The following is a 144179-nucleotide window of genomic DNA, read 5'->3' as shown; positions in this document are numbered from 1 at the left end:
ACAGTTCAAAACAGATACCAGGAGGAATGAGGGCCCTGCTCGCAAGCTTACAAACTATGAGGAAAAGGGGAGACACGAGAGGTGGATGGTAACAATTGCTTTAGTTATTCGGACCGGCCATAGTGTAAGGCTCGGGTGTTCATGTAAAGCTGCATGAACCAGTTAATTGCCTAAGTATGTAGCAGTAACGACACAGAGGGCTATTAAAGGGACACTGTCACCTGGATTTGGAGGGAACAATCTTCAGCCATGGAGGCGGGGTTTTGGGGTTTTTGATTCACCCTTTCCTTACCCGCTGGCTGCATGCTGGCTGCAATATTGGATTGAAGTTCATTCTCTGTCCTCCATAGTACACGCCTGCGCAAGGCAAGATTGCCTTGTGCAGGCGTGTACTACGGAGGACAGAGAATGAACTTCAATCCAATATTGCAGCCAGCATGCAGCCAGGGGGTAAGGAAAGGGTGAATCAAAAACCCCAAAACCCCGCCTCCATGGCTGAAGATTGTTCCCTCCAAATCCAGGTGACAGTGTCCCTTTAACTGCATAAAGTGAATGAGAACATAATGCGAGGAACCTGATTTTTTTTTTTTTTAAATAGGCCACACAGGGATCGTTAGGTTAATGCATTGAGGCGGTAGGCCAGTCTGAACAAATGAGTTTTAGGGTACGCTTAAAACTGTGGGGATTAATCGTATTAACCTAGGTTGTGCATTCCAAAGAATCGGCGCAGCATGTGTAAAGTCTTGGAGACGGGAGTGGGAGGTTCTGATTATTGAGGATGCTAACCTGAGGTCATTAGCGGAGCGGAGGGCACGGGTAGGGTGGTAGACTGAGACCAGAGAGGAGATGTAGGGTGGTGCTGAGCCATGGAGTGCTTTGTGGATGAGGGTATTAGTTTTGTACTGGATTCTGGAGTGGATGGGTAGCCAGTGTAATGACTGGCACAAGGTAGAGGCATCGGTGTAACGGTTGGTGAGGAATATGATCCTGGCAGCAGCATTCAGGACAGATTGGAGCGGGGAAAGTTTGGTAAGAGGGAGGCCGATTAGTAGAGAGTTACAATAGTCCAGACGAGAATGAATAAGTAAAACAGTAAGAGTTTTTGCAGAGTCGAAAGTAAGAAAAGGGCGAATTCTAGAAATGTTTTTTGAGATGCAGGTAAGAAGAGCGAGCCAGTGATCGGATGTGGGGGGTGAATGAAAGGTCAGAATCAAGGATGACCCCAAGGCAGCGGGCATGTTGCTTTGGAGTAATGGTGGAACCGCACACGGAGATGGCAATGTCAGGCAAAGGTAGGTTAGTAGAGGGAGAGAACACGATCAGTTCAGTTTTTGACAGGTTTAGTTTCAGATAGAGGGAGGACATGATGTTAGAGACAGCGGTAAGACAATCACTGGTGTTTTCTAAAAAGGTCGGCGTGACAACAGGAGAAGAGGTGTATAATTGGGTGTCGTCAGCATAGAGATGGTACTGGAAACCAAATCTACTGATTGTTTGTCCAATAGGGGCAGTATACAAAGAGAAGAGGAGGGGGCCTAGGACTGATCCTTGAGGAACCCCAACAGTAAGGGGAAGGTGAGAGGAGGAGGAACCAGCAAAACATACAGTGAAGGATCGGTCAGAGAGATAGGGAGGAGAACCAGGAGAGAGCGGTGTCCTTGAGGCCGATGGAGCGGAACATAGTGAGGAGGAGCTGATGATCCACAGTATCGAATGCTGCGGAGAGATCCAAGAGAATTAGCATGGAGTAGTGACCATTAGATTTAGCTGTTAGTAGGTCATTAGAGACTTTAGTGAGGGCAGTTTCAGTAGAGTGTAAAGAGCGGAAGCCAGATTGAAGAGGGTCGAGAAGAGAGTTATCTGAGAGATAGCGCGTAAGACGGGAGTGGACCAGGCGTTCGAGGAGTTTAGAGATGAAGGGAAGATTAGAGACAGGTCTATAATTAGCGGCACAGTTTTGATCGAGGGATGGTTTTTTAAGTAATGGATGTATGATGGCATGCTTAAATGAGGAGGGAAAAATACCGGAAGTGAGGGAAAGGTTGAATATTTTTGTTAGGTGAGAGGTGACAGCTGGGGAAAGGGACTGGAGGAGATGTGACGGAATGGGGTCACTGGTGCAAGTGGTCGGGCGAGAAGATGCAAGGAGCCTGCTTACTTCTTCTTCTGTAACTGCTTCAAAGTCAGAGAGTGAACTAGATGCAGTGGGGGAGGGAGGACAGTGCATGGTATGAAGAGATTGGGAGCTGATTTCCTGTCGAATGTGGTCAATTTTTTCTTTGAAGTAATTGGCCAGATCGTCAGCACGGAGATCCGTGGTTGGGGCCTGCTCTCTTGGGTTGAGTAGGGACTGGAACGTGTCAAAGAGACGTTTAGGGTTATTGGACAGGGAGGTGATGAGGGTGTTGAAGTAGGTTTGTTTGGAGAGGTGAAGGGCAGAATTGTATGTCTTTAGCATGAACTTATAATGGATGAAATCTTCGGGTAGATTAGATTTTCTCCACAGACGTTCTGCGCACCTGGAGCACCGCTGCAGGAAACGTGTTTGCAGCGTGTGCCACGGTTGTCGCCGTCTGTGCTGAGTTGTTTTATGTATAGGAGGTGCAGCTTCATCCAGGGCACTTTGCAGGGTTTCATTGTAATGCTTCAGAGCAGAATCAGGACATGAGATGGAGAAGATTGGGGCCAATGAGGACTGCAAGTTCTTCATAAGTTTCTGGGTGTTAATGGCCTGTATGTTTCTATAAGTGTGGAAAGTGGGGGTGACCTGAGCGGGATGGCAGTTCTTGATAGAGAATGAAAGAAGGTTGTGGTCAGAGAGTGGGAGAGGGGAGTTTGTGAAATCATCCACTGAGCAAAGCCGGGAGAAGACCAAGTCAAGGGAGTTTCCATCTTCATGTGTTGGAGAGTTAGTATGCTGCGAAAGGCCCAAAGAGGAGGATAGAGATAAAAGGTGAGAAGCAGATGGGGAGAGGGGAGAGGCAATGGGGATGTTGAAATCACCCATGATAAGGGTGGGGGTGTCACAGGAGAGAAAGTGTAGAAGCCAGGTGGCAAAGTGATCCAGGAACTGATGAGAGGGGCCGGGAGGACGATACACCACCGCCACTCGCATGGAGAAGGGGACGTAGAGTCTGACCACATGGACCTCAAAGGAAGGGAAGACAAGTGAGGGTACTTGGGAGATAACTTGGAAAGTACATTTGGGTGAAAGGAGCAGACCAACGCCTCCACCTGCTCTGTTTTCCGATCTTGGGGTATGAGAAAAATGTAGTCCACGATATGAAAGAGCAGCAGCAGCGGTGGTGTCTGACTGCTGGATCCAGGGGGGCCGGGGTTTGGAGAGATGTCTCCAGCGACTAGGAGAAGGAGGATCGAAAGAGTGAGCAGATGGTTAAGTGATTTGTGAGAGTGTCTCTTGTGTTGGATGGTGGGACTGAATGGATCTGTGCTATTAAGCAATGTGAACAGAGCATGAGTGCTATACATAGGAGAGGCAAGGACAGAGGGGCCGATATGGATGGAGTGCAAAGAGTTAATGCAAGGGCGGTGAATGTGAGTGAATGCAGCAGCCAGGATATAGATTATACAAATAAATAAGGTGAGTATTTGTGCTGTTTCAAGGGAATAGTGAATATATTTCGTTTTTCTTACCTGTCTCCTGCCCTGTCTAACTGCCATGTTATAACTGCCGAGTACTTAGAAAAAAAGTACTTTGAATAAAAATACACGAACACTAGTGCACGAATGCACCCCTGTACGAATGCATCCCCAAGCTAAGTCTACATTTATAGAAGGCTAGCCCTTAGATCACCCTTTTTTTTTTTTTGTGTTAAAGCTCGTTAGCAATCAATCTAACTCAGTTGAGACAACAGGACACAATAAATGAAGTGATCAGATAAACAAATGTCCAGGTATACATGGATCATAAAGCATAATAATGGGAGAAGAGGGTTGCATTGACAATCCAACACAATGGGCAGCACTTTGAACACATTTTATAAGTGGTCATAAACTTGTAAATAACTTATGAAAGAATAAAGTTACGTTAAAACCAAGCACACCATTGTCTATTAGCACGCACACTGAGCTCTGCTACATCCAAGAGCGCAGGACAGACATCCACTGCAGATTCAAACCCCCCCCCCCCCCCTTCTTTCCTCTAGCTGCCAACTCCGCTGAGGAATTTTTATGGCTTCAAAGTGAAAGTACAAGTAGAAGCACATGAAAAACCCAGGTTTCTTTGTCCTTGCAAATGTAAATGTCATAGCACTGATTAATGATAGAAGTGGGACAAATACATTTTTGACATGGGCTTCAGTAGAACTATCAACCAGTGGGTTTTCTAGGTTCCAGAACCAGCACAATTGAGAAACGGATTACTACAGAACTGGGTCACCCAGCTACACCATGTCTATACTTAAACGAATCCCTATGGCACGCTGAGCATAACGACATGGGTGTCATCTTTTTACGAGGTTCCTACGCCAAGATATGCGGGATAATGGGTTTCATAATGCCAAGTAAAGGGGAGGTTTCAGCCTCTAAGTGAGGTCACCACAGGGAAAGTGTCTTGGTTTTAGACTAGGAAATAAGTAGTGAAGCAGTAGTCTTCATGGGTCTTTTGTCTTTGTCTGGGGTCTAGCTGGTATACAGGGGTGATGCATCTGGATACATGCTCGGCCTTTCCCACAGCACATGGTCAGCCATAAGATAAGATGACATAACGAATTGTAAGTGATTTTTCAATGTTAATCCCATTTTAGTTGTAATGTACATATGATAATTGTCTTATGTATAATATCTTTTTATACCTCTGTAAACACTGCCTACCTTTTTCTGGAGTAAAATATAAAATTACTAGCTTGTCTCTCCTTGCTCTATAACGTATGGTCACGTCCTCTGAAGTGAATTACGCTACTAATCTGGGCTGGCTCTGGACCCATTAATAATTATGAAATCGGAGTTGGAGGCAGCAGAATTTGTCTTGTGCAATTGGAAGGCTTTGTAGCGATTGTCGGTGTGGATAATTATTGTTCCCACCTGAGTGGGAGTAGTTATATCGTCCTCGCTGCAGCGTGCCCAATAGCCAGTACATAGCAGGCAGCCTTTCTGGCGACTAATTACCCTAGGTGCAGTACCCTGACTGACCTGAGGGTAAGGGGGCTGCCAGAGAGCTGCAAGTTCCAAACTGGAACTGGGAAGTGGGATATTGATAAATCCCCTTCAGAAAGAACCAGGGGCAACCAAACAACCCCGGTTCATGACAAATTGGTGTGAGTGGTGGGGATAATAAAGGTATCCTCCCCGTAAACTGTGACATATTGGTGGCAGCACAGTGGGATTCCTGACAGCCACCATGGTCACCACCCATCTTGAAAAGTTTTCCCCCTCACATATACTAATGTGCCTGTTATGTGTTACGGAACCACTCAGCACCCAGAATATGCTGTGCAGGTATATGTATGTATAATAGGTTCCATGTGAGATGCATGTCCCTAATGCATCAGCCCACAGGCTGCGCCCCTGGGCAGAGGGGACACGATGTTCCCCTTTTGTCCGCCCCCACCTTTGTAATTCCCACAGTAAATATCGGCAGGCTCCGGCCACTTGCGGCTATTGTAATGTATGTCTGGCCTGCTGCTTTTCTATTGGCCTGCCCTCTGTATCTGTGTGATATATTCTGTGTCCTGTGAGTAAAGTGTTGTCAGACTGGAAATACGTGGAGAAGCAGTGATCTTTTATATGCGCCCATTCAGACTCCAGCCAAAGCAGAGTGGACCTCCTGAAACACGGGGTGGTACTGAAAGAGGTACCCCAGCTTGGTAGAACCTGTTACAGTGCCACAAACAGGAAGTTGATATCACCAACCATTCCCATTTTATTTAGGTGTATCCATATAAATGGCCCACCATGTACAATACAATTGAGATATCGCCATTATTGTACTGACCTGGTGAATCATGCTGGCAGGTAATTTTCACTATACAGTGAAGACTGTAAAAACAAAACTCCAAAAAAACAATAGCAGAACTACATCACTAGAAACACCATCAGTACATGGATACGTCACCAGAACTTCCATCACTATGTCAATGTGACACCAGAACCAACATTGGTACATGAATGTATAATGAGTACCTCAGAACCAACATCAGTACATGAAAGCATCACAAGTACAACCATCAGTACATGAATGTGACCTCATAACCACCATGAGTACATGAATGTATCACCTGTTTCATGAGTACATGAATGTATCACCAGTACCACCATGAGTACATGAATGTAACCACATAACCAACATCAGTACATGAATGCATCACGAGTACAACCATTAGTACATGAATGTGACCTCATAACCACCATGAGAACATGAATGTATCACCTGTATCATCATGAGTACATGCATGTGACCTCATAACCACCATGAGTACATGAATGTATCACCAGTATCACCATGAGTACATGAAGGTGACATCATAACCACCATCAGTACATGAATGCATCCCAAGTACAACCATCAGTACATAAATATGACCTCATAACCACCATGAGTACATTAATGTATCACCTGTATCATCATGAGTACATGCATTTGACCCAAACAGAGGAGGACCAGGAGCATATAGTAAATGAATATATAATTAAATCTTTATTAGTACAAAAACATTAAAATCTGGACATAGATAATAGTAATATGCATTCCAAAACAACACAAAAGAACAAAGGGGGAACACGCACCCTAAAACCTCGCCATACCTACACTAAATGAGGTGGTAATGTAAACAGCTGAGAGTGGTAAACTCCATACAGCTCAGGGTGATGGCATGGGAAGCTAAAACCAAGCATAAATGCTTGTGACAGGAGGCAGTAAAGGGTCTAAGGCAAATGTGCCGTGCCAGAACATGATAAAACAACCATATCACAGAGGCATATAGTACACTCAGCGCTTACCCATGCAGTAGGAAGGGGAGGAGAAGGGGTCCCGCCGGTGAGATAGCCACCATGAGTACATGAATGTATCACCAGTATCACCATGAGTACATGAAGGTGACATCATATCCACCATCAGTACATGAATGCATTACAAGTACAGCCATCAGTACATAAATATGACCTCATAACCACCATGAGTACATGAATGTATCGCCTGTATCATCATGAGTACATGAAGGTGACATCTTAACCAACATCAGTACATGAATGCATCATGAGTACAACCATCAGTTCATGAATATGACCTCATAACACCATCAGTACATGATGCATCACAAGTACAACCATCAGAGTATGAATGTGACCTCATAACCACCATGAGTACATTAATGTATCACCTGTATCATCATGAGTACATGAATGTGACCTCATATTCACCATGAGTACATGAAAGTATCACCAGTACCACCATGAGTACATGAATGTATCACCAGTACCACCATGAGTATGTGAATGTGACCTCTTATTCACCAGAAGTACATGAATGTATCACCAGTACCACCATGAGTACGTGAATGTGACCTCATATTCACCAGGAGTACATGAATATATCACCAGTACCACCATCAGTACATGAAGGTGACCTCATATTCACCAGGAGTACATGAATGTATCACCAGTACCACCATGAGTACATGAATGTGACCTCATATTCACCAGGAGTACATGAATATATCACCAGTACCACCATCAGTACATGAAGGTGACCTCATATTCACCAGGAGTACATGAATGTATCACCAGTACCACCATGAGTACATGAATTTGACCTCATATTCACCAGGAGCACATGAATATATCACCAGTACCACCATCAGTACATGAAGGTGACCTCATATTCACCAGGAGTACATGAATGTATCACCAGTACCACCATGAGTACATGAATGTGACCTCATATTCACCAGGAGTACATGAATGTATCACCAGTACCACCATGAGTACATGAAGGTGACCTCATATTCACCAGGAGTACATGAATGTATCACCAGTACCACCATGAGTACATGAAGGTGACTTCATATTCACCAGGAGTACATGAATGTATCACCAGTACCACCATGAGTACATGAAGGTGACCTCATATTCACCAGGAGTACATGAATGTATCAACAGTACCACCATGAGTACATGAAGGTGACCTCATATTCACCAGGAGTAGATGAATGTATTACCAGTACCACCATGAGTACATGAAAGTGACCTCATATTCACCAGGAGTACATGAATGTATCACCAGTACCACCATGAGTACATGAAGGTGACCTCATATTCACCAGGAGTACATGAATGTATCACCAGTACCACCATGAGTACATGAAGGTGACCTCATATTCACCAGGAGTATATGAATGTATCAACAGTACCACCATGAGTACATGAAGGTGACCTCATATTCACCAGGAGTACATGAATGTATCACCAGTACCACCATGAGTACATGAAGGTGACCGCATATTCACCAGGAGTACATGAATGTATCACCAGTACCACCATGAGTACATGAAGGTGACCTCATATTCACCAGGAGTACATGAATGTATCACCAGTACCACCATCAGTACATGAAGGTGACCTCATATTCACCAGGAGTACCTGAATGTCTCACCAGTACCACCATGAGTACATGAAGGTGACCTCATATTTACCAGGTGTACATGAATGTATCACCAGTACCACCATCAGTACATGAAGGTGACCTCATATTCACCAGGAGTACATGAATGTATCACCAGTACCACCATGAGTACATGAAGGTGACCTCATATTTACCAGGAGTACATGAATGTATCACCAGGACCACCATGAGTACATGAAGGTGACCTCATATTCACCAGGAGTACATGAATGGATCACCAGTACCACCATGAGTACATGAAGGTGACCTCATATTTACCAGGAGTACATGAATGTATCACCAGTACCACCATCAGTACATGAAGGTGACCTCATATTCACCAGGAGTACATGAATGTATCACCAGTACCACCATGAGTACATGAAGGTGACCTCATATTTACCAGGAGTACATGACTGTATCACCAGTACCACCATGAGTACATGAAGGTGACCTCATATTCACCAGGAGTACATGAATGGATCACCAGTACCACCATGAGTACATGAAGGTGACCTCATATTCACCAGGAGTACATGAATGGCTCACCAGTACCACCATGAGTACATGAAGGTGACCTCATATTTACCAGGAGTACATGAATGTATCACCAGTACCACCATCAGTACATGAAGGTGACCTCATATTCACCAGGAGTACATGAATGTATCACCAGTACCACAATGAGTACATGAAGGTGACCTCATATTTACCAGAAGTACATGAATGTATCACCAGTACCACCATGAGTACATGAAGGTGACCTCATATTCACCAGGAGTACATGAATGGATCACCAGTACCACCATGAGTACATGAAGGTGACCTCATATTCACCAGGAGTACATGAATGGATCACCAGTACCACCATGAGTACATGAAGGTGACCTCATATTCACCAGGAGTACATGAATGGATCACCAGTACCACCATGAGTACATGAAGGTGACCTCATATTCACCAGGAGTACATGAATGGATCACCAGTACCACCATGAGTACATGAAGGTGACCTCATATTCACCAGGAGTACATGAATGTATCACCAGTACCACCATGAGTACATGAAGGTGACATCATAACCACCTACAGTACATGAAAGTGTCACTTTTTCCCTGATTTTCAGTGCATTATATGGTAAAATGAGTACTTGCAACTGGTCTGACGTAAAAGTGAAAAAAATTACAGCACTTGGAACAAAAACGAAAGGAAAAGAAAATTGGCTGAAGAGTTTAAAAATCTGTGCACTGAAGTTGCCACTCATGGCAGGCTCCGAAGTGGGCACTAAAGTTGGCACCTTTGTGGTTGAGTCACTTATGGTGACACCTGTGGTCTGCGGTGAGGTGATGTCACGTGGATGGGGCAACAGGTCATAATTACACAAAAATATTGGCGCTTGAAGTGTTGGATATGGAATGTACATGGGGTACACTAGAATAGGCACATTATTAGAAATGTAAGGGGTAGGAAACTCCAGATAATTGTGTGGCAGCAGGAGATCACCTGACTGGTCATTTCTGTAGGAAAGCCCTGAGGGCACTGTGGAGGGCAGCACTGACCCGGGAGGGGGTCTCACTGAGGACTATGGAGGCGGGCTCGGCTGGATGCACGGCCCTGGGAGGAGACACGGTGCTGGGCGGGATGGGGAGGCGGGCACGGCTGCTGTAGCAGGCCCAAGGAGGCCGAGGATTTCTCCTGTACACCCGGTGCTGCCGCTACTTATCGGCGGCCATAGATGCCATGGCGCTACGGGAGCTGAAGGTCTGCCTGCTGGGGGTGAGTGACAGGCGCGGTGCCCACATGGAAAATCCCCAGTGGGCACATCACGGGCATATGTCCACATCTAGCTCTGCCCGTGCTGCTGCCACCTGTGTGATCGCTGCTCAGCTGGTATAGTCACCACCTTGTTGCTGCCACTCTGAATAACTGCTTTGCAATGTGTTTTGGGGGCAGATGCTGTCCTCTGAAGACCCCCGTGATGGCTTCTGACTAGTGTAATGTACCGTAGATTATAGATAGTATATGTAGATTCTAAGGCTCAGGGGGCCATGTAATCAAGAGTAAGGTGTGTGCCCCTCTGCCAACCGCTCATCTGCTCTGTGCACTCCTATCAGCAGAGCCACTGGGACCTGGGGGGAAACAGTTGTGGGCATATGGGACAAAGGCAGCGCAGACCCAGCCGTGTAATGGGGTCCTGGTGCCAGACTAGACCCAAGGACCCCTGAGCCAAGGAGAAGATACCTGTCCTTTATCTGGTATTTGGTAAATTAAGGGCCTTGTTATAGTTTTTACCTTGGGAACAGGAAAGCCCGGTTTCTGGGCATTGGGATGACAGTCAGGTTTTTTTTTTTAAGTAATGCAAACCAGAAACCCCCTTTGTCAGAATAGGGGCTGCCGCCTGTGCCCTTCCTAGGATACTTTCTCCCTTCCTCACCGCAGACCTGTCTATCATCCCCCCCTGCTCCTCTAACACTGAGAGAAGGGAGGGATAGCGCCCCACTTTGTAAGATTTGGGGGTTTTAGGTCACAATTATATATTGGCTAACCATCAGCACCAGACAACCCCCTGGTCGGAATCGGGGCTTTAATGTACCTGACCACCGACCAGACTTTCGTATATGATACCAGAAATGTCCAGTAACGTCTCCCCTGAGATTAGTAGCCCAGTATGGATTCCTGGGGGAGGGGAGGTCATTGTCCCAGGTAAAAGCTTTCCGTATCCAATACCAGACGAGTCTCTGTGAATTACAGATTTCCTTGGACCCGTTGCACCCAAACATTATCAGTAGGAGAGTGCGGATTGTATGTAAAACACCTCATAGCACCTCCCTAATAGCTGTCATGGGGCTAGCTGTGGGCTACTGCCAAGGGCTACTTTTAACTAGTTTTAGCTCAGTATACACATTGCTGTACAGCATTTTTTTTATTTTTATTTGAAACCTTTTTTTTAGGATGCATTCTGAATGGGAACAAAAAACGGCACTAAAAGTAAGGCGGACGTTTTGTGATTGAGCACAGATTTTTTATTTTTTGCCCATTTAGGTCACTAGCAACTTTCTGTTTTGATTGATATTACTCAGACTTGTCAGTGACTGATTTCAGCAACCATGAGCTGATCGTCCTAGGGATTTAAGATATTAAAGATTTACGTATGTTTTAGTGCAATTTTATTATGTAAGGACGTATTCACATGTTCAGTATTGGGTCAGTATTTTACCTCAGTATTGGGTCAGTATTTTACCTCAGTATTTTACCTCAGTATTGGGTCAGTATTTTACCTCAGTATTGGGTCAGTATTTTACCTCAGTATTGGGTCAGTATTTTACCTCAGTATTTGGTCAGTATTTTACCTCAGTATTTGTAGCCAAAACCAGGAGTGGGTGATAAATACAGAAGTAGTGATGTGCTTCTATTATACTTTTCCTCTGATTGTTCTTCTTCTGGTTTTGGCTTACAAATACTGAGGTAAAGTACTGACAGTATTCTGAACGTGGCCAAAAGGTATCCATCCAATTTCAGGCTGCATTGACCATTTCTTCTCTCATTTATACACCTATTGACATGCAGTTTGGAGACTTATCCAAGTTTCATATTTTTCACCCGTAGGAGTGTCTCACCCAGTAATATGGGCTGGATGTGAGATCTGTCTGTATCCAAGATACTGCCATTTTCCGTAGCTAATATATCATTACAGCTTCAGTCCTGCATTTATTTTCTCTTCATGTGCTTTCTCCTTATATATATAACCTGCCTTCTCCCTCCCTCCCTAAGACTCTACATGCTTTTTCCCTGTCCACACTGTTGTGATCTATATACTACCACCCTTTACCCTCCCTGCTTGGTTCTTTAACTCTGACAGAAGGAGGGAGTTGCCATAAGCTGTCAATCCTGAGCAGGAGCTTAGAAGGGTTTGCTACATTATTGCAGAACTCCCACAAGCAGCAGCAAAATGGTGCAAAATTTAAAGTGAACACTTTTTGCAAAGTTGCTTAACTTTGCATTTAGGAAACAAATGAATGACAGAAAATTCTTTGCAAAGGCGTACATAGCCTATAAGTGCCGTACATTGGTTATGCTGCCTGTCTCTTGCCTGCTGTCACTGTAGATGGTGTAGGTGGTTGTCACAGAGGTTTTATATCATACTAGATTGTGGCCCGATTCTAACGCATCGGGTATTCTAGAATATGCATGTCCCCATAGTATATGGACAATGATGATTCCAGAATTCGCGGCAGACTGTGCCCATCGCTGATTGGTCGAGGCAACCTTTATGACATCATCGTCGCCATGGCAGCCATTATGACATCATCGTCACTGTGCCCGTTGCTGATTGGTCGAGGCAACCTTTATGACATCGTCGCCATGGCAACCATTATGACATCATCGTCGCTGTGCCCGTCGCTGATTGGTCGAGGCAACCTTTATGACATCATTGTCACCATGGCAACCATTATGCCATCATCGTCGCTGTGCCCGTCGCTGATTGGTCGAGGCCTGGCGGCCTCGACCAATCAGAGGCGCGGGATTTCTGCATCGATACTGTGCCCGTCTCTGATTGGTCGAGGCCGCCAGGCGGTATTTCCAGGACAGACAGACAGAAAGACAGACAGACAGACGGAAAAATCCTTAGATAATTATATATATAGATCTTCGGTAAGGCAGTCTGCAAACATCCCACTGTGGAGGAAGAGATGGTTACATTCCCTGATAACAAAAGTAAAAAAACACAAAACCTCGGCATCGCTTCTCATTCCCACTAGGTACAACGGTCATTGCCCTTCTCCTGATATTAGCCAGTAAAAGTTACAGGTCCTACGTCCCGATTCTGCGCGGTCACAGGGACATGTTCATACACTATTGATGGGTAATTCTCTGCTCTATCTGCAGGACACGGGGGTTGGAAAATCGAGCATTGTCTGGCGGTTTGTAGAAGACAGCTTTGATCCCAACATCAATCCCACTATCGGGTAAGATGGGGTTTATAATAAACTATTGGGGGCTGACGACTTTAATAAGAATAATAATAATCTTTATTTTTATATAGCGCTAACATATTCTGCAGCGCTTTACAGTTTTGCACACATTATCATCACTGTCCCCGATGGGGCTCATAATCTAAATTCTCTATCAGTATGTCTTTGGAATGTGGGAGGAAAGCGGGGAGAACATGCAAGCTCCTTGCAGATGTTGTCCTTGGTGGGATTTGACCCTAGGACCCAGCGCTGTAAGGCTGCAGTGCTAACCACTGCGCCACCGTGCTGCCCGCCTTTACATTGTGTTTGTTACTGTGGATTACACCTTTGGCCAGGCATGACAATTTGTGCAAATTTAAAGGGGTTATGGGATTTAATAAAAACTGCCCATGCGAAAGAAGTGGTATACAATAGTATTTTAATAGTATTACTATGTTGACCCTGCAGGAGCGCCACTAGTCTCTGCTTACCTCCTGCAGAAATGATGTGACCAATGAAGCCAGTGATTAGCTGCAGTGGTTGGCATGTCACCGCTGCAGGAAATGGGCAAAGACTAGCGGGAACCACTGGAGAAGGTGGTTACTTTTTTATTGTCTGCAATTTGGTTGTTTGATTATCATGAAATCACAGCTCATAAATTGTCTAGCAATTTGTTTGGGAAATGCTGTCATCCAACACCTCTCACCAGGTCGCCCCAGCCTAAATATCTACACCTCCTCCTCCTCCTCCTCCTCCTTTTTTTTCTAGTATACCCATACACAGGGGTATAGACGCGGAGATTTGTGCTGCCATATGTATGATTGTCCTCATAGTGAAGGCTGCAGGTTGTGACCAGTGAATTCCTTAGCTTGAGGGCTCATTCACACGTCCAATGTTTCAATAATCAAGAAAATGGACTGATTGTTCTGATCTAGGCATAGTCTCAGTGTCATCTGTATTTCTCGTACTTGAAGAATTTAAAAATAAAAAATGTATCCACCTTCTCTATTCTGATAGTACGTGAAAATCAGACTGCACTTGCACTTGGATGTCATCCGAGTGTGGTCTGTTGTGTTTTTTTTTTTTAACAGACCCATTGACTTTAAGTTGCTGATTTTGATCCAACCCTTGGATTTAAATTGGACAGGTCTCTGATTTCCCGCAGACCACTCTGTCTGCGAAAATCAAGGACATATGAATGGCCCCATGAAATATCATAGGTATGAGTTCTATCCATGAAAAGCGTGGAGAGCACCTGTCCGTGAAAATCTGATGGCTGAATGAGCCCTGATTAAAATGGTGACTGTAAGCTTCAGACATGAGGCCTTCTATAGTCATCATAGAGAAACCCATTCACTGGTGACTCCTGTGTACCATCTTCAGTTACTATGCTCCTGTTAAAGGGAATCTGTCAGTAAGATCAACCCCTACCCACCCAATCCACATATATATATGAATACAGGTAATTGATGTCTAAGTCCATTGATACCATTTATATCTTCTATCAGCGTTTTTATTGATATCCAAATGAGATATTACATGCTCTGGGCGTAACAGAGCACTTAAACGATTGCCTACCTGTTTCTGTGCTCTTTAGCCTGACTGATGGCTCACTGACTTATTTGCTTGCCTGGTTCCTGAGTCTGGTGCTGGGCAGGGAAGCAATCTGGGGAGGTAGAGTCTCCTTAAATGTACTTGGGTATGATTAAAAACACTCAGTACTCTGAAATGCGGCAACAGATAGAAGAGATAAAGGTGTTGATTCATTTACATTTCAAAGACCTGTATGTATGTTTATCTCTCTGACCGATTCATTTTTTAACGTTTATTTCACCAAATTTCTCAAATCAAACTGCGTACCTTTTAATAAATGGATCTCTCTGACCTAATGAGTCTGATGTACTTATTTTGAGAATCCAGTGTCATAATAGCTGAATGATCCTGATATTAAGATTGTATGAATCCAGCCAATAGAATAAGAGAGCTGATGAGTCCAAGTATATTCAGTCCCTGCTCAACTGACTGACAGCTGCAGCTTTTACTGAGCAGTGTAAGATTGCAGCAGCAGGGAGGAGGGACACTGAGGTGCTGTCAATCTGGTAAAATGAGCAGAGATTGACTTTAAACTTTAAGGATTATACAGCCATTCTGACATGTATTTATAAAGTAAGTGCACCAGCTTCACCAGGTCTAAGAGATCTGTTAAACGTGGTGACAGATCTCTCCCTATAACAATACAACCTCATCCAGTTCCATTTTTTGAACAGGGTTTCTTTCACTTTTGTGATGTCCATGTGACAAAATGTCACATAAACATGGTTGCCAATCACAGCACATTCACCTCTGTGGATGCCAAATGATGATCCATGTCAAGGGGCAAAACCCTTTACATGAATGAACAGCCATGGACTGCGTAGCATGGGTGTTACTCATTGCGGCGGCTCTATCCTTTCTAAGGGTATGTGCACACGATGCGGATTTTGCTGCGGATCCGCAGCAGTTTCCCATGAGTTTACAGTTCAATGTAAACCTATGGGAAACCAAAAACGCTGTGCACATGCTGCGGAAAAAAACGCGTGGTAACGCAGAGGTTTACATTCCGCAGCATGTCACTTCTTTCTGCGGATTTCGCAGCGGTTTTAGAGCTGCCCCTATGGAAAACCGCAGTTGTAAAAACCGCGGTAAATCTGCGGTAAAACTGTGATAAATCCACAGCGGTTTTCCACTGCGGATTTATCAAATCCGCTGCAGAAAAATTCGCAGTGGACCTAGAATACGTGTGCACATAGCCTAATACAGCGTTAATCCAAGCAGATGATGACCTCTGTGATATCTGTAGGTCCTTATGGCACAACCCAAATCCACCAATGATGTTACTATAACTAGTACATTCATAAGAATATATTGGGGCAGACGGTCGGGGAATATCATATAATTATTGTTTCATGTTTTATTACATCCATAGCCCTGTTTAATGAAGCAATGTCATGTTCTCTCCGACTCCAGGGCCTCGTTTATGACCAAGACTGTCCAGTACCAGACTGAATTGCATAAGTTTCTTATATGGGACACTGCTGGGCAGGAGCGGGTAAGTACCTATGTACTATGGGGCGCCGTTCTTATGAGTTCTGGCCTCACGTCATTTCCATTTCTGGCAGTGTAATAAATGGCTGATCTCATTTATGTATAGACGTTTATTGTATTGGTTTTACTAGTTGCTAAACTTCCCACTTCTAATATTGTAGATTTTTATATCAGCAAAGACCAGGGGAGTCACTGCAATTATAGACATAAAACCCCTAAATGTCGCCATGCCAGCTAGCAAAAAAACCCCATTCTTTACACTGATGGCTGGAATAACAAAACTGGAAAATGATGCAAAGCTAGAAGTAAACTACATATATGTAACCTATAAGGACAGTAGTATTGGGACATACTACTTTATTATTAATTAAGACAAAAAGGAGCCCACCATGCTTACTGATCATGCAGATAGCTGAGAAGGGTGCTAGATCCACCTGGTGTAGCACAGAAATAACAAAAAGAGGAAGGTGGAATGCAGCACGTCAATCCGGTAAGTATAACAAAACTATTTATTTAAAGCCAGTAAAAAGAACAATGTCCAGGAATTTTTTTTTTAAACTGACGTGTTTCTGACGAAAAATGCAGTTAATCATAGTATGTACTTTATCATTTAAGTCTATTTTTCATTCAGTCCCATTTACTGCCGGTAAGACCGTCGGTCAGAGCGCTGTGGGGTCATGCCGTCAGATGTCAGCGTGACCCCACAGCTGTGACCGGCAATGGTGACCTGCTGTAAAAAGCTTACTGCAGGTCAGCAGGCGTGGGCTGATATGACTACATATTCAAGTAAAAATAAAAAAAATTATACTTACCTAACACCAAATCCCGATGCCCTCATTTCCTAGAAAAAATGTAAACAACCAAATACTCACCTGCCGGCCGTAGTCCACGTAATCCCGAGAGTCCCACGGCGATCTCTCATGTAGAACAGTCACATCGGCGATACATTGACAGGAGGTACTCGCTCCCGCAGTGTATCACTCAGCTGCCGTGAGAGAGGTCACCTGAGTTCATCAGCTGATCAGCTCTGGTGCTCTCACTTACAGCACCGCTGAGAGAGAACTTTCTCACAGAAGCTCAGTGATACACTGACAGGAGGTAATCGATCCCGCAGTGTATCGCCGGCTGTCTTTGAGAGCAGTCACATTAGTGACTGCTCTCAAAGTCAGCAGGATCATTGTGGGACATTATGGATTATCTTCTCGGCGGACAGGTGAGGAATATTGTTGTTTATTTTATTTTTGTTGCAGGAGACGTTGGTGTCAGTGGATTAGGCGTTTGGTGAGTATGGTTTAATAAAGATTCATTAAAGCAGTCTGTGTCATTATTTCAAATAAAGGACTTTATTCTGGGTGTCTGTGTTTTTCTACAATTTCACTATGGGGTTCCTAATGGATAGCTGTCTTATAGACGCCTCTCCATTACTAACCTGTGGGCTTGATGTCACCTGACAATACACAGGTGAAGCCAAACTCACAAATATGAACCCCACTTGCCACCGCTAAAGGGCACATGGGAAGAGCATGGCTAAGTGCCAGACTTGGCGCATCTTGTAGATGTGCCTTTTCAGGGGCAGCTGAGAGCTGATGTCTAGGCTAATAATATCAGGCCACAGCTGTATGCCTAGCCTTTGCTAGTTAAATTTTATAGGGTGACCCTATGTTAATTTTTTTCTGGTGTCTCCCTGTAAACTAGCCAGTAAAGGCTAAGCAAACAGCTGTGAGCTGATATTAATAGCCTGGGAACCTTTATGGCTATTGGCTCCTTCCCAGAATATTAACATCAGCCCTCAGCCATCGGCTTTCCCTGTGCTGGTTATAAAATGCAATTTATTTTTTTTTTTACTTGAAAATTAACAGTTGCTGTATGGTTACAGCCTATGTAGGTTTGTTCTGTTAATCCTCCTACATAGGCTGGTGACGTGTGTGTGTGTGTTTGTTTGTGTTTACTTATCAGCTTTTTGGACATGTGCACTCCCATTCCCATTAGCCACAGGTGATTTAAAGCAGATTAGCTGGTCCTTTCCTGCAACCTAAAATTGTAGGCTTTTACCCAGGAGAGGGGACCTATCAGGACAGGGACCCAATTTATGAAGGGCGCCTTGATGTGGCAATGGGGCCCACATATATTGGCCAATCTATGTGCGAAGTACCTTCCTTTTTTCATAGCAATTTTTGCAGCTAAATATTTCTTGTGTACATTATCTAGTGCTTTTTTTATTTTTTCCTATTTCCTATGGAAACATTCAGTTTCAATGTTCTAGAGTAATCCTTCCTTGCATATTATGGTGCAACCTTACTATTTGTTGTTTATATACTTATCAGCTCATTAATGGGGTGTCGGGCTGACACCTTTTCATTACTAAGCCTAGGGCTTGGTGTAAAGGCCCCTTCACATTTAGCGACGCTGCAGCGATACCAACAACGATCCGGATCGCTGCAGCGTCGCTGTTTGGTCGCTGGAGAGCCGTCACACAGACAGCTCTCCAGCGACCAACGATGCCGGTAACCAGGGTAAACATCGGGTAACTAAGCGCAGGGCCGCGCTTAGTAACCCGATGTTTACCCTGGTTACCATGCTAAAAGTAAAAAAAAACAAACAGTACATACTTACCTACCGCTGTCTGTCCTCCAGCGCTGCGCTCTGCTTCTCTGCTCTCCTCCTGTACTGTCTGGGAGCCGGAAAGCAGAGCGGTGACGTCACCGCTCTGCTTTCCGGCTCACAGCCAGTACAGGAGGAGTGCAGAGCGCAGCGCTGGAGGACAGACAGCTGTAGGTAAGTATGTAGTGTTTGTTTTTTTTTACTTTTAGCATGGTAACCAGGGTAAACATCGGGTTACTAAGCGCGGCCCTGCGCTTAGTTACCCGATGTTTACCCTGGTTACCAGTGAAGACATCGCTGGATCGGTGTCACACACGCCGATCCAGCGATGTCTCCAGGGAGTCCAGCGACGAAATAAAGTTCTGGACTTTATTCAGCGACCAACGATCTCCCAGCAGGGGCCTGATCGTTGGTCGCTGTCACACAGAACGATTTCATTAACGATATCGTTGCTACGTCACAAATAGCAACGATATCGTTAACAATATCGTTATGTGTGAAGGTACCTTAAATCAGGGGTCCCCAACTCCAGTCCTCAAGGCCCACCAACATGTCATGTTTTCAGGATTTCCTTAGTCTTGCCCAGGTAATAATTGCATCACCTGTGCAATGCAAAGGAAATCCTGAAAACATGACCTGTTGGTGGGCCTTGAGGACTGGAGTTGGGGACCCCTGCCTTAAATGACAGCTGCTGACACCAAGCCCTACTACTGCATCAGCATGAAAAAGATGGTGTTGAACCAAGAAATTACATCACAAAACTTTATAAAAATTATATATTTATTAAGCTCAAAAAAGCCTTCATTGCTGTATTAAAACATATGCAAAAAAAGGCATACAAAAACGTGTGTTTTTACCACAGCGTTTTTCCTTCCAAGAGATTCAGAAACCTTTTCAGAAATTTCTGCAAGCAAATACTGAACATGAGCATATAGCCTAATACATCACCGGTGTAGTAAGACAGGTCATGGCATTTCTTCCCTTCTAAATATTCCACCATCACCTGTGAGTGATAATATTGAAAAGTTGAAGGAACTGCAGCGACTCAGCTTTGAAGTAGAGACCACATAGTTACACAACGGGGTCATCGCGTGCGGAAGAGCAGAGTGCATATAGTGCCTTGAAAAAGTATTCATACCCTGTAAACTTTTCCATATTTTTTTCACATTACATCCACAAACTTAAACATATTTTATTTAGGATTTTATGTGATACACCAATACATAGTAACAAGTATTTGTCAAGTGCAAAGGAAATGATACATGGTATTCTAAATATTTTAAATATATAAATCTGAAAATTGTGACGTGCATTTGTAGTGTGATGCCTTTTAAATAAAATGCTGACTGACCAATAGCCTCTAGAAGTCACATAATTAATAAATTTAGTCCACCTGTGTGTTATTTATTCTCAGTATAACTGCAGCTTTTCTGTGAAGGCTTCAGAGGTTTATTTGAGAACATGAGGGATCAAACAGCGTCATGAAAACCAAAGAACACACAGACAGGTCAGGGATAAAGTTGTGGAGAAGACTATAGCAGGGTTAGGTTATACAAATAAATAAATAGCCCAAGATCTGAACATCTCATAGAGCACTAGTCAATTCATCATCCAAAAATGGAAGACGTATGGCACAACTGCAAACCTACCAAGCCATGACGTCCACCTAAACTGACATCCCAAGCAAGGAGAGCACAAATTAGACAAGTAGCCAAGAGGCCCATGGTCATTCTGGAGGAGCTGCACAAATCCACAGCCTACGTGGGAAAATCCATTAACAGGCCAACCATTAGGCCGGTGTCACGCTTGTAACTGCAATGCGAGAAACTCGCGCCTCAATACCCGGCGCTGCCGCCGGCACTCGGGACCGGAGTGTTCAGCTGCATAGAAATACATACAGCCGCACACTCCGGTCCCGAGTGCTGATGGCAGTGCCGGGTATTCAGGCCAGAGACTCCCGCGAGTTTCTCGCATTGCAGTTGCAAGTGTGACACTGGCCTTAAGCTGGAGTCACACATAACGATATCGTTAACGATATCGTTGCAACGTCACGCTTTTGGTGACGTAGCAACGATCCTGCTAACAATCTCGTTATGTGTGACAGCGACCAACGATCAGGCCCCTGCTGGGAGATCGTTGGTCGTTGGGGAATGATCAGGACCATTTTTTGGTCGCTGATCACCCGCTGTTATCGCTGGATCGGCGTGTGTGACGCCGATCCAGCGATGTGTTCACTTGTAACCAGGGTAAATATCGGGTTACTAAGCGCAGGGCCGCGCTTAGTAACCTGATATTTACCCTGGTTACCATTGTAAAAGTAAAAAAAAAAAAAAAAAACAGTACATACTCACATTCTGATGTCTGTCACGTCCCCCGGCGTCCACAGGGTTAAAACTGCTTTTCGGCAGGAGCGCTGCTAATGCACACGCTCCGGCCGAGAGTTTCCCTGCACTGACTGTGTCAGCACCGGCCGTAAAGCAGAGCACAGCGGTGTACGCCGGCGGGGGACGTGACAGACATCAGAATGTGAGTATGTAGTGTTTTTTTTCTTTTTTTTTTTTTTTTACTTTTACAATGGTAACCAGGGTAAATATCGGGTTACTAAGCGTGGCCCTGCACTTAGTTACCCGATGGTTACCCGGGTGCTGCAGAGGGACTTCGGCATCGTTGAAGACAGTTTCAACGATGCCGAAGTCGTTCCCCTGATCGTTGGTCGCTGGAGAGAGCTGTCTGTGTGACAGCTCCCCAGCGACCACACAACAACTTACCAACGATCACGGCCAGGTCGTATCGCTGGTCGTGATCGTTGGTAAGTCGTTTAGTGTGACTTACGCTTTAGTCGTATACTCAACAAATCTGGCCATTATGTAAGAGTGGCAAGAATAAAGCCAATTTTGAAAAAAGCCCATAAGAATTCCCGTTAGCAGTATACAAAAAGCCATGTAGGGGACACAGCTAGCATGTGGAAAAAGGTGCTCTGGGCAGATGAAACTATAGTGAACTCTTAGGGCTAAATGTGAAACTTTATGTGGCGGAAAACAAACACTGCACAGCAACCTGAAAACAGCATCCCCACCGTCGGATACGGTGGTGGCAACATCATTCTGTGGGGACTCTTTTTTTTTCAACAAGGACAGAGAAGCTGGTCAGAGTTGAGTAGAAGATGGATGGAGCTAAATACCAAGCAATACTGAAGGACAACCTGTTAAAGGCTGCAAAAGACTTGTCTGGGGATGTAGGTTCACCTTCCAGCATGACTATGGCCTTATATATACTACCAGAGCTATAATGGAAAGGTTTTGATAAAAGCATATTGATGTGGGTGATTGGTACTGTCACTGTCCAGACCTAAATCCAATCTGTGACATCTGAGAATCTGTGGCAAGACTTGAAAATTGCTGTTCACAGACGTCTCCATCCAATCTCACTGCGCTAGAGCTAGTTTGCAAAGAAGAAAATTTTCAGCCTCAAGATGTGAAAAGCTGGGAGAGACATACCACAAAAGACTTGCAGTAGTAATTACAGCGAAAGATGGTCCTACAAGATATTTACTTAAGGGGGCTGAATACAAATGCACATCACAGTTGAAAAAATTATATTTTTAAAATAATTAACCACGTATGTTTTCCTTTAAGTTTCACAAATACATGCCACTACAGTATGTGTTGGTAGATTACATAAAATCACAATAAAATACATTTTAGTTTGTTGGTATAACCTTGAAAAAATGTCAAAGTTCACTAGGTATGAATCGGTTCTGCTGATTCCATAACTGCAGAGTTCAAACCTCCTATGGTATTCTCAAAAAAGACTGTGCTCCTGGCCGGGGACTTCATGATATGGGTTTCCATGGTCAAGCAGCTGCACGCAAGCCTTACATCTCCAAGCACAATGCCAACTGTCAGATGGAGTGGTGTAAAGCTGCTACCACTGGACTCTGGAGCAATGATAACATGTCCTGTGCATTCATGGATCTCACTTCTCTAAATGGCGTCTGATGGAGGAATCTGGTGTAAAGTTTGGTGGAGGAGGAATAATGCTATAGGCCCTGTACCTATGACTGTGCCCCAGTGCACAAAGCAAGGTCCATAAAGACATGACTTGGGGAGTTTCCTGAGGAAGAACATCACTGGCTGCACATAGTTCGGATCTCAACTGTATCAAACATCTTTGGGATGATCTAGAACCGAGATTGTGAGTCAGGACCTTTCCACAAGATTGAAAGCTGTTGCAGATACAAAGCGGGACCATTTCTGTATTAATGGCTATAGATTTAGAATGGTAGGTAAAAACTCGTGTATGGGGAATGTGGAGGAGGCCAATACATTTTTCCATGTAGTATGTGTATATATACGTGTGCACCTGTATACTAATAACGAGTGATAGGAACTGTAATATAACTAACTCATATTAATATATTTCTTATATATTAGGAAGAGTTTGTGGTAAGTTGTAATTATTTTGGTTTGTTCCCTTTTGGTTTAGTTCCGAGCCTTAGCGCCAATGTACTACAGGGGATCAGCGGCAGCCATCATAGTCTATGACATCACAAAAGAGGTAAGAAACACCTGACTTGAAGGATATTGATGATTTTGGGGTCAGCGCTATATATATATATATATATATATATATATTAGTCGTATTCAAAAGCAGTCTGCTTGAGAAAGGATATCACATCCGAAACGTTGCCACGCCGTTCAGGCATTAAAGTCCACTTTTTTCAATTATGTTGTGCTGCTTTCCTTTTTTTGAATCTACCATTGGTGACCGTTGGATTGCTGGTCAGGAGAGCTTTACATGCTTTGTAAGGTAGTATTTGATGCTGTTCCAATTATATATGTACTAGCTATTGAACCCGTTCTACGCCCGGGTGGCGAGCATTTATATTGGGATATGGTCTCCATCCTGGTATGTGCTGCTCCATCCTGCGTCCCCATCCTGTCATGAGCTGCTCCATCCTGCCATGTGCTGCACCCATCCTGCGCCCCCATTCTGACATGTGCTGCTCCCATCCTGCGCCCCCATTCTGACATGTGCTGCACCCATCCTGCGCCTCCTTTCTGACATGTGCTACACCCATCCTGCGCCTCCATTCTGTCATTTGCTGCTCCCATCCTGCTCCCCCATCCTGTCATGTGCTGCTCCCATCCTGCGCCCCCGTTCTGTCATGTGCTGCTTCCATCCTGCACCCCCGTTCTGTCATGTGCTGCTGCCATCCTGCACCCCCGTTCTGTCATGTGCTGCCCTATTCTGTCATGTGCTGCTCCCATCCTGCGCCACCGTTCTGTAATTTGCTGCTCCCATCCATATTCCCCATACGCTGCTCCATTATGGTTGATAGCCCCCATAAGATGCTCCATAGTATATGCCCCGTATGCTGCTCCATAAAGGTTTATGGCCCCCATAAGATGCTCCATAGTATATGCCCTGTATGCTGCACCATTATGGTTGATGGCCCCCATAAGATGCTCCATAGTACATGCCTCATATGCTGCTCCATTATGGTTGATGGCCCCCATAAGATGCTCCATAGTACATGCCCCGTATGCTGTTCCATTATGGTTGATGGCCCCCATAAGATGCTCCATAGTATATGCCCCGTATGCTGCTCCATTATCGTTGATGGCCCCCATAAGATGCTCCATAGTATATGCCCCGTACACTGCTCCATAAATGTTGATGGTGCCCATAAGATGCTCCATAGTATATGCCCCGTATACTGCTCCATTATGGTTGATGGCCCCCATAAGATGCTCCATAGTATATGCCCCGTATACTGCTGCGATATATATATATAAAAAAAAATAACATACTCACGAGTGTTGGGGGTCCTGAGCAGGCGGGGACACTGACGCGCTGTGGGGGTCAGGTGTCGGAGTCGCCGCTAGCTCAGGCCCCCGACACTTGCTATAGTCACCTGGCCCTGATCCAGCGCTGCGTGCCCCACCGTGTTCCGGTTCCTCTGGCTGTGACTGTTCAGTCAGAGGGCGGCGCACATTAAGCGCGTCATCGCGCCCTCTGAACTGTGAACGTCACAGGCAGAGGACCCGAAAGATGGAGCCGCGCGCAGCGCTGGATCAGGGCCAGGTGAATATAGCTTATACTCACCCTCCTGGCACGTCCCTGCTTCTCCGTTGGAGATCGCGGTGTGCGTTCAGTGCTTACGCATACCGCGATCTCCTGGGCTGCGTCACTCTGTGGGGTCCAGACTGCGCCGGCGCTTGCGCAGTCTATAAAGGCTTCGGACAGAGTGACGCTCCCAGCCTTATATTTCGGGTATTCTAGAATATGCATGTCCACGTAGTATATTGCCCAGCCACGTGGAATATTACCCAGTCACATAGTATATAGCAGAGCCACGTAGTACGGTATATTGCCCAGTCACGTAGTATATTGCCCAGCCACATAGTATATTACCCAGGCACGTAGTATATTGCCCAGCACAAAGCCACGTAGTATAGAGACTATACTAATAAACATATACTCACCTTCCGAAGGCCTGTTTGAAGTCCTGCTATACTCACCCTCCGCCGTCTTTCCCGCTCCCGGGATCGCTCCATTGCAAGCTGCAGCTTCCGGTCCCAGGGCTGGTATGAGCAGGACCTGTGATGACGTCGCGGTCACATGACCGTGACGTCACGGCAGGTCCTTGTCGCACACCAGCCCTGGGACCGGAAGCTGCCGCTTGCAATGGAGCGGTCCCGGGAGCGTGGCGAGGAGCGGGAAAGGCGGCGGAGGGTGAGTATAGCAGGTTTTTTGTTTTTTTTATTCTTTTTAACATGACATATTTTTACTATTGATGCTGCATAGGCAGCATCAGTAGTAAATAGTTGGGGACACACAGGGTTAATAGCAGCGGTAACGGAGTGCGTTACACCGCGGGCCGTTACCGCTGCCATTAACCCTGTGTGAGCGGTGAGTGGAGGGGATTACGGAGCGGGCGCCGGGCAGTGAGTGCAGGGGAGTAGGGGAGGGACTAATCTGACTGTGCCCTTCGCTGATTGGTCGCGGCAGCCATGACAGGCAGCTGCCGAGACCAATCAGTGAATGAATAACCGTGACAGAAGGACAGACAGACAGACAGAAGTGACCCTTAGACAATTAGATATATATATATATATATATATATATATATATACAGTGGGGCAAAAAAGTATTTAGTCAGTCAGCAATAGTGCAAGTTCCACCACTTAAAAAGATGAGAGGCGTCTGTAATTTACATCATAGGTAGACCTCAACTATGGGAGACAAACTGAGAAAAAAAAATCCAGAAAATCACATTGTCTGTTTTTTTAACAATTTATTTGCATATTATGGTGGAAAATAAGTATTTGGTCAGAAACAAAATTTCTTCTCAATACTTTGTAATATATCCTTTGTTGGCAATGACAGAGGTCAAACGTTTTCTGTAAGTCTTCACAAGGTTGCCACACACTGTTGTTGGTATGTTGGCCCATTCCTCCATGCAGATCTCCTCTAGAGCAGTGATGTTTTTGGCTTTTCACTTGGCAACACGGACTTTCAACTCCCTCCAAAGGTTTTCTATAGGGTTGAGATCTGGAGACTGGCTAGGCCACTCCAGGACCTTGAAATGCTTCTTACGAAGCCACTCCTTCGTTGCCCTGGCGGTGTGCTTTGGATCATTGTCATGTTGAAAGACCCAGCCACGTTTCATCTTCAATGCCCTTGCTGATGGAAGGAGGTTTTCACTCAAAATCTCACGATACATGGCCCCATTCATTCTTTCATGTACCCAGATCAGTCGTCCTGGCCCCTTTGCAGAGAAACAGCCCCAAAGCATGATGTTTCCACCACCATGCTTTACAGTAGGTATGGTGTTTGATGGTTGCAACTCAGTATTCTTTTTCCTCCAAACACGACAAGTTGTGTTTCTACCAAACAGTTCCAGTTTGGTTTCATCAGACCATAGGACATTCTCCCAAAACTCCTCTGGATCATCCAAATGCTCTCTAGCAAACTTCAGACGGGCCTGGACATGTACTGGCTTAAGCAGTGGGACACGTCTGGCACTGCAGGATCTGAGTCCATGGTGGCATAGTGTGTTACTTATGGTAAGCCTTGTTACATTGGTCCCAGCTCTCTGTAGTTCATTCACTAGGTCCCCCCGCGTGGTTCTGGGATTTTTGCTCACCGTTCTTGTGATCATTCTGACCCCACTGGGTGGGATTTTGCGTGGAGCCCCAGATCGAGGGAGATTATCAGTGGTCTTGTATGTCTTCCATTTTCTAATTATTGCTCCCACTGTTGATTTCTTCACTCCAAGCTGGTTGGCTATTGCAGATTCAGTCTTCCCAGCCTGGTGCAGGGCTACAATTTTGTTTCTGGTGTCCTTTGACAGCTCTTTGGTCTTCACCATAGCGGAGTTTGGAGTCAGACTGTTTGAGGGTGTGCACAGGTGTCTTTTTATACTGATAACAAGTTTAAACAGGTGTCATTACTACAGGTAATGAGTGGAGGAAAGAGGAGACTCTTAAAGAAGAAGTTACAGGTCTGTGAGAGCCAGAAATCTTGATTGTTTGTTTCTGACCAAATACTTATTTTCCACCATAATATGCAAATAAATTGTTAAAAAAAACAGACAATGTGATTTTCTGGATTTTTTTTTCTCAGTTTGTCTCCCATAGTTGAGGTCTACCTATGATGTAAATTACAGACGCCTCTCATCTTTTTAAGTGGTGGAACTTGCACTATTGCTGACTGACTAAATACTTTTTTGCCCCACTGTATATATATATATATATATATATAATTTTGGCCCTGGCTGATGTTAGTCTGGGAGCTGACCTCAAGGGGAGATTCTATACATGAGGTCACGTTGGAGAATCATGCGCCACCTCCCGCTGTGCGCATCACTGAACCATGACGTGCATCCTTTTCATTGGTCCATTTCTCCTTTTATGTGGCACCCATCCTCCACCTTGACACGCCAGCCAGAAGAACCTGGGCAAAACACGCGTTGGGGTGGATGGACACAAAGCCATTCACTGTGCTGCAGATCTCTGCCTAGTCAGGGCCGTATTTAGAGTTTCTGCTGCCCTAGGCACTTTTAGTGCTGCCTCCCCCTTTGGTGAGTATGACACTATCGGCAGTGACTTTGGCAAGAATCGCTGATGTGAAAGTAGCCTTTTTCAGCAGATCCGGCAGTTTTTCTGCATCTGCCGCGTAACTGATAACTTACGGCAACACTGCGTTCGGCCTCATTCATTCCTTATGGGATTTGCGGCACTTGCCGTGATCTGGCAAACGCGGTATCATACCTCCCAACTTTTGAAGAAGGCAAAGAGGTATAAAGTTTGCGGCGCGCGTAGTGTGCCACGGCAAATTTTAGGCCACGCTTCTGACCACACCCATTTCACAACTAGTCACACCCATATCCACGTCCCAATGATGATGATGCTCCATACTGTATAATGGCCACACATGTTGCTCCATACTGTATAATGGCCACACATGATGCTCAATACTCTATAATGGCCACACATGATGCTCAATACTCTATAATGGCCACACATGATGCTCAATACTGTATTACGGCCACACATGATGCTCAATACTGTATAACGGCCACATATGATGCTCAATACTGTATAACGGCCACATCTGATGCTCCATACTGTATAATGGCCACACATGATGCTCCATACTGTATAATGGCCACACATGATGCTCCATACTGTATAATGGCCACACATGATGCTCCATACTGTATAATGGCCACACATGATGCTCCATACTGTATAATGCCCCCCTCCCATCTTGTATGCATGGCTCATCTCCCCCCCTCCTGTATGCTTGGCTCATATCTCCCTCCTCCTGTATGCATGGCTCATATCCCCCCCCTCCTGTACGCATTGCTCATCTCCCTCCCATCCCATATGCATGACTCATATTCCCCCCCCTCCTGTATGCATGGCTCATATTCCCCCCCCCCCCTCCTGTATGCATGGCTCATATTCCCCCCCCCCCTTCCTGTATGCATGGCTCATATTCCCCCCCCCCCATCCTGTATGCATGGCTCATATTCCCCCTCCTCCTGTATGCATGGCTCATATTTCCCCCCCCCCCCCCTCCTGTATGCATGGCTCATATTCCCTCCCCCTCCTGTATGCATGGCTCATATTCCCTCCCCCCCTCCTGTATGCATGGCTCATATTCCCCCCCCCTTCCTGTATGCATGGCTCATATTCACCCCCCCCCTCCTGTCTGCATGGCTCATATTCACCCCCCCTCCTGTATGCATGGCTCATATTCACCCCCCCCCTCCTGTCTGCATGGCTCATATTCACTCCCCCTCCTGTATGCATGGCTCATATTCTCCCCCCTTTGTATGCGTGGCTCATCTCTAAACTCCCCCCAGCCCCCCCCCACCCCCTGCTCTGCTCCCATCTTGCATGGCTCGGCTTACCGTCCTCCTTCATCCCCCCGTCCCTCATACTCACCTTTCCCACACCGCGCCGAACATCCCTCTAGCTCTGTCCCGACTCCCGGCACGGCAACTTCTTCCTGCGTGAGCGGTCATGTGGTACCGCTCATTAAGGTCATGAATATGTGTCCATATTCCTCACCTTAGTGAGCGGTACCACGTGACCGCTGAGGACAGGACGAGCTGCCGGCGCTGAGACGGAGTTGCAGCAGGCACCGCTGGAGGAGAGCGACTATGAAGTCTTCAGGGAGAGGGAGGGAGAGAGGGAGGGGGGGGGGGGGCGGGCGCTTGACTCCGGACTTTATAAACCCCCCCCCCACCAAAAAAAAAACCTTGCTCAAGTGCGCCCCCCCGCATCCTGCCGCCCTAGGCATGTGCCCTCAAGTGCCTAGTGGCAAATATGGCCCTGTGCCTAGTGCTGTATTAAGGTAAAGATTATCGTACCTTCCTCTTACTGTTCCACGATCCTATACATTATGTACTGGTTTATTTTCTGGACATGTGCTATGGTGGATTTTTTGTGGTCTCTTTTTAATAAGATTTGTTTTATTTTCATTATATCCAATAACTATTTTCTGATGTTTATCTGGTATTCTTATTCACTTCATTGTAATTCCTGGGGGTTTATTCCCAGTCCTGGGCTGTTTTTGTTATTATTGAAGTGCTGTTATATTAAGGAGAACAAATCTGATTGACTGAATCTTCTCCTCTTTTGTTTTCCATGTGTGTCTGGCAGCTACTTATCCCCCATGCTTTATGCTAATAATATTTGATCACTGCCTTGTGCCACCTTATGGCTTATTTATATGAGTGCATCCACTATAACAGGTTTTTGCTTGTGACAGATCCTGTTTAAGGTCCTGTTCACATCACTTTAAGCCGTACACTTTGTATATATGCTGGGAAAAGCTCTCGGCGGCATATGCTAAGTGTATTCATAGGGCTAAAGAAGTCATCCAATGGAGGCCAAAAGACTGTCCTTTTGGCCTTTGCTGGGCCATTGTACAGTATTATAACTTTTTGAAAAGAAACATTGTATATCTGAGTTTTTCTGTGCAAATGCATGATTACATGGGAGTCAATAGGTGATGTATGCCTGTAACCTGAGGTATACTTCGGTCAGTACTCATGGCATATACACATGACATACCAAATACATTTAGATTTATTGTACCACCATCACCTGAGATTTGCGGTTTATTTTTGTTTTGCTGTTTATTAGCTACTGCAAAGATAAAAAAAAAAAATAACAGATCCAAAATCTTATGTTTTACAGGAAACTTTCACAACACTAAAAAATTGGGTTAAAGAGCTACGTCAGCATGGACCTCCTAACATAGTGGTGGCAATAGCTGGAAACAAATGTGATCTGAATGATGTCAGGTAACTCGCAGTAAGAAATACATGATGCGAATCTGCTTCCCAGATTGTCCTGGACCAAAATCTGAGATTTTACCTGCGCTTGCCCAACCAACTTTGTGCATTTTTAGATTCTTTGAGGTTTTTTTGCTGTGTGGATGCTACAAAATATTGTGCTAATTGGGCAGCGGCCTAGTAATCAGTTTTGTATGCAGGGCCATGGCGTCGGTAAGCCAAACCTCCGACTCCTCAATTTTCATGACTCCGACTCCACCAAAATTGGCCGTGACTCCATGACCCTGCTTGTATGTGTGGATAGTTCCATATGAAGATAATACGTTTGCAGGACCCCGATCCAGTGGCGAGGTCCATTATTCTACGGCTGCAGGACAGAGCCCTGCAAACCTTCTTGTATCTGTCGACATCCCTGGCTTCTCTTTTGATTATCCAGCCGGCCATGACATCATATGTGCGTCACACCATAACACAAACTGAGGGGTGACCTACCAATCTGGCTAATGTAAAAACACTCAAGGGCATTTAATATCTTTTATGTTTGTGTTGCTTTCATTTTTCGATTCACATATAATACTTTTGATATTATGATAAACCAAGTAAAGGTGGGTTCACACAGGCAGCTTTCTGCCAAAACTGAGCACATAACATGGGGCAAATAGCAAACTCTATTGGGGGTGAACGATCCTTAGTACAATTGTATGGTCCGCATACACACAGGCAGCACATTCTCTGTTTGGGCCCACATGAATGATCTGATCAGTCGACAGAGAAGCATTTTGCTCATTCGGTTCCTGACCGATGGTATGTTTGCACAGGCCATTGATTAGGAGCAAGCAGTATTATAAACTCTAGTATGGCTGATTGTTCTGTGCCATGGAATATATTTGTCCTATATAATCACCAGGACATTGATCGAATTTGCCTCATTGATAGTATTGGATTGAGTGCTTCTATTTAGGGTTAAGGAGTGGGGTAGTGTGCCATAATCAATGAATGCTTCTACCATAGAGGTATTTTGAAGCCTGATAAGGATCCACAATTGGTAGAGTCATCTAGCCTGATCTTTTTATTAAGACGCAACATAAAAATTCTTTCCAAGGTTTTAGTCAATCGACCCACCAAAGTTATCATCTTAGATATCCATTCTGACTAGGCAGGATTTATGCTGGATATGTCTATGGTTGTCAGTATTTGGTGGCTGATTCCTAAAGGTGTTGTCCACTACCGGACAACCTCAACGTAATCAATTTATGACCCGAATTATAATAAATACAATATATACTCTCCTCCTGCAGCGGTGCCGTTCCATCGATGTCTGTGCCACTGCTCCCTGTGATATGACATGACGTTGTCACGTGCCGGCTGCAGGCAATGAGGGTCAGCTCATCAATATTTGCTCTGATAAAAGAATCTGGTTTCAGCATCCAATAATGATCAACTGGCTTTATTATAGCATCACAAATACAGAAACCGCAGCAACGTTTCGACCCCTAGTATAAGTCTTTGTCAATAGTACAGACGGCAGCTGTCAATTTTGACGTCGTGTCGCCTCCGGGAGCAGCGGCAGTGACATCGCTGTAATGGCGCCGCTGCAGTAGGGGAGGACACACATTTTTTATTTTCATTCAGTTTCTGAATCCACTAAGCTGGCGTCGTCCTGTAGTGGACAATCCCTTTAACTTACCACTTTCAATTAAAAAAAAAACCTACAATATAATGCAAACAGTCAATCTTCATTGTTGGAAGGACCAACTTGGTTAGGGTAAGGAGTCTTACACAGCAAATCAGCTCTCTAACAGGTCTCCGATATTTGCATGAACTGATACTGGTGAAGGGGCTGAAGTTTGGGGTCTGTTCTTTTGCTGCAGCGGTAACGTCACTTCGACAGCTCACATCACTGCTGCAGCCAATCAGTGAGCTCAGTAGCTCATGCTCTACACTGTCGACATGACATTTCTGCTGCAGCCAAATCCTAGAAAGCAGATCAGCAGCATAGACCTAACTCTGGACCCGGGAAGAAGAGTACCCGTCCTATACACTATTTTACAAATATAAACCCGTTCAGGGACCGCTTTTTTTTAAAGTGGGAAATCCCATTTAAGTTTTTTTAAGGGAAGTGCTGCGTATTTGGGTCTAAGTATTTGTGGCTGAGGTGCAGTATCAGACACCGCCACATGGATGAGAATGGCACTGTACTGGGTAGTGATTTACACTACAATGTAAATCAATGGCAAACAAAAAAATGCTGTGCTAATGGTGTGGAAAATTCCGCACGGAAAACGCTGCAGATTAAAAGAAGGAGCTTGTCAATTCTTTGTGCGGATCCGCAGCGTTTCTGCACCCATTCCATAATAGAAATCCGCAGGGGTAGAAATGCATGAAATCCGCAGTAAATCCACAACAAAAATGCACAAAATCCGCATAAAAGTCACACAGATTTTGACCTGCTTTTTCTGCCAAGAGATGCAGAATCCGCACAAAAAATTCCACAGGCAAATCCACAACGTGTGCACATACCCTTAACCTAGAGTAAACTGTGCTAGTAACCAAATGTATGCTTTTATGTCAATTTCTTTTAGAGAAGTGCTGGAGAAAGATGCCAAGGATTATGCTGACTCGATTAATGCTGTGTTTGTGGAGACAAGTGCCAAGAATGCCATCAACATCAATGAGCTCTTCATAGAAATTAGTAAGTAGCTAGGAGAATTGGGTGAGTTCTTCATATAGATGTGCACATGGTTCTATTGATTCATTGATACAGTATCACCCTAATGAGGTGGAAAGATGATTGAGAACCCCCTTCTGGGGATACTTGCAGGTACAGAGGCAGGACCCGCATCTATCAAACATTTTTGACATATCCTAGGTCAGTGTTCCCCAACTCCGGTCCTCAAGAGCCACAAACAGGTCATGTTTTCAGGATTTCCTTAGTATTGCCCAGGTGATCATTGCATTACCTGGAAAGGCAAGTATTCCATCACCTGTGCAATAGTAAGTAAATCCTGAATAAATGACCTGTTGGTGGTGGCTCTTGAGGATCGGAGTTGGGGAGCACTGTCCTATGTCATCCTTTTTGTTCTTGAGTGATAACATGTCCTCCATTGCAACATGACAGATGAGAAAACTCTTTTTGCTGGGTTCCTGTAGAGGTTCACATTTCACTGTGTTGTTGGCTGACTTCCATATTGTGCTTCTTTCATTTTCAAGACCTGCTTGTGGAGCTGCATGTTCAGAGCTTAGTGGGCATTCCCATTTCTTCTTTCCCTTTGTCTATCACTCTGAATTTGGCTGTTCAGAAGTTTCTCCAGGCGTAAATGACATGTTGGGTGTGAATAATACCAAGAAAATGTTAGCAAAAGGCAAAAGAGTAATAAACGATTGCAGTATTATACATAGGGTTTGGTTGTAGACCGGAAGAATACAACATTGATAACTCAGTCTGGTTTACATATATTTATATACAAATCTGTAGTAGATTTGCAATAAAGATCATTCGCAAATTTCTGCCATTTCTAAATGAAATGTTAGGCTTTTTTCACATTTGCACGTTATGAAAATTTGGCATGACATCTGCTTCCCATTCTAAAGTCCGGGGAGGAGGGGCCGGAGTTCCGGCCGCGCATGTGCGGTTGGAAATGGCGGACGCGACATACGAAAGAACGTTCCCTTTAACGTTTTTTCGTGCCGGCGGTCCGCCAAAACAATGCATCCATTACACGACGGACGCGACGTATGGCCATACGTCGCGATCCGTCGGCAATACAAGTCTATGGGCAAAAAACGCATCCTGCGGGCACATTTGCAGGATCCGGTTTTTCCCCCAAACGACGCATTGCGACAGACGTCACACGGCGCAACTGTGAAAGTAGCCTAACACTCCTTTGTTTTTAACTAATTACAACCAGAAAGTGATGTATATTCTTACTTAATAATTTGTTTTTAAATATTGATTGTAGATAGAGATGGGCGAACCCGAACAGTAAAGTACTGTTCGGTCATGGACCCAGAGTTACTGTTTGGGTTCGGCACCACAAACATTGGGTGTTTCCCCAGACAGTCCTCTTTATGACAGCGCGAGAAACACTGGCGGCTCTGATTTGTGGTAAGATTATTACTGCCGGTCAAAGCGCCAGCAGCTGTGACCAACGGGAAAAAGTTTACCTCCAGTCACAGAGGTGACAGCTGATGAGAGAGTACTACTCCCATAAGCCTACACCTGCTGCCGCTAATAACAGCGAGAGCAGTTGCTGCTGATGGGAGTATTCATCAACTGGCAACTGCACTATAAATAATTTAAAAAAAAATGTTGTGGGTTCACCTCTATTTTTGATAACCAGCATGGCAACTTTCAGCTGTCATTGTGCAGAGAGGGAGCTAAGATTATCACGTATTGTCAATGGTTGGTCCTGTGTTATGTTATCTGTAGGGATGAGCGAATAGCTTCAGATAAATGTTTAGTTTGTAAGCTTGCGAGCAGGGCCCTCACTCCTCTTGGTATCTATTTTGAACTGTGATTTCTGTTATGCTGTAATGTCTATTGTCTGTACAAGTCCCCTCTATAATTTGTAAAGCGCTGCGGAATATGTTGGCACTATATAAAATTATTATCTAAATAGTTATAGTGCTTACCAAATAGCTGCACTGGGAACCCGGATACCTGGAGCGCTCCCGATATTCAACTGTTTGGTGCCGCAGCTGCATGTGTTGCGGCTGTGTGACAGTTACAACACATACATGGAGAGCCCAACACACAGGCTCTCCATGCATGTGTTGTGACTGTCACACACGCTCTTTCTCTCTCGCTCTCTCTTTTCTCTCTCTCTTGCTCTCTCGCTCCCTCAAATTCAAATGAGCTTTATTGTCAGGACTAAGTACATGTTAGCATTGCCAAAGCAAATGGTAAAAATAGGGGGACGGGAGGGGTGGGGGGGTGGAAGGGGGTAGGGAGGCATATAGAGGTCCGGGATATATCAGGCTTCTTTTAGAGGAGAGGAGCATGTCCAGGGTGGGGTATAGAAGTCCATGACATATCAATCTCCTCTTAGTTTGACACTGACATATTCCGCTGCTATGGCCGCTGTACTTTCCTCTTCCCCCAGTATTATCGTCAGTTTCTCTTCCTCCTCCATGGAGGTGAAGTCTGGGAGGGGTTCAGACAGTGTCTTGAAGTGAGTGTCCCTCACTCTAGAGTATTTGGGGCACCTCCACGGCCTCCTGGGGGCACTGCTGGCCGAGTGTGCGCTCTCTGGGCTTGTAGTTCTGTCGGTGCCGCCCGGATTCTATGAGTAGGCTGTAGGCGCTCAGTCTGTACCGGCTCAGGATCTGTCGCTCTTTGGGGTTTTCTAGTTTCTCTAGATATGGGGCCTGTTTGTACTCCCTCTGTAGGTTCTGGTATATCGTCAGCTTCTGGGATTTGTTTGTCGTTCGTCCAGATGCTGAGATATTCCTCTTTGACTTTGTGTACCATCTTCCAGATTTCGCCTTTTGTCAGGCCATGTAGGTTGATGGCTTGGTTCAGGTTGGCTTTGGGTACTTTGTGTTGGGAGGCTTCCTGGTGTAGGAAGGCTTTGTGATGGTAGGAGCTGGGACTACTACTTTGTAGATGAGCCTTGATTCTTCTGGATTGCGAGGTATAGTGGAAATCTGCCCAGCTCTGCTCGGCAGGCACTGTTTGATGTGCTCCTATGGACTTGGAGAAGAACTCTAGGGGGAATATTTCATTCGGCCCAGCGTCCCACTTTGACAAGTTTGGGTATGAGTCTGGGCCCCAGACCTCACTGCCGTACAGAATAATTGGGGCAATGATGGAGTCAAAGATTTTTTTTTTTTTTGAATCAGATATTTTTATTAAACCATCAAAATTGTGCATAGACAATAAAAGGAATAGTTTGTTTTCAGCAATATACAAATACACAATACTTTTTTTTTTGTTAGAAAACTTATTTAGTCCCAAACCAAACTCCCACCCCCCTTCCCCCCACCCACTAGAGACCTGTCAAGAGTCATCCCCCACTAAATTATCACATACAAAAGTACAAGAAGAGGAAGATGACTTGTCAAAAAATATTTCCATAGGGGCAAAAGGTCTTCAGGTCACATTGATTCAAGCCACGGGCTCCACAACCTGTCAAAGAGGTCCATCTTATTCCTCCTAACGTAGATACTCTTCTCCAAAGCAATGATATGGTCCACTTGCTTCATAAAGTCTCTCCTTGTTGGTGGCTCTTCCCTAATCCAGAATTTGGCGATCAACTTTCGCGCAATAAATAACAGTCTAGCTATAACCGTTTTATACAGCTTATCAGTTATTACCTCCTCCACATAGCCCAAAACACATACCAGAGGATCCCGAGGCACATTACAACTATATGCCAAACCCACTTTATTCAACACCACCACCCAAAAGGAGGACAGCCTGGGGCACTGCCACAACATATGAAGGATGCCTGCTTCGGACTGCGAGCATCTAGGGCATTCTGAATTAGGCCTTAATCCGGCTTTGAACAACATGTCTGGGGTTCTGTAAGCCCTATGAATGACAAATAATTGTGACAGCCTACCAGGCTCACTCATTGATATCTTGGGCACATAATCCAATACTGATTCCCATCGGTCATCATCAATCGCCCCCAGGTCAGCCTCCCATTTCGCCCTTGCTCTAATAGGGTGCTCCGCCAGAAAAGAAAATAGAAGGAATTCATATATACCCGAAATCACCCCCTTCGTGCCTCCCCCTTCAAGGATAAAATCCAGCATAAGATCCACCTGGATTTCAACAGGCCCTCTCTTACACTGTGCCCGGTACGCATGAGAAAGACGACGGTATTGGTACATCTCAGACTCCGGGAGTAAAAATTCTTCCTGCAATATCTCAAAGTCTCTAATTAATAATAATAATAATAATAATAATAATTTTTATTTATATAGCGCCAACATATTCCGCAGCGCTTTACAAATTATAGAGGGGACTTGTACATACAATAGACATTACAGCATAACAGAAATACAGTTCAAAACAGATACCAAGAGGAGTGAGGGCCCTGCTCGTAAGCTTACAAACTATGAGGAAAAGGGGAGACACGAGAGGTGTACCTCTCTCTACCCTGATGTAAAATCTGGCCCATCCGAGAGATGCCTGCCTCCCTCCAAATATGAAATCCCTCCATCTGTCTAAACTCCTGTAGGACACAGTTGTTCCAAATGGGTGAGAATCTAGTGAGTGCCCGTACACCCCTAATTCCTTTAACTTTATCCCACACCTTGTGAATGAGCCTTACAGTGCAAAATTTAGAACCTTTCTCACGGAAATGTCCCCCCTCTAGGCCCTCACTCAACACCTTTGTCCCAATCAATGATCTCAGGCTGCAAGGTGCCCGCATCCCACCTGACCCATCTCCCCATCCCTTGAAATGCTGACACTGTGAGGCCAAAAAATACAACCACGGATTGGGCAATGCCACCCCTCCCTCCGTCTTTAGTCTCTGTAGGGTTTCCTGTTTAAATCTGGGGCTCTTCCCACCCCAGATCAGCTCACCAAACAAAGATCTAATCCTCCGAAACCTATTCTGCGATATCCATATAGGGGAATTGTGCAACACATAGAGTAACTGCGGCATCACAATCATCTTTATCAGGTTAATCCTACCAATTACCGATAAGTGTAGCTTTTTCCACGCCTGGACCTTGGTACGTATCTTACGCAGAAGAGGTGCCAAATTCAGTTCCTCAAAGCTAGTCAGAGGGAGTGCGATCTGAATCCCCAAGTACTTAAATTTCTCAACTAGCCTCAACCTTGTGACAGAGTCCCCCCCATCACCGTCCCCACTATCCCCATCTATCAACATCATATTCGATTTGTCCCAATTGATCCTTAAGCCCGAATAACTCCCGAATTCCTCAATAATGGCCTCCGTCTTTACCAAGGTCCCCTCGGAATCCTCCAAGAAGAGCAGGATATCATCAGCGTATAACGCTACTTTTTCTTCCGCCTCCCCGTACATAAAACCCTTCACCTCCCGGGACCCTCTGATCTTTGCGGCAAGGGGTTCCACCGCCAAGGCGAAGAGCAGCGGGGACAGAGGGCAGCCCTGTCTAGTACCTCTAGATAAAGAGAAAGTCTCAGAGAGAGCGTCATTCACTCTAATTTTGGCCACCGGAGAAGAGTACAACAGCCGCACCCATGAGATAAATTTAGGTCCAAACCCCATTCGTTCCAGTACTGACCACAAATAACTCCACTCCACGCAATCAAAAGCCTTATGAGCGTCCAAGGATACCACAATCCGTTTGCCAACATTGTCAGAAGGGATTTGCAAATTTAAAAATAACCTTCTCAGATTAAGTGCCGTTGATTTATTGGGCATAAAGCCTGACTGATCCGGGTGAACCAGTCTGTCAATCACCCTAGATAACCTGTTTGCCAGAGCTTTTGCCAGTATCTTAATGTCAGCCGTCAAAAGTGAGATTGGTCTATAGGATTCTGGTAATTGTGGGTCCTTGTCGGCCTTAGGGATAACGACCACGATAGCCTCTCTCATTGAAACAGGTAACTCCCCTCTTTCCAATGACCTATTATACACCTCCGACAGTTTGGCCAACAAAGTTTCTTTCAATACCTTGTACATCTCAGCTGGAATACCATCCGCCCCCGGAGCCCTACCCCCAGCAACCCCCGCCAAAGCGGCCCCCAATTCTTCCTCCCCAATCGGCTCCTCCAACAACTCACAGTCTTCTTTACTCAACCTAGGCAGGTCAATCCCCTCCAAGTAGTCCGTCATGTCCTCAGCCCCCCTGTCCACACTTGAAGTATATAGCTTATTGTAGAATTTCCTAAACACTTCCAAAATCTGCTCCCCCTGAGTAACCAATATTCCATCTTCCCTCCTAATGGAGTAGACATGAGAGGAGTCCCTCTGTGCAGACGCCACTACCGAAAGTAAATGCCCCACCTTTTCCCCCTCTGAATAAAAAGACGCTTTTTGAAAGGCCCGCAATCTCTCCGCCCTTCTCAAATATAATTGATTGACCTCCTCTTGGGCCTTCCTCATCCGACTCTGAGACTCCTTAGTACAATGGGCCCCCAATGCTGCCTCAGCTGCCTTCAGTTCTTCCAGAATAGCTTGATCCTGTACTCTAGTCCTAGTCTTATGTCGTGAAATGTCACGAAACAGAATCCCCCTTAAATACGCCTTCATGGTGTCCCATACTACGTGGCATTCCGCACTCCCATCATTAATCCTAAAAAACTCCTCTATTTCAGCCCCCACCCTTTCCATGTCCAAGAGTTGTAACCAGGAGGGGTGGACCTTCCATCCCATCTTCCGTGAACCAACCTGTTCAGATAATTTTAATGATACCCGAACTGGACTATGATCTGATAGAATCCTGGGATTATATTCCACCTCACTTAACAATTCGTTCATCCCATCATTGCCCATGGCGACATCGATACGAGACATAGAACCATACGTGGTCGAGTAACAGGAATAAGAATAAGTATTAGCGTTTCGAACCCGCCATAAGTCAATCCAGCCTATTTCTCTAAGGTAATTCCCAAAAGGAGTGCCATTACCGTCCCTACGTAGCGGAGCGTGATTACTCTTATCCCAATGGTCGTCGGCAATATTGTTCACATCTCCAACCACCAGAAGAGGAACCCCGACCCACCCTCTCATATGCCCCAAAATCTCTTGAATTTTCTTACCAGAATACGGCGGGGGTATATATATTGAAACAATGCAAATCAGACGGTTAAGAATTTTACACACCAAAAGGACATACTGACCATCTTTATCAATTTTAACCTCAACTTCCTCAAATGGAGTACTAGTATGGATCAAAACAGACACCCCCCTTGCATAATTAGAGAAAGTCGAGTGATATGCCCTGCGCACCCATTTTTTCTGTAACATATCTACTTTTTCCTCCACTAAGTGAGTTTCTTGCAGGCATATCACCGAGGGCCTCTGTTTCACTAAGTACTGAAATATTGCCGCACGTTTAGTAGCGTCCGCTAGCCCCCTAACATTCCAACTTATAATATTAACCTTCCCTCCCATTTCCTTAGAAAAAGGTATAAAATAAGAATCGTCTCTCCCAGGTCTCCCCCAATGCCCTCCTCCCCCCCCTTCCCACCCCCCATCCCACCAACTAACCCAACCTTCCCCATCTAAAACTCAAGATAACTCAGATACTCCGAACTTTCTTTCTCTATATGAGAACCGAGGGCACTTAGTATACCCTAGAACTAAGTCTTTTGCCGTCCATCTCTTCCCCCCACACCGCGACCAATATGAAATATTCATTACGCCGCCGAACATAATACTGTAAACGTTAGGTGCAGTTGAACCATCTACAACAGTAACATTCAGAAAGGACCCCTCCAACGAAGAGAGGCAGAACCAGCAGAGTCACAATCCTTCCGAAACATTCTTAACGGTTTCGCTCAGTGCCAATCTTCTTGGCGTTGGTGTCCAGCCATTGCATCGCCTCCTCCGGATTTTGAAAAAATTGAACACGGTCCAGCGCCACGACCCTAAGCTTAGCTGGGTAGAGCATTGAGTATTTTAGGTCCAGTTCACGGAGCCGTCGCTTGACCTCCCCAAACTTCATTCTAATTTTCTGCACCGATGCCGAGTAGTCCGGATAAATGGAGATCCGATTCCCATTTATACTCAGGCCATCACTCAGCCTGGCCTTTCTCAGTAAAGTCTCCCGATCCCGGTAGTCCAGAATTTTTGCCAATATGGCACGAGGGGCCGAGCCGGGCGGCAGAGGGCGAGTGGGGACCCGATGAGCCCTTTCCACCGAGAAATGTTTGGTAAGGTCTGCTCCTCCCACCGAGTTCTTGAGCCATGCCTCAATATATTCAGTGGAATTATTTCCCTCCACCTTCTCCGGCACCCCAATTATTCTTAAATTGTTTCTCCGAGATCGGTTTTCCAAATCATCTGTCTTAAATTCCAGCTCTGCAATTCGTTGAATATATTTCTTTTCTCTTTTTAACAGTTCGTTTGTCTGATCCTCCACACTGCCCACACGCTCCTCCACCACCTCCACTCTTTTCTCCACTTTGCGCATAGCAGAGTTAAGGGACTTTATTTCAACTGTCAGATCATCCACCCTCAGATTCAGCGCGGCCAGGGCAGATTTGCAGTGAATAACGACAGAGAAAATGTCCTGCAGTGTTGGTTCCCCCATCCTTGGCTGCAGTACCACATCAGAGTCATTGGTCTGCACAGGGCTAGCAGCAGGTGTCACACTTTCTGCACTGTGCGCTCCCTGCGCCCTCCCTGGGGAACATTGCACCTCCACTTCACCGGTCCCAGCGTCCCCTCCACTTTCTTGCCTCATCAGGGCTTCCTCCACCTCAAGTCCCTCTGGACCCAGCAGCAGGGCTCCCCCCTCCTCCGTGCGGGCAAATCGCTCCAGCCGGGCTATTACCTCCAGCCTCCGGCGGTATGTAGCGCTGGCCCTGGCCGCCTCCTCCTCGGCCACGGCGCCATCTTGAATTTTCGCGCCGGCTGCAGGCGCCGACTGTTTGCAGCGCGGCATCTCCGCTCCTCACCGCTTATCAACTCCGGAGCCTTCTTCCCCTCGCCGGGGACTTGCGGGGTCCCTCTGCCCGGTTTTCGGCGTTCGGCGGCGCCTGAAAGGGTAAGTTTAAGGAGCGGTGCAGGGAGAGAGACCCTTCGCACGTCCGCTCACATTCGTCGCTAGGCCACGCCCCCCGGAGTCAAAGATTTTTAGCCAAACGGTTACTGGTGCCTTTTGATGATACAGACGTCTTCTGATGGTGTAGAAGGTTTTGGATGCTTTGTCTTTCAGTTCAGTAACTCTATGGCTTGCTTGAAGCTCCCTGACTGGCTGAGTTCTAGGCCCAGGTAGGTGTACTTGTTGGTTTCTGTAAGTGGACAGTTGTCTATCATAAAGGTAGGATGGCCAGCAGGTTTCTGCTTTCTTTTCTGGAACACCATATTTGTTTTCTTCTGGTTGATGTGCTGCTGAAGGTCTATAGGATTTTCAGATGATCCTGAAGGCCTTTCTCGGTTGGTGATAACAGCACGAGGTCATCAGCATACAGCAGAAATTTCTCCTGGGTGCCATGGAAGGTGAGTCCCGGTGCTGAGGAGGACTCTAGGGCCACCGCCAGCTCATTGATGTAGATGTTAAAGAGCGTTGGACTGAGGCTGTAGCACTCCTCGGCTCTGTTGGAAATAGGCCGTCCTCCTTTCGTTGACCCTCACACTGCAACTGTTCTCAGTGTAGGAGCTTCTCTTTCTCTCTCTCTTCCTTTCGCTCTCTCTTCCTTGCTGTCTCCCTGTCTCCCTTCCTGTCTCTCTTCCTCAAAGTTTACAGTTCTGGTTTGTTTATCTTTACCCTGGAATAAGGAAATATCACAAATGCTGTAGCTGTAATTATCCTTTTCATTACTCGTTTAGGTAGAAGGATACCCTCCGGTAATGCCAGCGCCGCCACTGTGAAGGGGTTCAAGCTTCGAAGACAAACATCAGAGGCCGATCACAGATGCTGTTGACCAGACGCATCAGTATACAGGACTTTATGGCAGTCAAGCCTCCTCCGGACTGATACCACTATGCACACAGTGTGTATGCTTCCACCGCTACCAGCTTTGCACAGACTATATCTACTTTAAAGGGAAAATGTTGTATATAAACCGTCCATCTTTTTATTGCCTACGACGCTGAGTCGTGTACATAATCTGTGCTTTCACCCTCTACCCTCTTCTATCTCGCATTATAACTCATAGTTTTCCATGTTTGTCCTCTAGGAGGACATTAAGCCCCAACAGAATAGGAAATGATTACCATTCAGTAGTTAATCTGAACTTTTTAGGACTTTATTTTTGGATATAATCACAAAGGTGACCAACCTCCTATTTTATTTTTCTTTTCATGGGTATTTACATTTTTGCTTTCTGTCCATGAATGAAACCACCCATTCTTAAATCCAAAAGCTGGTGCCCTGTCCTGATCATATCCAACTGACTCCGGTATATGGCTCGTTGGTATATGTTCAGACTTAGGTGAAATGTTCCATTGTGGAATTTGCAGCAGATCTGCAAGGAATCCACTGGAGAATCTGTGTGTCCTAAATGCTGATTATAGCGCTCATTTCATCTTTGTTTTGCAAATATTAAAGGCCACATAAAAACTTCTTGAAAAAAAAAACTTCTGGCCTTGTTCCCATATAAGGGACATAAATCTCCTCCTTTAGTCAGTCTGTGGGGGTCCCATCTGAGACTGGAATAGCCCTTTGGGCGGCAAAAAGGAGGGGACAGGGCACATCTGAATATAGGGGGAAGGCCTGAATTGTATCAGCAGTGTAGATTGCAGTGTTTTGACATTTTGTTACCTCTTAAAGGGAAGTATCACTCTTATATGGGCACACGTTCTTCTCGTGTGCATATTTTAAGCAATGTTATTTTACCACTTTCAATGCTTTTCTGAACTGTGCTAGTATTTTTTGTTTTACTTGATATATCTTTTATTAATACTTAAAGGGGTAGTCCTATTTGGACAATCTCGTTTTGTTAAAAGGGTCCCTGAATTATGGCATGTCCAGTTTCAAGATTTTGTGAGATCAGCTGTCAATTTATCTCAGTAAAGATGACCGAATTGATGCGCTGGATCCCTCTGAACCGTCTCCTACCTGCTGAAATCCCCAGTGCCTCTTCTGATTTGGATACACAGGCGCAATATCATTGTTATGACGTGACCCATACGATGGGCCTGATAATATGAAGAGGCGTTGGGTATGTCGGCAGATAAGCGTTAACAGGGGTCCTGTCCTGCTGGACCAAGGTCCTGCAAATGTATTTTCTCATCTCTAAAAGTATGTGTTCAGTTTTCTCGCAGCACTGACAGTGGAAATGCAGTATTTCATAGTTCCTGTTGGAATCAATAGACCTCATCCAGACGTCCACTTTTTTCTCAGTGTTTTGGATCAGATATTCATCACTGTTCGGTCAGAATTGCCGTCTTCAACAGCAGTGATTTTTTTTTTCTTATGCCCAAAAAAAATCACAAAGCTTCTCTTAAAATTGGACACATATGGGTGACAATGTGTACCATTTGTGATTTTTACATACCTATAGACTTTAATTTTAATGGAACATTTTCAGATCAAAAATGGACATTTCTGCTTGATTTTATTTTTTTTTATTTTGTGAACACTTGATCTGTAAAACATCCCTAAAGACTGACAGGAACTTGTTCTATCTGGGAAATGCATGAATAGGGCACGTACATGAAAGATGGACGTCTGAATTTAGGCTACTTTCACACTAGCGTCGGAATCTCCTCGTCGCAATGCGTCGGGCAGAGATTCTGACACTAGCGTTTAACGCACTGCACAACGGGTGCAGTGGATGCATTTCTCTGGCGCATCCGCTGCCCCATTGTGAGGTGCGGGGAGGTGGGGGCGGAGTTCCGGCCGCGCATGCGCGGTCGGAAAAAGCGGTCCGTCAGGAGCAAAAAACGTTACATGTAACGTTTTTTGCTCCTGCGGTCCGCCACAACACGGCGCAACCGTCGCACGACAGTTGCGACGTGTGGCAAAGCGTCGCAATGCGTCGCTAATGTTAATCTATGGGGCAAAAACGCATCCTGCAAACAACTTTGCAGGATGCGTTTTTTTTGCCATAAACGACGCATTGCGACGTCTGGCAAAAAACGCCAGTGTGAAAGTAGCCTAAGGATTAAAGGGGTTCTCTGGGAATATAATATAATATATATATATATATATATATATATATATATATATATATATATATATATATATATATATATATATATATATATATATATAATTATATTCCCAGAGAACCCCTTTAAAGGGAACCTGTCACCCCGTTTTTTGAGATTGAGATATAAATACTGTTAAATAGGGCCTGTGCTGTGCGTTACTATAGTGTATGTAGTGTACCCTGATTCCCCATGTATGCCGAGAAATACATTACCAAAGTCGGCGTTTTCGCCTGTCAATCAGGCTGGTCTGGTCAGGTGGGCGTGTTCACAGCGTTCTTTTCTTCCCCAGGTTTCCGTTGGTGGCGTAGTGGTGTGCGCATGTCCAAGGTCCGGATTCCCTGTGCCCACGTGAAGACACAGCGCGCGATCTGCGCTGTCATTCCTTTCATCGGTGCGGGCGGCCATCTTCCTGGGGCCGCGCGTGCGCAGATGTAGTGCTCTGCTGCACGGGGCTTCAGGAAAATGGCCGCGGGATGCCGCGCGTGCGCAGAAGAGATCGCGGCGGCCATTTTCCCAAAGCCGAGATGCAAACTTGGCTTTGGGAAAATGGCCGCCGCGATCTCTTCTGCGCACGCGCGGCATCCCGCGGCCATTTTCCTGAAGCCCCGTGCAGCAGAGCACTACATCTGCGCACGCGCGGCCCCAGGAAGATGGCCGCCCGCACCGATGAAAGGAATGACAGCGCAGATCGCGCGCTGTGTCTTCACGTGGGCACAGGGAATCCGGACCTTGGACATGCGCACACCACTACGCCACCAACGGAAACCTGGGGAAGAAAAGAACGCTGTGAACACGCCCACCTGACCAGACCAGCCTGATTGACAGGCGAAAACGCCGACTTTGGTAATGTATTTCTCGGCATACATGGGGAATCAGGGTACACTACATACACTATAGTAACGCACAGCACAGGCCCTATTTAACAGTATTTATATCTCAATCTCAAAAAACGGGGTGACAGGTTCCCTTTAATCCTTAGGGGATTAAATATATCCTTATATCTATATATATCTATATCGTTTTGTTTAGGGAGGTAATTTCTATAGAATTAAAATGGCTGCCACCTTCTTTCTCTGAAACTGTTTTTAGAATGTTACGGCAGGTGCCACTGAGCATGTGCAGTAGAAAGCTCTGCCCTCCTAATACTACTGGAGATACCAGAGGTGCTGAGGTAAGAAGAGGCTGCTCACACTGCTGTCCACCCTGTCTATCTGATCTAATACTGGAGATACCAGATGTGCTGAGGTAAGAAGAGGCTGATCACACTGCTGTCCACCCTTTCTATCTGATCTAATACTGGAGATACCAGAGGTGCTGAGGTAAGAAGAGGCTGCTCACACTGCTGTCCACCCTGTCTATCTGATCTAATACTGGAGATACCAGAGGTGCTGAGGTAAGAAGAGGCTGCTCACACTGCTGTCCACCCTGTCTATCTGATCTAATACTGGAGATACCAGAGGTGCTGAGGTAAGAAGAGGCTGCTCACACTGCTGTCCGCCCTGTCTATCTGATCTAATACTGGAGATACCAGAGATGCTGAGGTAAGAAGAGGCTGCTCTCACTGCTGTACAGCCTGTCTATCTGATCTAATACTGGAGATACCAGGGGTGCTGAGGTAAGAAGAGCCTGCTCACACTGCTGTCCACCCTGTCTATCTGAATAACAACATGGGTGTCTCCAGGTCACAGCAGTGGAGCTTCTTACTGCACATGTTAAGTGGCGCCTGTCCTGGTATTCTAGGACAGGCTTCTGTCAGTGAAACAAGGCAGAAGCCATTTTAATTCTATAGTGATTTACCTCCCTAGACAAAAAAAAAATTGTGATTGGCTAATTAAATGTATTTAGGAATTTATTTATAATGACATTTCCTTCAGGTATTTTACTTTTTTTTCTTTTCTCGGAGAACCTTTTTTTAAGCGTAGCCATACGCACACAAAAGTTTGTCAGACAATTGTTTGTTATATCTCCTGAATCCACCATAAACTTGAAGGCGCTACTCGGATGAGCATAGCTATTTCGAAATGCTGACATTGCTTACCTCCTGCAGGAACAATAGGTTGGGTATGTTGCAGTTCTCAACAACCTCCTCTATGCAACCTTTGGAAGACCCCACCATACACATTATATATCCTGCAAGAGCAGCATCATATACAATATGAAGTCCTAGAATAAAATTGGTGTACGGTCACAGAGTAACATGTAGTATCTACGACTCCTAACTTTTCATTGAATACAGTGCAGAAGTAAAAGGGTAGAAACGTAATGGCCAATTCTGCTGAATTTTGCACAGTGCAGTAATATAGTGCCTGTACAGTCACAGTGCAATTCTTGAGGTCCACAGGGGGTAACAGCCGGCTTGTTCTCTCTATATGGATATGACACAGAGGAAAATAACACTTGCTTTAGCTGATATTTTGCATTATGTCAAATCTCCTTGTCCTTTCCGGCTAATGTGTTGGTTGTGATCCTTGCCGACTGGGAAATGGATAATTGTCATTGTAACCTTATTAATGTTTAACACAGGTTGCTATAACATAGTTGCCATAATATAGACCTGATGGGCACTGCGAATGGCACCATCGCAAATCACCGACACAGTAGTGTAGATGTATTAAAGGTATTGTTTTCTATCCACTTAATGGGCACCAATACGTCCTTTTACTGACCTGAGATATAAGAGAATAGCATCCCCATACAGGTGACAATCCAGTAGCTGTACAGTATGTCTGACAACTTGCTGCATCAGCCACGATCAGTTTTGGCACCAACCATATCTTTTAACCCTTTAGATGCTGGTGTCAATAGTGACTATATCATATAAATGGTTAACAGAGCGTGGGGTACTGACACCCCTTGGGTCACAAAAGGTGATCATGTAAATTAAACATTACATAGTACCTGCTGAAATCAATAGGCCATCCACTAATCACTGCTCTGGTAATGAGGGTCCTAAACATCCACCACTATGAAGTCAAAATCCTCTAGTATAGCATATAAATATGTTTATTTTTAAGTGAAAAAAACCTCCCATTAAGGGTATGTGCACACGTTCAGGATTTTTCGCATTTTTTTTCGTGATAAAAACGCATACATATGCATCCTATCATTTAGAATGCATTCCGCAATTTTTGTGCACATCGCGGAACAAAAAGCAGCATGTTCATTAATTTTGCAGATTTTTTTTGCGTTTTTCCCGCTATTTAATGCATTGGGAAAGCTCCGGAAAAAAACGTGAAAAAAAAAAAAACGCGTAAAAAACTAGCAAAAAAGCGAGAGAAAAAAAGCATGCGGATTTCTGGCAGAAATGTCCGGTTTTTGTCAGGAAATTTCTGCAAGAAATCCTGAACGTGTGCACATACCCTAAAGGACACATCTGTTTTATTCCCTTGAAATTAGGTGATCATAGGGGTGCCATCTTTAGAACCCAAAGTGATCAGATTAAGGGCTCGTGCTCACTGCGGCAGTTTTCTCTCATCCTAGAGAATCAGGCCGATTATGCAAATGACACTCTAATCAAACTCTGATCAGAGTGTCAGCATAGTGTGATCTGATTCTTTCACATGAGAGAATTGGAGTACACTGAGGAGAAGATGGAGAACAAAACTTATCCATCTTCTCCATTGTGTCAGTGCGTGGAAATTAGACTGCACTCAGATGTCATGATAGTTAAGTCCAATGGTTTTCCACTCGCTCATTGACTTACATGGCTGAGTGCGTTACGAATATCGAATCAAACTCTGACCTGTTGCAGGCTGTCTGAGGGAAAATTCGGACATTTTTCATGATCCCATAGAATTACATTGGTTCGGGTGCAATCCAATGTTTTGTCAGATCACACTCAGACCAATAATACAGTAATTTGAACAAGCCTTTAGGGTATGTGCACACATATTCTGGAGGACTGCGGATTTTTCCGCAGCGGATTTGGAAAAACCGCTGCGGTTTTTCCTGCGGATTTATCGCGGTTTCTACTGTGGAGTCCGCTGCGGCTTTACACCTGCAGTTTTCTATTGGAGCAGGTGTAAAACCGCAGCGGAATCCGCACAAAGAATTGACATGCTGCAGAATGTAAACCGCTTCGTTTCCGCGTGGTTTTTTCCGCAGCATGTCCACTGTGGATTTCGTTTCTCATAGGTTAACATGGTACTGTAAACTCATGGGAAACCGCTGCGGATCCGCAGCTGCGGAAACGCTGCGGATCCGCAGCAAAAGCCGCAGCGTGTGCACATACCCTTAATCCTGGGAGTGTACAGTTTCCCTACAGCGCCTCCACAGGAAAAATGAAGCATTACACTGTACTCATTCAAATCCATAGGTTGTCTTTTGCAGTTAAGGACAAGACAGGTCCTCCAGAGTGAGACCCTCTTTGTAGCGCCTCACCACTCAGCCATAGAGATGAGGATCTGGATTTTCTAAGCTAGATAACTGCAATAAAAATAGGTATGCCAAAATCATCAGTATAAAAACAATAAAAGACCTGACAAATTTCAGTTGGTGGATAATGAATCTATAATATATGAAAGTTTAATTGTAATCATTACATTATGGTAAATAATGAAATTTAACACTATATGCTAATTTTTTGAGAAGGACCTGTATATGGCCGGCTTTAGATGATGATGTATCAAAAAGCACTCCTCGTCTGCAGTGAAGGTGATCTGATGAATATGACCCTACTCAAGTGCTGAGGCGCATGTACGATCGGCAAGTGCGTTGGGTTGTAACATCATTGGCTCTGCGTCCCTAATGCAGGCGTGAGCTTCGCCGGAAAACCCCTTTAATGGCAGTTTAGAAAGTTCAGATGTTTAATGCTATAACTCGGCTCCTGACATATTACAGAACACTAGGCCCAATGTAGAAATAATGCAAAACTTGTGGCTCCCACGGCAACCAATTCAGAGTCCAATGCAAGTTAGAAAATGAAAGTAACATTGTGATTGGTTGCTGTAATAATTTTGAGTATCTTGTTTTACATATATGCCTGGCTGTGTAGCTTACTACACAGATAGTTGCCCTTGGAAACAGATGGCGGTCTATAGTGCTAATGTGTGGCCAATCGTGTTACCTTAGGGATAAGATTGAGTGTATAATTATCCTCTAAGCTCCCACAATGCATTGCTCTCTGGAAACAACCGCGTCTTCATATCCATCTGTACAAAATGTTCTGAAAACAGCGTTGTGAGCCCCACAGCAACCGTTTTTTACAGACACATACCTAAAAGGCATCCATCTTGGTACTTTTCTTAGACTTGATGGCTGTCACTGTACGTTACATTTCACGACACTAAGGGTATGTCCACACGTTAAGTATTGGTACAGAAATTTCTGCACCATTTCTGCATCTCTTGGCAAGAAAAACATGCATTTTTGCTGCATTTTGTACTTGTGGTTTTGGTGCAGATCTTTCCTACTCATTGGCATGGGTGAAATCTGCAGCAAAAATGCTGAAGGAATTGACATGCTGCAGATTAAAACCTGCAAGTCACAAATAAGTAACGTGTGTGTGAGACCTCAGGATTCTCACTCACTTTGCTGACATCAGGAAACACCTCAGGTTTTGTGACAAATCTGACACACAAAAAAAACGCAGCAAAAATGCAACGTGTGCACAGACCCTAATACTCACTGACATGTAGGTGACAGAACCGGTAATATAGAATCATGCATTTTTAATGGATTTTCACTATATTTTTTTGATATATATATATGTATAAATAAGATGAATTTCTAATTACCTTCACCCATCGCGTATTGTAGTTTTTGTTACACTTTGGCAAAAACCACAATATGTGAGCGGCCCTATACATGGATAACCTATGGAGCAATTGTCGTACTGTTTAATTAACCTCTAATTAATCTGCCATGTGCCCGGTATCCTGCTTAATATTTTAGTTTTTAATATTAAAATGCAACGCTAAAAAATATGTAATTTTTGTACCTCAGACTTGGGCTGGTACCAAGAAAAAATGTACCGTAATCATTGTATTGTGTTTTGTGCTAATATTATTTTCCTTAATTTGTATCATTAGCGTCTATTGTAAAGGGAAGGAATTACGCTTTTCGAACGCAATGTATTTTAATCGTCTTTGTTTTGTTTTTCTTAAACCAGTAAAATAATTTTTAATTAAAAAAAAGCTCTTGTTTTTGTGAATGAGTAACATGCTTCTTAATTATTGGGGCAACCCCAACACTTTCGTACAAGCTTTTTTTTAACATTTTTTTTACTCATATATAAAAATATCCCTGTTTACCAAGACATGACCTAATGGTCCATCAAGGGCTGAAGAGGGGCATTCCAGATGGCATCCGATGAGAGCCAGCTAAGGTAACTTCAGCATTAAGCCTCACTCAGACATCCAATTTTTTGGGGGGGATATTATAAACACATCATTTTCCTCAGTGTGGCATCTGTTTTGATACTATGCAAATTCCTAGCTTGTAAGACTATGTGCCCACGTTGCGTGTTTTCCACGTTTTTCCGCATGCGGAAACGCTTACAAAACGCATCCCATTATTTTTAATGGAATTCTGCATTGTTGTGCCCATGCTGTGTTTTTTTTTTCTGCAGCAGAAACGCATCACGGAAAAAAAATACAGCATGTTCAGTAATTTTGGGGAATTGTATTGGGACGCGTGGAAAAAAAAAACATGAGAAACGTGAAAAAAATGCGACCAGATTTCTTGGCAAGGGAGCAGGAAAATTCTGCTCACATTCTGCAATGTGGGCACATAGCCTAAGAACAAACAGCATGTGTGTGCGATCCTATTTTTTTTTTTTACAGACCCATTGACTTGCATGGGCAAGTTTCCTTGAAAATGGACACGTTTCTGTTTTGCTTTTTTCGCACACCTAGTTCTGAACCCATGAACAGCCCCATAGACTACAATGGGTTTGTGGTTTAACCATGAAAAACCCCAAACATGTGCATGAAAAAATGGACTTCTTAATGAGGCCATAAGGAGCTTTAGACACTGAGCTGGCCATACACATGGCTACTGGCTAAATGAGCATAAATGTAATGGAGTCTGGAGAAATGTGTCATACCCAGGCATGCCAGATTATTGGAATCATACTGCATGAGGGCTTATTCAGATGTCAGTGTTTGCTGTCCATATGCAATCTTTTTTTTTTTTCCACAGACAACACACAGACACATATTCTATCTAGTTATTCTTATTTCTCAGATTTTTTTTTTTCAATGGAAATTTTTTTTGGGGGGAAACGTGCCATTCTGGTCTGTTTGGCATCCAGGACTCGCCCATGAAGGTGAATGGGTCAGCTAACAGACTAGTTGCTGTGTCACTCCTAAGAAATTGCTTTCCAATTTTTTTTTGCATAAGAGAAAAACAGATAACAGGAAATGCAAAAGGATAAAAAAAAAAAAAAAAATTCATTCACACAGATGAAAAATTGTCTTTTTTTCCAGACTTAAAATGGAAATGCAGGTGTGAATAAGGAATATATAATCTAAATATATAATATATATACATACACACTGTTTAAAAAAAATTAAGTGACCATTTAAGCCTGGTAGTATAAGGCCGGGATCACACATGCGAGAAATAAGTCCGAGTCTCGCATGGTAATACCCGGCATTGCCGCCGTCACTCAGGAGCGGAGAGTGCGGCCGCATAGCAATACATGGAGCCACACGCTTCGCTCCTGAGTGACGGCGGGAATGCCGGGTATTACCATGCGAGACTCGGCCGTATTTCTCGCATGTGTGATCCCGGCCTAAGGGATTGCTCAAGTGCAATTCAGACCACACAAGGAGATCACACACACTGTCCCGTTTTTCAATTCGGCCTAATCCCAAGTCAAATGAAGCTACAGGGATATCAGTCTCTCTAAAAGCTGAATGGTTTTGCAGGTGGCAAAAGGCACACTGCATTCAAACATTGACACCATATTTTGCTTTTTGCAATGATTGACGGAAAATCACAATGTTTTTACTGAGCTTTTGGAAAATTTTGAAGCGTGGCCAAAATGTGTGAAGGCAACCATACTCGCTTCTTAACTTTAATTTTCTCTAGTTTTGCTCGTGTCCTTGTCACAAATGTTAGAATGAGGCGGTATCTGCTGCCCATTCAGGTTGTACCGATAATCCAGCTCCTCCAGGATGGCACATTCATACATGACATAAGTTTTGTTGTGTCTCACAGCACAGTCTGATGGTATTACAGACCATTACATGAGGAAAGCCCAACAGGACCGTAGAAGGGCATCAACCCAGTAACAGCACGAGTATATGTTCCTTTGTTAGGCCAGTCTCACACATCCAGATAATTCCGGTACCGGAATTATACGTGTCTGTGTGCTCACGTGGCACATCAGTGTGGCACACGTGCGGCATCCATGTGCTGACTGGGTACCACACGCACCGTGCAGGAGACAGCGCTATAGTTAAGCGCTGTCACCTGCATCTGGTGCTGAAGCCGCCATGCATTTCTCTCCAGCATCGTTCGCTGGAGAGAAGATATGAAAAACCTTTTTTTTTTTTTTTTTGGTGTTTAAAAACAAAGATCCCTGTCCCTGTCCTCCCATAGGGGTGGAGCCGCATATTCATCACTGTAATGGGCGGCACCACGTGACCGCTCATATAGGAGTAGCTGCGGCGAGGACAGGAAGCAGCGAGGGAGCCGGGTAAGTATTTCATTAACAGCGGGGGTAGGGGGGGGGAGAGAGGGGGGGCACAAAGGGGGTGGGAGGGGGTTGGGGACAGGGATCTTTTTTTTAAACACCAAACAAAAAAAAGATTTTTCATATCTTCTCTCCAGCGAACGATGCTGGAGAGAAGAAATGAATAGCGGCTTCAGCAATACGCTGGGGGACAGCGCTTAATGTAGCTCTGTCTCCTGCACGGCACACGGACTGCACACGGACAACATCCGTGTGCGGTACGTGCTTTACACAGACCCATTGACTTTAATGGGTCCGTGTAATACGTGCGCTCCCACGAACACTGACATGTCTCCGTGTTTTCCAAACGGACACACGGTCCGTGAAAACACGCTGACATGTGCAGAGACACATTGATTTTAATGTGTCTACGTGAGTCAGTGTCTCCGGTACGTGAGGAAACTGTCACCTCACGTACTGGAGCCACTGACGTGTGAAACCGGTCTTCGAGTAAGGCTACTTTCACACATCAGTCTTTTACCGTCAGGCAAATTTTTGAAAAAGCAGATCAGTTGCAAATTGTGAAAAACTGTTGGAATGGATCTGTTTATTTTTTTTTTTTGCTGGATTCGTATTTTTTTTTTTTCTTTTACCAGGGGATAGAGGTTGAACTTCCTGTTCCGAAGAGAGAGAAACCCTAGAATGGAAAAATACAGTTGAAAGAACGGAATTAGTCATTGACGAATTCCGGCGCCATAGGCTTCCATTATAGGAAAATGCGGACACAAAAAAACGTTCATCTGTCCGGCCGACGGATCCACAATTTTTGCCAGATCCAGCGAAAAACGGACAAAACATAAGGCCATCCAGCGCTAATACAAGTCTATGGGGAAAAAACGGATCTGGCGGCATCATTTGCCGAATCCGTTTTTTTAAAAAATTCGCCGGATTGTGCCTGACAGCAAAAAACGGATGTGTGAAAGTAGCCTTAGAGGGAGAGCTATGCACAACCCTACAAAATGACTTCCAGCTATCTACTTGTGTCCATGTTTCTGACAAAACTGTCAGAAACAGACTTCATGAGGGCCTGGCGTCCTTGAGTGAGACCTGTGCTCACAGCTCTGCACCTTGCAGCTCAATAGGCATTCGGCATGATACACCAGAATTGGCCTGTCCACCACTGGCACCATATTCTCAACCACTGGCACCATATTCTCATTAGAGATGAGAGCAGGTTGATACTGAGCATGTGGCAGACATGAAGAAATCTGGAGATCACATAGTGAATGTTATACTGTATGTAAAAATCATTCAACACAATTGGTTTAGGCAATAAGTCAGTGAATATCTAGTGAAGCACATATTTGGAGAGTAAGGGTATGTGTCCACGTTCAGGATTGCATCAGGATTTGGTCAGGATTTTATGTCAGTATTTGTAAGCCAAAACCAGGAGTGGAACAATTAGAAGAAAAGTATAATAGAAACATATACACTTCTCCATTTATCACCCACTCCTGGTTTTGGCTTACAAATACTGACATCAAATCCTGACCAAATCCTGATGCAATCCTGAACGTGGACACATACCCTTACACAAGCCTCCATGAGATAGCCAACACTACCCTAACTGTAGTTAGGTCCCTGGATGAAATCCTCATAGCCATTGTCAGACTTTACACTGGTGTAGTAAGCCCTGGGTTCCTCGTGCTGCAGGAGAATGCCTGGCCACATGTGGATAAAGTGTCGGAAGATCCTTGATGATGAAGATATTGACGACAATGACTGGTCTTTGTGTTCCTCAGACGTCAATCTAAGGCCGGGGTCACACTGGCGTATTGCATCCGATGCGAGATCATCAGATGCGATATGCTAATGACACTCGGCTCCTGCTCGCAGCAGAGCAGGAGCTGAGTGTCATGCGTCTGTGCTCCGATTCTCTCGCACAGACGCATCTCCTCCATTGTGGGGTCAGCGTATAACGCACATTACTCGGATGATATCCGAGTGGTGTGCGCTGTCTCACTCGCACCCATAGGCTTATATGGGTGCGAGTGAGCCGAGAGTTTTCCTTGGTCCGAGACAATCGCAGCATGCTGCGATTGTCTCGGACCGAGGAAAATGGCCAACAAAAAGTCGGCTGCTGGGAGCTGCCCATAGCTTAACATTGGTCCGAGTGCAATGCGATTTTTTTTTTTTTTTTTTTTAAATCGCATTGCCCTCAGCCATTTAAAACGCCAGTGTGACCCCGGCCTACTAGAGAATATCTGGGACATTGTGTGTCCGTGCATTTGAAGTAATGACACAGACTGACCAGCAGGTCACTGAAGCCTTGATCTAGATCTGGGAGATTCACCAGGACACCATTGCCATCTCATCTGGAGCATGATCAGACAGTGTCAGATGTGCGTGCAGGCAACTGGGAGACAATACACACTACTGAGTCAGATTATGAGCGGCCAAAATGAAATTCATGCGAATTGGGTCTGTCTGTGATTTCAATGCTTTGCTTTGATTTTTGGGGTAATTTGAAATGCACTAAACAATTGGCTGACTTTTAGCTTACATTGACCGTTGATTCGCCATTTTGTTCTCAATGAATTATATCAGTATTTCTTTATAATGCTTGTGATGAGATACATCATTTTGGGCAGCACAGTGGCTCAGTGGTTAGCACTGCAGCCTTGAGGCGCTAGGATCCAGGGTTCAAATCCCACCTAGGACATCATCTGCAAGGAGTTTGTATGTTCTCCCTGTGTTTGTGTGGGTTTCCTCCGGGTTCTGCTGTTTCCTCGCACACTCCAAAGACATACTGATAGGGAATCTTGATTTTGAGCCCCAATGAGGACAGTGCAAATAATGTGTGTAAAGTGCTGTGGAATTAGGGCTCCTTCTCACTTGCGCGAGACTTGGATGAGTCTCGCACTACAATACCCTGGCACTGCACCTGGTACAGAGGAGCGGAGCAAGCGGCTGCATGTATTGATATGCGGCCGCACGCTCCAATCTGAGTGCCGGCAGCAGAGCCGGGTTTTAAACATGCGAGACTCATCCGAGTTGCTCGCAAGTGAGGCTACGGTCACACTATCAGTATTTGGTCAGTATTTTACATCAGTATTTGTAAGCCAAAACCAGGAGTGGGAGAAATAGAGGAAAAGTATAATAGAAACATATGCACCACTTCTACATTTATCACCCACTCCTGGTTTTGGCTTACAAATACTGATGTAAAATACTGACCAAATACTGAACGTGTGAACGTGGCGTGAGAAGGAGCCCTTAATGGCGCTATATGTCCGTAAAATAAATAAATACATTTGAAACAGATTGTGCAGTTAATAAAGAGTCCTCTGTCCAAGATTCTCATCTTTGGACAGACCTGAGGGCTGTTAGATAAAGAGTCTTTCGCTCTAGAGGACCTGTCCTATTCTGCATTACACAGACAATTCTTTAATTTAAAGGGGTTGTCCACTACCAGGTCAAACCCTTCTCAATAACCATGTAAAATAATAGTTATGCTCCCCTCCGGAGTAGAGGAATCAATTGTATGCGCCAATGGGGCCATAGACTATAATGGTGCCAACAGAGCAAACGTGTGCTCTGCCGTGCATCATTTTAGCGAGTGTACACCTCCTGGAGGCGGATATTCAGACGTAGTAGACTGTGTCTGGGAGCCCTGCACTAGTAGGCGTATATGACCAAAAATGATGCACGGTAGAGCGCATTTTTTCTTTGTTGGCACCATTATAGTCTATGGCCCTGTCGGTGTAAACATCCGAACCCCGTTCTGCAGGGTGTTTGGACCTAAGTTCTGATGGAGTCACTGTTTTGGGTCCATAAACGCAATTTGAAAGCACCCTAAGTCAGGTTAGAAGGAAGTGACTGCTGATTAGCTGCAGGGCTCCTGGAGAGCAGGCTCTGACATTGCCGTAACGATACCTGTGCCGGAGGTGATTATAGCTGTTATTATTTTACTTGGGGGAATCATGGAGATTGAGACATGGTTGTCCGAGTAGTGGACAAATCCTTTAAATGCCCACAGTGTAATGCCTAATTTCTCCTGTAGTGTTGCTACATGGGAATTGAACTCTCGTTGCCAGGTTTTCCAAATGATCACTGGACGTCCCAGCAGTGAAATTTGTGATAAATAACAGTCTATGTATAGGATGCGGTGATTCCGTGTGTGTTCAATGAACACAGGTGGAATCACCGCGTGTACAAAAGGGGGCAGCGCTTTGGGCGGAGCAGGGTATCCGATGCATCCAAAGAGCTAGGATTCCGGACTGTGGACACATACCCTAAAACGCTATGAAAATACTGAAAGAGTTGACCTGCTGCGAAAAATGCAGCAGAACTCAAAATACGTGTAGAAAAAAAAAACAGTAGAAAAAAACACCAGCATGTGCACAAGATTTCAGAAATGTCATTTATACTTGTACTATACAATGCTGCAGATTTTATAAACCAAGTATGCTGCTTAAAACACGCCATACAAACACTGCAAAAACATCACGTGTGAATGTACCCTAGGCTATTTTTCCCATAACGAGTATTTGGGGAGTTTTTGATGTTGCAGATTTTTTCTGCATCTCTGCACCTATTAGCTAAATCATATTACTTGCATTTTTTTCATTGCGGCTACATTCCCAAGATGAGTTTTTAGCGATTTTTATTTTTATTTTTTTTATTATTATTTATTTTTATTTTTTTACGCTGCATATATTTGAAAAGATGCAAGTAAACTATTTTACTTAATGCGTGCAAAAAATCTGCAACATCAAAAACGCTCCAAAAGCTCATCGTGAGAACGCTGTGCGCTTTTGATGAGGCAGTTTTGTCTCTTTTTGTTATGTCACATTTTAACCCCTTAATGACCGCCAATACGTCTTTTAACTGACCTGAGATATAAGAGAATAGCCTCCCCATACAGATGACAATCCAGCATCTGTTGGTTGTACACTATAGCTGACAACTTGCTGTATCAGCCACGATCAGTATTTGCGCCTTCTAAATCTGTTTAACCCCTTAGATGCTGCTGTCAATAGTGACTACATCATTATAAATGGTTACCAGAGTGTGGAGGCTTCTTCTTTATCCCAATTGGTGCCCTCAGATCATGATTTTGTTGTCCTGATGTTTGCGATGGCAATTCATGACCAAATAGCGGCCTTAGAGTCTGACAGCTGTAGCAATCTGTTTAGAAGTTAGCAACATTTAGGTGGTAAAAATACACATTTTCATTTCTGTCATGCCATTTTCCATTAATTCCTGTAAAGCACCTGAAGGGTTAATAAACTACCTGACAGCAGTTTTCAATATGTTTAGGGGTGCTGTTTTTAAAATGGTATCACGTTTGGGGGGTTTCCCAATATATGGGACCCCTAAAGTCACTTTAAACATGAATAAGTCCCTAAAAAAATAAATGTGGTAAATTTCTTTGAAAAAATTAAAAATTGCTGCTACATTTTTAAACCTCCTAAAATGCTAACAAAATAAAATAACATTTTACAAATGGTGCTGATGTAAAGCAGACATGTGGGAAATGTTATTTATTAATGGTTTGCTGTTGTATGACTATCTGGATTAAAGGGATAATCATTCAAATTTAGAAAATTGCTAATTTTTTAACATTTTTCTCAAATTTTTTATATTTTTTATAAATAAACACAAAAAATGTTGAACTAAATTTACCATTATCATAAAGTATAATGTGTCACGAAAAAACAATCTCAAAATCACTGGGATTTGTTGATTTGTTGAAGCGTTGCAGAGTTATTACCACATAAAGTGACACTGGTCAGATTTCAAAAATTTGGCTCGGTCACTAAGGGGTTAAATAAAGCTCCTTTGTTTTTAAAACTTCCTGGTATTTGGCTTTGTCAAAACTTTTCTGCATCTAATGTTAATTCTATGAGCAAAATCCACAGACACAACTCCCCGTACCCACAAGAGAAATTGATATGTTGCAGACTTCAAAAAAGCACGCCAGGTCATTTAATGCTTCGTATAAAAAAAGCCCAGTGGGCCTGAGGTTTATATGAATCCCATCCACTTTGCTGGAACCATAAGGGTATGTTTCCACGTTCAGGAAACGCTGCGTGTTTGACGCTGCATAGAGACGCAGTGTCAAACATGCAGCGTCCAGATGTTACAGCATAGTGGACGGGATTTAATGAAATCCCGTCTCCACTATGCGTGGTAACACGCATCCGGCGGCCCTGCGATTCCGGACATGCGGCGCGTCTTTTTAGATTGCAGCATGTCTGTTTACCTTGCGGCGACGCTGCAAGGTATAACACAGGGCCCTATGTGTGGGGTGCGATAATTCCGGATGTGTGCAATGAACACATCCGGCATCATCGCGTCTCCAGAAGGGGGCAGAGCGAGTTTGCCGCTCCGTCAAAACTGCCAGCCATCCTGAACGTGGGCACGTACCCTAAGGGTATGTGCACATGTTGCAGATTGGACGCTATGGATTCGCAGCAGTTTTCCATCTGGTTTACAGTACCATGTAAACCTATGGAAAACAAAATCACATGCTGTGGAAAATACCGCGTGGAAACGCTGCGGTTTATTTTCCGCAGCATGTCAATTCTTTGTGCGGATTCCGCAGCATTTAACACCTGCTCCTCAATAGGAGTCCGCAGGTGTTAAAACGCAGGTGAAATCCAAACAAAAACGCAGGAAATCAGTGCGTTTTACCTGTGGATTTTTCAAAAACTGAGCGGAAAAATCCGCACTGAAATCCGCAACGTGGGCACATAGCCTTAGACACTGCATTTTGTGTGCAGTGAATATACATGATGTCAAAAACTACCCAAAAAACTAATTGTGAGAATTTTTCCTCCAGCGGTTTTCCATGATGATTCTCCTAGGTTGTTTTCATGTGCGAGACAGGCGCTCCTACTGTATGTTGTCATCTGGGTAACATAATCCCTCATTTCATGACATGGTTAGATAGCTAAGCTTCTAGCTCCTGTACTTTTGGAATTTTCATTCATATTCCAAAATGTTGTATCCTGTAATAAGCATTTTACATTTTTTTTGTTGGTACTAATGAAGAGCGAGCATGCTCGGATAAGGCGTCATCCACCATTCTCGGGTGCTAACCGACTGCCTTTGGCGTGCTCGAAAAGTATTTTTGAGTCCCGCAGCTGCATGTCTCGTGGCTGTTCGACAGCCGCAACACATGCAGGGATTGCCTGCTTGTTAGGTGGCGCTGTGGTGGGACCAGGCTTGCCTACAATCTGGAAAATTCTTGGACAGTCTATAAAAATAGGGCACTTTCCACCTGGCCGTGAAAAAAATGGAAGGCGTCCATAATTTTTTTTTAAGCTGAATTTATACAGATTATTTTGACTGTAATTATCCTCATGTCACAGTTTCCAGTGAATGCTGACGATTTCTTCATATCAGAATTATGGGCTGTAGACAAGTATGACTTATTATCATAATGGTTTATGGTTTTCCAATGTGTTCGTAAAAATTATCAGTCTGTGAATTTTTGATATGCTGTCCAGAAAAAAAATCTAAAATCGAGTTGACAACTCTGGGTGGGACAGAGGCACAGTGACCACCGCTTGCTAAGTTCAGAATGAGCTATGGTGCTCGCTAAGCCAGAGTACTTCACCGATTGTCTGAGGCTCCTGATTTATGGAGAGGATTGCACCGCTTCATGAATTAGGAGCATCTGAGTCCAGCACACCGACTCATCAAGAATGGCATGAAAAACGTCGGTCTTGATGCATTGGACCCTTAGGCCGGCGTCACACTTGCGAGTTTTACGGACGTAAGAGCGCAGAAACTACGTCCGTAAAACTCGCAAAAAATACGGCACAATTATTCTCTATGCCCCTGCTCCTATCTGCCGTATTTTACTGATCAGTATTATACGGCTTTCTACGGCCGTACAAAATCGCAGCATGCTGCGTTTGTCACCGTACTGCGCAAGAAATACGCCAATGAAAGTCTATGGAAGCGTGAAAAATACGGATTACACACGGACAAGCAGTGTGACTTGCGAGAAATACGCAGCGCTTTTAGAGAGAAAAGCCGGTAATTCAGTGCGGTGTACAGTAAAATCACACTGACAGCTTACAGTCCAATAGGTAGAATAAATGTGTACACATAGAATAGGTATATATATATATATGTCAGTGAGACACATATATGTATATATATTAATATTTATTCCAGCGCTATACAGCTTGAAAGCCGGTAATTCAATTACCGGCTTTTTCTTTCTCCTTCCTAAAACCCGACATGATTTGAGACATGGTTTACATACAGTAAACCATGTCTTCTCTCCATTTTTTTTGCATATTCCACACTACTAATGTCAGTAGTGTGTATCTGCTAAATTTGGCCGTTCTAGCTCTTAAAATAAAGGGTTAAATGGCGGAAAAAATTGGCGTGGGCTCCCGCGCAATTTTCTCCGCCAGAGTAGTAAAGCCAGTGACTGAGGGCAGATATTAATAGCCTGGAAAGGGTCCATGGTTATTGGCCCCCCCCTGGCTAAAAACATCTGCCCCCAGCCACCCCAGAAAAGGCACATCTGGAAGATGCGTCTATTCTGGCACTTGGCCACTCTCTTCCCATTCCCGTGTAGCGGTGGGATATGGGGTAATGAAGGGTTAATGCCACCTTGCTATTGTAAGGTGACATTAAGCCTAATTAATAATGGAGAGGCGTCAATTATGACACCTATCCATTATTAATCCAATACTAGGAAAGGGTTAAATAAAACACACACATTATTAAAAATTATTTTAATGAAATAAAAACAATGGTTGTTGGAGTATTTTATTCTACGCCCAATCCACTCACTGAAGACCATCGTTCTGTAAGTAAAAAAACATAATAAACCAACAATATACTTACCCTCCGCAGATCTGTAACGTCCAACGATGTAAATCCTTCTGAAGGGGTTAAAACATTTTGCAGAAAGGAGTTCCGCTAATGCAGGCTGCTCCTTGCTGCAAAACCCCGGGGAATTAGTCTAAATATAGATCAATGAGCTATATTTAGCTTCATTTGCGGTGAGGCGCCCTCTGCTGGCTGTTCATAGATCGTGGGAACTTACCTAGAAGGCTCCCAGGCTTTCTAGGAAATTTCCCACGATCTATGAACATCCAGCAGAGGGCGCCTCACCGCAAATGAAGCTAAATATAGCTCATTGATCTATATTTAGACTCATTCCCCGGGGTTTTGCAGCGAGGAGCAGCCTGCATTAGCAAAGCTCCTTGCTGCAAAATGTTTTAACCCCTTCAGAAGGATTTACATCGTTGGACGTTACAGATCTGCGGAGGGTAAGTATATTGTTGGTTTATTATGTTTTTTCTTTCACAGAACGAGGGTCTTCAGTGACTGGATTGGGCGTAGAATAAAATACTCCAACAACCATTGTTTTTATTTCATTAAAATAATTTTAAATAATGTTTTTGTGTTTTATTTAACCCTTTCATTCAATCGGATTAATAATAGATAGGTGTCATAATTGACGCCTCTCCATTATTAATTAGGCTTAATGTCACCTTACAATAGCAAGGTGACATTAACCCTTCATAACCCCATATCCCACCGCTACACGGGAATGGGAGGAGAGTGGCCAAGTGCCAGAATAGGCGCATCTTCCAGATGTGCCTTTTCTGGGGTGGCTGGGGGCAGATGTTTTTAGCCAGGGGGGGGGCCAATAACCATGGACCCTTTCCAGGCTATTAATATCTGCCCTCAGTCACTGGCTTTACTACTCTGGCGGAGAAAATTGCGCGGGAGCCCACGCCAATTTTTTCCGCCATTTAACGGCCAAATTTAGCAGATACACACTACTGACATTAGTAGTGTGGAATCTGCAAAAAAAATGGAGAGAAGACATGGTTTACTGTATGTAAACCATGTCTCAAATCATGTCGGGTTTTAGGAAGGAGAAGGAAAAAGCCGGTAATTGAATTACCGGTTTTCAAGCTGTATAGCGCTGGAATAAATATTAATATATATACATATATGTGTCTACTGACATATATATATATATATATATATATATATATATATATATATATATATATATATATATATATATATATATATATATATATATATATATATATATATATATATATATATATATATATATATATATATATATATATATATATATATATATATATATTTTCTTTTCTTTTTGGGACACATGGATCACTTCTATAGCGGTATGTTGGTTTGGCAAGCCTGCGAGAAAACCACGCAGTACGGATGACATATGGAGGATGCCATGCGCAAAAAACGCTGACACACCCTGCCTACGGAGGAGCTACGGACCACTATTTTCGGGACTTTTCAGCGTATTACGGCCGTAATATACGGACCGTATTGTTTTACGCTGTGTGTGACGCCGGCCTTAGGGTATGTGCAGCAGTTTTCCATGCGTTTGAAGCGATGGCCGTGGGACCACTGCGGTGCAGGAAGACTACTGTACACAAGATAAGGTGCAAACAACAAAGGGTAGATTTATTGGGAGGCAAGGAATGAAGTGGGTGAGGAAGATGCAAAACAGGGGTATGTAATGGCAAGAGACACTTTACAAGAGTTATAAACTTTATCTTGTCCGTAAAATAGCACGGTGCTCCAACTATTCCAGACTCAGAATATGTCTCACAAGCAACTTTAAACAATAAACAAATAACGATGCTACTCTGCATATAACCTCCCTGGCCTTTACAAAGCAAGGCACACGGCTCCCGTGTACTGACTACTGAAGCCTGCACTAGGCCCTAACAGGTGCACAAAACAGGAACAGACTCACGGTGATGTTGGGGACTCGCCAGTCCCAGGGGGCCCCCAGCAGTCCAATATGGTGGTGCGCACGGCTTTCTGTCAGCTCTGTGAAGCGTCGCCTTCTCCTTGCTTCTGGATCCTAGGGATGCTCCTGGAAACTGTAAGTCCCTTTCTCAGTATCTTCGTGGCTTCACAAACTAGCACAGAACAGCCACCTTTGCTGTACCCGGAAAAGTCTTGCAAATTTCACAAATATACTTCGTCCCAAGCTGTGGGACCTTTCTTGTAGCAAACAGCACACAGTTCTCTCTGTATCAGCTTCAGCTCACACGCACAGTTCAGGCTCAACTCCTCCCCTAATTCTAGGGCAGTTCGTCTTCGCAGTCTATAGCAGGGGGAAGCCGAACATTTCACCACACCAGACAAGGGGGTGCTGTCTCTTAAAGAGGCAGCGTGTTACTGTCCATAACAGCACCACCCTCTTACATGCCTCCCTTCTTAATGATGATTGTCCTCGGCCATCACAGAATCAAGGTTGAAGCGTAATGAAGGAACGTGCAATGCGGAAACAGCACCTATAGAGGAGGCAACAAAGGTGTAAAAACAGACAGAGCACACTGTTCTACATATCGGACTGGTGGAACCCCTGCATTAGACTTCTGGGATCTCCGAAGCTCATGGCTGTCAGGCAAGGCTTGACTATCTTCCATAGGAACACTTGCTGCAGGAGTCATCGTGGGCTCTTGTTTGGTCTCGTCCTCACGTGGCGGTACTGGTACATCCATGGGATTACCGTCTCTGTGTGGCTGAGGACCCCCTACTATGTCAGGGACAGTCCACCACTCATCATCAATTTCACCATCAGGCATGACAGATTCAGGAAGTGGAGTAGAGCCTTCAGGCGACAATGGCGTAGAACAGACCTCAGACCGGCAAGGCCACAGCATATTTCTGTGAAGTACTCTAGGGGCAGATGCCCCAGTCTCAATCTGTACCTTGTAGACAGGGCCATTAGCATACACTCGCTCGATAACTTTGTACGGCTGTACTTCCCATCTCTCACTTAGTTTTCCCTTGGGGCGTTTCTCTCTGACTAATAATCGGTCTCCAGGTTGGAGCGGTAACTCTTGAGTCGGCTGGCGGCCCGTATGTTCTTTTTCTTGCAGCTGCTGACCCGCCAACCGCCGTATCATTTGCAATCGTTGCCGATGCTCTTTCACCCATGAGGTGACAGTTCGCTCCGTCAGCTCCTCTGGCTGTTCCAAATTCAGCGCAATGATCTCTCGTCCAGCTCTTCCAAACAACAGTAGATAGGGGGTATAACCCGTGGTGAGTGGACCCGATTGTTGTAGGTCCAGACCAATTCCGGCAGATAGTCTGGCCAACACGCCTTCTTATCCTCCTCCAACGTTCTCAGCATTTGAAGTAACGTTTGGTCGAAGCGTTCACAAGCTCCGTTGCCTTGAGGGTGGTAAGGGGTGGTCCGGGACCGCTCGATGCCATACATACAATACAATTCTTCCATCACCTTGCCTTGGAAACATGCGCCTTGGTCAGAGTGGATGCGCTTTGCGCACCCATACACCCGGATGAAGTATTGACAGATGGCTCGCACCGCCGATTCCGCAGTCTGATTTCTAGTCGGAGTGACTACTGCGAACTTAGAGAAATGATCGGTCATCACCAAACAGTATTGCAGCCCCCGGGCCGAGTGTCCCACGAGGAGATAGTCGATCATCAAGACTTCTAGCGGTTCCTTAGTTTGTATGGTTTGGATGGGTGCCCTCTGTTCGGTACTCTTAATGAGGTCACATACTCGAAATGGCCGGCAAACCTCTTCCACCACCAACACCAACCGGGGGCAATACACATACCGCTGTAACCATTGGTAGGTATTTGTGGGGCCGAAGTGCACTCCAAATTCGTGGGCTTCTTTAGCTACTTCTTGAGCCATTCTTCCTGGGATGACAAATTGCCACCTTACTTCCATATCTTTTGGCTGTTGCCTCTTACGATATAGCACTGACTCTCGCACCTCTAGTCTATCCCACTGATGTAACACACTCCTCATTTCAGAGTCCAGATCATCTCTCTCTTGTTTGCCAGGCTTCCGCTTTTGAGTTACCCACTATTTCATCTGTCTCAGCCCTTCATCTTCATCCTGAACGTGTCCACATTCCTCATTGGTTCTCCCCAGGGACCGGGGTAATGCACAGGCCTCCCTTCTTGACTGGGCTGCAACCATTGGGGGCTTAAACTTGCAAAAGTCTGGAGTTTCCTCCTCTTGGAGTTGCTCATCAAGATCCCCCACTGGAGTCTCCACAGTTACTCTTGACAGCCCATCAGCATTTGCGTTTTCGGTAGCAGGGCGATAACTGATGGTAAAGTCGAACTTGGCTAGGCGAGCCACCCACCGTTGTTCTAAGGCCCCCAATTTAGCATTCTCAAGGCGGGCCAGGGGATTATTGTCCGTTCGAACTTGGATCTTGGCACCTGTCAGGAAGCCTGCAAACTTTTCTGTCATGGCCCACACCAGGGCCAGGAGCTCTAACCGGAAGGAGCTGTAATTGTGAGGGTTTCTTTCGCTGTCTCGCAGGGACCTGCTGGCATACCCGATGACTCTCTCATCTCCATCCTGTATCTGAGAAAGTACTGCACCGAGTCCATGAAGGCTACCATCTGTGTACAACAGGAACGGTTGATCGAAGTCTGCGTAGGCCAAAATCGGGGCTGAAGTAAGGGCATTCTTTATAGCCCGGAAGGCCTCGTCTTGTTCCTGTGCCCAGGGGATGCGTTGGGTCTTCGGCACTCCAGCGGTCCCCCTCAGCAACTCATTGAGAGGACCCGCCACCTTTGCGAAGTCTTTAACAAACCGGCGGTAGTACCCAGCGAGTCCCAGGAAGGCCTGGAGTTCTCTCACTGTTCGAGGGACTGGCCACTTCTGGATAGCAGCCACTTTTTCTGGCGAGGGTAGAACTCCATCTTGTGACACTATGTGGCCCAGGTACTCGATCTCTCTCTTGAAGAGGTGCCACTTCTTTGGCTTCACCTTCAGGTTATGAGTCCGCAGTCTTCCGAGTACCTGTCAAAGCCGGGCAAGGTGTTCTTCGAATGAGGCCGAAAACACAATGATGTCATCCAGATAGATCAGGGTAGCCTCAAAATTTCAGTCTCCCAAACACTTTTCCATCAGCCGTTGAAATGTGCCTGGAGCATTGGAGAGCCCAAAGGGCATCCAGTTAAACTCGAACAGCCACATAGGGAGGATGAAGGCGGTTTTCTCTTTGTCTTTCTCTGCCACGGCTACTTGCCAGTATCCGTTTGCTAGGTCCAGGGTAGAGAAGTACTTGGCTTTCCCCAACGCTGTCAAGGATTCCTCGATGCGGGGCAACGGATACGAGTCTCGAACAATGCAGGCATTGAGTTTCCTGTAATCTACACAGAACCGGATTGTCCCATTCTTTTTCTTGACGAGCACCACCGGGGCTGCCCAAGGGCTCTGACTACTCTGCACCACTCCTGAATCCAGCATCTGCCTCAGTAATGTTTTCACCTCTTGATACATCTTGGGCGGTATCTGCCGGTATCGTTCTCGAATTGGACGAGCTTCCTCAGTCGGTATCTCATGTGTGATGGCTTCAGTACAGCCTAAATCTTCGGCGTGACAGGCGAATGCGGCCTGATTTTTCCACAGCATAGTTTCTATTGCTTGCACACGCTCAGGGACCAGAGCCTTCACATCCATTTCCATTTGATCAAGGATGACCAGTCCACTCCACTCCGGGGATGGCAGCTATTCGTCCCCCGCAGTAACTGCTAGGGTCCACCCCACACCTTCTTTCGGTGATAAAGACATCTCCTTCTGACTCACCACTTCACCCTTATGAAGGTAGACCAGGGCCAGATCTGTCCCTCGCGGCAAGGTGACCTCCCCGGGGCCCACATTCAAAGCTCTTATGGGGACATGTACTCGCTGGACCACAGCTATCGTACGAGCTATCATGACTTCTTGGTCCACTCCTCCGCCTACCACAGGCTGAACAACCACTTCCAACCCGTCAAGGTTGCGGTGAGTCCCCACTGGAAAGTATACTATAGTTTCTCGCTTGGGAGGTAGGATTACAGGTTCTCTACCAGGAGCCCTGATGACCCCTACCGTCTGATAAGATGGCACACTCTTCTGCGTCCCACAGACACGGATCAGTCGTTGAAGGGCTTCTTGAGTAGGCTTATGTTTTATAGCCTTCTTCCAATATCCAGGTCCCCGTTTGGTAAACATAATCTGATCGAGTTCACGTAGGATGTTCATTCCCAGTACTACAGGCACATCTTCCTTGATAGACTCAGGGACTAGCAGGATCCCTTTTCTCCCAACTTCTTGCCCACAGATTCGAATATTCATCCACATGACCCCTGTGACCGGGATCGGTTGTTGGTTGGCAGCAAACAACCGGACTAATGTTTCTTTTTCTGGCTTGGCCAAGTCCTGGAAATGCTGCTTGAAATACGCTTCTGGCATCGTTGTCACTTGTGACCCAGTATCTATCAGGCAATCCACTAGAACTCCTTCGAATTCAGCACGTAGGATGGGGCTCCCAGCAATCAAGTGTTCGTTATGATATGGAGTGGCCTCTCTCCTCAACTCCCCTGCAGAGTGCCGCACTACTGCGGGGGTTGGTAGTTTAACGGCGGCTACCGTTGGCCTTGAGTATAGTTCCGACAGTCTCTGGCAAGGTGCCCCCATCCTCCACATTCCCAGCATTGGATGCCTCCTCCTCGCCGGGGGGTACCTTGAGCCTGTCCTCGTACCTCCGATGCCTGACGGGAGGGGGCTTGCTCCCACTGATCCCTTATCGGACGGGCTGAAGTATGGTTGCATGAGTACGGTGGGTCAGACTGTTGTAGTTCCCCCACTCTTCGCTCCATCTGGGTCAGTTTCTCTTGCACGTTGACAAGGGACTGCTGCAAGTCTTGCACCACCTGGACCAGCGCCTCCTGATGGTTTGGGTCCCCTCTGGTATTTGTGCCCTGGACACGCATCACCCCAGACGCATAGATCTTTTCTTTACTTCGGGCTACTGTTTCCGCCAGGATTTGACGAAACGTAAGAGCCGGATCTGCCCGGACCTGTTCTGACAGTGCTCACCTCAAGGATGTGCTGTGCAGTCCCAGAATGAATTGCTCCCGGAGTATCCGGTCTTTAGAGCCCATGCCGCCAAGTCCATCCGCCTCCTTTCTCTGCACCTCTGCTAACACTTCTTGCAGTGCTGTTGCATACTGAGAAATTCCTTCTTCTTCCCGCTGCAGCCTAGAGAAAAATTTGGCGCGAAGGTGTCCAGCGCTAGCAGTCTTGCCGTAGATCTCTTCCAGGAACTTCACTAGCTCCTTCAGGGTACTGCGGGTGAGTTCTGGTTGTAGGCAGACGTTTCTATGGGCTTCTCCCTCCAGGGCAGTTAACGCAATGTCCACTTCAAGGTCTGGGCTGATGTTATAAATCTTCAGGGTGCTTTGCAGCTGGGACACCCAGTCGGACAGTGGCATATTCTTGCCGTCAAACTTTGGTAGCACACTAAATATGGTGCCCTTAGGGAGATTCCTTGCAGGGGTTCCACCAATGCCCACAGCATCTCCATTAACATTAGCATTCCTGCCATTGCTGTCTGCTGCCTCCATCTTGGTGACAGTTTCTTGCTCGCAGCGCCACTTGAAGCGATGGCCGGAGGACCACCACGGTGCAGGAAGACTACTGTACACAAGATAAGGTGCAAACAACAAAGGGTAGATTTATTGGGAGGCAAGGAATGAAGTGGGTGAGGAAGATGCAAACAGGGGTATGTAATGGCAAGAGACACTTTACAAGAGTTATAAACTTTATCTTGTCTGTAAAATAGCATGGTGCTCCAACTATTACAGACTCAGAATATGTCTCACAAGCAACTTTAAACAATAAACAAATAACGATGCTACTCTATGTATAACCTCCCTGGCCTTTACTAAGCAGGCCACACGGCTCCCGTGTACTGATTTCTGAAGCCTGCACTAGGCCCTAACAGGTGCACAAAACAGGAACAGACTCACGGTGATGTTGGGGACTCGCCAGTCCCAGGGGGGCCCCAGCAGTCCAATATGGTGGTACGCACGGCTTTCTGTCAGCTCTGTGAAGCGTGGCCTTCTCCTTGCTTCTGGATCCTAGGGATGCTCCTGGAAACTGTAAGTCCCTTTCTCAGTATCTCCGTGGCTTCACAAACAAGCACAGAACAGCCACCTTTGCTGTACCCGGAAAAGTCTTGCAAATTTCACAAATATACTTCGTCCCAAGCTGTGGGACCTTTCTTGTAGCAAACAGCACACAGTTCTCTCTGTAGCAGCTTCAGCTCACACGCACAGTTCAGGCTCAACTCCTCCCCTAATTCTAGGGCAGTTCATCTTCACAGTCTATAGCAGGGGAAAGCCGAACATTCCATCACACCAGACAAGGGGGTGCTGTCTCTTAAAGTGGCAGCGTTTTACTGTCCATAACAGCACCACCCTCTTACACGTTTACAGTACCATGTAAACCTATGGAAAACAAAATCCACAGTGCACATGCTGTGGAAAAAAGCGCACGGAAACGTAGCGTTGTTTATTCCGCAGCATGTCAATTCTTTGTTCGGATTCCGCAGCGGTTTACACCTGCTCCATAATAGGAATCGGCAGGTGTAAATCTGCACAAAATCCGCAGATTGCGGTAATTCCGCAGGAAATACGCAGATTGCGGTAATTCCGCAGGAAATCAGCAGTGCAGTTTACCTGCGGATTTACTAAAATCAGTATGGAAAAATCTGCAGAGTAATCCGCAGCATGTGCACATACCCTTTGGCCACATTCACTCATTGAGCATTTTATTTTTTTTTTACTTTGTATTTGTAAGCCAAAACCAGTAGTGGAACATTCAGAGGAAAAGTATAATAGAAACACGTCACCACTTCTGTATTTATCAACCTCTCCTGGTTTTGGCTTACAAATACTGAGGTAAAATACTGACCAAATACTGAGGTAAAATACTGACCAAATACTGAGGTAAAATACTGACCAGATACTCAACGTGTGAACGTGGCCGCTGCTGCCCTACTGACCAAATACTGAGGTAAAATACTGACCAAATACTTAGGTAAAATACTGACCAGATACTCAACGTGTGAACGTGGCCGCTGCTGCCCTAGTGATGTCCTGTCTAATGAACACATAGATCGACCCCTGAACATTTGGGTAGGTGGGAGCAAGCGGTATATATTTCTCACGCACAAACTGTAAGGTCCCATTCAGATGTCAGTCTTGTCACGTAAAAACAGACCGAGATTTATCGGTGATTTTCACCAGAGTTTGGTCTTATTTTCATGAAGTTTCTCCACCTTCGGCCATCTGTGAGGATCAGCCCGTACTCGGATGGCATCCATGCTGCACTTTTATTCCAGACGAATAATGCAAACGCCATATACCGACCCAGAAAATAAAGCTACCGGTCTGTCCTCACATTTGGGTTTCAGGTCTAGGAACAAACGGGATTTGTGAGCAAAATTGCTCGGCTTCATAGTGATTATCATGGAAACCTCTGGTTTCCATTTTTTTTTAGAACAGAAGAAAAAGGTTGCTATTGTTTATCACCCCCTCCTCCATTCCTCAGGAAAAAATGAATTAGTTATATAATATATGAGTCACCCAATTTATTTATTTTACTTATTTTTGGTGTTTTCTGGTGGTTTTTCATTGGTACCGTAAAGGGGTTAAAGTTTCATCCAAAACTACTGTTGACATGTGAGCACTGTGCTGTGTGCGGGCACGTCTGTATGTTATGTATACAGGTGAGAACAGACATGCGCAGTGCACATTGCTCCCCCTCACCCTGCTATTCGGCTTTTGCCCTGCGTGTCCCCTGCATTCAACCGCCCTCCTCCTTCGTCCCCGCCCCGTGTGGTACGCATGCGCAGCGGGCGGACCGTTGCCCAGGGCCTTGCAGTGCGTGACGTCAGCAGCCTCCGCCCTCCGCCGCTTTGCTGCATCACCAGCTCCTGCACTGCTCACTGCACAGGCCCCGAGCACCCCCTGACCGCTGTATGCACTGCCCCTTCCCCGAGAGCACCTCACAGGAGACATGGCCAAAACTGAGCAGGTCCTTGTCCTGGAGCCGCAGCACGAGCTCAAATTCAAAGGTGAGGAGTCCTGGGGCGGCGTCCGCCCGGGAACTGAGGGGGATGGGGGTGCCCCGGGGGTGCAGGGGCTGGAGAAGGACGGGCGGCATGTGGCTTCCCCGCCCATGGGGGATTGCACAATATTCGGGGACTAATGTCATGTGTTATGTGTGTGCTCGCCCCCCGAAATGTGCGGATTATGTGTGTGCTGCACAAGTCTTATGTGAGGAGTGTATGCGGCATGTTACAGCCACACGTGTGTAATACGTACATGTATGTGTGTGTATATAATATATATATGGATGTGAGGAGTGTATGCGGCATGTTACAGCCACACGTGTGTAATACGTACATGTATGTGTGTATATAATATATATATATGGATGTGAGGAGTGTATGCGGCATGTTACAGCCACACGTGTGTAATACGTACATGTATGTGTGTATAATATATATATATATATGGATGTGAGGAGTGTATGCGGCATGTTACAGCCACACGTGTGTAATACGTACATGTATGTGTGTATATAATATATATATGGATGTGAGGAGTGTATGCGGCATGTTACAGCCACACGTGTGTAATACGTACATGTATGTGTGTATATAATATGTATATGGATGTGAGGAGTGTATGCGGCATGTTACAGCCACACGTGTGTAATACGTACATGTATGTGTGTATATAATATATATATGGATGTGAGGAGTGTATGCGGCATGTTACAGCCACACGTGTGTAATACGTACATGTATGTGTGTATATAATATATATATGGATGTGAGGAGTGTATGCGGCATGTTACAGCCACACGTGTGTAATACGTACATGTATGTGTGTATATAATATATATATATATGGATGTGAGGAGTGTATGCGGCATGTTACAGCCACACGTGTGTAATACGTACATGTATGTGTGTATATAATATATATATATATGGATGTGAGGAGTGTATGCGGCATGTTACAGCCACACGTGTGTAATACGTACATGTATGTGTGTATATAATATATATATGGATGTGAGGAGTGTATGCGGCATGTTACAGCCACACGTGTGTAATACGTACATGTATGTGTGTATATAATATATATATGGATGTGAGGAGTGTATGCGGCATGTTACAGCCACACGTGTGTAATACGTACATGTATGTGTGTATATAATATATATATGGATGTGAGGAGTGTATGCGGCATGTTACAGCCACACGTGTGTAATACGTACATGTATGTGTGTATATAATATATATATGGATGTGAGGAGTGTATGCGGCATGTTACAGCCACACGTGTGTAATACGTACATGTATGTGTGTGTATAATATATATATGGATGTGAGGAGTGTATGCGGCATGTTACAGCCACACGTGTGTAATACGTACATGTATGTGTGTATATAATATATATATGGATGTGAGGAGTGTATGCGGCATGTTACAGCCACACGTGTGTAATACGTACATGTATGTGTGTATATAATATATATATGGATGTGAGGAGTGTATGCGGCATGTTACAGCCACACGTGTGTAATACGTACATGTATGTGTGTATATAATATATATATATATGGATGTGAGGAGTGCATGCGGCATGTTACAGCCACACGTGTGTAATACTTACATGTATGTGTGTATATAATATATATATGGATGTGAGGAGTGTATGCGGCATGTTACAGCCACACGTGTGTAATACGTACATGTATGTGTGTATATAATATATATATATATATGGATGTGAGGAGTGTATGCGGCATGTTACAGCCACACGTGTGTAATACTTACATGTATGTGTGTTTATAATATATATATGGATGTGAGGAGTGTATGCGGCATGTTACAGCCACACGTGTGTAATACGTACATGTATGTGTGTATATAATATATATATGGATGTGAGGAGTGTATGCGGCATGTTACAGCCACACGTGTGTAATACGTACATGTATGTGTGTATATAATATATATATATATGGATGTGAGGAGTGTATGCGGCATGTTACAGCCACACGTGTGTAATACGTACATGTATGTGTGTATATAATATATATATATATGGATGTGAGGAGTGTATGCGGCATGTTACAGCCACACGTGTGTAATACGTACATGTATGTGTGTATATAATATATATATATATGGATGTGAGGAGTGTATGCGGCATGTTACAGCCACACGTGTGTAATACGTACATGTATGTGTGTATATAATATATATATATGGATGTGAGGAGTGTATGCGGCATGTTACAGCCACACGTGTGTAATACGTACATGTATGTGTGTATATAATATATATATATATATATGGATGTGAGGAGTGTATGCGGCATTTTACAGCCACACGTGTGTAATACGTACATGTATGTGTGTATATAATATATATATATGGATGTGAGGAGTGTATGCGGCATGTTACAGCCACACGTGTGTAATACGTACATGTATGTGTGTATATAATATATATATATATGGATGTATGTAGTGTATGCGGCATGTTACAGCCACACGTGTGTAATACGTACATGTATGTGTGTATATAATATATATATATATGGATGTGAGGAGTGTATGCGGCATGTTACAGCCACACGTGTGTAATACGTACATGTATGTGTGTATATAATATATATATATATGGATGTGAGGAGTGTATGCGGCATGTTACAGCCACACGTGTGTAATACGTACATGTATGTGTATATATAATATATATATGGATGTGAGGAGTGTATGCGGCATGTTACAGCCACACGTGTGTAATACGTACATGTATGTGTGTATATAATATATATATATGGATGTGAGGAGTGTATGCGGCATGTTACAGCCACACGTGTGTAATACGTACATGTATGTGTGTATAATATATATATATGGATGTGAGGAGTGTATGCGGCATGTTACAGCCACACGTGTGTAATACGTACATGTATGTGTGTATATAATATATATATGGATGTGAGGAGTGTATGCGGCATGTTACAGCCACACGTGTGTAATACGTACATGTATGTGTGTATATAATATATATATGGATGTGAGGAGTGTATGCGGCATGTTACAGCCACACGTGTGTAATACGTACATGTATGTGTGTATATAATATATATATGGATGTGAGGAGTGTATGCGGCATGTTACAGCCACACGTGTGTAATACGTACATGTATGTGTGTATATAATATATATATGGATGTGAGGAGTGTATGCGGCATGTTACAGCCACACGTGTGTAATACGTACATGTATGTGTGTATAATATATATATATATGGATGTGAGGAGTGTATGCGGCATGTTACAGCCACACGTGTGTAATACGTACATGTATGTGTATATATAATATATATATGGATGTGAGGAGTGTATGCGGCATGTTACAGCCACACGTGTGTAATACGTACATGTATGTGTGTATATAATATATATATATATGGATGTGAGGAGTGTATGCGGCATGTTACAGCCACACGTGTGTAATACGTACATGTATGTGTGTATAATATATATATATGGATGTGAGGAGTGTATGCGGCATGTTACAGCCACACGTGTGTAATACGTACATGTATGTGTGTATATAATATATATATATATGGATGTATGTAGTGTATGCGGCATGTTACAGCCACACGTGTGTAATACGTACATGTATGTGTGTATATAATATATATATATGGATGTGAGGAGTGTATGCGGCATGTTACAGCCACACGTGTGTAATACGTACATGTATGTGTGTATAATATATATATATGGATGTGAGGAGTGTATGCGGCATGTTACAGCCACACGTGTGTAATACGTACATGTATGTGTGTGTATAATATATATATGGATGTGAGGAGTGTATGCGGCATGTTACAGCCACACGTATGTAATACGTACATGTATGTGTGTATATAATATATATATGGATGTGAGGAGTGTATGCGGCATGTTACAGTCACACGTGTGTAATACGTACATGTATGTGTGTATATAATATATATATGGATGTGAGGAGTGTATGCGGCATGTTACAGCCACACGTGTGTAATACGTACATGTATGTGTGTATATAATATATATATGGATGTGTGTAGTGTATGCGGCATGTTACAGCCACACGTGTGTAATACGTACATGTATGTGTGTATATAATATATATATGGATGTGAGGAGTGTATGCGGCATGTTACAGCCACACGTGTGTAATATGTACATGTATTTGTGTATATAATATATATATGGATGTGAGGAGTGTATGCGGCATGTTACAGCCACACGTGTGTAATACGTACATGTATGTGTGTATATAATATATATATATATATATATATATATATGGATGTATGTAGTGTATGCGGCATGTTACAGCCACACGTGTGTAATACGTACATGTATGTGTATATATAATATATATATGGATGTATGTAGTGTATGCGGCATGTTACAGCCACACGTGTGTAATACGTACATGTATGTGTATATATAATATATATATGGATGTGAGGAGTGTATGCGGCATGTTACAGCCACACGTGTGTAATACGTACATGTATGTGTGTATATAATATATATATGGATGTGAGGAGTGTATGCGGCATGTTACAGCCACACGTGTGTAATACGTACATGTATGTGTGTATATAATATATATATATATGGATGTGAGGAGTGTATGCGGCATGTTACAGCCACACGTGTGTAATACGTACATGTATGTGTGTATATAATATATATATAGATTAGATTATATTAGATTATATTAGATTATAGTAGATTTGGTTTTCAGTACCATCTCTATGCTGACGACACCCAATTATACACTTCTTCTCCTGATATCACACCGACCTTTTTAGAAAACACCAGTGATTGTCTTACCGCTGTCTCTAACATCATGTCCTCCCTCTATCTGAAACTAAACCTGTCAAAAACTGAACTCCTCGTATTCTCTCCCTCTACTAACCTACCTTTGCCTGACATTGCCATCTCCGTATGCGGTTCCACCATTACTCCAAAGCAACATGCCCGCTGCCTTGGGGTCATCCTTGATTCTGACCTTTCATTCACCCCCTACATCCGATCACTGGCTCGCTCTTCTTACCTGCATCTCAAAAACATTTCTAGAATTCGCCCTTTTCTTACTTTCGACTCTGCAAAAACTCTGACTGTTTCACTTATTCATTCTCGTCTGGACTATTGTAACTCTCTACTAATCGGCCTCCCTCTTGCAAAACTCTCCCCTCTCCAATCTGTCCTGAATGCTGCAGCCAGGATCATATTCCTCACCAACCGTTACACCGATGCCTCTACCCTGTGCCAGTCATTACACTGGCTACCCATCCACTCCAGAATCCAGTGCAAAACTACTACCCTCATCCACAAAGCACTCCATGGCTCAGCACCACCCTACATCTCCTCCCTGGTATCAGTCTACCACCCTACCCGTGCCCTCCGCTCCGCTAATGACCTCAGGTTAGCATCCTCAATAATCAGAACCTCCCACTCCCGTCTCCAAGACTTTACACGTGCTGCGCCGATTCTTTGGAATGCACTACCTAGGTTAATACGATTAATCCCCAATCCCCACAGTTTTAAGCGTACCCTAAAAACTCATTTGTTCAGACTGGCCTACCGCCTCAATGCATTAACCTAACGATCCCTGTGTGGCCTATTTATGATAATAAAAAAAAAAAAAAGGTTCCTCGCATCATGTTCTCATACACTTTATGCAGTATTAGCCCTCTGTGTCTGTACTGCTACATACTTAGGCAGGTAACTGGTTCATGCAGCTTTACATGAACACCCGAGCCTTACACTACGGCCGGTCCGAATAACTAAAGCAATTGTTACCATCCACCTCTCGTGTCTCCCCTTTTCCTCATAGTTTGTAAGCTTGCGAGCAGGGCCCTCATTCCTCTTGGTATCTATTTTGAACTGTGATTTCTGTTATGCTGTAATGTCTATTGTCTGTACAAGTCCCCTCTAGAATTTGTAAAGCGCTGCGGAATATGTTGGCGCTATATAAATAAAAATTATTATTATTATTATATATGGATGTGAGGAGTGTATGTGGCATGTTACAGCCACACGTGTGTAATACGTACATGTATGTGTGTATATAATATATATATATGGATGTGAGGAGTGTATGCGGCATGTTACAGCCACACGTGTGTAATACGTACATGTATGTGTGTATATAATATATATGGATGTGAGGAGTGTATGCGGCATGTTACAGCCACACGTGTGTAATACGTACATGTATGTGTGTATATAATATATATATATGGATGTGAGGAGTGTATGCGGCATGTTACAGCCACACGTGTGTAATACGTACATGTATGTGTGTATATAATATATATATGGATGTGAGGAGTGTATGCGGCATGTTACAGCCACACGTGTGTAATACGTACATGTATGTTTGTATATAATATATATATATGGATGTGAGGAGTGTATGCGGCATGTTACAGCCACACGTGTGTAATACGTACATGTATGTGTATATATAATATATATATGGATGTATGTAGTGTATGCGGCATGTTACAGCCACACGTGTGTAATACGTACATGTATGTGTGTATATATAATATATATATGGATGTATGTAGTGTATGCGGCATGTTACAGCCACACGTGTGTAATACGTACATGTATGTGTATATATAATATATATATGGATGTATGTAGTGTATGCGGCATGTTACAGCCACACGTGTGTAATACGTACATGTATGTGTATATATAATATATGTGGATGTGTGTAGTGTATGCAGTACGTTACAGCCACATGTGTGTGATACGTACATGTATGTATGTGTGTGTATATAATATATAGATGGGTGTAGTGTATGCGGCATGTTACAGCCACACGTGTGTAATATATACATGTATGTGTGTGTATATAATATATGGACGTGTGTAGTGGATGCGGCATGTTACAGCCACACAAGATATATACATGTATGTATATAATGTATATGGACGTGTGTGTAGTGTATGTGGCATGTTACAGCCACACGTGTGTGATATGTACGTGATGTATATAATGGATGTGTGTAGTGTATGTGGCATGTTACAGCTACGTGTGTGTAATATATACATGTATGTGTGTGTGTATATGTATAATATGCTAGATGGTGGCCCGATTCTAACGCATTGGGTATTCTAGAATATGTATGTAGTTTATTTATGAAGATTTCAGAATAATGCAACGAATACACAGGATTCGGTCCACTGGGCGCGACCAATTAGCGAAGCGTGGTTCAAATCCCGCGCCAATTCGCGGCCGGACTGCGCCTGTTGCTGATTGGTCGCACCCGGGTGCGACCAATCAGTGAAGCCAGGGCCAGCTGCAGGTTTTTGAGGGCCCCCCGGCGAAAGAGTCTCACAGCCCACGCAGTATATAGCACAGCCCACGTAGTATATAGCAATGTGGGCTCCATATCCCTGTTAAAAAAAAATAATTAAAATAAAAAATAGTTATATACTCGCCTTCCGGCGGCCCCCGGGCCCAGGCGTTTAGCGATGCTCCGTTCCCAGTAATGCCTTGCGGCAATAACCCGTGATGATGTAGCGGTCTCGCGAGACCGCTACGTCATCTGGGGTTATTGCCGCAATGCATTCTTGGGTCCGGAGCGTATCGAGGAGCGGGAAAGGCTGCCGCGGACGCTGGATGGTGAGAATATAATGATTTTTATTTTTTATTTTTAACATGGTTTTTATTATTGATGCTGCTTAGGCAGCATCAATAGTAAAAAGTTGGTCACACTTACAGGGTTAATGGCAGCGTTAATGGACTGCTAAAACGCTATGTGGGCGCTGACTGTAGGGGAGTATGGAGGGGGCACTGACTGGAGGGGAGTAGGGAGGGGCCAATTTGTGGCTGGACTGTGCCTGTCACTGATTGGTTGCGGACGGCTGAGCGTGACAAATCAGTGACGTGGGATTTCCGTGACAGACAAAGAGACGGAAGTGGAACTTAGACAATTATATATATATATATATATATATATATATATATACACACACACACACACACACACACACACACACACACACACACACACACACACACACACACACACACACACACACACACACACATACATATATACACGTGTGTGTAGTGTATGCAGCATGTTACAGCCACAATATATATATATATATATATATATACACGTGTGTGTAGTGTATGCAGCATGTTACAGCCACACGTGTGTGTGTGTAATATGTATATGGACTTGTGTGTGTGCAATTTTTGCGGCATGTTACAGCCACACGTGTGTGTATTACATGTATGTATATAATGTATGGACTTAAGTGTAATGTGTGTGTATATAATGTGTGTGATATATACGGACTTGTGCATTTATGTGGGTGCGTGTGTATGTAATATACATGCATGTTGTGTGCATGTATATATGGACTTGTGCAACACACACACACACACACACTCTTTTACTCTGAGTGCCGTCTGTGATAAACTGCCATTACGCAGACAGCACTCGGACCAATTTTATCGTGTTCAGCTGCTCCTATGAGCTCGTGAAATAATTTCGTCGTGCGCTAGTTTCTAGTATATGTCTGATGACTTGCCCATTCAAGTCTATGGATCTGCAAAAAAACCAATTGGATCTTACAAGGATCAATAAGACATCAGAATTTTATGGCTACGTTGCAATTCTCTAACATGGGAAACTACATTTGCTTTGTAAATTTTATACATCAGCAGTTGTAAAAAAAACAAACCCCATCTGACTTACGAGTGAGAATTGAGATGAAAATCGCTGTATGTTTTTTCTTGATGAAAATCAGATGAATTTTACACTCAATGTTAATCATATTTTTGACATTTTTTACACACACATTTTTCTTGGTGTGATTTTTTCTTTTTTTTTCATACACTTACTGTCATGTTGCAGAAATTGCTCCTCTGATCCGACCCTCTACGGTGCAGTGTGACCCTCGGCCTGCTCCCATTAGCATAGTATTGGGTTTATTCCCAGTCCTTACTACAACCGGAGAAAAAAATCCCTCCCACCACCACCAGCTTTAATACAGCTAAAGGTACCGTCACACATAGCGACGCTGCAGCGATACCGACAACGATCCGGATCGCTGCAGCGTCGCTGTTTGGTCGCTGGAGAGCTGTCACACAGACAGCTCTCCAGCGACCAACGATCCCGAGGTCCCCGGTAACCAGGGTAAACATCGGGTAACTAAGCGCAGGGCCGCGCTTAGTAACCCGATGTTTACCCTGGTTACCATCCTAAAAAGTAAAAAAACAAACGCTACATACTTACCTACAGCCGTCTGTCCTCGGCGCTCTGCTTCTCTGGTCTGGCTGTGAGCGCCGGGCAGCCAGAAAGCAGAGCGGTGACGTCACCGCTCTGCTTTCCGGCTGACCGACGCTCACAGCCAGAGCAGGAGGAGTGCAGAGCACAGCGCTGGAGGACAGACGGCTGTAGGTAAGTATGTAGTGTTTGTTTTTTTACTTTTAGGATGGTAACCAGGGTAAACATCGGGTTACTAAGCGTGGCCCTGCGCTTAGTTACCCGATGTTTACCCTGGTTACCAGCGAAGACATCGCTGAATCGGTGTCACACACGCCGATTCAGCGATGTCTACGGGGAGTCCAGCGACGAAATAAAGTTCTGGACTTTCTTCCCCGACCAGCGACAGCACAGCAGGGGCCTGATCGCTGCTGCCTGTCACACTGGACGATATCGCTAGCGAGGACGCTGCAACGTCACGGATCACTAGCGATATCGTCTAGTGTGACAGTACCTTAAGAAAAGCAATGATTCATGTGTCTCCTATCCACTGCACTATATATAGTCCAATTATTTGATCTTAGATGTGATCGTCAGTGGGTCTATGGGGAGCCCCCAGATTGTCCCCATGTGTAGGATTGCCTGATGGAATATATCACATTAAGTTGCAGGCTTATTCTTTGTATCAGGGGATACACTGTCTGGCAGTGTATGATGGGACATGTAGTACTATAGCAGCTGGGAGCTTACCATGTGTAGATCAACTCCTATATTACTCAGTACATATATTACGCATACAGTGCACGTGATGTGTACGGTGCAAATAGTGTGTGTGTGGTGCGTACGGCGTATACAGTGCCTGCGTGTGTGTGTGTTGCGACTGTGTTCCACTGGTGGTACTGTGCAAGAGGCTGGTACCTCCAGCAGTTTCCATATTGACACCCATCACTTGGGTGTCCCAATATGGAGATCTGTGAACTTCCGCCGCTTGGAATTCTGGGATCCTGACACATCTGGACTGAACAGGATGTGAAGACATTACAAGGTAAGCATATATTAACCCCTTAAGCCCTAAGGGTGGTTTGCACGTTAATGACCGGGCCAATTTTTACAATTCTGACCACTGTCCCTTTATGAGGTTATAACTCTGGAACGCTTCAACGGATCTTGATGATTCTGACAATGTTTTCTCGTGACATATTGTACTTCATGATGGTGGTAAATTTTCTTTGATCTGAATTGCGTTTATTTGTGAAAAAAATGGAAATTTGGTGAAAATTTTGAAAATTTCGCAATTTTCCAACTTTGAATTTTTATGCCCTTAAATCACAGAGATATGTCACACAAAATACTTAATAAGTAACATTTCCCACATGTCTACTTTACATCAGCACAATTTTGGAACCCAAATTTTTTTTTTGTTAGGGAGTTATAAGGGTTAAAAATTGACCATCAATTTCTCATTTTTACAACACCATTTTTTTTTAGGGACCACATCTCATTTGAAGTCATTTTGAGGGGTTTATATGATAAAAAATAACCAAGTGTGACTCCATTCTAAAAACTGCACCCCTCAAGGTGCTCAAAACCGCATTCAAGAAGTTTATTAACCCTTCAGGTGTTTCACAGGAATTTTTGGAATGTTTAAATAAAAATGAACATTTAACTTTTTTTCACACACAATTTACTTCAGCTCCAATTTGATTTATTTTCCCAAGGGTAAGAGAAAAAATAGGATGCAAAAAGTTGTTGTGCATTTTGTCCTGAGTATACCGATACCCCATATGTGGGGGTAAACCACTGTTTGGGCGCATGGCAGAGCTCGGAAGGGAAGGAGCGCCGTTTGACTTTTCAATGCAAAATTTGACAGGAATTGAGATGGGACGCCATGTTGCATTTGGAGAGCCACTGATGTGCCTAAACATTGAAACCCCTCACAAGTGACACCATTTTGGAAAGTAGACCCCCCTTAGGAACTTATCTAGATGTGTGGTGAGCACTTTGACCCACCAAATGCTTCACAGAAGTTTATAATTCAGAGCCGTAAAAATAAAACATATTTTTTCACAAAAATGATCTTTTCACCCCAATTTTTTATTTTGCCAAAGGTAAGAGAAGAAATTGGACCCCAAAAGTTGTTGTACAATTTGTCCTGAGTACGCTGATATCCCATATGTGGGGGTAAACCACTGTTGGGCTCATGGCAGAGCTCAGAAGGGAAGGAGCGCCGTTTGACTTTTCAATGCAAAATTGACAGGAATTGAGATGGGACGCCATGTTGCATTTGCAGAGCCCCTGATGTAACTAAACAGTAGAAACCCCCCACAAGTGACCCCATATTGGAAACTAGACCCCCCAAGGAACTTATCTAGATGTGTTATGAGAACTTTGAACCCCCAAGTGTTTCACTACAGTTTATATCGCAGATCTGTGGAAAAAAAAAAAAGCACTGGTTTACTTTTTCAGCGCAGAATTGGCTGGAATTGAGATCGGATGCCATGTCGCGTTTGGAGAGCCCCTGATGTGCCTAAACAGTGGAAACCCCAAATTCTAACTGAAACCCTAACCCTAGTTCTAACCCTACTAGCCCTAGCCCTAACCCTAGCCCTAACCGGAAAATGGAAATAAATACATTTTTTTTATTTTATTGTTCCCTAACTAAAGGTACCGTCACACTAAGCGACGCTGCAGCGATACCGACAACGATCCGGATCGCTGCAGCGTCGCTGTTTGGTCGCTGGAGAGCTGTCACACAGACAGCTCTCCAGCGACCAACGATGCCGGTAACCAGGGTAAACATCGGGTTACTAAGCGCAGGGCCGCGCTTAGTAACCCGATGTTTACCCTGGTTACCATCGTTAAAGTAAAAAAAACAAACACTACATACTTACCTTCCGTGTCTGTCCCCGGCGCTCTGCTTCTCTGGTCTGGCTGTGAGCACAGCGGCCGGAAAGCAGAGCGGTGACGTCACCGCTCTGCTTTCCGGCTGCCCGGCACTCACAGCCAGACCAGAGAAGCAGAGCGCCGGGGACAGACAGCGGTAGGTAAGTATGTAGTGGTTGTTTTTTAACGTTTATGCTGGTAACCAGGGTAAACATCGGGTTACTAAGCGCGGCCCTGCGCTTAGTAACCCGATGTTTACCCTGGTTACCAGTGAAGACATCGCTGAATCGGCGTCACACACACACCGATTCAGCGATGTCAGCGGGAGAGCCAGCGACGAAATAAAGTTCTGGCCTTTCTTCCCCGACCAGCGACATCACAGCAGGGGCCTGATCGCTGCTGCCTGTCACACTGGACGATATCGCTAGCCAGGATGCTGCAACGTCACGGATCGCTAGCGATATAGTCTAGTGTGACGGTACCTTAAGGGGGTGATGAAGGGGGGGGGGGGGAGGGATTTGACTTGCTTTTATAGCGTTGTTTTTAGAGGATTTTTATGATTGACAGCCGTCACAGACTAAAAGACACTTTGTATTGCAAAAAATAGTTTTTGCTTCTCCACATTTTGAGAGCTATAATTTTTCCATATTTTGGTCCACAGAGTCATGTGAGGTCTTGTTTTTTGTGGGATGAGTTGACGTTTTTATTGGTAACATTTTCGGGCACGTGACATTTTTTGAACGCTTTTTATTCCAATTTTTGTTATGTTATAGGGTCAGATCGCTGATCTGACACTTTGCACAGCACTGTGTCAGATCAGCGATTTGACAGGCAGGGCTGCAGGCTCACCAGCGCTTGCTCTGAGCAGGCGCTGGTAAGCCACCTCCCTGCAGGACCCGGATGCAGCCCCGCGGCCATTTTGGATCCGGGGCCTGCAGGGAGAAGAAGGTAGGAGACCCCCGGAGCAAAGCAATCACATCGCTTTGCTCCGAGGATCTCAGGGAAGCATGCAGGGAGGAGCAATTTTTGGCGTTGATATTTGCTTTTTAAAGGGGTTTTCCCACACACAAAAGTTCATTTTAAAAATTGTCTGTGTCAGACCGTGTACAGAACATACCACAGCTCCTGGGCAGGTCAGGAAGCAAAATACAATACTGATATTACAGCAGGAGAGCGCAGAAGATACATTTTGTGGGGTAAAATATTCTTTAAACAGTCAGTGAAATATTTTACCTCACAAAATGAATCCTCTGTGATCCCTGCTGTAATGTCAGTAGTATCTTTTGCCTCCTCCCCTGCCCAGGAGATGTGGTATGCTCCGTACACGGTCAAACACAGTGAATTTTTTAAATGAACTTTCGTTCGTGGGAAAACCCCTTTAATGTGACCGACATCCTCTGCCTGTAGGCACGTCGCGCATCTGCCGCCAGGATCAGCCGAAGGATTCACTGTGCCTGCGCGTTATAGGTTGGTACCAGCAGCAATTTCCATATTGAGACACCCATCACTTGGGTGTCCCAATATGGCGGTCGGTGAACTTCCTCCACTTGGAATTCTGGGATACGGTGACATCTGGACAGAACAGGAAATGAAAACATTACAAGGCAATTATATAAATAGATCATAGTATTATATATGTGCATCAAGTCGCAACAATGAGATGGTGCCAGTCCAGGTAATCAGAAGAGGAGACGTGGATTCTGGCAGGTAAAAGGCAGTCACAGATTACTGATGTGTTCCAGCAAATTGATTTGCATCATCTGTACAGACCACTTTAACTTGAATTGGGGTCTGTCAGGTGCAGAAAAAATAACTCTGCATGCTGCGTTATTTCTGCGGACTTATTTCTGACCTCAAAATAAAGGCTCTGATGCAGATGTGAAGAAAGCCATTTCCCAGTAAAAGGACTGGGATGACGACAGATGGACCCCGTTATAAGCTATTGGCCACCACTGCTGTATGTCACGTGTCAGTATTTTCTGCCATTCTGTTTCCATAATGGAAGCGTGACATGAGCTCTGGCCTCATTCAGACCTCTGAAAGGTAGGCACATATATTAGCATCTGTGTTATGGCCACAGTCACTGTCACGATCCCAAATAATATCATGGGCATATAATATATGATTCTGTAAATTCGGATCATGAAATTCTTGGTAAGGCTGGTACTGGTTGACAAGATGCATATCGCTACCCTCTGAATGGCAACCAAACATGGCTGTTCAGACTGCAACGATAGGGGGTGTTAGAATACTGAATTCCTGCATGTTAAAGTGATCTGGGGTGCGGGATGCATCCCCGGATAACCTGGCAGGTGTATAATCGAGCACCGTGGGAATGGAGGCCATACTAGTTGTCAGCCAGCGTTCTCAGAAACTGTAATGGCTGCATTAATTTTATTGACTTGACAGCACTTTTTTTTTTTTTTGATTTTCATGTGTTGATTCAACTGTGCCCCTTCGTCATGTCATTACAATACAGCGGCCATAAGAAAGGATAAAGCGCAGCTGCTGCGACATAAGCCTTTGTACCGGCTGGCTCCTCTCCTTGCTTTTATCAGTGCAGTGTCCTATGCCCCTGACGTTACATCAGATTCCATTATTGAGTTTGAGTCAAAGTGCTTCACAGATAAAGCCAGCGTCTCATGGGGACAACCCTGTTCAGGAAGATCCAGAGAACGATAACGCCTGTGGATATGCTGCACACATCTACATATGAATACGGTATATACGGTATCTTATTCACGTTGTGAATTTCTGCATGTGCATGACATGTAAGAAATCTGATTAATTGCTGTAGGCAACACCCTATTAAAGGGGTTTTCCCTCCCTTTATTGATTATCAAGTACATAAGTGCGGAAAGTGGCGTAGGCCTTTATCAGTGCCTGGAGATGAACCTTAGGTAGCCAATACCTTTCTGTACTCCGTCCATTACCATACACACACAGGGAAAGAGAGTAGCAAGCCGCTGCTCGACAGATCTGATGTGTTGACTTATCTCCCAAAAGAGCAAGAGGATTGGGCATGGCAATGCAGCATGTATTTTCCGAATCTTTCCCAACTTCATCTGTCTGGCGATAGTTAAAGGAATTTTCCCGTAGAGAATGAATGGAGCGGCAGTCGGGCATTTAACCTGGGATAAAAAATACCATTGGGAATAAAAATTCCCTTATCTGCCTGTCGGTGCGAGTCCAAGCGCTTGAACACTTATGACTTTTGAGCTAGTTATCACAAACCCTGCATATAGATAACATCTGTATCCTAATTTATATGGGTTCTTGGGAATATAAAGTTGATGATGTATTCTTCAGTTAGGTGATCAATATAAAATCTGCGATTCCAACACCACCCCACCAATCTGAATTATTTTACATAAATTCTTTATTTTTTCTAAATGTACCGTATGTTACTCCTCATGTATTTGGCAGAGCCGTGTGAACGGAGGTTGTAGGGTAGACTGCAAATCATTCGGCTCCGTACTAATTCGCTTGCCCCTGTTCAGCCCCATTTTGTGGGAATATTACATTCTACCATGCCACTTTTTATTTAACTTTTTTATTACCGTAGATTGATAAAGGGGAAAAAAAGAGGCATATAATGGTGTGCCTTGTTAAATAGAGATTATTATTCCTTCATGACATAATTGCCTCAGAGCTCGTACATCACATGGAATACACTCCACCACAGGTTGTACACGTTGCGCCTCCTCAGAGAGCATTATATTTTGTTACTATCCCTGAATCGCTTCCATTTTGTTCTCATCTGGCATTAAAGAAGCACTTCCACAGCATTTTTATTCCCTAAACCTGTAAATGTATGTGTTATGTAGTTTAAGCACATTAATATACTCGCCGATCGCTGTCTTAAACAGTTTCCAGCGCCGCTCCGGACCTCTTCTCACTCTTATGGTGGCCGTTCCAACTTGCCAGACCAGAATGGGCTCTGTGTATGAGTTGGAAGTCATTTTTTTCCAGTACAAGTCTATAGAGTGTATGAACAAGGCTCAATAGACTTGCTTTGTTAAAGTTGACTTCTGTCTCGCACACAGAGCACAGTGTGATGCGACAAATCCGAATTTCAGTCATGTGAGTGAGAAGAGGATTGGAGCTCTGCTGGAAACCACGGAAGACAGCGATCAGTGTGTATATTGCCACGCTCAATTACCGTATATTACAAAGGTGAAACTAAAATGGGTGCAGGGACTCTAATTCCACCTGGGCCATAGAGACTATGGGGCTTAAAAAGTCCTTTTGCCTCATATGAAAAGACTATTAGGCCGGCCTCACACTAGCGAGTTTTACGGACGTAAGAGCGCAGAAACTACGTCCGTAAAACTCGCATAAAATACGGCACAATTATTCTCTATGCCCCTGCTCCTATCTGCCGTATTTTCCTGATTAGTATTATACGGCTTTCTACGGCCGTAGAAAATCGCAGCATGCTGCGTTTGTCACCGTATTGCGCAAATAAAACGTCAATGAAAGTCTGAGGAAGCCCCAAAAATACGGATTATATATATATATAGTCATTGAGACACATATATGTATATATATTATTACTTCATCCAACGCGATATAGCAATTACCGGCTTTTGCTTTCTCCTTCCTAAACCCGACATGATATGAGACCTGGTTTACATACAGTAAACCATCTCATATCACCATTTTTTTTCGCATATTCCACACTACTAATGTCAGTAGTGTGTCTATGCAAAGTTTGGCCGTTCTAGCTAGTAAATTAAAGGGTTAAATGGCGGAAAAAATTGGCGTGGGCTCCCGCACAATTTTCTCCGCCAGAGTAATAAAGCCAGTGACTGAGGGCAGATATTATTAGCCTGGAGAGGGTCCATGGTTATTGGCCCCCCCTGGCTAAAAACATCTGCCACCCCAGAAAAGGCACATCTGGAAGATGCGCCTATTCTGGCACTTGGCCACTCTCTTCCCATTCCCGTGTAGCGGTGGGATATGGGGTAATGAAGGGTTAATGCCACCTTGCTATTGTAAGGTGACATTAAGCCAAATTAATAATGGAGAGGCGTCAATTATGACACCTATCCATTATTTATCCAATACTAGTAAAGGGTTAAAAAAAACACACATTATTTAAAATTAATTTAATGAAAAAATCACAAAGGTTGTTGTAATATTTTATTCTACTCTCAATCCACTCACTGAAGACCCTCGATCTGTGAATTAAAAAAATAAAATAAACCAACAATATACATACCTTCCGAGGATCTGTCACGTCCAACTATGTAAATCCATCTGAAGGGGTTAAAATATTTTGCAGCCACGAGCTTTGCTAATGCAACGTTGCTCATGTCTGCAAAACCCCGGAGAATGTAGGTAAAGTAGGTCATTGACCTATATTTACCTGCATTTGCGGTGAGGCGCCCTCTGCTGTCTGTTCCTAGATCGTGGGAACTTTCCTAGAAAGCTCCCTGGCTCGAGATCATAAGAGGGCGCACTCTGCTGGTTGTCCTCATATGAACTCGAGCCAGGGAGCTTTCTAGGAAAGTTCCTACGATCTAGGAACAGTATATACACAGTATATATGTTTTTTTTTTTTTGTTTTTTTTTAACACATGGATCCCTTGTATAGCCGTATGTCGGTTTTGCAAGCCTGCGATAAAAACACGCAGTACGGATGACATACGGAGGATGCCATGCGCAAAAAACGCTGAAACACCCTGCCTACGGAGGAGCTACGGACCACTATTTTCGGGACTTTTCAGCGTATTACGGCCGTAATATATAGACCGTATTTTCATACGCTGAGTGTGAAGCCGGCCTTACTGTGAAACACCTGTTAGTTGGGGGTCCTGTTGGAGACTGCATTGGAGCCCTCAAGCTTCACTTTACGCCACTGACATTACATATATATTTATGCTGGGGTTCTGTCCACCTGTATTGATCTCTCTGTTCATTCTCTATGGGATTGAGGTCTGTTCCATTCATTGCAATTCTGGGAAAAGAACCCTAAAGCTATGTGCTCACGGAAGTAGCAGCGCTTTGTACGAAGCGTCCAAAACGCTGCCTTCGATTGAACGCATGTAAGTCCGCTTGTGTTCACTGATCCATGTGGATTTACTGTATTCAATACATTCTATTGCGGAGACTAGCGTTTCCACAAGAGAAATTGACATGTTGTGATCTTGTCAGTCTCTGCGGGTGATTCGCATGCGCACATGCATGCATAGTGGACATGACATTTCTAGAAATCCCATCCATTATACTGTAACATCTGGCCGCTGCGGGTTTGACGCATATATACGCAGCATCAAACCCTCGACCGTTCTTGATCTTGGGTACGTATTACTGTTTTTATTTTCCCTCTTTAGTCAAAATTTTGAAATGTTTATATTTTTTAGGTCTTTGTAATGTCCAATCTTTTTTTTTTTTGTATACTTTATGTAGAAAACTTCAATGATATAACGGGAAAGGAAAAAAGGGGTAAACAAGGGTAAATATTTTCCAGAAATAGTAAAAGGAAAAATAACAAACAAAAAAATACAATCGTAATAAACCGCAACGATAACATTACAAGTCTGTGGATTTGCGAACCAAAAGGGTTGTAAGAAGAGTTTAAAAAACAAGGAGCAGTGGTGGGGAGGGACATGGGAAGGATAGGGAGTCAGAAAGTCCTGCTTAAAAATGTCCGATCTTTTAACCTATTGATGTACATTAGGTTTGCACCAGGATGCTGTCTGAAAACACCTATTACTATTGCTCCCCGTGTTCTGTGTAGCTACAGTCTAGGACTAAGTATTACAAAAAAAAGCACCACACCTGTCCATGGGTTGTCAGTTACACAGCTCAGGCACCATTAAACTGAATGCAGCCGAGATATGTTGTTGCTCATGATTAGTGAGTAATTTTTCTCCTGTATTTTTGTAGAAGACAACCATTATTTTCTGATCCTGCACAACCCCTTTAGATGGCTATGCTTTACATCACTTAAACAGAATCTGATGTGCTGGATGTCTTTTTGTCCCATATTTTGGCATATTGGGTGAAATCTATGTTCTTTAAATGACTCCACCCACCCACAGAATAAGTCAGTGTGAGTTTTTATTTAATGCTGTCATGGGTCATTATAACATGGTGACTGATTACAATGGCTCCAGTGCATGACTATCCAGATTATACGGACCAGAGCATGAGGAAGCAATCGTTATTAGGAGCTCCTTTACAAAAAAAGGCCTGTGCACATGTTGCAGATTTGTCACATTTTTGGCATTTTTTTTATGCGCAGATTTCTCACAACACTTGAAGGGTTTCCTAATGCCCACGTTGCTTATTTTTGATGTGCAGATATAAATGTGCAGCATTACACTTCAGCGTTTTTGCCGCAGATTTTATTAATACTAATGAGTGGGGAAAATAGTCACCATAAAAAAAGCATGTCAAAACAGTGGCAACAACGCACTTATTTTATGCACCATTTTTCCTGCTAAGAGATGCAGAAATTTCTGCACCAAATACTTAACATGTGACCATACCTTAGTCATGCCATGGTAATCCAGCTTTGCCTGTGAAGTTATGTTTGTTTCAGGAGACCTGTTGGCACACTGGGCATTGTGGTTCATACAGTATATTGACTGAAATCAGGTCATTGGAATCCAACCTTAGCGTGCATTCACACGTCCAACTTTCTGAAACTAACACACTTTTATAGTCTTGAAGCTGCTATTGGGTCAGGTTGGGTTTTGCAGACCTAGTACAGCCTGTGAAAAACTGATGTGTGAATCTGGGCTAAGGCTCATGTAGGTTGATCAGGGATGACTGCTCTTAAGTGTTCTCATCTGGACCAACATGTGACCGCTGCAGCAAATCACTGGTTGTAGCAGTAATGGAGCAGCAAGTCCAAAGCTTGCCGGGTGACTCAAAGTATGAGACACGATTGGTAAGCTGATGATTGCTAATCTTATCATTTCACACCATTCTGAGCGATGTGCAAAAACATGTTAAGTGTCCGGACAACCCCTGTAATGGTTTTTTTCTTGTAAGCCCATCCAGTCGGTGACTTGGGTGCGGAACATGGTCCTTATAAATAGACGGTGCAGCAGTGTCCTGCTGGAGTGTGGGATTATTATAGACATAGGGGCATCTTCTGTCCCCACTTCACATGCACCTGTCATTTCCACAGCTGCTCTCTACCATGTGGAATCACATCATCAGGGAATCTGTGCGGCCTGGGCAATGGGTCACTTGTGAGCAGACTGGCAGGGGGATATTGGCTACCCTGGGTGCGCTAGCCACTGTGCAGACAGGATAAGTATAGTCACATTTCACATAATACCATACACAGCCTGCAAGCTTGTCAGGCACGCGGGCTGTAAATTATATGCAAAATTTGTCTGTTTTTCCTAAAGCACTAGTTCTACCATATACTTGGTATTTCTGTATGTAAACGCCTGCATTGTGTTTTTTTTCCCTCCATGATGACCTTCTTGGCACTATGACTGAAAATGTACCAGGCTGTGACGGGGGCTTACTACAGCTGCTCTCACTGGATAGTGAGCAGTGACTGTAGTGATCCCCTACCCCACCCTGATGATTGGAAGCGAGCAAATACAGGGAGAATAAGGGTATGTGCACACGTTCAGGTTTTTTCGCGATAAAACCGCATTATAAACCGCAGACATATGCATCCTATCATTTAGAATGCATTCTGCAATTTTTTTTGCACATGATGCATTTTTTATCCGCGAAAAAAACGCAAAGCGGTTAAAAAAAAAAGCATGTTCATGAATTTTGCGTTTTTTTTCGCGTTTTTCCCGCTATTCTATGCGTTTGGAAAAAACGCAAAAAAAAGCATGCGGATTTCTGGCCGAAACGTCCGGTTTTTGTCAGGAAAATTTCTGCCAGAAATCCTGACATGTGCACATACCCTAAAACTACATTTTCTTCCTGGCGTAAGCCAGTCAGACATGACTTTAAACGCTATTTATCTGTAGGTTAACTCAATATCTGCAGGTAAATAGTGTTTTTGGAGGTGACAAATTCTCTGTAAGCGGAGTCTGACACCAGGTTTTTCCTACCCCCACTTTAGAGCAGCATACTGTAGTGTCAGAGACCCTGATTCCAATGATGTTACTTACTGGGCTGGTTTTATAAAATCCCTGTTTCATTGTCTGCAGATATACCAGTTCTCTGAATGCTGAGCCCTGTAAACCCCCTCCCCCCCCCCCACACACACACACTCACCTCTGTGTACACTGTGCATAGGCAGAAAGCTGCCAATAAGTGATGGGGAAGCGGGGATAGACAAAGCTCATGAATATGGAGGACTACTTGGTTGCAGGTTTATTAGTCTTCTAGTCATTATGTCTTTCTGATAACAGTGATTTTATCAAAACTTCACTAAGCAACCCTGTAAGTGATACATCACTGGAGTCGGGGTCTTAGTCACTACTTTATTCTGCTCTCCGCTTAGGTGGCAAAAACCTGGTAACAGATCCCGTTTAACCATTTCTCTTTTTTTTTTTTTTCCTATAGCTGACATACCTTTCAAACAACTGGTAGTCTTTTGACAGACCGATCTATGCCGTCAAACAGTCTGTGATTGTCCTGCATATAGCCAATCGGCTACTGGCCTGTTTCCACAGGGTGAAGTATGTTCTGTGCACTTGCTAAAATGATGGCTATGCCCATATAATATCATCACAGGGTGATGTGCTACCCATGCCATGGCTTTTAAGCCTCCATTCGGTGGATGATTGGCGACCTATAGACTGTTTTCCTTTTACAGTAATAATAAAATCACTTTACGGACACACATTGGCCTGGTACGAGCTAGGATGGCACCTGGCACAGTCTGGGTATGTGGGGTAGCTCTTACAATCGAATACATACTACATTGCGCACATCTGTATGACGGCAGATCCCGGTTACTATATCAGTGTGTACAGCTGTGATTTTCATCAGATGTACTTGGTAAGCCCGTCTGTTGTAAGTCTTGGATTATGTCTGTATCCAGTTATATTAATAAACCCTGTTTTGCCAAGGTGAATAATAAGGCGCAGTCATGGTAATGTGCTTGCTTATCTGACTCATGGCAGAGCCTGAACCATTGAGCTCCTTTACAGCTGCGTTATCAGCTCTGGACATAGAACCTGGACCTCGCCAGCGTGTACACCCTGCCCGCCTTCTGGATGGCACCAGGTGTAGGGTTGATGTACTGGTACAAGTTCTTTGCACCAGCAACTGCAAACAAACTTCAGAAAGCCGCTGCCCGTCTGACATGCTTTGCTGGGCGATCCCCTTGGAAACAAGAGGTCATTATTGTGAGCTGTGCGATTTATCTACTGTGCTAGTTTACAGGCCTTCTCATGCTTCCAGGGAATTTTTATCTGGAATCTCCCTTCCCCCTTTACCTAATGATGGCAGTGCCAAGAGACTTTCCATTGTGCCCATTGCTTAAAAAGGTTTTAGAAAGATTAAACAAAACATGGCTGCTTTGTTCTGAAAACGGCGCCTCTGGTATTGTGTGGTGGTGTCTGGTATTACATCTCTGCTTCATTTAAATAGGGCTAACTGCAGTGCCGCAGATATTTAAAGGGAGTGCTCACATGTTTCACCGCAAATTGCAGACATCAGGTAAAAATCATGCAGCTGAAAACCACACGACCACCTCAGCAATTTGCTGTAAACGCTCACATTTTTGCAACTCTGCAATTGGTCACACAACACACTTTTTGATTCTCTCCAAAAACGTATCCCCTTTAAATGGGGTAAGTTATCATAGACAACCTTTTGACTACTGACCAGACATATATATGTACATGTCTTAAGAGGGGCTTCTCCCTCATAACTTCTGACATATGAAGCAATAGCTACATTATACAGGGACTCGTGTATTAAGTGGATCCGTTCCCAGTAACAACTAGAGTGACTTTAAAGGGTTATTCCCATCTTTATAGATAGGTATTGTCAAATAGTGCTTCTAAAGACAAGCACTTCTGCAAATTACCGCTTTTTATAATGTGCAGCCGTTCTTAATATATTAACTTTTTTCTTTTGTTTACAGCTAATTTCCTAGGAGACCGACCACCGCTGTTCTCTGGCTTGTAAGCGCTGCAGCTGGCAGGGATTGGTAGGTAACGTGTGGTCCAACAATCCTGGCCAGCGTCAGAACAGTGTTTTATAAGCTCAGTAGAAAAGAGCTTGTAAGCACTGCTCACGTTTGGTTTTTCTGCCGTGATCGGTCTCCAAGCAAATAAGCTGTAAAAAAAAGTGTGAATACATAAAGAACTACAGAATATTTTCCTAAAAATAAAATTGCTTGAATTTCCAAGCACTGTGCAGATAGGAATAATCTTTCATTTGGTGCCCACATTTCTCCAGTCGCATAGGATGCCTTCTCGATGTGACGATAAATCGACATTGCCCCGGACTCCGTAGTTCAGGGTCCATACTCGGATTCTGGTCACTATTGGTAACAAGGCCACGTCTTTTGTCAGGCAGTGTTGACATAGGGCCTAAGGTGGAAAGATTACAGGCATAACATGGAGAGGTGGCAACTTGCAGAAGAAGTATCACGTTTTTCCCCCCAGTGCATGCTGCTCCTTCATTACCTGCTTCTTGTAAAATGACATTTCTGGGTTTTGTTTCGCAGAGAGGGCTCACATTTCTCTCCTACCTCGCTAGGGCTGGGTGAGCCTAGCTGACAGATAAAGGAGCAATGGGGGAGGCGTTGGGAGCCTTTCTAAAGTAGCCTTCGTATAAATAAACTTGCAACGGTTGCCAACTTGTGTAATTGTAGCCAAGTCTCGTCCATGCTAATTACATTACTCGGTGAGTTTTATTATCATACTTCCAACATGTGCGAGATCAGACGGCGAGTATTTATGAAGTGTGAAAACCGCCACATCCCCATTATGGAATCCGATATGTATTTATTGTGTGCCTATAGCTGTATATATCACTTAGAAAATAGAAAGCCTCCTAATACGTTGTCTTTTAATGCGGAATTTGTGTTCCTAAATTTCATCCTACTGTGTTTAGCAGTGCAAAATAATATGGATTTATCAAAACTCAAGGCATTGTGCTCTTAAAGCACCAGAGTGTTGCTTTAAACCCAAGTCCCCTGCCCCCTTCCTTATACTCAAGTTCCGGCGTCTTCTGTTTTTCAGGGAGCCAGGCTTTCATATACTTGTGTTGAAAAGTGACCTCCGGCAAACGCTGGGGCAGCCGGCAGGTCACACTGCTGAGACCGACTGGAGCAGCAGAGATAAACCTGTTGGATGTGAATTTTGGTGCAGAATCTGCACCAGAAAACATAAAAAAGCTCCCTCTGATCATATACATATAATTTTTCAGAATCCACCACTTTATCAGAACCATTCACTGGCACACTTACACTATATAATTATTACATGGTCACCAAAAAGTTGAGGCATCTGAAAAAAATTATCCAAAATCCTTGATAAGTTACTTGATCACCCTCCATACTATCACTCTGCAATGAAGACACCGCTCTAACGCAGACTGTTATTTGTGTCTGATTATTAATTGATATAATGCAATGGCTTCATCCCCTCCCAAAGAGAACTGGAGTCAGTGACATAAGGGAAAATTGTCCTAATGACATGATTTAGAACAATGGCTGTAACAAGCACATATTGGGTATTATGAGTCATTATGACGAGAAACGGCATGATCACAATCATTTACACATCTGGTAGATTGCCTTCCGCCACGCTGGACCCATGTCTTGTATTGATTTCTTTTGACCTTCTATGAGTCCTCTCTTCTTGCAGCTAATTTAGAAGGTGCTATATCCAGTGGGAGACCATTTCCAGCTTTATAAATAGGTGTGACATTGCTGAGGTGGGCAGAAAAGGGTTTAAAGCGGAGATCAAGGCTCCTGTGTAATCCCTCATTGATATGAGAGCATGGTTAACATAAGGCCGTACAGAGTGTAACTTTTTTAGGTTGTCCTCCATGAACATGTTGGAGAGTTAAACTACTTTCACACTAGCATCGTGCACTGCACGTCGCAATGCGTCGTTTAGGAGAAAAACCGCATCCTGCAAAATTGCTTGCAGGATGCGTTTTTTCTCCATTGACTAGCATTAGCGACGCTTTGCCACACGTCGCAACCGTCATACGACGGTTGCGCCGTGTTGTGGCGGACCGTCGGCAGCAAAAAACGTTACAGGTAACGTTTTTTGCAGCGTTGTGTCCGCCATTTCCGACCGCGCATGCGCGGCCGGAACTCCGCCCCCACCTCCCCGCAACTCACAATGGGGCAGCGGATGCACTGGAAAAATGCATCCGCTGCCCCCGTTGCGCGTCGCTTGCACAGTATGCGTCGGGCCGACGCTAATGTGAAAGTAGCCTTAGTGTTGATGCTGCCCTGATGGGTTTCAGATCTTATGCATGGAGCTTGTGAGTTCCTAGGTTCTCCATCTGGCATAATGTAGCACCTAGTGCCTGCAGAAGGTTTTTATTCTGATTCATAGGGGTATATTAGGATTATAAAATCATGGCTGCATTCTTCTAAAAAAAGAAAAAGGAGCCCCACGCCTGTCCAGTGGTTGTCAGGTATTGTACTTCAGCTAAGTTGAAGTGATTTGAGCTAGAATATCGCACTCAACCTGTGGATTGGTGATTTATTGTATTTGGACAACTGCAGAAGGTGTTTCTAATCTTGTATAACCCACTTCACGAGTTGCTGTTGAGGGTCAATTGTCAGTAAGAAATGTTTCCTTTGGTAATAAGAATTGTTCTTTTTTCCATAGTTGAGTAGACCTTAATAACACCATAGTTTGATGGTTGCTCTCTTGTTGGATTGGATCGTATACTCTACGGACAAAAGTATTGTGCCTCTTCCTCATTACTCCTACAGGTGTTTCATGACATCCCATTCTATAGCCATAGTTGGTCCTTTTTAAACAACTTCTCCTCTTCCGTGAAAACTTTCTAAAATTCTGGAGGTGTCTGTGGGAATTGTTGCCCATTCATCCAGAAGGGTATGTGTGACATCAGGCATGGATTTTGGAGGAAAGGCTTACAATCTCTGGTCTAGTTCATCCTAAAGATGTTTGATGCATTTGAGGTCTGGGCTCTGGGGCCCAGCCATGTTCTTCCACACCGAACTTCCCCCAACCACATCTTTATGGATCATAGAAAAGGGCCTTCCCAAAACTGTTCCCAAAAAGTTAAAAGCTACAAGTCTTGGTGTAATAAACTAAGATTTCCCTTCACTGGGAATGAAGCCTAGGCTGATCTCTGGAAAACAGCCCCATAGCATTATCCCTCCTCCACCAAACTTTACAACTGGTCAAGCAGGTAATTTTCCCCTGGCATTTACCAACCCTGACTCCTCCATCAAATGCCGGAGTAGTGTGATCCTTCGATTCACAGGACATGTTACTGTTCCATAGTTCAGTGGCGGCTTTACACCACTTCATCCTACCCTTGTCATTGTGCTTGGTGATGTAAGGTGGGCATGCAGCTATTCAGCAATGGAAACCCATGTCATGAATCTCCCAGTGCAGTTTTTTTGTGTGCTGATCTTAATGCCAGAAAGTTTGCACTCTGCAGTTAGCAGAGCATTGGTGACATTTATGGATGGGGTCCTCAGCACTCAGCGACCCCCACTTAGTAACTACGGACTGCATGGCTAGGTGTTGGATTTCATACATCTATGACAATGAGAGTGAATAAAAGATCTAAGATTAAAGGGAACCTGTCACCCCCAAAATCAAAGGTGAGCTAAGCCCACCAGCATCAGGGGCTTATCTACAGCATTCTGGAATGCTGTAGAAAAGCCCCTGATGTATCCTGAAAGATGAGAAAAAGACGTTAGATTATACTCACTCAGGGGCAGTCCTGGTCCGGTTCTGGTCCGATGGGCATCGCGGCCCGGGGCCTCACATCTTCATCAGATGACGTCCTCTTGTATTCATGCTGCGGCTCCGGCGTACTTTGTCTGCCCTGTTGAGGGCAGAGCAAAGTACTGCAGTGCGCAGGTGCCGGGCCTCTCTGACCTTTCTCAGCGCCTGCACACTGCAGTACTTTGCTCTGCCCTCAACAAGGCAGATAAGTACACCTGCGCCGGAGCTGCGGCGTGAAGACGAGAAGACGTCATCTGATGAAGATACATCTCTAAGGAAGCTGAATTGGCTTTGGGTCCTCCATGCCCTTAGTACTTTCTGAGGATGGGGATGCACTAGCATCCATGTATTGATCCAACTAGAAAAGTGATGACCTGTAATGATAGTGTGTCCTTGGGAGAGATCCTGGAGAATGTTTGCTCTGCGGAGATAATGAGCATGCTTTAGATTGAAAATCTAGTTTGGCAGGTTTCAATATGTTAAGATTTTTGGAGCCACATTCTTTTTGCTGGCCGACTGTATTGTCTAGGTAATCTATACGTCTTCTTTTATTTATTTTTTTTACTTTTTCCTAAGGTAAAAATATTGTCCCAGGTTAGAAAAACATGTCCGCTTTTTTTTCAGAAACGGTGCCACACCTCTTTCTCTCTCTCTCTCTCTTTCTCTCTTTCTCTCTTTTTCTTTCGCTTTCTCTCTCTTTCTATCTTTCTCTTTCTTTCTTTCTTTCTTTTTCTCTCTTTCTATCTTTCTCTTTCTTTCTTTCTTTCTTTCTCTTTCTCTCTTTCTTTCTTTCTCTTTCTTTCTCTCTCTTTCTTTCTCTCTCTTTCTCTCTTTTTCTTTCTCTTTCTCTCTCTCTCTTTCTCTCTCTTTCTCTCTCTTTCTCTCTCTTTCTCTTTCTCTCTTTCTCTCTTTCTCTCTTTCTCTCTTTCTCTCTTTCTCTCTTTCTCTCTTTCTCTCTTTCTCTCTTTCTCTCTTTCTCTCTTTCTCTCTTTCTCTCTTTCTCTCTTTCTCTCTTTCTCTCTTTCTCTTTCTCTCTTTCTCTCTCTCTCTCTTTCTCTCTCTCTCTTTCTCTCTCTTTCTCTCTCTTTCTCTCTCTCTCTCTTTCTCTTTCTCTCTCTCTTTCTCTCTCTCTTTCTCTCTCTTTCTCTCTTTCTCTCTCTTTCTCTCTCTTTCTCTCTCTCTCTCTTTCTCTCTCTCTCTTTCTCTCTCTCTCAGTTCAATTCAAATGAGCTTTATTGGCAGGACTAAGTACACGTTAGCATTGCCAAAGCATATGGTAAAAATATGGGGGTGGGGGAGGGAGGAATATAGAGGTCCAGGTTATATCAGGCTCCTCTTAGTCAGGAGATAGGGGATGTTTCCAGGGTGGTGTATTGGATTCCATGACATATCCGGCTCTTTAGTTGGGGGATAGGGATATGTCCAGTGTTGGGGTACAGGAGTCCATGACATATCAGGCTCCTCTTAGTCTGTGGCAGGCACTGACATATTCCGCTGCTATGGCCGCTGCACTTTCCTCTTTCCCCAGTATTATCGGCAGTTTCTATTCCTCCTCTATGGAGGTGAAGTCTGGGAGGAGATCAGACAGTCTCTTGAAGTGAGTGTCCCTCACTGCGGAGTATTTGGGGCACCTCAGCAGGAAGTGGGCCTCATCCTCCACGGCCTCCTGGGGGCACTGCTGGCAGAGTCTGCTCTCTCGGGGCAGGTAGTTCTGTCGGTGCCGCCCGGATTCGATGAGTAGGCTGTGGGCGCTAAAGGTACCTTCACACATAACGATTTCGTTACCGATATCGTTGCAACATCACGCTTTTTGTGACGTAGCAACAATCCCGCTAACTATCTCATTATCTGTGACAACGACCAACGATCAGGCCCCTGCTGGGAGATCGTTGGTCGTTGGGGAATGATCAGGACCTTTTTTTGGTCACTGATCACCCGCTGTCATCGTTGGATCGGCGTATGTGACGCCGATCCAATGATGTGTTCACTTGTGACCAGGGTAAATATCGGGTTACTAAGCGCAGGGCCGCGCTTAGTAACCCAATATTTACCCTGGTCACCATTGTAAAAGTTAAAAAAAAAAAAAAACAGTACATACTCGCATTCCGATGTTTGTCACGTTCCCCGCCGTCAGCTTCCCTGCACTGACTGTCAGCGCCGGCCGTAAAGCAGAGCACAGCGGTGACGCGGCCCTACACTTAGTAACCCGATATTTACCCTGGTTACCCGGGGACTTCGGCATAGTTGAAGACAGTTTCAACGATGCCGAAGTCTTTCCCCTGATCGTTGGTCACTGGAGAGAGCTGTCTGTGTGACAGCTCCCCAGCGACCACACAACAACTTACCAACGATCACGGCCAGGTAGTATCACTGGTCGTGATCGTTGGTAAGTCGTTTAGTGTAACGGTACCTTTAGTCTGTACCGGCTCAGGATCTGTCGATCTTTGGGGTTTTCTAGTTTCTCTAGATATGGGGCCAGTTTGTACTCCCTCTGTAGATTCTGGTATATTTGCTCTTCGCGGCGAGGTACAAGGCGCCATCATGGGCCGCAGACCCGCCCGCTGTTACAGATACTGCAAAAACAAGCCCTATCCCAAATCCCGCTTCTGTTGGGGTGTCCCAGATCCTAAAATCAGGATGTTCGACTTGGGTCGTAAGAAGTCCAAGGTGGACGAGTTCCCACTATGTGGTCACATGGTCTCCGAGTATGAGCAGCTGTCATCTGAAGCTCTTGAGGCTGCCCGTATCTGTGCCAACAAGTACATGGTGAAGAGCTGTGGCAAGGACAGTTTCCACATCAGAGTGTGTCTCCACCCATTCCACGTCATCCGCATCAACAAAATGTTATCCTGCTCCGGCGCTGACAGGCTCCAGACTGGTATGCGTGGTACCTTTGGGAAACCTCAGGGCACAGTGGCCAGAGTCCACATTGGACAGGTGATCATGTCCATCTGTACCAAGACCTCAAACAAGGAGCATGTGGTGGAAGCTCTGCGCAGGGCCAAGTTCAAGTTCCCTGGACGTCAGAAGATCCACATTTACAAGAAGTGGGGCTTCACAAAGTTCAGCACAGAGAACTTTGTGGAAATGGTCGCTGAGAAGCGTCTCATTCCTGATGGCTGCGGCGTGAAGTACATCCCTAACCGAGGTCCCCTGGATCACTGGAGGGCACTGCATGCTGCATAGGGGGCTGCACTTTTAATTGGTCATGGGTCTTTTCATGGCTCTCTTTCTCTCTCTCTTTCTCTCTCGCTCCTCAAAATTCTATGCCAGAGAAACCAAAACGGATCCGGCGCATCAATGTTTCACTATTTGCATCGGATCCGTTGTTTGCAAAAATCGACGGATTATGCCTGAAGGAAAAAAAACTGATGTGTGAAAGTAGCCTTAAGCGGTAATTTCCACAATTGGTTGTTAAAAAAATTTTTTTTTTAAAAATTCCTTTTTTCAGATAATCTTATAAATGTGTCCCTGCTGTGTACTGTGTAATGGAGTGTCTGACCGTGCAGGAACATGGTCTGATCATAACACAGCTCCTGGGCAGGGGAGGATCGAAAAAGAGTATACAGACAGGATGCCATTGGATCCCAGCTGATTCTTTCTGTGAGGCAGGCAAAACATTTATCTGCCTGTTTTTAAACCATAGTAACATAGTAACATAGTAACATAGTTAGTAAGGCCGAAAAAAGACATTTGTCCATCCAGTTCAGCCTATATTCCATCATAATAAATACCCAGATCTACGTCCTTCTACAGAACCTAATAATTGTATGATACAATATTGTTCTGCTCCAGGAAGACATCCAGGCCTCTCTTGAACCCCTCGACTGAGTTTGCCATCACCACCTCCTCAGGCAAGCAATTCCAGATTCTCACTGCCCTAACAGTAAAGAATCCTCTTCTATGTTGGTGGAAAAACCTTCTCTCCTCCAGACGCAAAGAATGCCCCCTTGTGCCCGTCACCTTCCTTGGTATAAACAGATCCTCAGCGAGATATTTGTATTGTCCCCTTATATACTTATACATGGTTATTAGATCGCCCCTCAGTCGTCTTTTTTCTAGACTAAATAATCCTAATTTCGCTAATCTATCTGGGTATTGTAGTTCTCCCATCCCCTTTATTAATTTTGTTGCCCTCCTTTGTACTCTCTCTAGTTCCATTATATCCTTCCTGAGCACCGGTGCCCAAAACTGGACACAGTACTCCATGTGCGGTCTAACTAGGGATTTGTACAGAGGCAGTATAATGCTCTCATCATGTGTATCCAGACCTCTTTTAATGCACCCCATGATCCTGTTTGCCTTGGCAGCTGCTGCCTGGCACTGGCTGCTCCAGGTAAGTTTATCATTAACTAGGATCCCCAAGTCCTTCTCCCTGTCAGATTTACCCAGTGGTTTCCCGTTCAGTGTGTAATGGTGATATTGATTCCCTCTTCCCATGTGTATAACCTTATATTTATCATTGTTAAACCTCATCTGCCACCTTTCAGCCCAAGTTTCCAACTTATCCAGATCCATCTGTAGCAGAATACTATCTTCTCTTGTATTAACTGCTTTACATAGTTTTGTATCATCTGCAAATATCGATATTTTACTGTGTAAACCTTCTACCAGATCATTAATGAATATGTTGAAGAGAACAGGTCCCAATACTGACCCCTGCGGTACCCCACTGGTCACAGCGACCCAGTTAGAGGCTATACCATTTATAACCACCCTCTGCTTTCTATCACTTAGCCAGTTACTAACCCATTTACACACATTTTCCCCCAGACCAAGCATTCTCATTTTGTGTACCAACCTCTTGTGCGGCACGGTATCAAACGCTTTGGAAAAATCGAGATATACCACGTCCAATGACTCACCGTGGTCCAGCCTATAGCTTACCTCTTCATAAAAACTGATTAGATTGGTTTGACAGGAGCGATTTCTCATAAACCCATGCTGATATGGAGTTAAACAGTTATTCTCATTGAGATAATCCAGAATAACATCCCTCAGAAACCCTTCAAATATTTTACCAACAATAGAGGTTAGACTTACTGGCCTATAATTTCCAGGTTCACTTTTAGAGCCCTTTTTGAATATTGGCACCACATTTGCTATGCGCCAGTCCTGCGGAACAGACCCTGTCGCTATAGAGTCACTAAAAATAAGAAATAATGGTTTATCTATTACATTACTTAGTTCTCTTAGTACTCGTGGGTGTATGCCATCCGGACCCGGAGATTTATCTATTTTAATCTTATTTAGCCGGTTTCGAACCTCTTCTTGGGTTAGATTGGTGACCCTTAATATAGGGTTTTCATTGTTTCTTGGGATTTCACCTAGCATTTCATTTTCCACCGTGAATACCGTGGAGAAGAAGGTGTTTAATATGTTAGCTTTTTCCTCGTCATCTACAACCATTCTTTCCTCACTATTTTTTAAGGGGCCTACATTTTCAGTTTTTATTCTTTTACTATTGATATAGTTGAAGAACAGTTTGGGATTAGTTTTACTCTCCTTAGCAATGTGCTTCTCTGTTTCCTTTTTGGCAGCTTTAATTAGTTTTTTAGATAAAGTATTTTTCTCCCTATAGTTTTTTAGAGCTTCAATGGTGCCATCCTGCTTTAGTAGTGCAAATGCTTTCTTTTTACTGTTAATTGCCTGTCTTACTTCTTTGTTTAGCCACATTGGGTTTTTCCTATTTCTAGTCCTTTTATTCCCACAAGGTATAAACCGCTTACTCTGCCTATTTAGGATGTTCTTAAACATTTTCCATTTATTATCTGTATTCTTATTTCTGAGGATATTGTCCCAGTCCACCAGATTAAGGGCATCTCTAAGCTGGTCAAACTTTGCCTTCCTAAAGTTCAGTGTTTTTGTGACTCCCTGACAAGTCCCCTTAGTGAAAGACAGGTGAAACTGCACAATATTGTGGTCGCTATTTCCTAAATGCCCAACCACCTGCAGATTTGTTATTCTGTCAGGTCTATTAGATAGTATTAGGTCTAAAAGTGCTGCTCCTCTGGTTGGATTCTGCACCAATTGTGAAAGATAATTTTTCTTGGTTATTAGCAGAAACCTGTTGCCTTTATGGGTTTCACAGGTTTCTGTTTCCCAGTTAATATCCGGGTAGTTAAAGTCCCCCATAACCAGGACCTCATTATGGGTTGCAGCTTCATCTATCTGCTTTAGAAGTAGACTTTCCATGCTTTCTGTTATATTTGGGGGTTTGTAACAGACCCCAATGAGAATTTTGTTACCATTTTTCCCTCCATGAATTTCAACCCATATGGACTCGACATCCTCATTCCCTTCGCTAATATCCTCCCTTAAAGTGGACTTTAGACAAGACTTTACATAGAGACAAACCCCTCCTCCTCTCCGATTTTTACGATCCTTTCTAAACAGACTGTAACCCTGTAAGTTAACTGCCCAGTCATAGCTTTCATCTAACCATGTCTCGGTTATTCCCACTATGTCAAAGTTACCTGTAGATATTTCTGCTTCTAGTTCTTCCATCTTGTTTGTCAGGCTTCTGGCGTTTGCGAGCATGCAGTTTAGAGGATTTTGTTTTGTTCCAATCTCCTCACTGTGGATTGTTTTAGAAATGTTCTTACCTCCTTTCTGAGTATGTTTTCCTGGGTCGTCTTTGTTCGAGTCTAATGTTTTTCTTCCCGTCCCCTCTTCTTCTAGTTTAACGCCCTCCTGATGAGTGTAGCGAGTCTTCTGGCGAATGTGTGTTTCCCAGGTTTGTTGAGGTGTAGTCCGTCTCTGGCGAGGAGTCCATCATACCAGTAATTCACACCGTGGTCCAGGAATCCAAATCCTTGTTGTCTGCACCATCGTCTTAGCCAGTTGTTTGCATCAAGGATCCTGTTCCATCTCCTGGTGCCATGCCCGTCTACTGGAAGGATAGAAGAAAAAACTACCTGTGCATCCAGTTCCTTTACTTTCTTCCCCAACTCTTCAAAGTCCTTGCAGATTGTCGGTAGGTCCTTCCTTGCCGTGTCATTGGTGCCAACATGTATCAGAAGAAATGGGTGGACGTCCTTGGAGCTGAAGAGCTTTGGTATCCTATCGGTCACATCCTTGATCATCGCACCTGGAAGGCAGCATACTTCTCTTGCAGTTATGTCCGGTCTGCAGATGGCTGCTTCTGTGCCTCTCAGTAGTGAGTCTCCCACCACCACCACTCTTCGTTGCTTCTTGGCTGTACTTTTTGCTGTCACTTGTTGCTGTGTGCCCTTTTCTTTTTTGCTTGCTGGTATTGCTTCATTCTTAGGTGTGCCATCTTCATCCTCTACAAAGATTTGATATCGGTTCTTCAGTTGTGTGGTTGGTGATTTCTCCATGGTCTTCTTGCTTCTTTTGGTCACATGCTTCCACTCATCTGCTTTTGGAGGTTCTCTGACACTTTTTTCACCTTCTGTGACCAGTAGAGATGCTTCTGTTCTGTCTAGAAAGTCTTCATTCTCTTTGATGAGTTTCAAAGTTGCTATTCTTTCTTCCAGACCCCGCACCTTTTCTTCTAAAAGGGCCACTAGTCTACACTTCTGACAGGTGAAATTGGATTCTTCTTCTGGTCGATCTGTGAACATGTAGCACATGCTGCAGCTCACCATGTAGGTTGTCACATCTGCCATGTTGCTCCTAGATCCTGCTGACTTGCTGTGTGTTTTCCTTCTTGTGTAATCTACTCAGCCAAGCTCTCTTGCAATAATGTCCTACAGGCGCGCGGTTTGGTGATGCTTTCGAAGCAGCTGGTCCCGGCTGTACCCAACGATCTTCTAGCTTAGGGAGACTTCGCTTCTCCCAGAAGGCACCTGGAATATGCAAATTAGCCTCCTGAAGCTTGAATCCCTGGTTTGGTGATGCTTTCGAAGCAGCTGGTCCCGGCTGTACCCAACGATCTTCTAGCTTAGGGAGACTTCGCTTCTCCCAGAAGGCACCTGGAATATGCAAATTAGCCTCCTGAAGCTTGAATCCCTGGTTTGGTGATGCTTTCGAAGCAGCTGGTCCCGGCTGTACCCAACGATCTTCTAGCTTAGGGAGACTTCGCTTCTCCCAGAAGGCACCTGGAATATGCAAATTAGCCTCCTGAAGCTTGAATCCCTGGTTTGGTGATGCTTTCGAAGCAGCTGGTCCCGGCTGTACCCAACGATCTTCTAGCTTAGGGAGACTTCGCTTCTCCCAGAAGGCACCTGGAATATGCAAATTAGCCTCCTGAAGCTTGAATCCCTGGTGTGGTGATGCTTTCGAAGCAGCTGGTCCCGGCTGTACCCAACGATCTTCTAGCTTAGGGAGACTTCGCTTCTCCCAGAAGGCACCTGGAATATGCAAATTAGCCTCCTGAAGCTTGAATCCCTGGTTTGGTGATGCTTTCGAAGCAGCTGGTCCCGGCTGTACCCAACGATCTTCTAGCTTAGGGAGACTTCGCTTCTCCCAGAAGGCACCTGGAATATGCAAATTAGCCTCCTGAAGCTTGAATCCCTGGTTTGGTGATGCTTTCGAAGCAGCTGGTCCCGGCTGTACCCAACGATCTTCTAGCTTAGGGAGACTTCGCTTCTCCCAGAAGGCACCTGGAATATGCAAATTAGCCTCCTGAAGCTTGAATCCCTGGTGTGGTGATGCTTTCGAAGCAGCTGGTCCCGGCTGTACCCAACGATCTTCTAGCTTAGGGAGACTTCGCTTCTCCCAGAAGGCACCTGGAATATGCAAATTAGCCTCCTGAAGCTTGAATCCCTGGTTTCCATATAACCATATAACATGAAATCCACCGCACTCCCTATGTGGAAGATCTTAGAACAGAAATGTAACTTTTTGAAATTTGCTAATTTATTCAAACAAAGAAATAACATTGGATCAAAACAGGCCAGTACACAAGACGTAGGAGCGCCGCTCTCTCCTTCCAGGGCTTCACGCCTTCCTCATCAGCAAGACGCAGTTGCGCCGCTGTTTTTCCCCATTAAGGCTTTACCCTATAACGGATTTCCCTTCTGGCCGTATTTCCTACCCAAACACCTACAAGACGCAGACGCACTGCCGTTTTTCACAACTAAGGCTATTTCCATATACGAATCCCTCTCTAGGCTATTTTTATGGTCCCACCACCAACAAGACGCAGATGCGCCGTTAGTATTTCATATTAAGGCTATATCCATAAACAATTTATATTGTGGGCCGTATTCACCATCAGTTTATCAGCAAGACGCTGTCGTGCCGCTATCTTTTTTCTTTAAGGTTGCACCTAAAGACGTATCATTCACTAGGCTACATTCATTAGGAAGTAATACCTGCCCCTGGATACCACAGGGACAACGCCCTTTCTATTATTTTCTACTTAAACCTGGATTTAGTGCGACCCTAGAGTAAGACCCGGGAGGGTCGAAACGTCAACCATTCTGAGTCGCATACACAATTTGTATCAATTGCCTTGTGTTTTGATCCGATGTTATTTCTTTTGTTTGAATAAATTAGCAATTTTCAAAAAGTTACATTTCTGTTCTAAGATATTCCACATAGGGAGTGCGGTGGATTTCATGTTATATTGACATTAGACCCTATGGTCTGTCGCACCAGCACCCCGACTCAATATAGAGTGCAGGCCAATACCTATATTTATGTTTTTAAACCATGTTTTACTTCAAAGAAAGAATCGGCTATGAACCCCTGCTGTCCTGTCTGTATACTCTTTTAAACTCATCTAGTTGTGGAAGTTGACTTATGTTAATCTATTGATTAAAATCAACTTTTGTTATTGGGAAAACCCCTTTAAGGCCGGGTCACACTAGCGTATGGCATGTGATGAGAGCATCGGATGCGATATGCTAATGACCCTCGGCTCCTGCTCTGCTGCGAGCGGCACCCGAGCGTCATGAGTCTGTGCTCCGAGCCTGTCGCACAGAAGGAATCGAAGCACAGCTGCGGGGGAGGCGGAGAAATGAATTTCTCAATCTCCTCCATTGTGGGGTCAGCGTATAACGCACATCACTCGGATGATATCTGAGTGATGTGCGTTGTCTCACTCGCACCCATACGCTTATATGGATGCGAGCGAGCAGAGACTTGGCCGAGTGTCGGTGACAATCGCAGCACTGAAAACGGACAAAGGGAAAAAACTGTTAGAGCTTTCCCATAGTAGAATACTGGTCCGAGTGCTATGCAAATTTTTTTTTTTTTTTTATCGCTTAGCACTCGTCTGTATTACGTTGTAGTGTGACCCGCGGCCTAAGATGCATGCTTGGCTGCCTCTGAAATCTGACTCCTCCGACCTTACAGCAGAGCACTGGAGACTGGGTTCCCTCATTGTGATGATCAGTGAAGATCCCATTGGGTGGATTTTCGCTAATATAACTTTGATTGTAGCTAACCCTCCTTTTTGTTATTTCAAAGCAAATTTTCCGTGTGGCCTAAATTTATCTGAAAACGGACAATTTTTTTTTTTTTTTAGTTATACGACACTTATTGACTAGCCCTAGACTCATGGAGACGCCAACTGTTGTATGGATTCTACAATATAGATAATATGTATGATTGTTTACTTATGACCAGAGTGTGTATATGTGTGTGTATATGTGCATGTGTGTGTATATGTATGTATGTGCATTTGTGTGTGTATGTGCATATGTGTGCATGTATATGTATGTATGTGCATGTGTGTGTAATAATATATAAATATATAGAATACCCGATGAGTTAGTATCGGGCCACCATCTAGTGTGTATATATGTGTATGTATATATGTGTATGTGTGTGTGTGTATATATATATATATATATATATATATATATATATATATATATATATATATATATATATATATATATATATATATATATATATATATATATATATATATATATATATATATATTTTATTTATTGTGTGTATATATGTATGTATATAGTGGTATGACTGCATTGGTGCTTGTCCCCAATTAAAATTACCATATCTTTTTTTTTTTGGAGTCATGAGAGATCTAGTGCAGAAGCCACATGCAAACCAGGATGGACGCTCACTGGGCTGTGTCGGTGCACTTGGCCCGCTTCTCCGCCCTGTGCACTTCCATCATTATTTAAAACTAGATGGTGGCCCGATTCTAACGCATCGGGTATTCTAGAATATGCATGTCCACGTAGTATATTGCACAGTGATGTAGTATACAGCACAGTCACGTAGTATATTGGCCAGTCACGTAGTATATTGCCCAGCCACGTATGTAACAGGTTAAAAAATAAAAAATAAACATATACTCACCCTCCGAGGGCCCCTTGTAGTTCCGGCGCCTGTGTGCGGTGCACGCGGCAGCTTCCGATCCCAGGATTGGTATGAGCGCAGGACCTGTGATGATGTCGCGGTCACATGACCGTGACGTCATGGAAGGTCCTTCTCGCATAGCATCTTTGGAACCGAAACCTGCCGCTTGCACTGCCGAGGACAGCACGCACGTCGGAGGGTGAGAATAACCTTTTTTTATTATTATTTTTAACATTAGATCGTTTTACTATTGCTGCATGCGCAGCATCAATAGTAAAAAGTTGGTCACACAGGGTTAATAGCTGCATAACCGGAGTGCGTTACACCGCGCTCCGGTAACGCTGGCATTAACCCTGTGTGAGGGCTGACTGGATGACTGGAGGGGAGTATGGAACGGGCACTGACTGCGGGGAGGAAAGAGCAGCCATATTGCCGCCGGACTGTGGCAGTCGCTGATTGGTCGTGGCAATGGTCGTGGGTGTTTTGCCACGACCAGTCAGCGACTTGGATTCCATGAAAGACAGAGACTTGTGACCATCACTATTCCGGCAATGTCAATATGCTTATGGGTGTACACACACCCTTTTTAAAGATGAAAATTTCTAGTACCAAATTACTCAGAAGGTAAATTTACCCAATTAAAGGGTTGTATTACAAATTGACATTTATTGATTTTCTTTAAAAAAAAAATAAAATAAAATGGTAGATTTATTAAAATGACAATAGTGAACCTTTGTTTTCCTCTTAATTTTGACTCATACGTTTTTGGAGTCTGATGTACTTTGCTAATGATTTTCTTACATTATGAGATAATGCTGGCCTACCTATACCAGGGCTGCAGCCCATGGCTTAATACGGCATTATTTGGATAGTTATTTTTCATAGTGCACAAATAGCACCCCGAACAAGTTTCGCCTCTACAGGCTTCCTCAGGGAGCAGCTGGGGCTATATTAAATACTGAAGTAGAGTGCAAAATCCTTTTAAAGCCTCTGCTTCTGGGGCCAATGTATCTCACAGTGTGTCATCCACCAGAAGGCCCACCCTGGTTGTGATGTGTAGTACATGTTGTGGAAAACCTGTCATACAAGTGTCACAAGACAGTCAGCTGAGAAAGCTAGACTCTGCTTCTTCACTTTACTAAAATGCCATATTTCACGGCTTGTGGCTTTAATGTTTTACTCTGAGAAAACGAAAACGTTTGTGTTCAGTCTTTTTTTTATTTTTATGAAAGGGCCAGTTGTACAGATAAAAATGAGAACAATGAAATCTTGCAATAACAAACAAAATTACAACCCATTTTAAGAGGAAGCGGCAGATGCCTTGAAGACAAAATAAGCAATGGTAATGTTTCTTACAGTAAAAGAATCTATCATAAGAACAATTAAGACAAAAAAGGAAAAGGGGGCAGGGAAGAAGCACCAAGGAAGAAAGGTAGAGAGAGGAGGTAAGATGAGGAGGATACAGAGCGTATGTATATCAGATTTATGTTCTCAGCACCAACCCAGGTCCAGCCAAGAGTAGAGACTGTGCCTACTGAAAGATCTTACGAAAATCTGTTGAGTCATGAAACAAACTCTGATTGCCCCAGAGTTTCGTATATTTATCTGAATGCCCAGAGCTTTCTGCAGGTACCGTTCGGCCATGGAGGTCACTTGGGACGATGCCAGTGTCTTGGGATCACAGAGCGGGCCGTTAATCGAAATCCGAGAATATCTTTCTTCTGGTAGGTCATTGAAGAGGGTTAGATGCGAACGAGCTATTTGAGGGCTGTTTACTACCCTACCACCGTGATTACCTGGTACCCTGAATATACCTAGTCTTACTGCATTCCCACCCAATTTGGAGCATAGCGCCTTTCTCTTGTTCACAACACCAGCAGGTGCCTGAGACGGAAGGAAATGTAGCATGTAACTTTGGGTAGTGTATCATCTCGTGAGGATTTTGTAATCTGCTTTTATGAGCGAGAAGACACAGCTTGTTCATGCACATTCAGTTGTTGAGTACGGTTCGCACTAGGCGTTTTTTCCAACTTTTTTTTTTCTGCAGCAAAAGCTGATCTCTTGGTAGTCAAGACCTGCAGAAAACAAACACATGTTTTTCGCGACAATTTTGATTTGTTTTTTTTTTCTGTCTTTTGTGTGGGTTTTGGCAGGCTATATTTCTCTTCATGCTGATAAAATTTATTGTTGGAATAAAAAAGTCCTGTTCCATAGAAAAAGGTATTGGCACTAAAAACGCATCGAAACCTGATGCCTGCTTTTTTTCACCACCCATTCAAGTCAGTTGGTGAAAAATGATGAAAAATGCTGAAAGTAACATGCTCTATGTCCAAAAACCACGCAAAACACAAAATACTGATGACAAAAAACAATGTGTGCATGAGATTCTGTAATCTCATAGGCTTTGCTGGTATTGTAAAACACAGCTGAAAATTAGCATAAAAACACTGCAAAAACGCCCTGTGAACATACCCTCATAGAAGCTATTTTTAGTTCCGTGGATATCACCCTCTCTGTTCACTGTTAGGCTACGTTCACATTTGCGTCTTTGGACGCAGCGTCGTCGACGCAACGCATAATGCATGTCAAACGCATACACAACGCAGCGTTTTTTGACGCATGCGTTGTTCTCTAAATTTAATTAAGATTCACAACGCCCAAAAAAGTGTCAAGACACTAAATCACTTGCATTTAACTCAAAAAGCGCATGCGTCGACCAACGCAGGCACCTGCGCCTTATGCGTTTTACATTGTCACTAATGTGATTTTTAGACGCATGTACGACGCAAGTGCGTTGCATGCATTGATTATCAAAAATGTGACGCAGGAAAAAATGCTACATGTAGCGTCGTACGTGCCCTGTCTGGTGCGCCAAATTGACGCATGCGTCGGTATGTGTCGACGACACTGCGCCCAAAGACGCAAATGTGAACGTAGCCTTGCATCTCCCCTCTTATGGAAGCAGTCTCTGCTTTAGGAGACGTTCGGTATTTGGTCAGTATTTTACGTCAGTATTTTACCTCAGGATTTGGTCAGTATTTTACCTCATTATTTGGCCAGTATTTTACATCAGTATTTGTAAGCCAAAACCAGGAGAGGGTGATAAATACAGAAGTGGTGACGTGTTTCTATTATACTTTTCCACTGATTGTTCCACACCTGATTTTGGCTGATGAAAACACTGGTGTGAACGTAGCCTTATATTAACCCCTTTCTGTCCTCGGACGGGATAGTACGTCCGAGGTCAGAACCCCTGCTTTGATGCGGGCTCCGGCGGTGAGCCCGCATCAAAGCCGGGACATGTCAGCTGTTTTGAACTAGCTAAATGCCACTGTCAATCGCTAACAGTGGCATTTAACCAGCACTTCAAGGCGGCTGGAAATGCGCGCATCGCTGACCCCCGTCACATGATCGGGGGTCAGCGATGCTTCTGTATAGAAACCACAGAGGTCCTTGAGACCTCTATGGTTACTGATCCCCGGTAGCTGTGAGCGCCACCCTGTGGTCGGCGCTCATAGCACACCTGCATTTCTGCTGCATAGCAGCGATCTGATGATCGCTCCTATGTAGCAGAGGCGATCGAGTTGTTCCAGCTTCAAGCCTCCTATGGAGGCTATTGAAGCATGGCAAAAGTAAAAAAAACTGAAAAAAATATAAAAGTTTAAATCGCCCCCTTTCACCCCATTCAAAATAAATCAATAAAAAATAAATAAACATACACATATTTGGTATTGCCGCATTCAGAATCGCCCGATCTATCAGTAAAAAAAAAAAGCATTAACCTGATCGCTAAACAGCGAAGCGAAAAAAAAATTTGAAACGCCAGAATTACATTTTTTTGGTAGCCGCGACATTGCATTAAAATGCAATAACAGGCGATCAAAAGAATGTATCTGCACCGAAATGGTATAATTAAAAAATGCCAGCTCAGTACGCAAAAAATAAGCCCTCGACCGACCCCAGATCATGAAAAATGGAGACGTTACGGGTATCGGAAAATAGCGCAATTTTGTTTCTTTTATTTTGCAAAGTTAGGAATTTTTTTTCACCACTTAGATAAAAAAAATAATCTAGTCATGTTAGGTGTCTATGAACTCGTAATGACCTGGAGAATCATAATTTCAGGTCCGTTTTAGTGTTTAGTGAACCTAGCAAAAAAGCCAAACAAAAAACAAGTGTGGGACTGCACTTTTCTCCATCGTCTCATTGGGGGACACAGGACTGTGGGTGTATGCTATTGCCGCCAGGAGGCTGACACTAAGTAGACAAAAAAAAAAGTTAGCTCCTCCTCCATAGTATACACCTTGACACTGGCCCTGACAGCTCCAGTTTATGCTTAGTGTCCGTAGGAGGCACATCTCTGGGTTTTCCCAGATACATTCTACCTTGAGGATAAGATAGGGGCGACGGACCTTTTTGAAGGGGTCCGATCTCCCCAAACCAACAACGGGCGAGCACGTGTGAGTGTCGCCTCCACGTATCCTTTCCCGCGACGTGGGATTGCCGGACTAAAAACCTGACCACCCTGAGGTAACGAAATCCTAGGTTGTACAGGCATTCATGCATTGTCCGTGCAGCCTCCACTTCAATCACCAATGCATTGGACTGCGGTGCTTAAAGGAGGCAGACGGTCCCTCTCCTCACCTTCTGAAGGGTAAAGGAGTTAGGGTGCCTGCACCGTCTTTTTTTCCCCATATGTGTGTGTATGTATGTGTATATATGTATGTATGTGTGTATATATATATATATATATATATATATATATATATATATATATATATATATATATATATATATATATATATATATATATATATATATATATATATATGGATTTACGTGTATGCCTCTCTTCTAACCTGATGTGTTGTCAGAGGCTGCGGGGGGGGGGGGGGGGTCTCAGGTGGTAAAACGCCACTCTGCACTCAGTGCGGCGCCGGTTCCAGATTGTCTCTCCATAGCTAAAGCACGGGCGAAAGGCCCGCCCCTAGCAACTTTCTTCCGGCAGCCCGCTGCATCATGGTCTCTGTAGTTTCCTGCAGGATCATGGGCGGAAGTTCCGCCCCTAGCAACTTTCTTCCGGCGGCCCGCTGCATCATGGTCTCTGTAGTTTCCTGCAGGGTCATGGGCGGAAGTTCCGCCCCCTTCGGCGGCGCGTACTTCCGGTTTCGCACTCCCAGCGTTTCTAGGAGAGCGCAGGTATGGGGAAAATCAAGTCCCCTGCTTTGGCCTTTGCACGATCCTTATGGCGGCTCCTCCCCCTTTTTATGATCTTCATAAGGGAGGTTTTCTCTGCTCAGAGCTCGGTTTAGTGTGGTGCTCAGAACCGACGGGGACACAGGACTGGGGTAAGTGCTACTTCCCTCAGCCTGACAGCAGTTTTTTTGTTCTAAGACCCAGTAGCTCATAAGGCATTTCATAGCAGCAACAGCAGCAATAGTCATCATGTCTAAAAGGACTAAGTCTCACACAGTCCTGTATACCTCATGCATTACTTGCTGGGCTTCTTTTCCGCATGCGCAAACTAGCCATTTCTGTGAAGCTTGCGATTCCGAACGCGCTCAGGAGCCCCCGCCTGCTACCCCGCCTGCTATTCTGCCGGGTATGCCTGTATCTGAGACTGCGGCGTCTCCCCCTGAGTGGGTCGTATCCTTAACGCAATCTATGGCGTCTCTAACTAAGGCGGTTGAGTCCCTTCAAGCCCCTGTCAGGGACGTTCATCCATCTGTTTTGGAAAGATCCTCCGATTCTCAGGACCCTCCGGCCTGCAGGGGCCGTACTCCCTCTAGGCAGACGCGGGGGAAGCGTACCCATACAGCGTCTCCCGGTCCGTCGGGTGCATCTGCATCTGTGAATTCCGTCTCTCGGTCTCCCTCACCTGTGGGAGTGAGTGAACATGGTTCGGACTTTGACTCTGAAGGGTCTTTTGATTTAGAAGCTCCTGATTATCAGGAATCAGTTGACAGTCTCATTGAGGCCGTTAACCAGTCTTTGGGAGTAGAGGATGTAGCCACCTTACCTTCAGGTCATAAGGTGTCTTTTAAAAGATTCAAGCAACCTCATAAGGTGTTTTCTTCTCATCCTGAGTTTGAGGATTTAGTTCAATGTCACATGGAGCGACCGGATAAACGTTTCTTAGGCCGGAAGGCCCTGGGTACCAGGTATCCTTTCGCACCCGAGATTTGTAAAAAATGGGCAGAATCCCCTTCTGTGGATCCTCCCGTGTCCCGTTTGGCCTCTAACACACTGCTGTCTCTTCCTAATGGGTCAGCTATTAAAGATCCAACTGATCGGCTCTTAGAGAGTCTAGCTCGGTCGGTGTTTGAGGCTTCAGGGTCAGCCCTCGCGCCGTCTTTTGCGGCGACATGGGTTGCCAAGGCTATGATAGCTTGGTCAGAGTCCGTCACTAGGGCTCTTCAGGATAGGGAGTTTCCTGTAGAAGTGATAGAGATGTCTAATCAGATATCCTTGGCTGGGAATTATCTGATTAACCCCTTCATGACCCAGCCTATTTTGACCTTAAAGACCTTGCCGTTTTTTGCAATTCTGACCAGTGTCCCTTTATGAGGTAATAACTCAGGAACGCTTCAACGGATCCTAGCGGTTCTGAGATTGTTTTTTCGTGACATATTGGGCTTCATGTTAGTGGTAAATTTAGGTCAATAAATTCTGCGTTTATTTGTGATAAAAACGGAAATTTGGCGAAAATTTTGAAAATTTTGCAATTTTCACATTTTGAATTTTTATTCTGTTAAACCAGAGAGATATGTGACACAAAATAGTTAATAAATAACATTTCCCACATGTTTACTTTACATCAGCACAATTTTGGAAACAAAATTTTTTTTTTGTTAGGAAGTTATAAGGGTTAAAATTTGACCAGCGATTTTCTCATTTTTACAACGAAATTTACAAAACCATTTTTTTTAGAGACCACCTCACATTTGAAGTCAGTTTGAGGGGTCTATATGGCTGAAAATACCCAAAAGTGACACCATTCTAAAAACTGCACCCCTCAAGGTGCACAAAACCACATTCAAGAAGTTTATTAACCCTTCAGGTGCTTCACAGCAGCAGAAGCAACATGGAAGGAAAAAATGAACATTTAACTTTTTAGTCACAAAAATTATCTTTTAGCAACAATTTTTTTATTTTCCCAATGGTAAAAGGAGAAACTGAACCACGAAAGTTGTTGTCCAATTTGTCCTGAGTATGCTGATACCTCATATGTGGGGGTAAACCACTGTTTGGGCGCACGGCAGGGCTTGGAAGGGAAGGAGCGCCATTTGACTTTTTGAATCAAAAATTGGCTCCACTCTTTAGCGGACACCATGTCACGTTTGGAGAGCCCCCGTGTGCCTAAAAATTGGAGCTCCCCCACAAGTGACCCCATTTTGGAAACTAGACATCCCAAGGAACTTATCTAGATGCATAGTGAGCACTTTGAACCCCCAGGTGCTTCACAAATTGATCCGTAAAAATGAAAAAGTACTTTTTTTTCACAAAAAAATTCTTTTAGCCTCAATTTTTTCATTTTCACATGGGCAACAGGATAAAATGGATCCTAAAATGTGTTGGGAAATTTCTCCCTGAGTACACCGATACCTCACATGTAGGGGTAAACCACTGTTTGGGCACATGGTAAGGCTCGGAAGGGAAGGAGCGCCATTTGACTTTTTGAATGAAAAATTATTTCCATCGTTAGCGGACACCATGTCGCGTTTGGATAGCTCCTGCGTGCCTAAACATTGGCGCTCCCCCACAAGTGACCCCATTTTGCAAACTAGACCCCCCAAGGAACTTATTTAGATGCCTAGTGAGCACTTTAAACCCTCAGGTGCTTCAGAAATTGATCTGTAAAAATGAAAAAGTACTTTTTTTTCACAAAAAAATTCTTTTCGCCTCAATTTTTTCATTTTCACATGGGCAGTAGGATAAAATGGATCATAAAATTTGTTGGTCAATTTCTCCCGAGTACGCCGATACCTCATATGTGGGGGTAAACCACTGTTTGGGCGCACGGCAGGGCTCGGAAGGGATGGCACGCCATTTGGCTTTTTAAATGGAAAATTAGCTCCAATCATTAGCAGACACCATGTCACGTTTGGAGAGCCCCTGTGTGCCTAAACATTGGAGATCCCCCAGAAATGACACCATTTTGGAAACTAGACCCCCCAAGGAACTTATCTAGATGCACATTGAGCACTTTAAACCCCCAAGTGCTTCACAGAAGTTTGTAACGCAGAGCCATGAAAATAAAAATAAAAAATTATTTTCTCAAAAATGATCTTTTAGCCTGCAATTTTTTATTTTCCCAGGGGTAACAGGAGAAATTTGACCACAAAAGTTGTTGTCCAGTTTCTCCTGAGTACGCTGATATCCCATATGTGGGGGTAAATCACTGTTTGGGCACATGCCGGGGCTCGGAAGTGAAGTAGTGACGTTTTGAAATGCAGACTTTGATGGAATGCTCTGTGGGCGTCACGTTGCGTTTGCAGAGCCCCTGATGTGGCTTAACAGTAGAAACCCCCCACAAGTGACCCCATTTTGGAAACTAGACCCCGAAAGGAACTTATCTAGATGTGTGGTGAGCACTTTGAACCCCCAAGCGCTTCATAGAAGTTTATAATGCAGAGCCGTGAAAATAATAAATACGTTTTCTTTCCTCAAAAAAAATTATTTAGCCCAGAATTTTTTATTTTCCCAAGGGTTACAGGAGAAATTGGATCCCAAAAGTTGTTGTCCAGTTTCTCCTGAGTACGCTGATACCCCATGAGTGGGGGTAAACCACTGTTTGGGCACACGTCGGGGCTCAGAAGGGAAGTAGTGACTTTTGAAATGCAGACTTTGATGGAATGGTCTGCGGGTGTCACGTTGCGTTTGCAGAGCCCCTGATGTGCCTAAACAGTAGAAACCCCGACAAGTGACCCCATTTTAGAAACTAGACCCCCCAAGGAACTTATCTAGATATGTGGTGAGCACTTTGAACCCCCAAGTGCTTCACAGACGTTTACAACGCAGAGCCGTGAAAATAAAAAATCATTTTTCTTTCCTCAAAAATGATGTTTTAGCAAGCATTTTTTTAGATTCACAAGGGTAACAGGAGAAATTGGACCCCAGTAATTGTTGCGCAGTTTATCCTGAGTATGCTGGTACCCCATATGTGGGGGTAAACCACTGTTTGGGCACACGTCAGGGCTCGGAAGTGAGGGAGCACCATTTGACTTTTTGAATACGAGATTGGCTGGAATCAATGGTGGCGCCATGTTGCGTTTGGAGACCCCTGATGTGCCTAAACAGTGGTAACCCCTCAATTCTAACTCCAACACTAACCCCCACACCCCTAACCCTAATCCCAACTGTAGCCACAACCCTAATTCCAACCCTAACCACAACCCTAATTCCAACCCTAACCCTAAGGCTATGTGCCCACGTTGCGGATTCGTGTGAGATATTTCCGCACCATTTTTGAAAAATCCGCGGGTAAAAGGCACTGCGTTTTACCTGCGGATTTTCCGCGGATTTCCAGTGTTTTTTGTGCGGATTTCACCTGCGGATTCCTATTGAGGAACAGGTGTAAAACGCTGCGGAATCCGCACAAAGAATTGACATGCTGTGGAAAATACAACGCAGCGTTTCCGCGCGGTATTTTCCGCACCATGGGCACAGCGGATTTGGTTTTTCATATGTTTACATGGTACTGTAAACCTGATGGAACACTGCTGCGAATCCGCAGCGGCCAATCCACTGCGGATCCGCAGCCAAATCCGCACCGTGTGCACATAGCCTAATTCTAAAGGTATGTGCACACGCTGCGGAAAACGCTGCGGATCCGCAGCAGTTTCCCATGAGTTTACAGTTCAATGTAAACCTACGGGAAACAAAAATCGCTGTACACATGCTGCGGAAAAACTGCACGGAAACGCGGCGGTTTACATTCCGCAGCATGTCACTACTTTGTGCGGATTCCACAGCGGTTTTACAACTGCTCCAATAGAAAATCGCAGTTGTAAAACCGCAGTGAAATGCGCAGAAAAAACGCGGTAAATCCGCCATAAATCCGCAGCGGTTTAGCACTGCGGATTTATCAAATCCGCAGCGGAAAAATCCGCAGAGGACCAGAATACGTGTGCACATACCGAAACCCTAACTCTAGCCCTAACCCTACCCCTAACCCTACCCCTAACCCTATTCTAACATTAGTGGAAAAAAAAAATTTCTTTATTTTTTTATTGTCCCTACCTATGGGGGTGACGGGGGGGGTGGGGGTCATTTATTATTTTTTTTATTTTGATCACTGAGATAGATTATATCTCAGTGATCAAAATGCACTTTGGAACGAATCTGCCGACCGGCAGATTCGGCGGGCGCACTGCGCATGCGCCTGCCATTTTGGAAGATGGCGGCGCCCAGGGAGAAGACGGACGGGACCCCGGCTGGATCGGTAAGTATGATGGGGTGGGGGGGGACCACGGGGGGGGGGAATCAGAGCGCGGGAGGGGTGGAACGGAGCACGGGGGCGTGGAACGGAGCACGGGGGGCGTGGAACGGAGCACCGGGGGGGGGGGGGGGGGGGTGGTGGATCGGAGTGCAGGGGGGGTGATTGGAGCACGGGGGGGTGATTGGAGCACGGGGGGGGAGCGGAGCCCTGTACTGAGGGAAGCCGGAGCAGTGTACCGGCCAGATCGGGGGGCTGGGGGGGCGATGGGTGGGGTGGGGGCACATTAGTATTTCCAGCCATGGCCGATGATATTGCAGCATCGGCCATGGCTGGATTGTAATATTTCACCCGTTATAATAGGTGTAATATTACAAATCGCTCTGATTGGCAGTTTCACTTTCAACAGCCAATCAGAGCGATCGTAGCCACGAGGGGGTGAAGCCACCCCCCCTGGGCTAAACTACCACTCCCCCTGTCCCTGCAGATCGGGTGAAATGGGAGTTAACCCTTTCACCCGGCCTGCAGGGACGCGATCTTTCCATGACGCCACATAGGCGTCATGGGTCGGATTGGCACCGACTTTCATGACGCCTACGTGGCGTCATGGGTCGGGAAGGGGTTAATGCATCCTTGGATGCGGCAAATTGTTCTGCATTGGCCGATTATTTGGCGCAAAGTTGGATCAACTTATATCTGATACCACAGGGGGAAAGAGTAATTTCCTTCCACAACAAAGGGTTAAGCAACCTTTTCGTCGCCAATTTCAAGCAAGGTTTAAATTCCTAGCCTCCATAGATATCCAAGATGCCTATCTGCATGTCCCCATATTTCTTCCGCATCAAAGATTTCTACGGTTTTCCATAGGCGAACGTCACTTCCAATTCACAGCATTACCTTTCGGTCTCGCCTCTGCTCCCAGGGTGTTCACAAAGGTGATGTCAACAGTTGTGTCCATCCTGTACTCCCGGGGCATAGTCATTTTGCCATACTTGGACGATCTCTTGGTCAAGGGGCCAACTTTTCAAGCATGCAAAGAGAACGTCAGCATCACTTTGGACACTCTATCCCGACTAGGGTGGCTGGTCAATCTAAAAAAGTCATCTCTAGTCCCATCTCGAAAGATTTCTTTTTTAGGAATGATCTTCGATACTTCTCGGGGTCTGACTATCCTACCCCAGAACAAGGTACTCTGCCTTCGGCAGGAAGTGAAAATACTACAGCAGCCGAGTTTTCACTCAATCCGGTTTTGCATGAGGGTCTTGGGCAGGATGGTGGCGGCCATGGAAGCAGTACCATTCGCCCAATTTCATCTTCGCCCTTTCCAGCAGGCAATTTTGTCAGCCTGGAACAGGAGTCATGCTTCTCTCAACCTCCGGTGTCGTCTGTCTCCCCGGGTCAGGCAATCTCTCATATGGTGGATGAGGAGCTCCTCTCTGCGGCAGGGGAAAGCCTTTTCTCCAGTCCATTGGCTGGTAGTTTCTACAGACGCCAGTCTTCTCGGTTGGGGAGCAGTGTTTCACCAACACACAGCACAAGGTTTTTGGTCCCCAGGGGAGTCAACTCTTCCAATCAATCTGTTGGAGATAAGGGCAATTTGGCTGGCTCTGCAGCACTTTCACCATCTTCTGGCGGGTCACCCGGTCCGGATCCAGTCGGACAATGCCACGGCTGTGGCTTACGTAAATCATCAGGGGGGCACCCGCAGCAGGTCAGCCATGTGCGAGGTAGGGCAAATCCTCCGCTGGGCCTAGAACAACCACTCCGTGATGTCGGCAGTTTACATCCCGGGCAAGGAGAACTGGGCAGCGGACTTTCTGAGCCGTCAGGGTCTTGCGCCCGGGGAATGGTCTCTTCACCCCGACGTTTTTCGGCAGATTTGCCAACGCTGGGGTATCTCGGACGTGGATCTAATGGCATCTGGGTGGAATGCCAAGGTCCCCAGGTTCGTAGTTCGTTATCGAGATCAAAGAGCTCTCGCCGTAGACGCACTGGTCCTTCCTTGGAATCAGTTTCGTCTTCCATATCTGTTTCCTCCTCTGGCGCTCCTCCCAAGGGTAGTCAGGAAGATCAAGATAGAGGGAGTTCTGGCAATTCTAGTCGCCCCAGATTGGCCTCGGAGGTCATGGTACGCGGACCTCGTTCAGCTGATTGCCGGGGTTCCTTGGCAGCTGCCAATACGGCCAGATCTTCTGTCGCAGGGGCCGATATTCCACCAGAACTTAGGGGCCCTGCGTTTGACGGCTTGGCCGTTGAATCTTGGATTCTGACCCAGGCCGGTTTTTCTCAAAAGGTAGCTTCCACTATGATGAATGCTCGAAAGACGGTTTATGCGCGCATTTACCACCACACCTGGAAAGTTTTTCTCTCGTGGTGCAGGAAGAAGGGTCTTCCTCCTTTACGGTTCTCCGTTCCTAATGTTTTAGCTTTTCTCCAAGCTGGTTTAGACTCAGGTCTCGCTCCAAGTACCCTTAGGAGGCAAATATCAGCCTTATCGGTTCTTTTCCAGCGCAGGATTGCTACCATTTCACAGGTCAAGACTTTTTTGCAATGAGTCTCTCACATGGTTCCTCCTTACAGAGCCCCGCTAGAAGCTTGGGACCTTAATCTGGTCTTGAGTGCTCTTCAGGAAGCCCCATTTGAGCCCCTCCAAGAAGTTTCTTTAACGTATCTTTCTTGGAAGGTTTTGTTTTTGGTAGCCATAACCTCCATTAGGCGGGTGTCGGAATTGGCGGCCTTGTCATGCCAGTCGCCGTTTCTGCAATTTCATCAGGATAAGGTAGTATTAAGACCAGTTCCCTCTTTTCTGCCAAAGGTAGTTTCCTCGTTTCACATCAATGAGGACATAGTCTTGCCTTCCTTTTGTCCTGCACCTTCACACCGTGTGGAAAAGCTCTCCATACTCTGGACCTGGTGCCAGCGCTGAGAAGATATGTTTCTCGGACCGCTTCTTTTCGATAGACGGATGTCCTGTTCGTTCTTCCTGTGGGTCACAGAAAGGGATTCGCAGCCTCTAGGTCGACCTTAGCCAGATGGATACGAGCCACCATTCAGGAGGCCTACCGCATCAAGGGTGCAGCCATCCCGGCTGGGATCCGGGCACACTCTACTCGAGCGGTAGGGGCTTCCTGGGCGCTTCGGCACCAAGCTTCAGCAGAACAGGTTTGCAAAGCGGCAACGTGGTCCAGCCTGCACACTTTCTCTAAGCATTATAATATCCACACTCAGGCCTCTGCTGATGCAAGTTTGGGAAGAAAAATTCTTCAGGCTGCGGTATCGCACCTATAGGCGGTAAGTGCCTAAGGGTTTTGTTCCAGTGAGTCTTTTTTCCCACCCTGGGACTGCTTTGGGACATCCCACAGTCCTGTGTCCCCCAATGAGACGATGGAGAAACAGGGATTTTTGTGTTACTCACCGTAAAATCCTTTTCTCCGAGTCATTCATTGGGGGACACAGCTCCCTCCCTATTTCTTCTTATTTTTCTACGGAGTTGTTCAGACTGTAGTATTATTCTAGACATGTTGTCTTTGCTCTAATGCTGTTTTGTTTTCTCTATCTCCTACTGCTTGTGCACCAAACTGGAGCTGTCAGGGCCAGTGTCAAGGTGTATACTATGGAGGAGGAGCTAACTTTTTTTTGTCTACTTAGTGTCAGCCTCCTGGCGGCAATAGCATACACCCACAGTCCTGTGTCCCCCAATGAATGACTCGGAGAAAAGGATTTTACGGTGAGTAACACAAAAATCCCTGTTTTTTTGCCATTTCACCGCACATGGAATTTTTTTCCCGTTTTCTAGTAAACGACATGGTAAAACCAATGATGTCGTTCAAAAGTACAACTTGTTTCGCAAAAGATAAGCCCTCACATGGCCATATTGACGGAAAAATAAAAACGTAATGGCTCTGGGAAGGAGGGGAGCAATAAACGAACATGGAAAAACTGAAAATCCCAAGGTCATGAAGGGGTTAAGACTCCATTCTGGAATCTTAGTTTTCCGTGTCCTTCGTAGTTGGAATGGCTTTTATGTGTGTTTGAAGATCTTGAAGGTGTTTTATGTGGGTCTCCTTCCATGTACCCAGAAGGGCACAGAACTGCAGAGGAGGGCCCCCACCACTGTAACCAATAGGAACTGTGGATGGGACAAAGTCTGTACATATCGGTGACAGAGAGGACGTGACAGACACCCAAGAGAACAGGGGGCTGAGGGCCATCCTGATCATGTGTGACGCACTTCAGTGTGGAAACTGCAGTCGCTATTGTGTGCGGTGAGAAGTCCTTGCGGAATCTAGGGCCCTGACATCAGAGCTATCAGTCCACCAGCGAAGAAACATTCTTTCAGCAGTCAGAAAGGGAGTCGGGGTGAGTCCCTGGAGTGGGAATGCTGAGCTGGTGGAGCCGACTCCATTTTGCAAGCTTCTCAGGAGCTCTCCGTGCTCCTAAGAAAACGAGTAATGCTCACTGAAGAGCGGTAAGTATTGGCTGCTAGTGGGGTTCTTCCTTATCACCTGCATTAGCAGTAGTTTGAGGGGCAAATTAAGGGCTAGGAATACTGTGGAGTCGGTCCTGTGATGGGGAGCTGTGGATCGTGCTTCCTTACTCCTCCAAAGCCAGGCCAAGCCTCCCCTGAAACAAAAAAAAACTTGTCCCACAAGCGTCTCCGGCCACTTTAGTGGCAGACATAAACTTTTGAATGGTCCAGTTTAGACCTTGTTACGCAAGTTCCATTTTTCAAGCTTTTTTTCTTGTCAGTGAATGAGGATGATGTTTAGAGTCCTTAAATCCCATACTTAGCTCGTCCTGCTCTTAGCTTTCACCCAGACTAGACAATGTTCTATAGACCTATTAGTATCACATTTCATGATGTTAGGATGATTGAGGTTCTCCTATTTCCAGCCCCGTCTTACATGTCCGTTGTCTCTCTGTTACAGGTCCGTTCACAGATGTCGTAACAACAAACCTGAAACTCATGAACCCAACAGAAAAAAACATTTGTTTCAAAGTGAAGACCACGGCACCTCGCCGGTACTGTGTGCGACCTAACAGCGGGGTCATCGATGCCGGCTCCTCAATCAATGTATCTGGTGAGTCTTTGGTAATTAAATCGAGGAAACTGTATGTGATTTCCAGCAACTGCTCCCCAAGGATTTGATCACGTAGGATGGGCATGAAAGTATAATAGTTGTTTCTATTGGGTAGCTGCAGACAGGACTGAAAACCTCATATACCTGGAATACTCCGAGCCTTGATTTCTTAACTCTCCTGGGGCCCTCGCACATCTGGAGAAAGTGTTCCCAAGTGAAATCGATGAAATATTTCAGCTTCCTCACGGTTCTCTCCATTGAGATCTGTAGAATTTATGCAATAGAGACAAGTGGAGTATTCTCCCCCTTCCCGCTGTACTGTTGTATGATGCTGGAAACTTAACCATATTATGGACTAAATGGGGAAAAATCCAGTAAAAAGAAAAACAGTACAGTATTTCCGGCATTGTTTTGGGGTTTTTGATTTTTGTGTGATAAAAATGTAAATGACCAGGCAGCGCCAACATGATTATTCAACTTGTATAGGTTTTTTTTATTTTTATTCCTACATTTAAAGAGGACCCAGTGAAGTGTCCAGAATTGCTCTCATTTTATGTGTATTGATCACGAATATTCTTCTTCCCTTCTGACACCTGTCAAAACATTCATCGTACATGTACAACTCGAGTTGGGAGCGGGTGTACAGCAGACTATGGCTGTGGTACCCAGTCAGCACCTGCTTCTAACAGCAGCAAAGTGGTCCTCCGATATGCCGCGGTCAGTCTCATCGCGTAATTGCGGGGTCCTGTTGGGTTGCCAATGCAGACGGTATTATGACAATGTTCCTGAGAAATGCAACCCATTGCTGGACTTCATAGGAGACTGTATAAAGAATAGCAATATATGATTCAAGTCCCCTGAAAGTGACTGAAAAAAAAAAAGTTTTAAATATTAAAAAAAAATAAAAATTTAATCACTTTTTTTCTTCTTCCCCTATTAAAAATAAAAATATGAATACAATAAAATAATAAAAATTCTTATTTCCATATCAATTCAAAGGCTGATTTCTCAATAATGAAGGAGCGAATTGGCCATGTAAAGATATTGCTGGTCTTGACTTTTAATGAGTTGCAAGTGAAAATGAATAGTTTGGTTGTGAAGTCCTGCTGACCAGGGATTCCTTGATATGTTTTTGTCTATGCCACATTTTATAATTTCAATATCATCTTGGGGCCTAGACGGAAAAGCCAGTCTCCTAATTTGACATTCCTATACAATGACTGGTTACGTCCTCGTCTGCACACATGTAGTTATGTAGTTGGGTGTGTTCTTTTAAATTGTATATTTATCACTGTCACTTATCCGCTCCCTCCCAGAAAATACTCCACCCAGCATAATTCATTACACTTCATTAATGAAAGGTAAAAAAAAGCCATCACCACCGCAGCATGAAGAAACCTAAAGAACCAAGATGGCATGACGTTCTGGAGAAACACCATCCATGTGGCCGCGGAGACTACAGCAGGATTATGTAATATCTGCCCTCTTGTGGTTTATCAAGAGTATTGCATCTGTGAATTTTAACCCTTTTCCCCTCTTTGTTTTTAGTTATGCTGCAACCGTTTGATTATGATCCTAATGAGAAAAGCAAGCATAAGTTCATGGTCCAGTCCATTTATGCGCCGCCAGACACCTCCGACATGGAAGCTGTTGTAAGTATATAGAACATATTGTTTTGACATTGCAAAACTAAGTATTATAAATGTTTTTCTAACCAGTTATAACCAAACCAAATATTATGTTAATACAGCATTTCTCCAGATGTCCCTTATTGATAGCCATATGGCTTAGTTTGTTTGTACGTGGAGTTTTATTTTATTTTCTAAAACCTCATGCTCAAGATAAGTTATCCCCCACCAATAGGCCAGACCCCCAGCTATCCTTAGGGAAGGGCTGTGGAACCAGGGAACCAACCTCCGCAGAGCCCCATTGTTAACGGAGCTGAGGTGCACATGCTCGACCTCCTACTCCATTCATTATCTATGGGACTGCCGAAGCTACTAGATCGTTGTACTAGGCTTTCTCCTTCAGTTCCATAGACAATGAATGGTGCAGAGGTCAAACGTGCACATGCGCTCCATTTCTGACATGGTGGTGCTGATCTCAGACTTGCTAGGTGTTTAGCCATTTACTTTCTTGGGAATAACTTTTTACTGGGGGTTTATTTTTCTTTCCATTCATTCTTCCCTTGCTGTAATGGGAAGTAGCTCTCCATGCACCGACTTCCTGGCTTAGACCGTATTAATCTGAACAATCAAAGCTGCAGTGTGAAGCATGGATGAGAGAATGAGCAGCAGTCTGAGCCTAGGTTGAGGTGGATTTTTAGACTTTCACTACACAAAGCAGCGAACCTATCCAATCTATATTGAATGAAGATAGGTTTCTAAAAATAGATATCTTTAATCTCCCTAGTGGAAAGAAGCGAAGCCGGATGAATTGATGGATTCAAAACTCCGGTGCCTGTTTGAGCTACCTTCTGAGAATGACAAGCCTGTAAGTAAATCAGCATTTATTTGACTTCAGTGTGTACCACTAATTTCTAGGATGTTTTCAGTTGCAAAACCACAGCATTTTGCTGCATTTTTAGGACAAGTGTATCAAAAACCCATACCTAACCATATGTCTGGATGGTATAATACAGAAGATGTACATTTAACCCCTTCCCTTTGTGGCAGGTGCATAGAGCAGGCTCCACAATTGGATCTGTTAAAAATAAAATGTCCCTGTGCTGAGATAATCTTATAAATGTGCCCCTGCTGTGTACTGTGTAATGGCCGTGTCTGACAGTACAGGGACATGGTCTGATCATAGCACATCTCCTGGGCAGGGGAGAAAGAGGATAAAGGCAGGACTGTACGGGATCGATGCTGATTATTTCTGTGAGGCAAAGCATTTCCCTGCCTGTTTTTAAGCAATGCTTACCTACAAGAAAGAATAATTTGCGATCCTTGCTGTAATGTCCGTATACTTTTGCTTTCTCCCCTGCCCAGGAGCTGTGGTATGATCAAACAAACCATGTCACTGCACAGGCAGACACGGCCATTACACAATACACAGCAGGGGCACATTTATAAGATTATCTCAGCACAGGGACAGGTTTTTAAAATACATCCAACTACAAAACTTATTATTAGTCAAAGATCTATTGATTACAATGTTGTTTTAAAATTGGCTTTGTTCTTGAGAAAATCCCTTAATGACCCCAGCCTTTTTCAGTTTTTGCATTTTCGTTTTTTGCTCCCCTCCTTCCCAGAGCCATAACTTTTTTTATTTTTCCGTCAATATGGCCATGTGAGGGCTTATTTTTTGCGGGACGAGTTGTATGTTTGAACGACACCATTGGTTTTACCATGTCGTGTACTAGGAAACGGGGAAAAAAATTCCAAGTGCGGTGAAATTGCAAAAAAAAAGTGCAATCCCACACTTTGTTTTTTTGTTTGGCTATTTTTGGCTAGGTTCACTAAATGCTAAAACTGACCTGCCATTATGATTCTCCAGGTCATTGCGAGTTCATAGACACCAAACTTGTGTAGGTTCTCTTTTATCTAAGTGGTGAAAAAAAATTCCAAAGTTTGCTTTAAAAAAATAATAAATAAATGCGCAACTTTCTGTTACCTGTAGTGTCACCATTTTTCGTGTTATCTGCTTGGGTGAGGGCTAATTTTTGCGTGCCGAGCTTATGTTTTTCATGATCCCACTTTTGCGCAGATACAATCTTTTGATCGCCCATTATTGCATTTTAATGTAATTCTGGCGTTTTGATTTTTTTTCTCGCTACGCTGTTTAGCGATCAGGTTAATCCTTTTTTTTTTTTTTTTTTGATCGGGTGATTCTGAATGTAGCGATACTAAATGTGTATATGTTTGATTTTGTTTTTATTGTTTTATTTTGATTGGGGCGAAAGGGGGGTGATTTGAACTTTTTATGTTTCTAAAAATAATATTATATTTTTAAACCCTTTTTTTTTTTTCTCTTGCTTTTGCCATTCTTCAATAGCCTCCATGGGAGACTAGAAGCTGCCATAACTCAATCGCCTCTGCTACATATAGAGGTGATGCTCAGATCACCCCTAGGTAGCTGAATTACAGCATTGCTATTAGCGCGCGACCATAGCAAACCATCATCAACAACCATAGAGGTCTCCAGGAGACCTGTGGTTGTGATGGCAACGCACCGATGACCCCTGATCACATGGTGGGGGTCAGCGGTGCGTGTATTTCTGGCTGATTGCTGGAAGTGCTTGTTAAATGCCACTGTCCGCTTTAGACAGCGGCATTTAACTAGTTAATAGGCACGATCATTTCGCGATTCCGCTGGCACCTATTGCGGGCACATGTCAGCTGCCGGAGCCCACCTTAAAGCGGGGGATACTGCCAGCTGACAGAGTACTACGTCAGCTGGCAGAAAGGAGTTAAGCTCTCTTGCAATACGATTTTGGGTCGCCATTGCAGCCAGGGGCCTTCTGAAAGCTCCCCATCGCTGCATTTCCCATAAAAAAAAATATGTATATGTAATGTAAAGAACATTTATCAGTTTCCTGCAAAGTCCAAATGATTAAAAACTAGTATTATTGAACATGTACATTAATCTGGTTAAGCAGCAGGATTCCATGTCAAGCAGCAGATGCAAAATCATACAAGGATGTATAAAAAGAGAGAAAATCCTGTGATCCCAATGTACTGTTACCCCTTTATAAATCATTTCTAAGGCCACATCTAGAATATAGGATTCTATTCAGGGCTTCACATCTTATAAAGGATATTAGGAAATTAGTTCAAAGGCAGGCAGCTATATTATTGCGTGGGATGGAAGGTCTCTCCTACAATGAGAGCATTGAAAAGTTAGGCATGCTTTTCTTAGGAGCATTCATTACGTGTGAAGTAAAAGGCAGCTAATTAGGAAAGGGTTCTTTACAGTTAGAGCATTCCACAGTCCGACAATTCAATTGCAAGCGGATAGTGATGGTAGACATTATAAGAGCATTTAAAAAATGGCTGGAGGCTTTTCTCATAACAAATGGCATTTCTGGTGTTAATAGTCTAGTGATAGAGAATGTAGAACTTTTTTCAACCCACTTAATGTAGTAGAGAGCATATAATTAGAAACTCCAGAACTGACGTTATTCTGTCGCCACACCTCTTCCAAAATATGCAATTAAAAGTGATCAAAACGTGGCACAGATCACAAAATATTACCACTGAAATCTCTAGTTTGGCCTTGCCATATTTGTAAAGACCTGGAGAATCATGTTGCCAGGTAACCAGGTAATTTTTTACTGGTGGCTAAATGGTGTTATTGGTGGCTAAATGCCACAGGAACAGAACCCAAGAAACTTATGGCAGTATTTATTTTTTCCTCATTATTCAGTACGTTATATGATGAAGTGAATGATGTCGCTCAAAGCCACAACTCGTTCCCTCACCCCGAAAAAAATCAAAAACCGCCCATAGACTGGAAGGTAGTTACAGAAATAGAACAATAATGATGACCCTTAGAGAAAAAAGAGGAAAAAACAAAATTGCAAAGATGAAAACTGACTCTGCAGCAATGGGTTAATCTTTCTCATTTTCCCTGTTGCATTTTAGCATGATGGTGAACCAAACAAGGTCCTCTCTAGCATTGTAACAAAGACAGAATCCACCTCTATGTTCAAATCCATAAGTTCCAGTCTGGACGACCCCGAGCAGAAGAAGTTGTCAGAAGATAATAAGCGGCTGCAGGCGGAACTCCAGAGACTACGGGACGACATAAAGATCAAGGTACTGACATAAAACCAATCCCGTTCCCTGCAGCCCTTTTGTGTGTAGATATCCAAGGGTGCGTTCCTATTTGCCAGTGTCCCTCTGATAACACCTAACTTCAGCCATTCAGGTTTGTCATAGGAACATATGTGAATCCGCATCACCAACCACAACACTGTTCACATCTCAGCCTAGTGATCTTGTAGATGTTCATTCAGATTATGGCACCTTCAAATAAAAGGGGAATTAAAGGGCTTCCCCAATCAGACATGGGTGGGTGGCATATCACAAAATGATGCCCCTGATGTCCAAAAGTTAAGGGCTGTTTTGAAGGAAGTCACAGTCCTGCTAAGAGTCATCAGACTATACTGAGGTATTCTTAGAGTGAACCTGACGTCACCGCTGTGCTCTGCTTTACGGCCGGCACTGACAGTCAGTGCGGGAAGCCTACCTGCGGGGGACGTGACAGACATCGGAATGTGAGTATGTAGTGTTTTTTTTTTTTTGTTTTTTTTTTAACTTTTACAATGGTAACCAGGATAAATATTGGGTTACTAAGCGCGGCCCTGCACTTAGTAACCCGATATTTACCCTGGTTACCCGGGGACTTCAGCATGGTTGAAGACCGTTTCAACGATGCCGAAGTCGTTCCCCCGATCGTTGGTCGCTGGAGAGAGCTGTCTGTGTGACAGCTCCCCAGCGACCACACAACAACTTACCAACGATCACGGCCAGGTCGTATCGCTGGTCGTGATCGTTGGTAAGTCGTTTAGTGTAATGGTACCTTTAGCCCCTGATGACGGTGGGCTTACCTCATCATCGATTTTGGGGGTGACAGGTTCCCTTTAAGTTTTCCCAGTTTTTTTGTGGCAAAATTAGGGGGTCGGCTTATACTCGGGTCGGCTTATACTCGGGTATATACGGTATATTCCCTTCTACTTTTCTGAGATCGTGATTCCTTTTGTCCTTGTAGCAATCCATAATATTAGTGACATCTCCTATGATCAGAAGGGGCACTCCATGATTCTGTGCTGACATTGTTAGTTTATACAGTAAGGTATTACAAAAAATAATGCAATGGAGATCAACGTATCAAATACCCTACAACTTAGATATACAGTTTGCCCGTGTCTATTTTTACATTAACTCAAATGGAATAGACTAATGTATCAATATAAAGACTCCTATAGTGTGTTGAGAATATTGAATGATTTCTTGCCCCTTATTCACAATAGACCTTTTCTCTTTGGTAAGGTGCGTTTCCTGTAAGCCTATTATAGAGGGGTTAAGCCATTGAATTTACTGAAAATCCATCAGAGAGACCTCTAACATTCCAATGTGAAATCTCAATTATTCCTGACATTGTTTCTAAAGTTGAGAGATTTGCCCATCATCCAACTATACACTAAACCAGCTTCACACTTTCTGGATTTGAAAAGGACAGTGCCTTGACCTGTGATGAGCCAAAAGTAAAGAACCCCTTCAACTCTCCCCTCCCTCATACCTCCCTACCCCTCCCAAACTCCAACATAAGATAAAGAGTATTGGTTTCCTCTCTCACCGAATCTATGCCCAATGCTGCTGATAGAACTTCAAGAATATACCTAAAGAGCGCACACAAACTTCCCACCGTTGCATCCCCCCTCTGCTAATATCAGTGAGTACTCCATTAAACTTAGAACAGGTAAAGACTAAACTTCAAGGCTAAATGACTATTAAACCAGAGCTATTAAGTAGATCCTAGAGCAACATAAACACGCATGCAATCAGTAGCAGACCACAGTGTACATTATGGCATTTGCGTTCGTAAAGAACCTAGAGCCATATTCATGAGGGAACATAATTCCCTATGGGATAAACCCGCAGCAACCTCCCTCTTTTCCAGATCTGCCAATCTTGCGTGGCTTCCATACGTAGCTGTTTTTTATGCTGGTCCAGCCGTTTCATGGCATCCTCAGCGCCTGGAAAAAAGTTTCGCCCAGAGCATCAATTCGTAGCCGAACCGGGTACATGAATCTTGGAGCATGATGAGCCTAAATTCCTTAGGCGCTTCTTCACTTCCGTGAATTTCATCATCTTCTGTACCTCCGAAAAGATGGAGACTTTGCTCTCATTTAATAGAGATCTTACAGCTCTCTGGCATATGTTAAGATAGTATCACGGTCTCTGTAGTGCAAGATTCTGGCTAGCATCGGATTGGGAGAGTGCTTGGGGGGTAAGGGTCTTGAAAGAACCTGTTAAGCTCTTTCTATGGCAAATAAAGGTGTCAAAAGGTCAGTTCTGAGCTTATTTTTAAGCCAATTTTCAATAAATTCAGTGGGCGCATCCCCTTTTGTTTTTCTGGAATTCCTTTTCATGCAGCATTCTAGGTCACCTGTTTTAGCAACCAGTTCAGAAATACAGTGCATTGACCTCATTTGAACCCTTTTCACATTCAGGATATCATCTTCATTGGTCTCCCCTCTCTTCCATGGCATCGGTACTTTCAGTAACACTTAAGCTCTGATTTTATATTCGATCTGTCCTCCTTTAAGCTACCCATTTGCTGGCTCAGCATACTTAACGTGGACTTACAAAATGAAACACTGCAAACACATCTTTGATTGTTGGTTCACGAGAATCCTCATTCTCTGCAGTCTGTTGTACAGCACCCCCCAGGGATTCTAGCATTACACGATCTGCTGGGATCTGTTGTTCCTCTCTTTCATGTCCTGACATTTCATGTACAGCAGGGTTAAAAGGCACACTGTAGCCTGGTGCATGCTATCATTTTCCCTGCGGCAAATTGCTCAAGTTTTGCCACCATTTCCAGCCTCTTTGTAAGAGCTGTATTAGCATGTTCTGCTATGGCAGGGGCCCCCAGCTTTGACGTGTACGCAGACTACGGGCCCCCAGCTTTGACGCGAGCGCCCAATTGTGCGTTCTCTCCCCCCCCCCCCTCAAAAAAAGGGGGGGGGGAAGCGAAGAGCAAAAACACACACCAATATACAGTAGGTGTGTGTAATGTAATAGAGGAGATGTGTGTGTGTGTGTGTGTATATATATAGAGAGGCAGATATATTTTAGAGATACATAATATATATCTACTATCTCTGTTTGGATATATATATATGTGTGTGTGTGTGTGTGTGTGTGTGTGTGTGTGTGTGTGTGTGTGTGTGTGTGTGTTTGTGTGTGTGTGCGCGCGTGCGTGCATATACAGACAGACAGATGGAGGCGACCCATAGACAATTATATAGTAGAATATATATATATATATATATATATATATATATATATATATATATATATATATATTCTACTATATAATTGTCTAAGGGTCGCCTCCGTCTGTCTGTCTGTCTTTCTGTCTGTCTTTCTGTCTGTCACAGATATTCATTGGTCGTGGCCTCTGTCTGTCATGGAAATCCAAGTCGCTGATTGGTCTCGCCAGCTGCCTGTCATGGCTGACGCGACCAATCAGCAACGGCCACAGTCCGATTAGTCCCTCCCTACTCCCCTGCATTCATTGCCCGGCACCCGCTCCATACTCCCCGCAGTCAGTGCCCGCTCCATATTCCCCTCCAGTCACCACTCACACAGGGTTAATGCCAGCAGTAACGGACCGCGTTATGCCGCGGGTAACTCACTCCGTTACCGCCGCTATTAACCCTGTGTGACCAAGTTTTTACTATTGATGATGCGTATGCAGCGTCAATAGTAAAAAGATCTAATGTTACAAATAATAATAAAAAAAAGTTATTCTCACCCTCCGACGTGCGCGGTGTCCTCGGCAGTGCAAGCGGCAGGCTCCGGTGCCCAGGATGCTATGCGAGAAGGACCTGCCATGACGTCACGGTCATGTGACCGCGACGTCCTCACAGGTCCTGCACTCATACCAACCCTGGGACCGGAAGCTGCCGCGTGCACCGCACACAGGCGCCAAGACTACAAGGGGCCCCTCGGAAGGTGAGTATATGTTTATTTTTTATTTTAAGTCTTTTTTAACCTGTTACATACGGGACTGGCCAATATACTACGGGACTGGCCAATATACTACGGGACTGGCCAATATACTACGGGACTGGCCGATACACTACGGGACTGGCCGATATACTACGGGGCTGGCCGATATACTACGTGGCTGGCCGATATCCTACGTGGCTGGCCGATATCCTACGTGGCTGGCCGATATCCTACGTGGCTGGCCGATATCCTACGTGGCTGGCCGATATCCTACGTGGCTGGCCGATATCCTACGTGGCTGGCCAACATACTATGTGGGCTGGGCAATATACTATGTGGACATGCATATTCTAGAATACCCAATGCGTTAGAATCGGACCACAATACAATATATATATATATATATATATATATATATATATATATATATATATATATATATATATATATATATATATATATATATATATATTTATATGTGTGATATAGATATATATAGATATATATATATATGTATATATATATATATATAGATATATGTATGTATGTATATATATGTAGCGGCACAGTATGTGAACGTGTGCCATAGACTGCGAGAAAGACAACCATGATATGCCATGGACTTCCTTACTCCCACCCTGTACCCCATCCATCGTTCCCACAGTCCCTACTCGCTGTTTCCTACTGAACCCGTGCTTTGGCAAAACTGATGTTTATTTAGTCCTGCCAATAAAGCTTATTTCAATTAGTGATTATATATATATATATATATATATATATATATATATATATATATATATATATATATATATATATATAGATACATCTGTCGCTATGTCTTCTCATAATCTTATTGTGCAGCAATTCCCTTTATCACCACTTGGCTGTGCACTAACACAAGTCTTTATTTTCTTTAACAGGAGGAAGATGGGTTGAGAATGAGAAAAGTTCAAGCTTCCAGTAACCCTGTCTCTTCATCCTCTAGCTTTGTAAAAGATGAAGGCTTAAACCCCCGAATACTCGCCCTGGCAGTCTTGGTTTTCATTATTGGTGTAATCATAGGGAAAGTGGCCTTGTAGATGACGCATGCTTTAAAGGAAATGAGAGAGAGAGAGAGAAAAAAAAAACAAATTTACAAAATCATACTGTCGATGGTTTAGCCATATCAAAAAAATTAAATTTATTCATAACGAGAGTGAGAAAAAGGAAAAAAAAATGTACATTTCACAGGTCTTGTCTTTAAGTTCCTCCACACCCCTTCTCCCCGTTCAGTTCTAACATTTTTTTTTTGCTTCTAGGATCAGATCAATTGTACAGAATGATTCACTAGCAAAGATCATTATTGATTAAATAACCGAACGTCACCTAATTCTTAACGTTGTACTGTAAAATGTCAATTTAAAGACACAGTGAAAAAAACACATTTTTAAACCTTTGGGTAAGTGTTTCCAGTTTACCTCCTAAGGAAAAAAAATAAAAATCAGATGTCATCAATTTAGGTCCAGTGGCACCATCATTGGTTCCAAGGGAGGGGGAAGGGAAGTGGTATATGTATATTTTTTTTGCCCTCCAGCCTATGTATACATATATAAATATATATAAATATATTAGTCATACTTGCTGCTCATGAAGGATTACGTCCATTTTTAAGTGTAGAAATCTCCCGTGCTGCATCCTGTGGTCTACCTGGATTTGCACAAAGTCTGTAGCCAGTTCACAGTTTGGGGCGGGCAGCCATATGGGCGATGGGATTCAGTTAGCCCCATTCCAAGGCTGTGCAGTACAGATATAGTTTTTCGTTTCACAGTGGTTATAGGACGCAGGTATATATGTACAGAAGTGTCGGGTATTGGCTTGTATTAACAGGGATGGGGTGCTCTGGCATAGCAGTGAATATTGGGGTGCTTGGGAGTAGTTATTTGGAATAGGGACCAAACGGGAGACCATCATATAGTATTTTATACAGGGTAGGGTAAGGAGTCTGCTCTACCCTGCCCCATAATAAAGCCATTTTACAGTGTTTAACCCACGTCGTTATCCATTACCTTTTACCCATTGTTTAGGTAATCTGAGGATGCAGAAACGTTTGTTGCGCATACATGAAACCCGCACATGACTCAGTATATAGTTTGGCATTCATTGTCTTGATCTATGGGGGTCCTTTTTTTTGTGTGTGTGTGTTCTGTGTGGTCAGACAAAAGAAATGTTTTGTATGAACATCTTAATACATGGGGTCTTGTTGAAAATTTAGCATCCCACCCTCTGGCCCTTCCTTGTGGTTTTAGTTATAATATCTGGGGGGGGAATAAAATCTAACCCATCAGGTGTCCCTGCTGTAAATTAAATCTTTCAAAAATATCTGTCTGTGGTTTATTTTGAATTTTTTATGTTGTGTAAACTTTTTGTTTTGAGCATTTTGCAGCTAAATTTGTATGTAGATTGAAATTGTGCCACCCTTGCTCCATGGCTCTGCCTGCTATTTCATTTCGCTCTCATTCAGGATATAATATAGCTGAGCTTCAATACCAGACGTGGCCCAAGTAGAACGCAGGTCTATTTTCTAGTCACATACAACCCCTTAACAGTTCCCCCCCCCCCCTCTCTTGAGCAGCCCAGACCATGGTCTCATTCACACATTTGGTTTTATTTGCATACAAAACGAAACAGACCATTTGATAGTAATGAAATGGTAAACATTTGGATGGCATCCATGTGCAGTCTTTTTTTTTTTTTTTTTTTTCCCTTCCTTGGATTTGCTTTGGAGACTTTTGACGCATGACTTGGATCAAAAAAGTAGATATTTCCGTTTTTCTTTCTTCCGCTCATATACTATAAAATGGAGGATACTATAAATAAATAAATAAAATAAAAAATGGACGAAACAAGTACAAAAAAGCCAAATGTCTGAAAGAGGCCTAACTCTTAAGGATACACGAAGGTCAGTTTTGGGCAGCGACAAAAGCCCCCTCCCCACCCTGAATCGGTTACTCGGGCCTAGTAATCGGTGCCCACAGTTAGGCCAGTACTATTCCTTAGATGCTTGTAATAAGCTTTTCTGAAACCTAGGCTAAACCTAAGGCTGGAATCTCACATGCAGTTTTTTAGTCATTCTCAGAAATGGTTTCAAAAGGCCTGGAAAATATTAAAGGAAGTAGAGATGAGCAAAAAAAATTCACTGTCTTGGTCTTTCATCCAGTTCAGTTCTTCGAGGTTGTCTTCACCTCTGAGCCTAGTTTCTTGGGTGTCTCCTGCGCTTATGTCAAGATTTCATGTGAGGATTAGTGACTAGGCCTCACATAATGTTGCCTGACCTAGTAAGTGCAAGTGGTACCCAGGATGCCCGGGCTCAAGATGTTGGCTGAAGATGTGAGGACTGTTCTGGTCCGGCTGCCCTGTATGACCTAACTAGATGTCTGACAAGTGCAGCCAGAATTTTTTTTGGTCAGCCATGAAAGCTAGGCTTTTCCCCCTCAGTGCTGGATCCATTTCTGAGTAATTTAGTTCCTACGTGACGATATCCTTCGGTGCTTATTTAGCAGCTGGTCCGATCGCGGTTCACCTCCAGAGCTGCATCGGCACCCAGCATAGAACGGGAAAAGTTTGGTGTTAGCCCCGCCCCAGATAAAGGTTTGGTTCTGACTATTGCTACCCTATTTTTCTAGTTTAAGGTTTGGTTATAAGAGGCGTGCAGTTTAATAGAGGCAGCTCTCACATCCTGGGGTAGAAGCACTTACATTTTCCATCCTTTTCTGAAGGGCAGTATTGTGGAACACGTTTTTTTGTTGTTTTGAAGGGGGCTTGTAATATATGTATTAAGACAATGGTTGAATTAAAAGTAGAGCCCATTTTAGAACAATGTTTTACATTAAAAATCTACATTGAGTCAGTGATGTTTCTTTACTTGTGCTGATTTTAGACTAATAAGTAGTTTTCTACCCCATTTACATCCAAAACAAAGGTCACAATAGTCCATGTGAGCCATGTAATTGTCACCTCAGTGCACGGCTCGCTGCTTATCAGAATCTGGCTGAATTTAGCTTTCTGACTGATAGAAGAAGAAAACATTATAGAATTAGGCTGGGGCTAAACTACGACTTTGGCCACATCACCAAAGTTTGCTAGGTGTTGCTGCTACATCGCAGCGCAATACAGGTGAATGGGGCCACATTACAACCCCAGGGTACAGCGACCACCACAAGCAAGTCGTAAAAAGTCCAGCTGCTTTGGATGTTTTGAGATTTGCTTGTGGCTGTACCCTCACGGTTGCAATGTGGCCCTATTCACTTGTATGATGATGCAATGTAGCAGCGACACCTAGCAAATTTTGATGATGTGACAGGTGCCATGTAGCAGCACCAAGCGTATAAAGCATCACAAGAGAAGTCGAGCTAAAGATGATCACAATTCTATATAGATTTAATCTGCAACATGTTATTGGTGCAGTTTATCTATTCACAAACCTGTTTATCATTAATTCTGTCCACCTGATGGCGCCGCTGCAAATTCCGTGCATCTTGTCCCATTACATGTGCGTGAATGTAACGAGATGATTCTATCATATCCGGTTTAAATTGTGTTTTGAGTTCTTTGCACTATTAAAGGACCACTCCACCTAAAAAAGACAAGGTGGCTTGTATTACAGAGCTACTAGCACTGGCCATGTGGCAACTTGTCGTCATCGCTTGGCCATTTTGTCCTTTGTTTGCATCCCCCCAGCCAGTTCATAGAAAAGAATATGTTGAAGTTCCGTCATTGCGGAAAAAGTTTACATTTATACTTGTGGCTATTACCAACTTGTTATTTGATGGTCCTTTATGTGCCCAGTATTGCATAATCTTTGCATTTTGTTTGGACTGTGGCTGTGGAATGAGTTAAAGGGTTTGCCAACAGATTGGAGAAAGAGTTCACTAATATTTTTGGTTCTTCAGACCAACGTTGGCTAGGTCTGGTATTGCTGTCTTGCCTCGTTCATTTAAACGGTTTTGAACTGCAATACCAAACACAAACTATGAAGGCCAGTGGTGCTTTATTTTTTTATTTTTTTTGGAAGGGGTGAAATAAAAGCAAACTTTCTTCTAATCTTAGACAACTCCTCTGAATTCTCTGCTAATCCACCCTCTGGGGTCTATCTGTGTTATCCATTACCCATATGTCTGCCACCTCCTTCCAGTTGTGTAAAGCACATTTCCACTTAGGCTGATGAAGATACAACTCTTGTGTAGTTCCTCCATAGGATGCAATGATCCTTGTTTTGTAGTCTCCGCTACAAGTGGTATGTGTGTTTCTACACTTTTATCACAAGCCAGTTAGAATTGTCCATGTTCTGAGTTGAAATATTAAAAATTAAGATATTAAACTGTTGTTGCCCATGTCTGTTAAAATTAATGTCTGATAATTACTGGAATTTTGGATGTTGGATTGAAGGAAATGAATTTCTTTACATAATTGCTCTTAAATTTATTTCTCAAGGTGATTTCTTTATTGGCATATTCTGCAGTAACGCTCACAGAATCTCCTCTGTCCTTAGGGAGGGTTGAAACAACCGTATTTCTTTTATCCTAACTCAAATAAGTTATCGTTGTCCTAGGATCAAGAAGCCCAAAGTGGTAGATGCTAAACATGTACCCTATACTGCACATCTTCCTGAGACATCATAGCGTAATTATATCTTAGTAATCCCAGGTTGGCTTTATGGATCACCATGCCAGTAGGCCTCAGGGCCTGAACTTATCTTAAGGGCTCGTGCAAGTCAGTCCGACTGACTGCAGTGCACGGACTGTCCACAGCTTTCTCAACCTGAGCGTTACAGCCTCCTTGTAATATCTAAAACTATCACGCTATGGGTGGGAGAGTCGCGGCCAGTTTGTGCCTTAGCGGTCCATTTGCATGGGTGTCTGCATGAGCCCTAAAGATGTATTCCCATTGCATCCATTTCTGGTACATCCAGTGAGTATGTCACAGTATAGTAGATGAGGACCACCAGTGGGACCATTCTATTCATGTGTATGGGTATACACCTCTCCACTGAAGGCGGCTCATGATGGGTCCCTGGTTTTGAGATTGTGGAGCGATCTGTATCTGCTTTTGTTTATGGCATATTCACAGGATGTGACGGAAATGTACAAAATGGAAATAAGCCCCTTAACATATTCTGGTTGCTTTTCATTGTGTCGTCCTGAATAAAGTCTGCGTTCTGAATGGGTATTGGCTGTTCTGTACATAGTGCGTTATAAATCATTTGTTAAGCTAGGATGTTATATGGCTAGCTGGGTGCTCCTGCCCAGAAGGTCAATGGGTACAAGTCTAAAACTAGTTATTAATGAACTTGAGCTGCCCATCTCATCCCCGACTCTTCTACTTGGCTGGACCCAATAGCTATATTATATAGAATGATGGAGATAAGTGGTTTTACAATCTGGTGCTACAATGCTACCTGTCTCCATGAAATTGTTGAGGGATCCTCTTGCATTAAAGACCATCTGCTAAATCACATTTGTGTGTCTTTCTGGAGCTCCTCAGCACTCAAAAAATGGGGACATCAAGTAGTAATTGTTGGATGAGGGAGGTGTTCCTGTCGGTGAGGTTATCCCCAGGAAAATCTCAAGTGTTGTCATGAGTTATTTTTCGCTCCCCATACTCCATAGGTAATTTGTCCGATTAGACATTAACCTCTCCTGACTCCTTTGAGCGCTCCTGTCTTCTCTGAGAGACTCCTTATCTCATCAAGCACTAAATGATTGGCAGTTCAAAGTCGGACACGTCAGATTAACTCCCCAGGTAAGTAAGAGTTGGTAGACCCTCTTGCACCTTAGTATGTGTATCGGGGGTCTTAGTCAAAAATTGATTGAAGCTGAAGCCTATGAAGTTGGCCTTGTAAGGTATATGGCCAGCTTTAGACTGTGAAACCGGTTGCGCTGCCAAAGATCTTTCTGCGCTGCTTCTACATTGCAGCATAATGGAGAATGGGGTCAGGTACTGCAGTAAGTTGTTGGCTGCAATGTGACCCAATTCACCTGCATTGTGCTGCAATGTAGAAGCGGCACATCGAGATCTTTGGTGTAGTCACCTATGTCCCAGCTAAAGTCACAATACAGCCCTAGCCTTATATTGTCAGATAACAGCTTGTTTGTCTGACAGAGCACCTTCATTATGGGAAGGGGAGTAAGCTGCTGACAGATTCATTTCATCTAGTTTACTCCCCTTGAAAATTAAAGCTTCATGCCTATATTTTCTTTCGGTCTGGTTTGACCAACATTCATCTCATGAGTATGGCTGGCCAAGAGTTTGCTATAAGATCTGTAAGCAAGAAAAAACA

At 44.3% G+C, this 144179-nt stretch overlaps 3 protein-coding genes across 3 annotated transcripts; all 3 read left to right on the top strand.

Moving 5' to 3' along the window:
• The first annotated feature begins 10232 nt into the window (after positions 1 to 10232).
• RAB22A (RAB22A, member RAS oncogene family) lies at positions 10233 to 44715 on the top strand. The gene is made up of 7 exons (XM_069751241.1): positions 10233 to 10392; positions 13504 to 13583; positions 16575 to 16656; positions 23739 to 23810; positions 30974 to 31080; positions 33654 to 33763; positions 43515 to 44715. The coding sequence occupies exons 1-7, from the start codon at positions 10357 to 10359 to the stop codon at positions 43607 to 43609; spliced, it is 582 nt and encodes a 193-aa protein (XP_069607342.1). The 5' UTR covers positions 10233 to 10356; the 3' UTR covers positions 43610 to 44715.
• A 28506-nt stretch (positions 44716 to 73221) lies between these two features.
• On the top strand, positions 73222 to 139222 carry VAPB (VAMP associated protein B and C). The gene is made up of 6 exons (XM_069751240.1): positions 73222 to 73421; positions 127026 to 127178; positions 128727 to 128830; positions 129591 to 129671; positions 132764 to 132937; positions 137785 to 139222. Exons 1-6 carry the CDS (start codon positions 73364 to 73366, stop codon positions 137941 to 137943), a joined length of 729 nt encoding a protein of 242 aa, XP_069607341.1. The 5' UTR covers positions 73222 to 73363; the 3' UTR covers positions 137944 to 139222.
• Positions 102915 to 103637, top strand: LOC138664495 (large ribosomal subunit protein uL16-like). Its single transcript, XM_069751239.1, has one exon. The coding sequence runs from the start codon at positions 102957 to 102959 to the stop codon at positions 103599 to 103601; it is 645 nt and encodes a 214-aa protein (XP_069607340.1). The 5' UTR covers positions 102915 to 102956; the 3' UTR covers positions 103602 to 103637.
• Positions 139223 to 144179: the final 4957 nt, after the last annotated feature.

The sequence above is a fragment of the Ranitomeya imitator genome, chromosome 2 (genome assembly GCF_032444005.1).
Source record: "Ranitomeya imitator isolate aRanImi1 chromosome 2, aRanImi1.pri, whole genome shotgun sequence".
NCBI lineage: Eukaryota > Metazoa > Chordata > Amphibia > Anura > Dendrobatidae > Ranitomeya > Ranitomeya imitator.
The sequence above is the reverse complement of the archived record's forward strand: the minus strand, read 5'-3'. Positions and strand labels throughout refer to the sequence as shown.

Bases quoted from the DNA above. Each gene is read 5' to 3' on its own strand.
- RAB22A (XM_069751241.1), top strand. From the start codon at position 10,357: ATGGCGCTACGGGAGCTGAAGGTCTGCCTGCTGGGG. The intron at 16,657-23,738 runs GTAAGTACCTAT...CTTTTGGTTTAG, and splicing joins ACACTGCTGGGCAGGAGCGG to TTCCGAGCCTTAGCGCCAAT. The intron at 23,811-30,973 runs GTAAGAAACACC...TATGTTTTACAG, and splicing joins TCTATGACATCACAAAAGAG to GAAACTTTCACAACACTAAA.
- VAPB (XM_069751240.1), top strand. From the start codon at position 73,364: ATGGCCAAAACTGAGCAGGTCCTTGTCCTGGAGCCGCAGCACGAGCTC. The intron at 128,831-129,590 runs GTAAGTATATAG...TAATCTCCCTAG, and splicing joins CCTCCGACATGGAAGCTGTT to TGGAAAGAAGCGAAGCCGGA. The intron at 132,938-137,784 runs GTACTGACATAA...TTTCTTTAACAG, and splicing joins GGGACGACATAAAGATCAAG to GAGGAAGATGGGTTGAGAAT.
- LOC138664495 (XM_069751239.1), top strand. From the start codon at position 102,957: ATGGGCCGCAGACCCGCCCGCTGTTACAGATACTGCAAAAACAAGCCC.